The 132,806-nt window shown below is 45.6% G+C and overlaps 2 protein-coding genes and 2 long non-coding RNA genes across 11 annotated transcripts; 3 read left to right on the plus strand and 1 right to left on the minus strand.

Moving 5' to 3' along the window:
- The first annotated feature begins 7,790 nt into the window (after positions 1–7,790).
- On the plus strand, positions 7,791–41,254 carry DENND3 (DENN domain containing 3). Its single transcript, XM_068672737.1, has 23 exons — positions 7,791–7,977; positions 12,343–12,619; positions 13,390–13,505; positions 13,998–14,137; positions 19,718–19,829; positions 20,686–20,805; positions 21,788–22,006; positions 22,587–22,708; positions 23,195–23,350; positions 25,385–25,481; positions 28,252–28,355; positions 28,668–28,849; positions 29,218–29,739; positions 30,767–31,029; positions 31,385–31,555; positions 32,438–32,567; positions 33,019–33,126; positions 34,437–34,576; positions 35,810–35,970; positions 36,864–36,997; positions 37,769–37,884; positions 38,016–38,153; positions 39,624–41,254. Exons 1-23 carry the CDS (start codon positions 7,894–7,896, stop codon positions 39,822–39,824), a joined length of 3,813 nt encoding a protein of 1,270 aa, XP_068528838.1. The 5' UTR covers positions 7,791–7,893; the 3' UTR covers positions 39,825–41,254.
- Positions 41,255–41,628: 374 nt separating this feature from the next.
- On the plus strand, positions 41,629–42,471 carry LOC137851534 (uncharacterized). Its single transcript, XR_011093268.1, has 2 exons — positions 41,629–41,761; positions 42,025–42,471. It is a non-coding gene; the product is annotated as an uncharacterized lncRNA (long non-coding RNA).
- SLC45A4 (solute carrier family 45 member 4) lies at positions 42,215–112,033 on the minus strand. Of its 8 annotated transcripts, none has more exons than XM_068672746.1 (10): positions 92,375–92,559; positions 75,529–75,755; positions 69,494–69,827; positions 69,197–69,416; positions 53,854–54,042; positions 51,719–51,898; positions 49,647–50,722; positions 49,450–49,549; positions 48,497–48,708; positions 42,215–47,782 (listed from the first exon to the last, which is right to left on the minus strand). In XM_068672746.1, the coding sequence occupies exons 3-10, from the start codon at positions 69,494–69,496 to the stop codon at positions 47,420–47,422; spliced, it is 2,343 nt and encodes a 780-aa protein (XP_068528847.1). In that variant the 5' UTR covers positions 69,497–69,827; positions 75,529–75,755; positions 92,375–92,559; the 3' UTR covers positions 42,215–47,419. The 8 variants fall into 8 exon arrangements, with proteins under 8 accessions (XP_068528847.1, XP_068528846.1, XP_068528840.1 ...); XM_068672745.1 differs by having other exon boundaries at positions 42,215–46,273; positions 47,393–47,782; positions 69,197–69,827; XM_068672739.1 differs by having other exon boundaries at positions 69,197–69,827.
- Positions 112,034–117,376: 5,343 nt separating this feature from the next.
- On the plus strand, positions 117,377–120,341 carry LOC137851535 (uncharacterized). Its single transcript, XR_011093269.1, has 2 exons — positions 117,377–119,555; positions 119,677–120,341. It is a non-coding gene; the product is annotated as an uncharacterized lncRNA (long non-coding RNA).
- Positions 120,342–132,806: the final 12,465 nt, after the last annotated feature.

A 132,806-nucleotide genomic window follows, 5' to 3' on the forward strand; every position in this document is an offset into this window, starting at 1 on the left:
CCGTGGATGTTTTGTTATCAGAAAGTTGGCTGTCTGGAGCTGGCTTTGCTGTCTGAAATGAGACTGGTGGTGAAAGATAATAAGGGGAAAACATTGCCTGGCGATACGAGGGAGATGTGGTTAGAATTAATATGAAAACAAGGCTGCAAATTCTGCATATTTATGCAATCACTTGTCTGGAGGATGTGGATGTTATATTTAAGTTCTGGTATTTATTTTAATTTCGCAGAACTGCACACCATCTGTACTCAGAGAATAAAGACAAAACAAGCCCTCGTTGCCCGGCTGTTGGTTTTGTAAGCTCCTCAGACCAGACGCTGTGCCATAGGTCTGCAGGATGTTTGGCATCAAGGGTGTCTCGAGCCCTCTAGTGTACCTGGGTGTTAGCAAAAATAAAGCAAGAGTACCAAAATATCCCATGGGGGATCCAACAGCTGGCTCCGTGCTGAATTACAGATGCTGCTTGGTGCCAAAGCCTTTGTGCTGTTTATGTTTAGGGGCTGCTTTTTGGCTGAGCAGGAGAACAGAAGGCTTGGCTGCTGTTATTTCACGAGGTTTAGATAGGCCGGGATCACTTGGAAACTCCAGCTGGGGGCTGCTTTCTCTGAAGCAAAATTTACTGCTTTTAAAAGATGTTAATTTAAAAATAAACGCAACTTTTATAGCATATTGTAAATGTGCTTCGCAGCACGGTGCCCTGCAGCACTCTTCTAGTCATCGCTTTATTAATAGCCCCTGTGATTCCTCCCTGGTGCACTCAGACTGCTCCTGTTGCAGTAACTCTACAGACTTCCATGTTGAGATTCAAGTTTTGCTTCAGTTCGAGAGACTGGATGTTTCTGGACACTACGTAAATAAATTACCTTCTTTCCTTTTGAAGTCCTTATCATAATTACATGATTTTCAGGGGCAGTCGTGCATGTCGTTATGAAGAGGCGATTGTAAAACAACCTCCCTTTTGGTGCAGTACAGGCCACAGCAAAATGATGTATCCCACATGTATTTCGATGCCTCCCCACCTGAGGCTTTTACAGCCTGACATTGCAATGCTGTAATGACTTCTGTGGGCTTGATCCTAAGGAAGAAATTAAGGGCTGGAGGCTTAATTTTAAAAAAGATGCAGCAAGCGAGCTTACCAATATATAAAACATGTGGATGAGAACAAAACTTAGGCTACTGGAGGAAGACCGAAGCTGTTATAACCCATTTGCTCTTTCTGACACTTGATAATTGCATCTAAGGTTCATCTGTGTGGGGTATGACCCTTCTTTTACGATTTTCAGTCACTTCCTTTTACGCTGGGTTATATTCCTTCATCTCGTAGAACCATTTTATTTAGGTGGTTTTCTGCTCTTTGAAGATTTGAGGTAAATCAACTTTGAAAAATTCTCCAAGCACCAAGGAAAGATAAATTGAAATAAAGACAGACAGTGTTACCTTCAGCTGGGCCAGAAAAGAAAGCCTCACGCCTTTGATGAATAATTCACCTTTGTAGATACTCTCTCTGCTCTTTAACTAACAGGATAGCCTACAGAAAACTGAAATTCCCATCACAGAGGAACAAACAAGAACCACAGAAAACAAGACAGAGGGGACACACTGCCAGGTAAATTTACCATCCCCGATTTCGGCATTTCTTTATTTATAATATCAGGAAAAATGTAGCATAAAAAAACAAGCACAGACCATGGGCGATGCTTCTACTATCGTATTTTTTCTTTGCAAACCCACCTATGTGTGGAATCTTCCTTGGTCTTGGGGCAGTGCAGGCTGCTTGCTCTCATGTTCAAAGTTGCCCTATGATGTCCGCATGCAAATGAGGGATTTTGAAGCAGTTAACTGGAGTTAACTATTTACCAGAAGTCACGTTATGTCCAGTTTCAGTCACACACGACACAGCAGTTTGTGTCTAATTGTTATATTTGACCCGTCGGGTGATATTTAAATAGATTTCTTTTACAGCGCTATAGAAGTACACCTAAAAGTACCTGATATGTTTAGCTATGCAAATGCTTGAACTTTGTTCTCCCTCTGCTGCACTTCGAAATCTCTGAGGACCCTTGGATGCAAATAAAGCAATATAGGCTTAATTAATTATAGAAACAAAGCCAGGCATTGTTTAGAAGGAACCTTTGGAAGTCACCTGTCCAACCCTTTGCTCAGATGGAGGTAGCTTCAAAGTTAGACCAGGTTGCTCTGCTCTTTATCCAAACAAGTTTCCAAAGGGAACTTGGAGATTACACCGCCTTGTTGATTGACCTTGGTAAACCCACGCTCACCACTTCAAAGCACCTTCAGATTCCGTCAGATACCAGGGACAGAAACGAATTTCCTTCATTTACAACAAGCAAACAAAGAAAAACAGCTTATAGTTATGAATTATGGTATCTGTCTTCATGTATTTTAAGGCTTCTGAGATTGATTTATGCAAAAATTAGGACACGAAAATTATTCTACCTGAAATTTAACTTTTTGTATCTGGTTTTCCTTCTCTCTGCCCTAACGGAGCTTTCCTCTCTCTCGTCCCACCACGTCGATAATTCTGGATCTGCACTTCTTTAGCAGCACTGCAGTAAAATGACAAATGTTATGAAGCCTTAATGCTACTATAAAAAAAAGCTGTAAAACTATCAAAATCCCATTGGCTGCCCGAGATTGTGCCAGATGGCAACTAACTGGAACAATAAATGTCATGTTAAGCAAATCGGATTTGAGGGACATGCTATACGTCCCACGTAAATAAAACACTGCTAAAATTGACCCTATAGTAATTAGATTCAGGAAGGAGCTCTCCTGCAGCCTCAGGAAAATCTCACAGTATCTGAAATGAGAAATGTTTCTCATACTCACAGCACTCATATTAGTCTGGTTCTTCTGCCAGCACCTGACAGCTTAGCGGTGCTACATGTGATAAAGCTCAGCTCTTTATTTTTTCATCCATGGACTTTCAACAGACTTTTTTTTTTTTTTTTTTTTTTTTTTTGTCCAGATAACTAAAATTATGGCCAGTCTACTTAAAGGGAGTGTAGAGATGATGGGGAATAAATGTTGCATTGACACCCAAAGCTATTTTCTTGGGGCTCGGTTACCCTGACACAAAAAGTACTTTGTGTTGAATTGAAAGGTCACTGTTTGTCCAGTTGGCTGAAGATTTTCCCTACTTGGTTGCCTGCAATTCTAACATTTCGTTTCCTATATGGAAAGAATTTTTAGCCTTCTTGTTGTGTTTGTACAGAGAGTTGCTGAGGATGACGGACTCATCCAGGCTGGAAGGGACCTCAGGAGGTCTGCAGTCCAAACTCCTGCTCAAGGCAGGGTCAGCTGTCAGGTCAGATCCATGTGGTTACGGCTTTATTCAGTCTCTTCTTGAAAACCTCCACGGATGAACTTCTCCGGGCCACTGTTCCAGTGCTTTACTATTCTCAGAATGAAAAATATTTTCCTCAGATACATTCAGTACTTCCCATTTCAGTTTTGACCACTGTTGCTCCTGTTGTGCACCTCGGTTATGAGCTTGGCCGCGTCTTGTTGATGACCTGGAGGTACTGGGGCTGCTCATAGCTCCCTGATGCCATTTCTTCTCCAGCCCTGTTCCTTTGACTCCTCTCAGGTCCAGTGCTCCAACCCTGACCACCATGGCAGCTCTTCTACTGAATTTAGTGTTATCCTACATCCTTTGCAGCTTTTATCAGGTTGTGGGATTACAGCGGGGCTACGGAGATGTTAATTTCCTCATTAGCCCTCTCTCCCTCCCTGGTGGGGCACAAACACCCGCTCACACAACGCTGCTGCACATTGTGTGGTCGTGGCACCTTTTTTTCCCTCCCACATCCTACCCTCATTCACAGTGTGGCTGGATCTGCCTTTATATCTCAAAGGAGATGACAGCCATTAAGGTAAATTAACTGCAAACATCATAAAAGCTGACGAGCATTCTGTGTGCAGCACATCAAATTCATCGGATGTTTTTGCAGGTGCAAAGGCTGCTATTGACAGTTCTGGGATTGCTGTGGGGCAGTGCAGAGGTACTAGCTCGGTACCGTAGGAGTACCAGACAAGCCAAGTCAAAATGGAAGATGCAAATGGAACTGTTAATAGCTGCTGAGATGCCTGATCTGTCCTCCTTTCCCTCTGATGCCTTCCTGCTGAATCTGGTGACCTTTTAGAGAATAATATTGAAGTCAAAGCCGTTATCCTCAGCTGGACCATAAGTAAGATAAACATTTGTCACAGTCATTTTTATAGCATTAGTAAGAATAAATATCTGAGGCTCTGAGACATTCTAAGACGGTGCAGGGCCCGTGTTTGAAAATAATAATTCAATTTGCATAGCCCGTTACCAAGTGGTTGCTAATACCAGTTTAAATTTGCATTGTCCGGCAATGAAAGCGATGTCATGGCTGCCCATAAATACCTTTCTCTGCATGGCCATGGGATTCTCCTGTCTTGTATTCCTTCTGAGAGAAGGATTACAACACTGAAATGCTGAAGTTGGGAAGAACACTGCACGCTGATGTCCCTGACTTTTGTTTAAAACAAATCTTTCCACCCAGGAAAGACCATGTTAATAAGAACTGATTTCACAGCCAAAGGGTTTAAAATCTTGAGATGCCATCTTTCTCTACAGACTTCTAGACTGAAAAGAGTTAGTGTGATGCATTTTAGAGCAGCGTACTTCATACTGTAGCTCCCTTCTTCTCTTCGGCTGGGGCACGCAGCTCCTAGCAGACAGAATGAAGCCTTACCCATGCAATCGTGCACAGCATGGACACAGAAACGAGGATTCTTGTGAGCCAGTTGGTGGAAGGAAGCAGCGGTCTGAGTTTCAATTCTCACCTAAAGCAAGGCACGGCTGTGCGACGATCTGAATTGTAAGTGAAGGGGAGGATACTGAGCGGAGCAGTGTGTGAATAAACCTGCAGAAAACAAATTATGTCTATATTCAGTGGCAAAAGGAAATGCCTGTCGACTTATATAAATCATGGTGAAACTCTGCAAAAGTTAGAAACTGTACGCTCCTTGTGTGGCTGACACATAATTCACAGCTCTGAGAACGTGCACAAGCATGAACGGAAATCGGCACTAAAATAACACGCCCGATAACCATCTTGTAACTCCTTAGAGCACTTCTGTGCTTTACAGCTCACAGTCCTAGGGCTTCTGGAGGGCAAACTCCTTTCTCTTCTTTACCTCAGCGCTGCTGTTATCATGGGTTGTGCCACATCCATTGGGAGGGAGCATAAAGGTTGAGGATAGAGCACTGTATTTTGGTTAGGAAAGATGACAGAAGACTTGTGTGGGAAGATGCAACGATGAAGACACATTGACTGGCTTTACTATGACATGGGTAAGGTTCATTTAACTAACTAGAGGTGTTCTCTACAGATGTCTGCAACCCAACGAAGTCACACTGAGCTCTCTTCTGGGGTGATGGAGAGCACGTCAACCATGTCCATGCAGATCATAGTATGACTGTCAAACAAATCTGATTTGCAGTCACTTGATTTGAAAGAGGTAAATGTGGAAGTCTTCCACCTGGAAATGATTTCGGAAGCGTTTTCAGATGCAAGGCAGAACATGGAAGATGGAAGATATTCGCTGTGACTATGGGATTTTGACGATGTCCTTAATGCTAGAGACAGCTCGAGGCTTCTCATCTGATTGGGTTGGTTATATTTTATAAGCAAGATGGCATCAAAGGAACACTGAAAGCTGAATTAGATTTCTATGTTAAGGGAATCTTTACCAAGACATGGCCTTCAGGTCCGATAGAGCCTTGCCCACTCAAGGGCATCTTACATCTTCAGATGTATCTACAGCAGCTGTTTTTTTTCATGTACTCTAAGCAGCTGAGCACCACATCAGATAGTTAACAAAGAAACATCTACTGTATTTGTACCCTTGCAAAAATAGAACACGTAATAAAAGTGGATATTTCTTCCTCAGATGTCAATTTTTCTTAGGACGAGTTGATTTAACTATGTGAATCCCCTTGTAGCACAGAGGGATTCTTCTCTGTGTCAATTATTCTGTCTCTTACCAGTGAGCCCATATACCTGTTTTCTTGTTTCCAAAGTTTTTGAGATTTTATCAGAGATTCACATTATTACCTTTTATCTTGTAGTTCTGCTTTTACAACTTCTTGAGGGCTAGACTAATTATTAACAGGAATCATTCACTATTTATCATTGCAGAGAGCAGAGAAATCTGAAACTAATCATAATACAGAGTAATTAACTGTAGAGTGACCTAGATTGCTAAATAGCCTTTGTTCATTTGTATGTTTCTTTTAATGTGATCAAACAGCAGGTCACAGACATGGGATAAAGACTGTGAGATGTAGGGCTGTCACTGTGGAAGTAATAACCCTAAGAATATCCAGAAACTGTGAAGAGATTGAGAAAAGATGCACAGATGTGACTGGGAAGAATTTTAATGAGTATACATAAATTGTATGATTTCTTAAAAATAAAGTGAGATCAAGAATTGTCTTGAACTCTACATTTTCTCTGCAAGGAGAAATCTCTTTATAGCAAAGATGTTCAAACAGGAGACAAAGCTTAACATGAACCAGTGGCAAAAAGCCGAGCTGAACAGTGAAACCGAAAGTAAGATGACTTCTGGCAGGGATTGCAATCAAACCCTATTTCAGGACTCATGCATCAGTCAGAAGCATCCAGAAATCCCTCTGATTCCACGTCTTGGGCTATGCAAGCTAAACAAGATGATTTTAACACTGAATTTTAAGGCTGTAAGGGATTAATGCAAATCTGTGAGTCTTGGAAGAAATAATCCCTGAGCTTCTAGGTTTTCAAGAATTTCCTTCTTTTAGTCAGTGGTATATAATGAGTTTCTTTCGTGTGACTTCCCCCAAAAAGTTATCTGAGAACACGTGAGGCTGTAAAAAAAAAAAAAAAAAAAAAAAAAAAAAAGTTTATAAAATCTCCACAAAAAGGCACTTCTACTAGGACTTTTTGTGTGTGTAAAACATGTGAGTAAACCACGAAGAGGTTGGTGGCTGTGGTGAATTTACCTCTCACACTTTCGGTTTCTAAGAAACTGCTCGCCGCAGTCGCAGGTACCTCATGCAGCCACCGATAAAATTACGCACCAGTCCCAGAGGACGCAGATTTCGGTCAGGGAAAGCCAATTTGAGGCAGTAGGTACGAAGTGACTCAGTATCTGCGTAGATTAAAGAGCTGGAAAAGAAACCACGGCATCCCCTCGCCATCCCCTCGCTTGTGTGGGCAGCTCGAAGCCGGGGCCCTGCTGCTGTGAGGCGAAAACACCCCACAGCCCGCAACCCGCTCTGCGGTTACGGCTCGTCGAAACTATGAAACTGTGACACGTTATGTAAACGGGGCTCGTATTTAATGGTGTATTTAATGGCAGCCACGCACTGCTGCTGAGTCACTTGGAGCAAACATGAGGCGAGCGGCACCGCTGACTGCACCCGTCTCTGTGAGGCACCTCAGGGTTAAAGAAAGAAAAAGGGCTTGTTTTCTCTCGGGATAAAACAAGGAGCCTCCCCCTGAGGCGGGGAGCGGCTTCCCCAGGAGCTTTCCCGGAGGAGGAGCCGCAACGGGCGCCGAACGGCTGCCGCCATGCGGCGAGCCAGACTCCCCCTCAGCCCGGGCGGTGACAAGAGGCGAAGCCCCGCCCCGAAAAGCCCGCCTAACTCAATTCCGCGTCTCTGATTGGTCGCATCCTCAGAGCGACGTGAAGGGCGGCCAATCAGAAAGCGGAACTCCCTGAGGGGAGAGGAGGGCGCGGTGCCCCCCTGAGGGAGCGGCACCTCCCCGGGGCCGCCTGAGGGGAGGGGACGGGCGGCGCTGAGGGAAGGCGGCGGAGCGTCGCGTCCTGCCGGCCCGTGCCGCTCCGTGCTGCCGTGCCATGGAGGACGCGCTGCCCTCGGGCCTGCTGGAAGTCTGCCTGATTGTCGGCGTGCCCAAAGAGCAGCTGAGGGCGCTCCTGCAGGTGAGGGGGGTCGGGGGGCTGAGGGGGAGCGGCGGGCAGCCTCCTCCGTGAGGTAACCTCCATGGGACAACCTCTGCAGCTTCTTCTCCAGATTTTTTTTTTTCCTCCCTGCCTTCCTTGGGCTTCTCTCCCCAAGTGTTGAGGCGGGCGAAGCACCTGGGTTGCCTGCGTGCTGGCATCGGGTGCGGCAGAAACGCTCGAAAAGTTGACAGGAGACCGTCAGCAGCAGGGGGAATTCTGCAAAAAATGTGAAGTATTTACACTTTGTTGAAGGTCTGGGCTTTGGTGGAGGATGCCAATAGCTCTATATAAGTAAAATGCTTGAATAGTGTGTATCCTTTACAGGTTAGCATCCCATTTCCCACCTCTGGTGGAAAACAAGCTAAAAGTAGGGGAATAAAGCCAGGTAACCGGTACCCTGAGGGCAACCTAAAGGTCAAAATCCTGGTATTGAGGTTAAGGTTGGGCTCATTAAATGCTCCCAATTACAACCTGTTTGATTCAGGTACAGCAGGAGTTGATAGGTTGGACTCAGCCTCGAATATTTGTAATGTGCTCGGGACCCGCCGCTGCGCACGTGAGTTAACAATTAAAGTCCTCTGGTTAATTTTGCTTTGTTGGTACGTGCTGATGGCTCTGCTCGAGGCTGTCCGGCTGTGGGAATAGCCGTGATGCTGCAGGCATGCACTGAAAGCCGAGCTCCTGCTCCCACGGATCTCCTCTGTCTTTCTTCAGCTTGGATTTGGCCGTGCGCTCTCATAGCTTTAGATAAAAAAAAAAAAAGGCTTTGTTAAAATATTATTGTTGCTTACTCACTCAGGAGACGGTTTCTGCTGATGTCAGCTTCTTCAGCGATAGTGGCTAAGCAGAGGTTCAAATTCCAGGATCTCATTCATGTATACATTCAAATTGGGGAAGTAGTTATGCCATAAATGTTGCCACCAGGCTTTTGAAATCGGTGTGTACGTGTTGTTCTGGCAGCTGCTTCAGGAGCAGACCCAGAAGGGATGGATTTCCTTTTCACTTTCATCCACTGTTGTATGCTCAGCGTGAGTTCATTGCTTCCAAAAACATGTGGAACAATAAATAGGAAACTGGCTTAAAAAAATAAAAGAAGCCTTTCCATTGTTCTGATCGCATCACATGGTTTGAATCCTCTTTTTGCTCACAATGTCAGAAAGGAAAGTAGTCTCCATGGGTGTGGATGTTACTACAGTAACATCTCTTCAAGCTGTTACACCACAGGGTAATTGTTATCTTGGGGAAAGTTTGTAGGTTTATCCCGCTTCCTTTTCCTTCCACAGCACTATTGACATGAGAAAATGTTGGGATATGTTTTGTGTAATTCCAGTGAGTGCAGAAAGAAGAGAACTTCTGACAGGAATAATAAAGTGTGGATGGAAACTGGTGATATTTGCAGATGTAACAGTAGGAATACTTTATCAGTGATTCAAATCTTGGTCTGGAAATTGTGTTTATGCATTAACTTTATTGCAATGTGGAGTAATAAAGTCAGTGGGAGCTTGATGATTTAAACCACTCCCCAAACAGGAGAAATTTTAAGAGACTTACCTGTTGCCAGTGGGGATTCCGGGAACAAAGAGACAATTTTGCACAGAAGTTTCTGGGCTGTCGCCCAGTAATTGTCCTTATTGTCAAGATAATTTTTGCTCTAAGATTTCCAGATATAAAGCTGAGTTTTGAAGTGATGAGTGTGACATGCAGTCTGTGAGACGTCTGGGATCTTCCACTGGCTCCATCGTTGCTGGGTTTTTGATCTATCCACCACCATAAGTATTACAGATGCTGCTCTTTAATGGCTGCGTTGTGCTTTCTGGCCATCCCAAAGCAGACATCACCACCAAACCAGGTTTTTTTTGGACATTTTCTGTAACGACCTCTTGGAAGTGAGGTGTCACGTTGTGCAGAAGCAGCCTGGTGTGAGCACGTTGAATATTAGTCAGCAGTGTGAGCTTGTGGCAGTGAAAGCTGCCAGGTAATGACCTGTGTTATCAAGACCATAGCTGATAGGTGAAGGTAAGTGGTGATTATTGTTATTATTGTAGCTCAGTGCTCTCGAGGTCACACCTGAAATACTGGCCCACCTTTGGGTACCTGGACAGCTGCTGACCAGCAGGAGGGCTACCAGAAGAAGTGGTTTGAGTTATTTGAGGGCTGCAGCACAAGTTGGGAGAATCTGCTTCTCAATGGATTTCTGAAACAGCTGGATGAGACCCAGAGCGACTTGATTTAACTTCAAAGTTATCATTGCTGTCACCTCCAGAGGTCCCTTCCTCTAGGGGAAGGCTTCATACCTTTCCCTGCCCGGTTCTTCCTTAAAGAAGCCAATTCTTTGGTGACACTTGAGGTGGAATTAACTTCTTCAGCGATGGGAAGAGGAGAATGCCATCGAGGAGACACCAAATAGTCGAGATCACACGGCTGAGAGGATGCTCCGTTCTGTGGTTTCAATACTCTACTTCTTGTTTTTGTCAAAAGCAGTGTGGTCATTGTTTTGTTTTGTTTTTGTTTTTAAAGAAGTCTCTTTTATCTGTGTTGCATGTGGCACTGTTATCACAGGAGCATAATCGGTGTAAATAGCAATGGAATAAAGTCTCTGACTTAGGAATCTTGCAGAATTAATGGAGAGAAAAGGCACTAGAGGCTAGGTATGCTGCAAGGACACTCGGTAGTGAAAAGCAACAGTCAGAGAAAACAGAGAAGTGGCAGGAGAAGCAGAGAATAAGAAATGCTCAAAGAGTAGTAGACACAAGTGGATGTTGTTGGGTTGCTGCCTCTTCGTTCTCTGATCTGAGAGGTTAAGAAAACATGACTTGGGCTTTAGATCTTAATAAGAGCTGATCTGACTGCTGACAACTGGGTCACTGAGCCAGCAACAGCGCTGACGAGGCTGTTCTGTGGGAAAAAAATCAAATTGGTGTCTCATGCCTCTCTTGTAGTCCCAGCCATCAAGGCCCTGCCACGTTAGAAGCTGTTTAGCTGAGGGGCCGTGGAATCGCTGGCTGCCATCCAGCACTCTGTAGCACAGAGATGCCTTCAGAGGCAGTCAGGGATTGCCTTGTCACAGCAGCCTCCTATCAAAAGCTCTGCGGGGCAAAGCTGCCAAGTTGAGATTGCTGCTGTTGGAGTGGGTCCGTGTTTCCCTAGTGCAACAGCCTCAGGGCTAAGCCTTAATTCTCAACTTCCTTCTGCAGTGTTTAGCAGTGTTTTTTTTTTTTTCTGTTTGTGTTTTATTTTTATTATTTTTATTTTATTTATTTATTTTTTTTTGAGAGGGATCATGTTGGGTTTCTCACTTATTTTTATGTATTTTCTTTCAAGTATGCTATTACAGAATATGGTGGATCTTAACGATCCAGTAACTAATATATCATGAAGGTTAAGTATTCCTTCTCATTTTTCCTGTGATGCCTCACAAGTAAAGAAGACCGCTGGTGGGCTCATCTGCTGGAATGTGTACGCAGAGACTTTCTGTTGCAAAACTTTGACAGAGGAGGTTGGGCTTCAATGAACAAACAGAGCTTCGTATATTACAGCTACCTGGAAAAGTGGGGCAAATGATGAGGCCAGCACTGCTATTCAATGATTATTTAAAATATAAGTGCCAGTTGCATTGTGTCTTAGGGTAAAAGAAGCTGTATGCATGCTTTGTCTGTCTTTAAGGTTGGCAAAAAATGCACACGGAAAGGCTTGTCAGCCACACTGAGGCTTGCCTTTCCTGTTTCCAAATATCCGTTGGTTAAACAAAGTTCTCACTTGCTGCTTTTGCCTTGCCAAAAGAATTAAAATGACAGCGAAGTAGTTCAAATTGCAGCTACTCATGTCAGGTACGTGGTCAAGAATCCAAGAAGTTGTTTTGTGAAAGGGCCCCCCTCCTTCTCCTGTAGATGTTATTCTGAGTCAAAACCTAACTTTCCCTGAAACTGAACAAAGACTTACCCAGGGAGTTCAGCTCTGCTTCCTTTGGTTTGTTTGTTTTCATGTATTTGTTGCCTGGTTTGTTTTGCTACTTTATAGAGAGCCTATGTTTAATCCTAATGCTTGGAAGGAGGAAATAGCTTATTTGATATTTGTTAGTTTTCTTATGTGAAAGGGATTACTGATAAGGAATGTTTTTGAAAGATGAAGAATGATTCTTTACAGATTGAAAATGACCAGAGTATTCCCCTTGCATTGATTTATTTAAAGTGGGAAATCAGAAGGAAAAATGAATTATTTAGGAAGAGAAAAAAATGTATTCTAAACCCACAATTTTAGGAGCAGGGAGAAAACAGGGTTAATATGATTCAAAAACCTAGCAGGATGAGTATCAACTTAATGCATTATTGTTGTTGTTTTTTATAGGACACTCAAAGAAGAACCAAAAATCTTCCTTCCCTTGATCCAGAAGTTCTTTCTGTATTCGTACCTCCATTCATCAGCAGAGATGACATTCACACGGCTAATACAAGTGCTAATAACTTGAACAGAAGTAAACGGCGGTCTTTCCGAAAGAAGAAGGAGAAACCCAAGTTTGAAAACATCAAGAGTGTCAACGGGGAGCAGAAAGTGCCTGACACTGAGGACATTACAGTTCCAAAGGACATTGATCTTATTGGTTTGCCACAGCTGTGCTTCCCAGGTACTGTAGGGCTCTCACTTCTAAGTGAGAACTGTTTTAATAACGTTTTTCATGACCCATAATACAATCATCTTTACTCTCTTAGTGAATTCCACAGTACAAAAACCGTGTCTACTTGTCAGCAGGTCGGTGATGAGAGTAGGGCTGAACTGGGTGGGACAGACCCGTTAGCACAAGAAGCTGCAGCAGGTGCAGGGGAGGGAAGCAGAAAATCCCCGTCCACAACGGATTCACAATCTTGGCTTAAATGGTTGAGCACCCGTGCACTTTTTCTTTTTTCCCCCCTTTTTTTTGAACGACTCTTGGAATTTGCATTTGCTATTAAGATAGCCTAATTAGTGTATTCTTAACATATACAATAAAGTTAGTAATGACTCTTTCCTCCAGGCTTAAGTGCAGCAATTTTAACATGCATATTAGTACTGCACACCTTACAAATACCTTGAGGGGGGAGTGAACAAAACTCATCTATTGTACGTTCCATTTAAAATGCAAAATAATTGTGGAATATTTCTGGCTTCTTCAGTAATGTGTGGCTTGCAACCTTTGTAAGAAACCTTAGATTGATTGGATTGTATATGTGCATTTTAATCCCTTCAGATGACACATTTCTCCTGAAATTAAGTAGAAATGTGCAGTATTTGGTATGAATAATCACTTTTCAAGCAGTTGTCACTGTGTATATATATATATATATATCATTATATATTTTAACTACATATATATATATATAGTCTTTAAAAAAAAAAAAACTTCTGTCTTCATTGCAGGAGGACTTTATGTAACTTCTGAATCAAAAGAGGACCAGATTCATTTCCTGGTCTTCACAGATGTCTGTGGTAACAGAACATATGGTGTTGTTGCACAGTACTACCAGCCTATGCAAGTATGTTATTTAACTCATGCCATTATTGAAACATATTAAAAGATATAAAATAAAATGCTTGGAAAATAATGCTGGGTTTAATTTCTGCAATTAGTTAACATATTTTTTCCTAGCAGAAGCATAGAACAAATCGTACTTTATAATGCCATTGTAATTTAATGCATTGCTGTTCTAGTGTACTCTGATTAAAACCCATAACAGGTTTTTCAGGAGTTTGACTGAATATTTAAGAGCAAACTTGTCCCTTGGGCACGTTTTTTGTGAAGGCTGTGCCCTCTGTTCTTTCTAAATATCTGCTGTGCTAAAATTCTTTTTGATATGTGTGTTTAGTCATGTAGGCTGAAATTTTTCTGAAGAGCTCAAGGGAGATAGGCATCCAAATCCCCTGAAAATGCAGAGGGAATTGGGTATCATATCTCTTGGGCTCTCAAGAAAATACCAGCCGCAAATTCCTGATTAACATAAACACATTAATCTGTAGTTTCCTTGTAGGGTGGCTGTATTTCCTCAAACGGGCAGCCCCCCTGGGAATCTGCGCGGACCGAGAAGAAGTCGGAGTGTTTCGTACCGCTCGCTATTTGTGTTATATCCAGATACCCATATTTCAATGCCCTCAAGGATTGCCTCTCATGGTAAGGCTTGCTATCCTCTGTGTTTTTACTGGAAGTAACTGCGCAGGTTTTCATACATCAGTTCCTACAACATGCAGAATGCTAAAACAGTTTTAAGTTAAGATGCTATCAGATGGGAGGGAGTGGAAGAGAAGAAATGTGAAGTGAATGTTACCTGGGCAGCAGGAAAACGCAAATTCTAAATATCAAAGAATGTAATGTTTAGATGTGATGACGTCTTTCTATTCTTTGATATTCTTGCTATGCCTAGAAGAATAACAATTTGCAGGAAACAGATGCCTCAGACTTTGTGGCAATTTTTTTTGTTTGGTTGGGTTTTGTTTTTCTTTCCACTGGAAGAAGGATGAGTTCAGTTCTGGCACACTGGTGAAAATCACTTCAAAAGCCAAAGACCTCTTTATTATGCACCACACAAATGCCATAAGAACGTGAATATGTGTATGGATAAGCAGTTAATGACATTTTAACGAAATCCAAGTTAATTGAGGGAGTTTGGTGGCTACCTGGCTGTTGTAGAACTAGCAGAGAAAATTGTAGTGTTAGAGTACTTCATGGGTCAGAAACACTCAAACTCAGCAGTACCAATGAGTTAAAAGAGAAATGAACATAAGTCAGTCTTCTTTTGTAACTTATTTTGAGGTCATAACCTTTGTATGTTGCTTTGTTGTTAAACTGTTAAAATCTGTATCCTTTTCTAAAGTGGCTTAAAAGCTCCTTGCATGAGGGAGCCTGGCACTGCATGGTGGACATTCCTGGCTAATCTTACTTGCAGAGGTAGGAGATTCTTTTCAGGAAATTTCAGTCAAGCTTTGTAGAGACAAATTTGACGTCACGTGTCATCTTTTTGCAGGGATTTGCTTCAGCAGGTGATATTCTTATATGTAAGCTGAGAAATACTAGGGTTTTAGGTCACAGCTTGAGTCTGCCAATCTTTTTCTGCCCGCTGTTGGTGTTCTGAGCAGACAGCAGTGTGTTTTGTGGGTGCGGTGGGTGCATCACTGCCTCCCAACTGCACTCTGTACCTTGGTCGTTTCCCCTGTGGGCTTGGATGTAGTAAGGGCTGGCTTTCCCTGGTTTAGATAGGAGAGCCCTGGAAGAACGAAGCAGTTCCTTCCTTCCTCCCTGGTAATTCAGATGTTTCCTCCAAAAACCTTTGATACCAGAAGCGAGTAACTCTTGGCTGCCCTTAAGGAGAAAACACCCACTGCTGTTTTTCATGCTAGCTCTGTCCTGTCACTTTCAGAGCATTAATGGAGGGGTTAAGTGTGGACGAGGGACATCGATGTGGTAAAAACTAGGTATTCACAGGCTACTGCAAAATCCAGACGATCAGTAAATTAAAAAGGAAATGTTTTGTTTCACTTTCTCCTTTCCTGCCCAGATCACTTTTTCCAGTCCTTCCATTTTAGTCAGTTGCATCAGCCGTTGGTACTGCAGGAGGTGATTCATTTGCTTTTTATAGTCCCAAACCTCAAATAAATACTAATCTGTGTGACTGTTACAACTGTGTACCTGAGCTGTGATGCTTTGCAATCTATCAGGCTTTTATAATACGCTTCTGTGGTGGTTTTAGCCAGCTGGGCAGCTGAGCTCCACCACAGCTGCTCTCTCACTCCCCTTCCTCAAAGGGAAAGGGGGAGAAAATAGGATGGGAAGGGATCAAGGGTTGAGATAAGGACAGGGAGATCACTCACCGACTATTGTGACAGCCTGAACAGACTCAGCGTAGGGAGATGAATGACATTTATTGCCTATGACTAACAAGCTCGAGCAGTGAGAAACCACAAGCAAACTAAAAACACCTTCTCCTGATCCACCCTTTTCTCCCTCAACGCCCTGAGGGGCCCAGGGGAATGGGGAGTGGGGGCTTTGGTCAGTCTATAGCATTTTTCCTCTGCCTCTCCTTCCAGGTCCCTTTCTGCCCCTGCTCCCTGTGGGGTCCTTCCCAAACTGAGACTGTGGGGGCAGCCCACAGGCAGCAGCTCTTCAGGAACTGCTCCCACACAGCTCCGTCCCACGGGGTCCATCCCCCAGGAGCAAACAGCTCCAGCCCGGTTTCCCCATGGGCAGCAACTCCCCCCAGACAGAAGCCAGCCCTGCAGCTCCCTGCTACCAAAACCTTGCCACATAAACCCAGTCCAGCTTTGTGCTTCTTCTTTTATTCCCTGAACTCAGCTATCCACAGGCTGGGAAATAGTGTAGGTTCAGTTTTGCAGTTACAGTACTCAGCGGAGGTTTATATGGTATGTTCATGAGTCATTTCTTCTCTAAGGGAGATGCTTCCGAGCTGGATGAAGCAGTCAGTTTGTGAAAGCATTTTTAAATAGTCCACTAAGGGAGAAGTGGGAAAATGTTCAGGAAAGCCATGGAAAAATCCAGAGGCTACAGAAATGTTTCTAGATTCAGAGCAGACAGGAACCAGCTTGCAGGTGGAGCCTTACACGTGTGGAAAGGAACTAGCAGGTAGAGTCATCTCTTTAGAAATGCAACCTTCTGCCTCTGGCTGGGTATTTTAAACATTATAATTAAATATTTCCGCCTTGATCACCCATAACACGTTTTTTGCACTCACTTAAAGCATTAGCCTCCAAGGTAACTATAGATGGCTTCTTCCTTTAAACTGCACTGGTTTCTAAGGGCAGTTCAAATTTGTCTTTAACCTGCCATCTAAGCTTTAATTGACTTGTAGATATGTCAATAATTACATGGCAGTTCTCTAGGGTAGTAGAACTGCAAGTTGTCCTGGTCGTATAGTGGGGGAATTTAGTGGCACAGCTCTCCTCCTGTATCGCTGCTGCATCTGGCTGTAAGATCCTCATGTGTGTGTGTGCAGCTGGAAAGAGTGGGGAAACGCAAGTGGCAAAACTCTGTTCAGTGCTGGCTTTTCCTGCCGAACTGGAAACTCAACTGATGATGTTTCCATATGTTCTTCGGGATTTTTATATTTGTTTCAAAGCTCGTGATCACCACGTGCTTTCCTTGACTCCATTGGACAGATAAGATCAGAATGTCTACCCTTTGGGGTGTTTTGTTTTTTTTATAAAAAGGTAGCATGCTGTGCCAGGGTGGAGTTGAGAGGAAGGAGAGGAAGAAGTGGAGAGGTAACATTTTTTTGGTTTTGATTGTGTTACAGACTTATTTATTTTTCCTCATAGGGCATCAAACAGTTCGCTGCAGGGATGCATGGCTGTTCTGAAAGGAATACAAGCAATTAGAGCAAACAAGACCTCAGTGATCTGTTTGGAGCATAGTTCCCTGTGCAGCTCGGGTTGTTTCAGCTTTTTGTAATGTTACAAAATTGCGTCGCTGTTTGCCTGTAAAGCAGAAAGGCAGTTATGTTCATCTACAACTCTTCTGGGTGCTTTGGCTGATTTAGCATTCCGCCAGCCTGGGGATTTGAAAAATCTTGCTGGTGGACCTTAAAGCACCTATTTCTAGTGTGTAGCTCTTTCCTGTAATTACTCGTGGGAAAAATCCTCTTTGTTATTGCTAATAAAAGGCTGATGCTGAAGTAGGTTCTGTTTCCATTTAGGATCCCGTCCCAGCAAGAGATTTCTGGGGAAATATAAAAAATAGAAAGCTCTGCTCTGCAGAGCTCATTGTTTGCAGGCCCTGCAGTGCATAGGTGGGGTGGTTATTTGTTTTCATTTAGAAGATTCCTCAGAGGTATTTTATCATCATAAGCATTTCCAGATAAAACTCGGGCTCCTAATCTTTATCAAACACTAAAATACAGTAAAAATAACAACTGGAAACGAGGCTCAAACTAAAGATGAGAACGCAACGTCCAAAGTTAGATCTGTGTAGGTGCTTTGAACTGCAAGGTGAACTTCCAAACCTTCATCATAGTGATGATGATCTTTCGTTCACAAAGTGAAATATCCCTGGCACTGATCTCCCCCTGGACGAGCTCTCATCTTGTATGGATGAACAGGCTCCGTTCAAACAAGAAATCTTCCAACCTGTATAAGAGTTTCTTCAACTGCCTTGGGAAAAGTGCAAATAGCTCCCAGCACCGAGGCAGTACAAAGCACCTACTCTCCGTGGTCTCGCTTCCTGAAAAAATCTGTTTGAGGGCAGTTAGCAGAGGTAATGGAAGGTGTGTAAACTCCTTAGCTCCCTCTCTAATGTCTCAGAGATTACCTCATTTATTTCAGCAGGCGTTTGTGGAGCAGAGCTGTCAGCTGCTGTTACACTGATGGGTGCAGCGTGCTGATCAGGAGGCTCTCACAGACCCTTTTGTACATCTGCTCCTTTGCAGCATCAGGGTCAGGTGGTTTCTGTTGTAACACTTACTGGATGTGTTGCCACGTGCTTTATAGTCTCTAATAATAATAAAGCAACAAACAAAAACCTCTTGGGTCTGCCTCTGCTGTTAGTAGTACCTTAGATGTGGTCTGAGTGCGGCAGCATGTTTAAAGTAGATTGCTTTGAGAATTTCTAAATTCCTGTCCCCCTGCTACCTCCACACCTCTTGGTAGATGATGGACTCTGCAGGAAGCATGTTGCAGCCTAGTACTCAGCCCAAGGCAGCTTCCAAAGGTGAATTTAGTAAACCTAAATGTCTTCTTTATTGCTAACATGCTATAAAGCTTGGTGACACAGAACAGAATGTCTTTATTCAGGAATCTACATTCTGTACACAAATGTGGAAACCTGACTTCTGATATATCTCTCAAGCTACTCAGTTGCTTTGTAGACTGCTTCTTTTCCCAGCTACAAGTTTCCTGCAAGAGTCCAAAGAAGATACAAAGCAGAATAAAACTGCAAAGGAGAATATTAACCATACGAAGTTCCTAATTTCTGCACATACAGATTAGGCTTAAATTCCAGATTTGTAGCTTCTGAATTGTTACGTTTCAGGAATGCTGTCAGACTTCCTGGTTTGCTATGTTAATATTGTGTATGTTTAAATGCACGTGACTTGAGCTGACATATAATGCAAACCGCATGATCTGCGTGGCCTTGAAACAGCTGAGGTAATGCAGATCCAGAGTAGCAATATTGGACAAGTTTGCACTTTACATTTGTCCTTATGGGGGTAAGAACGATAACAAACAGCGGTGTTCATGCAGGGCTAGGCCTTACACTATGTATGGCTCTTGTTTCAGATTCCTCTGCTGTTTAGCCTTTTTTTTAATATACAGTTTCTCTTTTTTTGATAGTGTTTTCCATCTTACAGCTGATGCTTGGGATGGGATGGACATAATGGCACTGTGTTGTTCTTGAAGCAATCTGAGTATGCTCCTTCCTCAAGCTGCATCTCACCTCTAGATTTCTTTGGCCATCATTAGATGAAGTGTGCCAGCTGCATCCTCTCATATATATGGAGCATTATTTTATGCAAGGAAGTAAAATAAATCAACCAACCAAAACAAAACACTGGTCTGCTTCTGACACAGCAGCATCATTAAAATTAAATGGAGCCATAAAAGTATCCAATAAATTAGAAACAAATTATCTGGTATAATAGCTTCATTGCTCCTAGTAATACCTCTTAATTCTAGGTTGTCATCAGAAAAGCTTTTTTCATGTTTATATGTTATTATTTATAAATATTTCTCTATAATTTAATTTCAGCTTACTGGTGCAACTGCGACCTTTCAAGGATTTAGATGTCGATGATCACATAAAAGAATTTGCAGCAAAATTATTTTTAATACCCAGCCCGCCACCGGGACCACTGCATTTGGTAATTACCGTTGCTGAATTTCCTAATTATCTTCATATGAAACACTATAAAGCTCTAGGATGTTGCTTCGTATAAATTAGAGAAATATCTTCCCTGTCAGATCAGAGATTTTGCCTGCCGATACATAACTGATGTCAAAAGGGAAACAAAATTTCCCTCTCAACTGTGTCACTTGACCAAAGTGTGGGAGTTCCCTGTCTTGTATCTGATTTTGGGCACCTTGTTATCTTTCATCTACCTGAAATGACTTCCAGGGAAGCAGTGCTTCAGCCATGTGCTTCTCCTTAGCTGAATTCCTTGAACCTTGGATAAGGGGTTTGGAGAAGAGGGAAAAAAGAGCATAGGTGGAACATTGAGTGATTAGCTAAACCAACTACCGAGTGCCGAGATAATCCAGCATTTGTCCCCCTGATATTTGAAGTGGAATATTTGAAACACTGAAATAATCCATTTGGTTTGGCTTGTTTTGTCTTCTTCACATAACATTTATAACTTTTCTGTTTCCTAAATGAATTTTATCAAGACTTCGAGTTTTCCAGTTGTACCTACAGATATAAATTACATTATAATATATTTATAACAAAGAAGGTTTTAGAAGTCTTAAAAGTATTATCTTTTAAAGTTTTATTGGCCAAGTAGCCTATGATAATAAAAGGAAACAAAGTCCTTGTCAGTCTTTCAAACTAGAGCTTTTATCTTTTGCTATTTCCCTCTGTTTCTATTCCAATGCTCAAATACCTGTCTTTCTGCTGTTAGTTCATCTTGATGCTTTGTAGCTGGAACTAAAATTGTGGGATGAATGCATTGTGGGAACGCTTTTATTAAGAAATAAACAAAAAAACATCTGTTGTAACAGGTATTTAATATGAAACCACTTCAAATAATAATTCCTTCACGGGAGGACCCGGACAGTCCAGTTATTGACTTGGATCTTCACCTTCCGTTGCTGTGTTTCAAGCCAAAGCAGGTGCTTCAGGTAAAGCTCATCAACACTTTAAATTGTATTTGGGATTGATAGTACTGGTAATTTGTATTTAAAACAACCAAAGAAACAAAACAAAACAAGATGTTTTAGTTAACAAAAAGCATCATAAACCCAGGAATTCAGAATAGCCTTAGTTCTGCATGTTGAAAATATAACATAATAAGCCATACTTCTTAAGATATTTCCTTACTTAAAGACCAGCTTAAGGCATATTGGATTTATTTTTCCTGCAGTTTAGCAACAGGTTTTAAATTTCTTAAGCACACATTTTTAAATATAAATGCCCAAGCTGACAGATTTTATTTTGATTTCTCATAAAATGCATTTTCAGAAGGTTCATAAGAGCGCTTTTCATGTGTAAAAAAGGGACCTGTAGGATGGATTAGTGACAGTTGGCATTCCTGTAAAGAGAATCTAAATGGTATAGAAAGACAAGAAAATACAAGAAGCTATTTGCAAAGAGTTTTTTTCAGGGTTTCATAGAATTGTCCAGTAATTTTGATTTGGAGTGTCTTTGTAGGTTACTTGATCTGACTCTGCTTAAATGTAAGATCTGACTTCAAATTTCGATTAGGTTGTTCAAGATCTTTAGCAGTACTGTGGCACTTCCTCTAAAAAGCTCTGGTTGGAGACTTCTATCCATGTTTGTAAACCTCCTCAGTCCTGAGAAGGGAGGTGGTATTGGCTTTTTTTTTAATTATTTTATTTTTAATTTGTTGATGTGCCCATTTTTCCACCCACTTCTGCATTTTATGAATGGAGCTATCAAAAATCCTCCATAATGGTCCTCTGCAACTGGTGCATCTCTTAGTTTTCTAAGAGCCCATAAATGGATGTTATTTCAATTTTAATAGTATGTAAGTTATCTCTTAGAAAACAGAACTTGTGAGACTGTTTTGCAAGCAGATGGCATATTTGTGTATATGCTGTATGTTCTAGGTGTAACTCCTTGTAAACACGTTGTTTTTTTCAGATCTTGACCTGCATTTTGACTGAGCAGAGAATTGTTTTCTTCTCTTCTGACTGGGCCTTGCTGACGCTCGTGGCTGAGTGCTTTATGTTGTACCTTCATCCTCTTCAGTGGCAGCACACTTTTGTGCCTATTCTGTCTCGTCACATGCTGGATTTCGTAATGGCCCCAACATCTTTTCTGATGGGGTGTCATATCGATCACTTTGAAGAAGTTAGCACGGTATGTTCCCATTCTTGCTGTTCAGTTCCATGTGTGTGTTTTCTCTCTTTTTTCAGATTCACCTAGAAACCTGGTTTTGTTATTTAGGTGTGTGAGAAGTGAAGAAACTAAAAGTAATAGAGCCACGTTAGTGTGACCATTGGCTTATTGGGATAAGCTGCTTGTTATATCCTTTACCCTTATTTTCTTTTCTCATGGCTTTTTCTCATGGCTTCTGGGAGTTTCTTTTTCATCTGGGGAAAATTTCCATCTACATGTTGTTTGTGTATGAGTAGTTTCCCTTCAGGTCTTTGCTTAAAGAGTTGCGTGGGATGACTTAGATTCCTTTTCCAGGCAGCTGGGTTAAGAGGTCAGCATGCACTTGAAAATACTCTAATGGAGCTGCTGGTCTCTATCATGGAACTACTTAATTAGAAGAAAAACAGCAATATAAAGAATGTAATTTGTCAGTTATTCTGAAGGTTTATTTTTGTCCTTATTTTTGAAACACTCTTTTAGTAGGTGGTAGTACTCTTGTGTATTAAGGAGAAAGAGAAATACATGTACATTGTCAGTCTTTCTGTTTTCTTCTGTTAAAAAGGAAACTGAAGATTTAATTCTAATTAATATTGATAACGGGAATATTGCATGTTCAAAAATGGATGAAGAGGAACCTGAAATTCCAGATGTTCCAGCACAAGCCGCAGAAACTTTCATAAAGAGGTAAAAAGATACTGAAACTGTGTTTATTGTAGTGCATAAATCATGTTGGGCTCTCTTTTTAATGTTTTTATTGTGTGTTATTTATTATTAATTCATATTTTTCATATAAAATGCCATTTGATGAAGGAAAATTGAAGTTTTCAATTAATTAATATACAACTAACTTTTAAGCATTTGTAATCATAGCCATGTTATGCTGCAACACCTAGAACAACTGTTTATTTTTGATTTCAGATATTATTCTTTGAACTTTACTGTTCTTTATACAGAAAACTGAGTGCACTGTGATGTACGTGCGCTAATAGGACTTCCAGGAATCTTGTTCGCTTGTCAGTGTTTGTAGATCAGTTTTGCACTTTGTAAAAAAAAAAAAAAAAAAAAAAAAAAAAAAAAATTGTGAGAGCTAAATGACTTTTTCTTTAACAGGTAAGAAGAAAACATTGGTGTTAGGATGTAACTTGACATTTATTTTTCTTTTCCGTGTAGAGTGGAGGGTCTTCAGCTGCATTATGACCTAGAGCTGTGCCATCTCCGTGCCAGCACAGATCTTGGTGAACTCCAAATGCGCAGAAGGGCTTGGCAGCAGAAGCTGAATACAGAAGTTCAGCAAATGACTTTGCAGTTAATTGTTAATATCTTCAGGTGAGCGGGTATAGAATTCTTTATCATAAGAGTGTATGACACTGGTTAAGATGTCACTGAAAATATTCTTATTTTATCCTGTTTCATAGACATTCCATAAATCTTGTAGGTTTTGTGAGGGAATGAGAAAGAGGTCCTGCCAACCTGCTGGAATATCCATCATTAATGTATTTGGATACATCTAGTACCTGCTGTAGGTGGCCCTGCTTGAGCAGGGGTTGGACCAGATGCCCTCTAGAGGTCCTTTTCAACCCCAGTGATTTGGTGATATACGTTTTTAGGACATCTTAGGTAAAGCTGTTCTAATTGTGGACTTGCGTGTCTCTTTTGAGAGGATTCCAGGAAGAGAAGTGCAGCCCTCTTCTCTAGAAGAAGAGGGGAAAATCCCCAGCCATTTACCACCCCCCTCTTGTTGGGGGTGGAGCTCTCTGTGGGTCAGCTGCTCACCTACCTGCTCCTAACACTTCCTGTCAGGAGGTGCTGGGTTAATTTATATAGCCCAATTGCCAGGGCTGTGTTAACTGCTTGCTTTTGTTGGGTCACTGTAGAGAACAGTCACACAAGTGGCTGGGCCCTCTGCAAGGACAGTAGCTCCTGGATGTGGACAAATCAACAGACCCCAGAGAGCACAGCTGGATCTGGAAAACAAAATCCATTTAAAGCCTGATGTACTGCCGCTGTGGGATTTGGTGGATTTCAGTGTTTGGCAGCAATATATTCCAGATAAAGATGAACAAGAAATGCCTTTTCCTGCCTGAACAGCTTGAACTCTCTAACTCACTAAATGCCTGTATACAAAAAAAAAAATGAACAGATGCTTTGGTAATTAAGAGATGATAATAACCTTTTGATTGTTTGATTCTTTTCTTGCTTTCTTTCTCCTTGCCTTCAAACTTTCTCTGTTCTTTTTTTTTTTTTTTTCAGCATTGTTTCTTCTATCTTCTAATGCTCTATCTACCACCGTCCAGGAATGAAGGAAAGTAAATCTCTGATGCAATTGTGCTGCCACTTGCTGCTCTCTCCAGTGAAACACTGTAGTATTTCTGTGTGCATGAGGTTCCATGTTCAAAGCAAGCCATGATAAATAATATAGAACTATATACTTGTACTAACTACCGTTTTTCTGAACACATGCATGAAAGACGAGCAATGGAGTGGCCTTTTGTCAGGTCTCTGCATGGATATAAGATTCCCCAGTTGTGCTTACATTGGATTTTAGCTCACCAAGTTATTGTCTTCATTTATGAGTTGTTGCTTTTTTTTTGTTTGTTTGTTTGTTTTTTCTTAACATCCAGCATGAATAGATGAAATAAGATAGAATTTTATTATCCTAACCTTTTATTAGGAGCCCTGATTTTAGCCACTTGCATGTATCTAGCTTAAATAACTTAACCGTGGGCTTGAGTTCAGTGAACAGCATTTTTTTTCCTGAAAAACTCACACATGCTGCTCCTGAGACAGCTTGTTCTCTCTCGTTTTTAGGACACAGAAGTTAGAACTGATGTCTGGTTTTTCAGAGATAGCACAGAGCCTCTGTTGCCTGCTGGGACCATGCATATGCTAAAAATTGCATTGATATTGCATATCACTTTCTCTCTTATTGAAAGAACTCTTTCTCTTCAGACACAACACAAGTTGTCAGTTAGTGCTGGCTTTAGGAGCAGAGTTTGAGAGTGTAGCAAAACATTTTCAGTGTCTCATGTGCATGTTACAGATGTGAGGCAGTGGGACAAAATGAAGCCAGATCACAGATTTCACATTGCCCATGTGGAGAGGTGCACTTGCCTTCATAGTGCCTCCAGGGGGTTGTATGGGATCCTGTATATAGACACCATTTCAGGGATGGAGCCTAAGTCATGACTTAAATATACAGATTCTCCTCCAGGGGTTACTGAAATTAATCCCATGGACTGTAAGTGACCTTGCAGATACTGCGGCATGTTTCTGGTAGTATCAGTGGGTTGCTGCTGCAAAAAGGGCAACTTACTTACAAATCCCCAAGCATATTTATCTTTGTGTTTATTTTATCTCCAGGGAAGTAAAAGACCATCTAAATTATGAACACAGAGTGTTTAACAGTGAAGAATTTCTGAAAACAAGGGCAGTGGGAGACCAGCCGTTTTACAGAAAGGTAAATTCAGTGTTAAATATGTTGTGATTCTGCTATTAATCCCTACTTTAGGATTAATGCCAAAAATTAATGGAATGGTCACAGTTTGGGCTGTGTAGTGTTCCTGACTCACCAGCTTTCACAGAACGCTTTATGAGATTTGTTTTATTTACCGTAAACAGATTAAATAGCAGGCAGCATTTTGGAGAGCAAGACACTACGTAATTTCAGAGCAAATAAAACATAATTCCCCAGGGGTGCGATAAACCTATGGCAGATGGTCAGTAGAGCTACATCTAAACTGCATTTTAAGCGCAGGCACCTGTCCAGACTGTTTGGACCAAAGCCCATGCGTGGACACGGGTTTTGAGCAAGCCTGTGAGCACGGCAGAAGAGCCTGAATGGCACGAGTTGAAGCACCTGCCTTATCTGCAGCGTGGGCAGCGGGGCGTGGAGCTGCTGATGCCTGCTTGGCTCCAGGCCCTGAGCCTGTTTCCTACAGCATGGCACAGTGAGAGCGTGCTGCTCACACCAAGCACAGGAGTTGGCTTGTGTTGGGCTCAGCAGGTAGAACTACAGCTCTTCAGGCTAAAGGACACCTTAAAATCCCCACTTAATTTCTCCCAGCACTCCTGCAAACTCATCTTGTTGCTATATACCTGATTTTAAAGCCCTATAGGCATGTGGAGTTTGCCTGTACAAGCCCCGAGTTCCTTTTGTTGCTGTTCTGATCAGCTTGATCCTTCTGTTAGTGTAAGCATGATTTAGGTCCTCTGCTGAAGCTCCCAAATGACTCCGTTTTTACCCAGTGTGTTCAGTGAGGCAGCTTTCTGCGAGGTTGCAGGCATTTTCCTTGTGGAATACCAGTGCATAAGGATGCTTTTAATGTAACAACTGTGTATATCCTAAAAAAAATAGGATGGGTGTGATTTCCTCATTAAAAAGAAAGCATCTTGGTCACCAGGCTGTAGGATTTGTTCTCTTTGGTGTGAGGCTGTCACTGATCATCAAAGGCTGGAGACCCTTTGGGCGAGGAGAGGAAGTGAGGAGAAAGGAAGTGAAAATGGAAGAAAGAAAGGAGCAGGGGGAAAAGGAGAAACTAAGAATAGACAAATTACACTAGAGCTTCTTGAAGTGTTCAGGCGCTTTGCCCAGAAGCTCAAAGTTTGAGATTTTTATGCTTTGCCCAGAAGCTCAGTTTGAGATTTTTATGCTTTGCCCAGAAGCTCAAAGTTTGAGATTTTTATCCTTGCAGTTAATTTTTCATTAATCTGTTTGCACCTAATTAAATTAATATTTACCCTCAGGTAATTAAACTAAACTGTCATGTGTCTGAGAAATAGAATTCGCGTATTTAAGGGTTTGTGTCTAGCCATTTACCAAACTAAATAAGGAAAAAATAAAAAGAACCTGTTAATGTGTCAGCAGGCCAAAAACTTAGAAGTGTTCTGACTAGGATTTCAAATGAATAGAAATAATTGAAATGTTCTCAATGGCAGTTTCTAATGCTATAAATGAAGGAGTGGCAACTTCATGAGTTGAAATTTCAAAAAAAAACAAAACCATATTTAAGAAGACCTTTGAACAGATGACTCATTTAGATACTAAAATACCACATGTATGCTTTCAAGTAAATCTTACAAGTTAGAAAAATATGGACTAATTACTAGTGCTATCTAGTGTTATCGATAGTGTTAATGGTATCTAGTGATATCTGGAGTTATCTTGATTAATTATCTTTAAAAACCATTAGGAAGGACTCGGTTCCTGCAGTTTGTCAGCGCCTGTACATACAACTGGAAAGAAAATACGCCATCTACTGGAGAATACCTGAAAGCAGAAATCTTGGTGCTTCTGTAGATGCCATTTTACAGGATGTATTGCAAATAGGTAGATAAGAGGCATCCTGAGTACAAACAGGCTATCTGTTGGGAAAATGTTTCCATTAAGTTCAGAGTACCAGAATTACTTACGAATCTGATTCATAAATCAAAATTACTTACGTTTATCTGATCAATAAACTCCCACCCCGGTAACTACAAGACTAAAAAGCGTACTTTAGCCAAGCCTCTGTGATAAAGCATTAATTAAAACAATTTTTGTATTTACAGTCAAAGATGCAACTGTCTTTCTGTTAGTGTCATTCCGTTTCTAATGGCTAAAAGTTGCATAAGCATAAAGACAGGATTCCTGGTTATAACAGGAATGGTTATAATTCCTGGTTATGACACTCTCCTGACGAAGTTTGCATTGGATTTTTCTGAATGATCAGTTTTCTGAATCGTTTAACTTCAGACAACACTAATTGCTCTGTGTTAGTACTAACATTTATAGAGTTATATGTGTTATGCTGCCTCAACTCCTGGTTTCATCTTGTTTTAATTTGAAACGGTGGGACTGGTAGCTTTGTAGTTTTATGTAACATTAGAGTGCCAGAAACTTCTTGTTCCAAGTCATAGACAATATCTGCATCACTTTGTTACAGGCAAAAAATAATGCTGTTACACTTCAGTAGCTAAAATTCTCTGTTACGCTCAGTATTTCTCTTTTTTATTTTTCTTTCCCTCTTTTCAAGGTTGGTCTGAGATTGTGGTTTGCCACTAAGCAAGTATGGAAGGTGTATGAAAGCTGAGTTGGTTCTTCTGGTGTTGAAGTTTGTGTTGAAATATTTTTGGTTTTGTGACTGCTAATATCAGTGTTCTTAGCTTTGTATAAGCAAAGCTAATAAAAATGAGCAAAAGATGCTGCTAACTTGTAAATGATCAAGAGTTAATCAGTTTGTCTCTCGCAGGTTTTGGAGACCTACATGTTTCACTCTTTTCTTAAAGCCCGTTTGAACAGAAAGATGGATGCTTTTGCTCGACTTGAGCTGAGTACCCAGTCTGAAGAAGACAGGTAATGCTTTCTCATTTCTTACTGTGTTTTTGAATCTCATTTTGGTGTAAGCGATAAGTCCTTTTGACTCTATTGGTGTGAGATCAGGTTATCCATGAATAAAATTGTGACTAACTGATAGGCCATTTTATTTAGCTTGCTCTGAAAGAATGATATAAATGTGTCCAGTCACAGCTGTTGGAATTGTAAATTAACACAGCGATTGTAACTTAATACTTTAAAACAGCAACAAAATAATCAAGTAGTCATTTACTGTGTATGTATACAGCGTTGTAAAACTAATTGCATATCTTTTAAAATTATTTCTCTCAGATTAAACTTGATGTTTCGTATCCCAAGAAGAATGGCCACGGAGAAAATGGCTTCTAAACAAATGAATTCACAGTCCACGATAAATAGGCGTATGGTGATCAGTATGCCTAATCTGCAAGATATCAAACTACCAGAAGTCCCCCCTAGAAATTCCTCATTTCGAAGAGTAGAAACAGACATTGGTAAGGGAAGAAGGTGTCAAACAAATGCTTTTCTGTTGTCTTTATGGGTGACATCGTTCAGTGATTTCCACAGAAGCAGGGTCAGATGCTAGAAAGAAACGGCGAGCTGGGTCACTTTGAGCCTGTGCTTATATATGTGTGTATCATATTTTAATTTGCATATTCATATATCAAATATATTTTATATTACTGATGTTATCAAAATAGGGAACACTCTGATAATAAGGAGGATGTGCATACAGTGCATCTGTGTCCTTAGCACAACTGGAATTTCTTTGCATTATTTATAGTACTGCTGCTTGTGAAGATACTCACACTTTTACTCGCTGCTTATGCTAATCAGTGTACCTTCTTTTTTTTGTTTTTAGCTCTGAAGATGCCCTCCAAATCAGTCACCACGTTCAAAATCCCAGAAATTCACTTTCCTCTGATGTACCAGTGTGTTCACTCCTACTATACAGAATTCTTCAACCATCTCAGCAAAGCTATAAATACCTTACCACCTGACAAGTCAGCATTGCTGGCAAGGTACTTCTACCTCCGGGGACTTATTAGCTTGATGCAAGGGAAGCTACTAAATGCACTTTCTGACTTTCAGAACCTAGATAAAACAGACTTAAGAATTTTTCCTACTGATCTTGTAAGAAAGATCGTGGAAACCATGCCTCCTTCTGAGCGTTTTCAAGCAGACCGCAAGCCTGAGCTGAAGAAGCTGATAAGTCGAGTGATGGAAAAACAAAGGGAAGTTACAAAAATAGATGACCACGTAAAAAACTTTGCATTGCCAAAAACACACATGCAACTGGATGATTTTGTGAAGCGAATCCAGGAGTCTGGGATTGTCAGAGACAAAGACACTATACATCGGTTGTTTGATGCCTTAACAGTAGGTGGGTAGAAAATATATTTTTATGGATTATCTACATTGACATAATGACAGTTCTACAATAAAGACAAGGAATCTGCTTATGTGCACACAGCTTACAGTTTTCCAGATTGTGTAGATGAGGTAGTTTTACTTGTTTTGTGATCTGTGGTGTGCAGTTCTGCTTTGGCTTAGAGAGTAAAGTGTTGACCTAATTGCCAAGGGAAAATAAGTCTTAAAAATCACCAGGTAGCTTGGCAAGGTGGCAGACTGTTAAAAGCACCTAGCAAATTCCAGAATTCAAGTAGCTACAAATTAAATTCCTCTTGGATGGTCATCATAGCAAAAGGAGAGGTTACTTCCATGTTTGAGAGAACTGCCTTATCTCCTGAATGAGATCTGAGTCTTGTGACAGATTTCTAAAAACAGTTTGAGAGTGCTTTCATAAAACACTGGTTCTTTCTGGACCTAGTCACTGCAGTAACTGTTACATTTTGTGCCACGAAGGATTAAATGTTAGTCAAAATAGCAAGATGTTCTGAGGCGAAAGGTGGAATACACTTCTCAAGAATTTGTTTGACTCTGCTTTCAGACCCACTTGAATTCTTAGAATAATTATGTATTTGGAATAACTGTTGCTGAAGTCTTTAATTGCTGGAAGTCTAACTTTTATTCCAGGTTAAGTATGTAGCATAGTAACACAGTATAGGATAAGGAACTGGAATGTAATAATGAAAAATATTCAGTTCAGTAGGGGATTACAAATCCTTTCCCATTGTCTGGCTGGATTTTTCTGATAAGAATTTAAAAAAAAGAAATAATGGTGCAGTGTTTGCATTTTCCTTCTCTATAAATCCTTCTCAAGAAAGTTTTTGTCTCCAAACTCTTTTCCAGGCCAACTTTTTTTTTTTTTTTGATATTTTTTGTACTCTGTTTACCCATTATGCTGCTAGAAGCACAAACTGAAAGTTTAAAGCTATCCTTTAAAGCCATCTTTCTGTTTAAATCTGTATAATAGTTTCTCACAGTAACCAGCATTCTGCTTTTTTTAGGGCATCAGAAACAAATCGATCCTGAAACATTCAGAGACTTCTACAACTACTGGAAAGAAACCGAAGCAGAAGCTCAAGAAGTGAATCTGCCACCGGCAGTAATAGAGCATCTAGATAAAAACGAATGTGTCTACAAGTTGTCTTGCTCAGTTAAAACTAACTATGGTGTAGGAAAAATAGCACTGACCCAAAAACGCTTGTTCCTTTTGACCGAAGGAGGACGTCCTGGCTATATCCATATTGCTGCTTTCAGGGACATAGAGGTGAGCATCGAGGAATTTCTCTTGCATGATCCTGGATCACGAATCTTGTTCCATTCTACTAAGAGATTTGCCTCAACCTGACTGTTTCAGTGAGGATTGTAGGAAACACCTCTGATATCAGTGATCAGATAAAATTCTGGATCTTCAGGCCGAGAATTGCAGGGTTGAGGTGTGCTGGGTCCTAAGATGGCATGGTACAAAAATCTGAAGCCTGTAACCTCTAGATATACAGAAAGATGCAAAGTACAGTGGGATATAGAGCTGGAGGTGTGTAAAAACACGAGTGTTTTTACTCGTGGGTCTGCACCTCACCCGTGCCTGCACGGTACATCTTCCTTGCTTTCTTTCTTCCCAGGATGTGAAGGTCACAACTGTAGCTTTCCTTCTTTTGAAAATACCTACTCTGAGGATTGCAACAAGATCCAAAAAAGAAGTCTTTGAAGCTAACCTTAAAACAGAGTGTGATCTCTGGCACCTGATAGTGAAAGAAATGTGGGCTGGGAAGAAAATGGCAGATGATCACAAGGTATAAACTTGGGCACATCTAACTGGATAAGGGGTGTGCTTTCTCTGTTCTGAATTACTCATGTATCAATCTTGGAATTTCTATGTTTCAGCACATGATAGCTAAGTAATAAGCTGCTGCTTCTGATGTTTCTTCTAAATATGGTACATCCAGAATACTACCAAAAAAAGTGAAGTTACATTTAAAAATTACTTTTTTCTAATCCATTAGCCTGGACCTTTTTGTTTAGTCACCAGTTATGGGAAATAGTTCTATAGTTTAAACTTACAGCATGAGAGTATTGATCCCAAAAGAAAGCTTCCCACAAGTTGCTTCCCTTAAAGTGTATAATATACAGAAAGATTTTGTCACGTGGGAATCTTGGTGGTTCTAGATCCCTTTGAATGAACAGAGCAAGATGCTTTCTTCTGTCACAGAAACCTTGAGAAAAAGGATCACACAACCATGGTTTCCATCTAAAACACCAAATCCTCCAGCAGTGATGAGTTTAATAGTGAAAATGTGTCTTGATGTTTCTCCAGGAAGGTTTTGGATCATTTTAGCTGAGATCAAGAGTAATGCACTTCTGTGCAGAGAGGTCCAGGCTGAAAATTGGTCCCTACCCTGTCCATGCTGTGTGGTTTCCATCAGTGCAGCTCATGTGGTTTCGTTTGCACATCCCGAGTCTGAACTTCCAGATCTGGAATACTTCTTTCAGTGCAATGAGTTAAAAGTAGCTCTTCTTTCCCTGCTCTGTGCCCTTGCTTGGGGGTGAAATGGGACGCGGGAGTGGGGTTTGAAATGGGGTCTGACTGCACTTAGCATGGGCTGTGCTCCAGGGACACAACCTTGTGAAAGATAACTTGTGAAAATAACAAACTACAGTAAGACTTTTGTCTTTAGGATCCACAGTATATTCAGCAGGCGCTGACAAACGTTCTCCTGATGGATGCTGTGGTTGGTGCACTACAGTCCTCCAAAAGCATCTACGCAGCCTCTAAACTGTCGTATTTTGACAGGATGAAAAACGAAGGTCAGTCACACAGCAATACCACAAAGCCTGCTCTGGGTTCACCATCTGCCTCAGCTTCTTCTGTTTACATTAAGTTTTTCAAGCTAATTTCTGCAGAAATGCATAAATTGCATATATGCATAAAAAATGCATAGTTTGTTAAATAGTAGCTTTATTTATTTATTTTGCTCCTGTGCATCACGACATAGTTGGCATGTCTATGTCCATATATAGGCTGCTGGATTTTTGTTTCACTTCTTTATTGCTTGGGTGTTGTATGCGTGATTCTCTTACCAGAATTCATACAAATACTGTTTGGGCTTTCATGGTCAGCCAAAGTTAGAGGGAAAGAAAAATGAAAGATAATAATTTTAATTTTATTAAGTGGTGCAGAATTATTCTTTCAGAAGAATTACAGATCTATTTCAGGCTTTAAGCATGCGCTTTGTAACCTTTTACATCTCTATTTCAGTGCCCATGATGGTACCCAAAACAACCTCAGAGACGTTAAAGCACAAGATCAACCCCTCAGCTGGTGAGACGTTTCCACAAGCAATAGATGTCTTGCTTTATACTCCAGGTGAGGTGATGAATTTCTCTGTGTTAGCTTTAATTAGCCTATAAAGCAGGTTATCTCCCAGCACCTGGTATGGTTCTGTTCACATTCTGACAGCCTTTGGTTGCGTGTAGAATACTAAAACAGGAAAATCATTAAAAAAGAACAGCAATGTTGCATATTAAGATACTCCAAGGTATATTTTCAAAGCTGTAATTTGCTTCCCAATGTGTATGTGTTATAATGGTCTCCAATTATGTGTTAATGCGCTGATTTCCCATTAAGACTTCCACCTCACTTATTGAGCGGGGTGGAAGAAGGATGCTCCACTATTGATCAATAATCATTCACCGTTCCTTTTCATCTTCCAGTAGAGTCATATGGGGGTGTTTTGTGGAACCACAGTGCAGGGAATAGTGTACTACCTCTTGAAATCCCAGACAGATCCATATTCCTCTGGATCACACAGGATACAGTGACAACCAATGTCTAATTTGTTGCACTTGATTTAAGTCCACTACTGAAGAACGTATTACCGTGTTCCTTGCGAGCAAAAGTTTGATAGTTGGCAAATTTGTACCTCACTGATTCAAAATGTGCTGGAGGAAAAAAAAAAAAAAGTTAAGGATGAAAGTCTCATCATTTCAGATGCTTAATTTGGGTTGGCTCTGATTTTTCAGAGCAGTCGTACATGTATTCCACTTCTTAATGAGACTTGAATATAAATTCAGCTTTTCACCTCAGGTTTAACGTCTGGAAGTGAGGAGTGTGCTGCACATGAGAAGTTCTGGATTAAATGATTTACATGGGTGTTCTGGTTCAGAAGCACTAAGAACTCCCTAGAGATCCTAACTTCTGCCTCACTCACGACATGCATTTAGCCAGAAAGTGAAGGAGAAAGCCTAGAAATAACTCTCCTTTGCTGCAAGATCCTGCTCTAATTCAAAAGTAAATCTATACAGTGCAGGACATCTGGCAGTGATGTATGAGACACAAAGTATATGATCATACACTTAAAAACAAAACAAAAGGCATGTATCTGAGGCTGTTCACAGTGGGTGTGAATGTGGGAAGTGGAGCTACTAATTCTGGGTTAAATTCATAACCTTACTAGTCTTCTGATGCAAGTTCACATTTAATTCCTAATATTTGGGCAACAGATAGGTCAGGAGCACAAATTCATCATGAGCTGTGTCATCCAATTCATTAACTGGAGCACTAAGTGGCAGCACACGGGTGTATTTTGTTAGGAAGTTGCTCTGCCTAACCTAATAACGTTTTTTTTCCCTGTGTCTCCAAAAGTGGTTTAATTTTCTCCTCTGTTTCTTTTTTAGGACATCTTGACCCTACAGAAAGACCTGACAGCGCTCACCCGAAACTCTGGTGTGCTTTAAATGAGGGGAAAGTGGTGGTTTTTGACGCATCTACCTGGTCTATCCAACAGCACTGCTTCAGAATGGGCCGCTGCAGGCTGGTGAGACTTAACACATACCATAACTGCTTCTTCAGCTTGGTTTTTCTGTTGCTAGAACCCATGTGACCCTAAATCGTGGGGCTAGGCCATGCTGTTATTCATTAAAAGTTGTTGGAGGACATTCAGGTTGTTTGTGTCATGGTCATCTTGGAGAAATGAAAGCTTTTAAGGAAAAGGGAGAGGAGAGGAAATGGATTTATGCTGAAATAACTCAACTGGTAGGAAGTGATGGGTTGAGTGCTGGTCAGGTGTGCTGGGCTAGTGGCGTGGGCGCTTGGGGCAGGGAGGTTGCTTTGAAACAGCTTGAGTGGAGAGAGTCTACATAAAGAGAAGCTGAGGAGAGCCTAAAGAGTGCACGGAAAGTCATCTGTGATGAAGAACTGGAATCTGGTGCAAGGAAACCAGTGGATTATTTTGTAAGAGAGAGCAGTCAAAAAGAAGGTGACTCTAACAACAGATTAAAGAGAGATGCTTGGCTTGAAACAAGTAACTTGAAAGGGAGAGAATAACAACACGGAAAGCTAAATCAGATTTGGGACTGAGTGGAAAACATGCAGAAGAAAGAACAAGCAGCAAAGGAGTTGGATAGGGGACTTGCATGGAAGTTGAGAAACATCTTTTAGGATAAATGTGGGAGAAAGGGAAAAGTAAAGCTGATGGTGAGGGGCTGGGGGTGGAGGAAAAGTGGAAATTTAGGGGAGGGGTTGGATGTTGCATATTCTGGAGAAGAGGCGGGAAGTTTGGAACCTATGGGACTTGGGAGAGAGAGAAATTAAAAGTTTCTGAATACAGAAAGGATGTTCCAGAGGCAGTGAAGATGATATTTTCCGAGGCACCACTTCTAACTAAAGTGGGAAGTATGTTTATGTCAGGTGGCTAGTGCAGATTCTAATCCAGAGGACAGAAATACACCAACCTCAGTGGTTTCCCCTGGCACCATCTGTAACTTTTACTTTGTGTAAGCCAGGAAACACAGCTTGGAGTCAATAATCAAGATATGATTAATCCTAATTACTGAAGGTTAAACTCGGCAGAGATCTGTCCCTTTTCTCTCTCTTTCTTCCTCTCTCCCCTCTTCTTCAGCAGAGCAAAGCATAGAATACTGCAGTGCTGAGTCTTGATCTTGTTACAGTTTTATGGTAATTACTGGAACTCTTAATGCAGCATTTTTTTAAGTTACATTCAAAAGTGTTTTTCTTCTGAATTGTCTTTAATCCCGCTTTTTCTCCCCAGACTTGTATGGTGATGGTAGAACAGAGTCAAGTGTGGATCGGCTCTCAAGACTCCATAATTTATATAATCAACACCCACAGCATGTCCTGTAATAAGCAGCTAAATGATCATCGTTCTGATATCACTGACATCGTTGTGGAGAAGAAGAATGGGATACCCAGGTATATCTAATTACACTGTTTTTGTCTTAAAATACATTTACAATCAAAAGTGAAAGACTGGAAGAGTCGTGGATGTAAGGAGAATCTTCCTGTGGTTAAACAAAGAGACATTTTATGTAGCTAGAGAAGTATTCATCAGTCTGGGCACCTTCAGCCTGCAGTACAGGACCAGTTAAAGGTCTAAGTGATGCAGTATGGTGCCTTAATTATTTGACTGAAGCAAAAACAAAAAAACTAACTTTGCTCAAGGAGCATAGAGAAAACCAGTGGCTGATTTTCTGAGATGTTGGAAGGAAAAAACCTTACAGAGAGATCTGGACAAATTATAGGGCTGAGCAGTCACCAACTGTATGAAGTTAAACAAGAGCGAGGGTCAGATTCTGCACATTGGAAGGGGCTCCTGTGAATATATGTACAGACTGTGGGATGAGAGGCTGGAGAGAAAGGGATTTGGGGATGTGGTCAATGACAAGCTGAATATGTGTCAAGAATCTTAATCAAAAGTCCTAACAAGCAACAGCGTTCAGGAGGATTATAGGGGATGTTTTTGTTGTACTTAACTCCTCAAGCATGATGTAATTGGTGCTCTAGTTAAAGCGTAGGTCTTTCCTTAGGCGTCTTTTTGGGAATGGGATGATGGGATGGATGTGTTCTCATCCATTCAAGGCTCTGGTCACTGTTTCAAATAATTTAGCGAGGCTGAGTGTTCACTGCTAAAATGATTTGTGTCTGGCTTGGAGCCTCTTGGATTTCAGTCTATGAAGTGAAAAAAGGTAATTAGGCTTACCTGCAAAATAGCAAATTTTACGCTAAGCCTCTTCTGTGCATGAATTCTGTTGTGAACATGAATGTACACTGTGCTGTCATTATTAATTTTTTATCTGTACCAACAGTGAAGCGTACTCGAGCAGCTTAGATGGCACGGTGATCGCTTGGAACATCAACACTCTGAAAGTTAACCGTGTGTTTCAGCTGCCCTGCCAGAACCTCACTTCTATCAAACTTCATAATGACCAGCTGTGGTGCTGTAAGTTCATTACTCTAACAATTAACTTTATTTTTTTAAATCTTCACACGATATGCTGTTTTATTAGGCAGAACAGTCCATTAATCTCAAACACTGACTTTTCAGTATGTGATATTCTTTCCACTTGGTCTGTTTAAGCAGTCTTCAGCAGGTAAGGCTTCCAAAACACTTTCATAGTTGGCTAGCGTGGATCTCTCCTAAAGGTATTATCCTTACTGCAGGATGTGACTTCTTGCTACACCCTGTTTGTCTGCCCTTCCCTGCAAATTGGAATGAAAAGCTTTGAAAAAGCCCTTTAAAAGTCTAGAGTGACAATGATGTTTGCAAATTCCATTTGATATTTTGGCTAGCTTTGATGTTATTGGTCCGACCTGGTAATCCTCATGCCTGCCTTCTGGCCCTGAACCTGTCATCCCCTCTGCAGAAGTCTAGATAAATAAAGGCAGGATTTATGTTTGGGTAAAGGATTATCTCCTAATACTCCTTTAGATCTCCTAATGTAAAGGAGTTTGGTTTTTCTCCTCGCAGTGTTTTTGGATTCCTAACAGGTGTTCATGCTACAGAATTGTAACCAGAGTTTAGAGAAAGGACAGATGTAAAAAATAGATGCTATAAAAAAGAGGAAGAAGAACCTCCAAGATTTCACTGTTGACTTGAGAAACAAGACAGCTGTTAGATGCATCTGCTTTATTTTGCCTGTTTTCCCCCTGCTTTGTGGCTGTGGAAGAAGCAGGCACTTCCGCTAACAGCGCTTTCTCTTTCGTATTGAAGGTACTGGAAGTTGCATACTCGTTATGTCAACTTATGAATTTCGACTGCAGATGAAAATTGATTGCCACCTGAAGGATTTGCGTTCATATTTCCTCTGCTTCCAGCTCTTTCCTGAGGTATTAAATTTGAATTGGTAGTCATACCGTCTCCACACCACATTATGCGGTGTTACAAGTGAAAATACTGTTACTTAGCATGTTATGCTTCCTGTCAGCAGTGCTGCTAAACAAAACTTTCTGTCCTTTAGAGAAATGAAATGTGGGCATCGTATTCAGGGAGCAGTGACCTGTATATTTGGAACACCAAAGACTTCACAAGCACGCCCCAAAAAATTCATCTTCAGGATTGCTCTGAGATTACCTGCATGATACAAGTTAAAAACCAGGTGGGAGACATTTGGACTGTTCTTACTCGTGGAATTCTTGTAGAAGGGTCCCTTGATATTTAATCTAAAGGCTCCTGCAGCTGAGCTTTGGAAGAAAATGTTAATAGACTAACAATAAATGCCCATTAGCATGCCTAGTTTCGTAGACGACCTTTTTCTTGTTTAGTTACCTCATGCACAACTCGACAGAGGCCAATGGAGCTTCCCCCTGAGCTGTTTTGTGTCCCTGTCACTTCTGGCCTCAGGCTGCGTGCCTGCTGTTTTGAGTAGTGTCAGTAGCTGTGTGTGTGGCTGTAGTGGTACCATATGGACAGGTTTATGTTTAACTCACAAAGAAATGGTTAATAGATATCTGTTGGGGGAAAAAAGCTTCCTCCGCTCAGATTTTCCGTACTGCCATCCTCTAAAATGAAGCACTTCATGAAAAAATTCATGAAGCAGGGAAGATTTCTGTGCCCTTGGCTCAGTTTGTGATCTGAAATGAGAAAAGCTAACCTGTAAATTAGAAGCTTGTTTGGAAAGCCATATCATTAAGGGCTCTTTTGCTCTACTTTGAACTTTGCTCCTTTTCTCTTTAACTCATTCCTCACTCAACTCCACCTTAACTAACCTTGATATCAAAGAAACAACTGGAAAATATCCCTGCGTGCTCCATCTCCTGACCCTGAGTGTTCAAACACCATCTTCCAGCCTGCCTCTGTTGTCCAAGCTTGTCATTGTGCCTGGAGCACCCACACTCCTCTTCCTCACAGCTCTGCAGATAAACTCACTCACTCTCCTTGAATCTTGCTGAGGGGTACTAAACAAGAAATAAATGGGTGTATTTCTTCCTCAGTCTCATCTAGTTTTGGACCCAAATTCTGTAAACCTTGAATTTGCTGGTTCGGCAGCTTCCTGGAGCAGCAGGTTCCAGAAGTTCACTGCCAGCTGTATAAAGAGAAGTGCTTTCTTCTGCATGAAACTGAACTCTTTCTAGTTTCCACACGGGGCCCTTACTTCTCTAGTTGTGGGATTTGTTGAAAAATAGTTCTACATTCTTCTTCTACATTCTCATCTGCACTCTTGTGATCTCTTTTTTTTTTTTTTTTTTGTCAGAAGCCCAGCTGACTTGCTCCCAATAGATCAGATTAAAAAATATTCTGTATTAATGCTCACCACCAGTAAGAATTTCTTCATTTACTCAGTGATTTTATCCCCTGTGATGATCTCTGCTATCTTTCCAGGGATGGAAGTCAGACTTGTTAGCCTGATTATTTCATTTTTCCTAAGGATGCTCTTCAGGACCCCTTTCTTTGTAGGGAAAACCATGAATCCAATAAATACATATATGGGAGATTCTCAGTGTTCCCTTCTTCCAGCTTAGCAAGACTGAACCTCACTTTATTCTCATGGCATGCAAATCTCCTGTTTCGGCTGTGTCCTAGAACAAAATCTATCAAAAAACATTATTCTGTTATGTTTTTCTTCCAGATGTGGGTTGGCAGCAGCGGAACATCCCAGGGCAAAACCAAAGGGAAGATCTACGTGGTCAGCACTGAGAAGAAGAGCGTGGAGAAGGAGTTGGTTGGGCACGCCGACACAGTAAAGGCGCTTTGCTCGGCAGAGGACAGATACGTGCTCAGCGGTGCTGGAAAGGAGGAAGGGAAAATTGCAATTTGGAAGGTCGAGTAGTTCTGCTTTCCAAAATATGGAAATGCAAATTCAGCGTGCCTGCCTGTGCTGGAAGAAGACCTCGGGCTTTGTTTACTGTAGCGTTTTGCATCTATTTCAACCAGCCGTCAGTGTTATTTTTGTATTTATTGAGTTATTTTTCGGAGCTACGTTGTTGTAGAAAATCAGACTAGAAGCGAATCTCACCTTGCACCTTGAATTGCACCTGCACGTTGGGTAAAGCAATGGAAATGTGAATAGCGGGGCCACGGGCTTTCAACTTCCCCTATTTTGGTGTGAAGGATCGGAGCTGGAGGCCGGACCCCGTGGTGTGGGCTGCACTGAGAGAGCCAAAGCTAGCGGAGGATCAGCTTGGTAATTCCACAGGGATGTTTTTTCAGCGATGCATGGATTACCTTAAAAACTCACAAAAAATGGCCTTACAGCCTGAAATAGTTGGAAATGTTCACAGGAGGGAAAAACACAAACAACACAGAACCCAGTCTCTCCAAAAAAAAAAAAAGCAACAAAACCCCAAACAAAACACCCAAATGTGTTAATTTGATTTATTGAGTTGCTGTAAATGCCCAGTACCTTTCTGAACCAGCAGATTTAGGTGGGAGGGCCGTCTGCTACCGCTGTGTGTATATTTATGGTGCTGTTATTTACAAGGTAGGTCCAGGCGGCCTCTCCCTGATGGCACTGAAAGCTTCCTGCTGGTAAAGCAAGATACTTGGGTAGTCTCCATAAGGTTTTACTTCTTAAACCTGTTCTTCCTGTAAAAACAGTGCAGTTGATACTCGTAACACTTCATGCAACTGATTTTTTTTCATTTGAAGCACTTAATACATGCAGCAGTTTATTATTAATAGTTTATTGAAAGAACGTATATCAGGCTTTCTTTTGGAAGCAACACTTAAGTTGCCTTGCAGACAAATCTCTGCCAGCCCTCTCTTCGGTCACCCTTTCTGTAAGCAGAGGAGCTGCTGTTATTTAATGGAGAACCTGCTTAATTTAATGTAATTTTATTTAAGTTCTGCAAAGTCATCAAACTACTCCTTAATTACTGGAGTGGGCACCATCAGATTGCAGTCAAAGGGATTCTTTCAAGCAGCATTCCCTGATCTATTCCTGATTATTTTTTTTTTTCCCCATTGGTAACAAAATCATCTTCAAGTAAAACAAGAAATCTTTGCAGAATAATTTTATTTGTGTCAGTAGAGTGGAAGACAATATTTAAATTATTGTAAGTAGAAGGAAAAAATGGGCTGCTACTTTTTTAACAAGTGTAAACTGAAACAGTGAAGTGTAAACTACTGTAAATGTACTTCATGTCATACTTCTGACTCTTTCAATGTACTGACAATTTCATCATATGATGGCAAATGTAATTTTATCTTTTTAGTATTTTTTTTCAATTTAAGAATATTAAACACTATATTGATACTCTAGACTGTCTTTATGTCTTGTTCTTTCTCCTGTTTAACTTTTTTTTTATAAGTATTTAAATTATTGATAAACCCGAAAGTGGTGCTGCACCCTGCCAGCCTGTGTTACAGCCAGCTGCTATTTTTGATCTCACTTGCCCAGAGAGGCTTTGGCTCCTCTCTGCCTTCAGTTTAACACCAACTAATTGCCTTCTGGAGAGGACATGGAGACCTTCTGAGCTCTAGGACGCCCCTTTGAGGAGCGGAGCTGCAGCAGGGCCCTGTCTGAGCACACTCGGTGGCTCCTTAGCCCCGTGCTGGGGCTGCTCAGCTGTGCCGTGCAGCTTTCAGTTCACCTCTTCCGCCTCTTGGAAAGATTCCTTGTTTTTTTTTTGGAAGCCGGCTGCGGTTCAGGGCTAACTTGCGGTCTGTTCCTTCCTGCAGTTGATGATTCAAGCCGAGGGATGGCAGCATCTGCTTCTAGAAGTAACCCACAGGAGCTGCAGCGATGGGAGCTCCGGCTGCGAGCAGGTCAGAGGCCGCGCTGGGGCCGAGGATGAGGTGGGGAGCGCTGGGTGGAGGCTGCAGGGGTCCCTGCAGGTCCCTGCCTTTCCCCAGCCCCAGCTTTTGGCCCACTTTTTCCTGCTGCAGCCCCTTTAGGGCCAGGTCCAGCAGGGTCTCACACCCCATGAAAGCAGAGGAGAGGCAGCTGTGCAGGTGAAGGAGGGAGGAAGCAGTCCCCTGAGCTGCTTTGCCCTTGTAGCTCTCAACATTGGCCTTTGTTGGCTTCGCAGGTGGCTGCCACCCCTCGCCTCTGCCTGGGAATGCAAAGCCCTGAGAGCAAACAGCAAAAAAAAACAGGCGTGCACCTCGCCCAGGCTGCAGCACGTTGCTCCTCCATGGGTATTCCCTCCCTCAAACATCACAAAACGTCACAAAAATACCCCCACCCCTACAAACAACACAGGAACGCGAGCCCCAAACTCTTACTGAAATGTTTATTAAGATCGAACTTCAGAACAACAGATCAGAACACAACGGCTCGTGAAGTAGAATAGCTCTAAATTGATTTTTTTGTTGTTGTTGTTTTCTACGCGTAAATGAAAAAAAATAAATCGAGATTATACAAAAAGAACAGAAAGTGCAGAACACAATAAAACAGTTCTCATGCAACAAATCTTGTTTTTTTTTTTGACCTTAAAACAGAAAATAAGCTCAACAGTGTAGAAATAAAAAACATACATACATTATGCCGTCTATGCACTCAAACATTCATCTGTGACATTACTTTTCTTTATCCCTTTTTCCTCATAAAACTTAACATTATGTGTTTAACACATGCTTATAAACATTGCTAAACTCAGCAAGAGCTATTATAGTGCCCCAACTTAATAAGTTGATAAAAAAGTAGTTGTCATATGGCCAGTTCACAAAGGAACTAAATATTCTCTTTTTATTTTTATTTTTTTTTCCGCTATGAGATGCCTATATGCAGCTTTCTATTAATATGAGGCATTTTAAAGAAGCTGGTCATTTGGCTACCAAAAGGGCTTAGTGTTCATGTTACATCCGAAAGAAAATCATCATCGGGAAGTGCCAATGTGATAAGAGAGAAGTCTTCCTGGTTTTGGGGCTGTTTACTACAATTTGGCTATCGCTGAGGATTGAATAGGTGTGGGCAATGCCTGGCTGAGCAAGGCAATGCTCCTAGAGCTCCACCCACAACTCTGAAATTTTGGAAATGTCAGACAATTTCAGAACGTGGTAGAATATGTCAAAATGAACCCATGTCCGGGCTTTTCTGTAAAGCTTTAGCAGGTCGTAACTGTGCCAAAAGCCTTTGAATTTGAGAAGAAAAATGAATTTGAGAAGAAATTTGAAAACATTCTCTTTTTTTTGAGGTGTAAATGCTTGCCACTAAACTACTGTAATTTCGGTCAATGTCGGAGTGCCCGTGTTTCCCTGTGCGAGGCTGAAAGCCTGAGCCCCTTGGTTATTATCTAACACCCTTTCTAACTGGCCAGGCTGCTGAAACCAAAGAGGCTGCTGCAGCTCGCCTCTTGTTCTGGATGCAACATGAGAAACAGAAAACTTTGGGTAGCTCCCCTGGTTTTAAAATGACCACTTTTTCAACGCGCTTTACAAACGTTCAGCTTTGTCGCTTAAGAATAACAGCTAGAGAACTCTCTGTAACCATAAAAGTTTCTGCAAAGAAAAATAAAATTTGGTATTTCTTCTACACAGTCATTAACAACATTTCTGTGCAACATTTGGTGTTCATTAACATTTATTTGGCCTATGAAAAGGAAACGAGGACAAAACAGCTGCAAAGAAAACCGACTTCTCTTTCACAATAGATACTTCAGATGCCGAAGCTGCTACATGTGCTTGGAGTATCATGCAGGAGTTTACTTAGTGATTTAAATAAGGTCTATACGTGTAGCCGAGCTCATCGCGCAGCGGGCTAGGACGAGGGAAAAGCTGGAAGAACTCAGATGAAAACCTTGCTGAGAACAGTCGCCTTGGGCTCCCGAGGCGAGGGGAAAAGGACAGCGCGTGTTTCAGGGAGCGCTAACCTCTGCGGGATTTACTGGCTTCCTCCCTCCCGATGATGAACAACCCACAGCTTTTGGTGCCTGCTTACTGCCAGCGCTCGCAAACGACCGGAGTTGTGTTCCGAAAAGGCTATGTAGGTAATAAATCTCTATGCCCGTCATCTAACCAGCAGGAAGGGAAACATTCCTAAGAAATTATTGCTTCTGGAATCTCAAATTGCCAGCCGCAAGCGGTTCAGACCTGACTGGGCTCTTGCGATAACCCAGCAGTGCAAAATCCTTACTACGCCTTGCTGAGCGCATCGCTTGGAGCTTCTCTGCCTCCCTGTGGCTATTCCTACCCACACACAGCTCACAAACCACAAAGTCCTCACGAAAACACTCAAGAAACTGAGCACTGACGGTGCCTGATGCAGAGGTGCTGGAGGTCAGAAAGGCCGCAGCAAAACATTAAAATTGTTTACAGTATAGAGCGACTCGGAATGAAACCACTGCGCCTCAAGACGACTGCATGAAGGTCCCAGGACACGGAGCACGCAGGATGAGCTCATACAGGAATACCAGCAAACAAAAATGACACTTACTATCACCAGGAATAAAAAACAAAGCCCCCTCAACTCTCTCTTCTGTAATAAAGACATAAAATCATACTAGTTTAGCTTTGAATTGTGACAAAACCCATCTTTTCTGTATCAAAATAAAGGTAAGGGACACATCTAGACACAAACGAGTGCCCACTCTACCCTGAGCAGTGCCGGGGCTAAGAAAACTCTCAGAAATTCCAGAAAAAAAGCATTTATCTCTCTGACAGACGTCAGAAACCATCACTGGTGAGCGCACTGGAAGTCAGCGCAGTGGTTTCACAGGCTGGCCGAGGTACAGGAGGAGATACTTTGGCAGGGGCTGCCCCCAGTTAATTCTTCTGGCAACACTACAAATACTTCAGCCTGTTTACAATGGGTAATTATTTCCTTTGGCTTTAGAGGGCAGTGAAATAGAGCTTCCTGCTCCAAGGCGGTGTGCGTATTTCTGCGTCGTGAAGGGTAATTAAAGAACCCCATAGCCAATCCCAAATCTGGCTTTTAACGTCCAATTCTTTGAAACGAGGCTCAGCAAAACGCTGCCTGGGACAAACCGGCCCTGCTCTGCCTGCGACTGAACCCCCCTGGGCTGGAAATGTCGTTCTCCCTCCTCGCCGCTCGCCCCGGCCGAGAAAGCTAAATAAAAGAGCGTGACCTCAACCCCAAAACTGTTTTGCGTTCCCTGTGCAAGAAATCTTGGCTTACAAAGGCGCTGCCTGGAGCAACGCCGGGCTGAAGCTACCATTCACAATCACCGAAACCACGACCGGGGGGAAAACGGGGGAAGGCTGGCGCTGACCAGAAGATTTTCAGCAGGTTTTCAAAGTGTAGAAGAACCTTTTGAGAAGTAGAGACTGAAATAAGGAGCGTTCGACAGTGTTCGTTGAACCGAAAGCAGAACCTTCAAGGAGTTTTCAAAATAAAATATTAAAGCCGCTTTAGAACGTCTAACTCAGTTTGTATTTTACATGAATGCCAGTTATAGGGTGAAATACAATGCGCAGCTCTGTTAGATAGGAATATCACCAGAATATATTAAATGTAACTGAGATGATCAAATTCACGGCAGAAGGTCAGTTAAAGCGTTTCTCGCAACTGATTGCTTCAGTAAGGTCTCGTGTTTTTCAGTAGTACTACTCCCCTGTCCGAACACAGTTCACAGTATGTGTCCTAAATAAAAAAAAAAAAATCACCTTAAAGAAAAAAAAAAGACTTTTTTGAGACATTTGAGAAAAAAAATAATAAAAGTCTTGTGCGATTACACGACATCGTCACCCTTGCCAGCATAAAGACGTCGGCACCGACCGAAAGCCTTCAGCTGGAAACCACACCAGGAATTCGTCGGTGATGCCAGCCGAGACCGCACGTCGACTTTGAAGATACCAAAAGAAACATTTCTTAAATACATCGACAATTCAAGTAATTTGTTAAAAACTGCTTCTCATTTGGAAATATATATATATAGATTTTTTTTTTTTCTTTTGACTGACTATATTGCAGCATGATTTCCACATGCAGGTTTAAAGGACTGTAGTAGAAGAAGTTTGAGGCAGCAGGAATCTTACGAGGAGCTGTGTGAGTCGGCTGCTTAGCCCACGGATGGGCTGCAGCCTGTAGGTCCACGCGAAAATGGGTCAATAGCATCACAAACGCTTCTCAGAAGACGACGGGTGGAAGTTGGGGTCCTGAAGTTGCTTTAAACGGCTGCCGGATCTCTGAGCTTCGTCTGCCCATGGACTGGGGAACTGCCAGCGATCCCGATCAGGTTTTAAATCGGATTAGCACAGCTCTTTGAAGCTCTTCACAGCAAATGTCTTTGCACCGTGGCTACGTCCTGAATCAAGGAAGGGGGCGCAGAGGTTACGCTGATGGGATTGGACCAGCCTACAAGTCCTCCAACACACGGCCTGGAACAGCAACACACGCTAGTGGGTTGGATTTTAAGGCCTAAAAACTGTTTCCGACACGGATTTTTACACAACCAGATGATGCCACAAAGTCACAGAGGTAGGCCTGACACTGTGCTCTTCCCCCGGCCGCTGCCTTCCCAGCCGGGAGGTTAAAGGATCAGAAAAAGTGCAATTAAGCAACAGCTTTCCTTTCCCCACGGGTGACAACTCGCACACCCCATCCCACCAAGCTGACCCCACAGACAACCCTTCCCCACGGCAGCTTCATCCAGAGACGATTGGGTTTAAACGCCGAGAACACCCCAAAGCTCACGGGCACACGAAACTCCCAGCAAGAAATTGTCACAGCGTTATTTCCAAAGACATTCACAAAGCTCAGCACTCGTGACAAAAAACCTGTGAGTGCCGACCGCCTCTCCCAGCCGCTGCTCCTTCCACCTCTGGTTCACATCACGCACCCAACGCCACCCGCCTGGGCCAAGCAGCAGACGTGGGAGCAGCTGGTGGACAGTATGACCAAAAGGACTCGCAGCAGTTTCTTAGAAACTGCAGCAATTGCTTCTTTTCTTTGTGAAAATAAAACTATTCTGTAGTAATTGCACGAACGAAAATATGAAATCTAAAATTCATGTTAAAGAACTGTAGCTGTCAGACCAATAATACGCTCCTGAAAAAAAAAACTGGTCAAGGTGTCAAAGCGTTGGATTCAGCTACTGCACTAGTGAAATCTGAAATGTTCAGACAAAAAAAAATGGCAAGAGACTAGAAGTCGAGATAGCTTCCATTTTGAGTTAGTTTAAAAACAGCCGAAAACTTATTTTTTCTAACTGCTAATTGTATACACTGTGAGTCTCATGCAGATTAATAAAACTTATTTGAAATCTAAATGTATTCGCAATAAAAAAGTGTTCAGAAATGACATTTCTAAGTTGTAGAGAAAGCAATTAGCATCATAGCTACCTGTTCAAACCTAGAGTAAGGACTACAGAATTTCATTTACATTTTTGCATGTAACTGCCTGTTCTTCTGCAATTTTAGCTACAAGTAGTGAAGATCCTAATTCGTTTTCCTGGAAAAAAAAAAAAAAAAAAGAAAAGAAAGTTCTTGATCCTGCACCTGCACTCCCTGGAATGTGGTGAAGCCTCACACGGCTGACTCGCCCTCCAGCTCCGACGCGGCGGTGCCCTTGCGCGTGAGCTTCAGCACTGTCGGCTTCTCCGCGCTCGTGCTGCTGCCCTCGGTGGTCTCTGGAGGACCCAGTCCTTTCTGCTCTTCCTTCGGCTCTTCGTTGACCTCGGGGTATATCACCAAGAAGGTGGCTGTCAAAAAGCCCAGGAAGGATCCCACTGAAGCCACCATGGGAATGACTCTGACCGTGCCAACCACGTCCACCACGCCGCCGAGGGCGGAGGCCACGAGGATCTGGGAGATGTAAACCTGACACGACAGAATCGCACAATCGATGCCGAATCCTCGCTTGGAGTTCCCGGGGCTGTGGTGAATGTACTGGGAAGAGACAAGAAACGTGTTAGGAGGCAAAGCAAAGCAGGAAAGCAAACATTTAGACGGGTATCTTCCTCAATATCTCAGCCACGTGGTCAATTTTATGCCATGTCCAAAGCGACAAACTCCTTATCTCCTTATCAAAGCCTCCTCACCTTACCCCGAGGTAGATATTTACCTAGCGTGACTTTGGCTCCAGGATTAGGTTTCATAAAAAAAAAATCTACACGGAACCATTGGTGAAAATTATTTCTGTGATTTTAAACCAGGAATCTCCCTTCCAGCACAGAAACGTGTTATGATAAATAATCCTCGTGTAATCTGTAAGCCAAACGTCACAGGGCTAAAAACTGGGCAGGAAAGCTGTCCTCATTGCCAGCAGCATCAGGTTGCCTTACCTCTCCTCAAACCCTGAGCTGCAGGTCCAGGCTCACCTCAAGATCTAAGGCTGCCAAGAACCTAACTAATGCTACCATAACAGTGGCAACCACCATGTAGATAATAAATACTGTAATCATTATTTCCTCTCTCTTTATCTACCACATGCATGCAAATCATTTCATATCTCTGCACAGAGATATGCAATCCTTTCATATAACTGCACAGAATTGTAGGGGTTGGAAGGGACCTCAAGAGATCATTGGGTCCAACCCCCATGCCAAAGCAGGTTCCCTAGAGCAGATAAATGCTCTGCCTTGATCAAAGTACTCCACGTACCTCTTTAATATCGTGGTATTGTCCCAGAAGCGCGTAGGGGCAGTAGGAGATGCTCATGGAGACTATTCCCATCGTGCTGATCATGATCATGGTGACGTACACGTTGGGGAACATCGCCATCACTGCAGTGCCCAGAGAAAAACCCAGTGTGCCCAGGATGTAGATCACCTTTATGCTAAGGTCGTAGTTGTCCAAGTATTTCTGCAACAAGGCTGCAAGAGATCAAGAATAAAACAAAAACCAGCTTATTTGGTGAGCTTTTATGGTATTGACATGGCTGTGGCAGCTCGATATGCTTTTTAGGATTTGGATGCTCACTGCGTATTTGGCAAGGCTTAGCAGCATTGCTCAGCCCTCGCTGGGAAAAAGATGTATTGCTGCTTCAGAGAGGAACTAACGAGCTCAGGGACTTGCCTACAGCCCTGCTACGAGCCTGCAGCACAATTCAATAACGTGAAACTCAATCAGTCCACTCAGTGGAAGTCCATTCATTGTTATCTATTTATTAAACATCATCGATGCGGCTGTACTCTGAGCACAGAGCTCTTTCTAATGCAAACGCATTTGCTAGATGAAATGATCAGATGATTGAAGTTTTCAGCCATATTTCAGTTTGTGTAAAACCTTCATTTTAAAACAGTCTTTGGAAAACCCTTTTTATACGTTCTTGAATCTTCTAACAAGCAAAATTTTAGTTTCCTGATGAGTAGCTAAATGCCATTTAAAAATGGAATCATTTTGTGCTTGATGCCATTTAACTCATCTATTCATATTTCTACCTCTATATTTTTAGGATTTTTTTTTAAATCTCTCTCTTTATGACCACCCAAAGTGCTTTTCAGAAGTATTTTTCACTCCAAAAGAGGGGGTAGATGCTAATTGAAGCGAAACCATTTTTATCTTGCAGTGCATCGATGAGGTGCGTTCCAGTGTCTGGCTGTGCAGTCTCTTACCTGAACAAACGGCAGCAGTAGCAGCATAAATCACCAGCCCCCAGCATCCCATCTGAACCCCCGCGTTGTAGGCATGTAACTCCGTTGAATTGGAAGGGGCCTGTGCCAAACGCAAAGAGAAAGACATTTGGTGAGCACACCTCAGAAACAAAACAAGCAGCTCCAAGTGGGTCTGCACATGGGAACTCCTCTCTTACCTTTGGATCGCCCTGAAAAATGACCTGGCCCATGAAATCCGTGTAGAACACAGCTTCAGCAATGATCGAGAACCACGTTAAGAGGTGACAAACGCACAGTCTCAGCAGCTCCTTTGGCATCTTCAGCATCGACAACCACAAGAGCCTGACGGTGGTTTCGGTTTCCCCTTCCTCGCTCTCAGTGTCTCCGCTCGAGTTCGTCGCGCCGCTCTGATTCCTGTGCCGGTAGCGCTGCCGCTGCCGCTTCTGCATGTCGTAGATGTCGTTCATGCTGCGCGAGGACTTGATCAAGACGATGGCGTTGGCTCGGCGGAAGCGGTAGCGGTGCGAGCCGATTTTGCCGTAGTAGGAGAAGGTGTAGGAGGGCTGCCGGTAGAACATGTGCCTCCGCCTCCGCATGGAGTTGGAAGTGCTGGACTGCTTCATGCCTATTCGAGCGTGGCCGTTGAGGAAGTCTTTCCGCAGGGAGCCGTTCGCGTTCGGGACTTTGTCTTCGTTCAAGCGGTTATCGAGCAACATCTCCTCCTCCTTCTCGTTGTCCCTGAGGAAAGGAGCGAGGTGGTTCAGTTTGGACTTCATCATCTCCTGGCTGGTGTTGTCGGGGGTGTTTGGATACGAAGCGTCCTGAAAAATTGAGGGCTCGATGTCATGCAGGAAAAGCAGCTCCGATTCGATTTCCAAGGTGGCGTCGGGCATGTGCAGAACGGAATCGCTCTTACTCCTCACGATGTTCACCTCCAGGAACTCCATGTTGAGATCGTGCTCGGACTGCACCTCGTCGTGGAACATCGAGGCTCCGTACGGCTCCTCCTCGCTGATCACATTCAGCCGATTCAGAGGGGGGAGGCTGCCGCTGAATTTGACACTCGAGAGGGTGTCTCCTTCGTCGTCCATCCTGTCCTGCTGAGGGTTATATTGCTCTTCTTCGATGCTAAAAAGGTGGAGAGCAACGGAGACTGAGAAAATAATGGCTGCGAAGAAGAAAAGGACTTGCTCTTGAGATTTAAAAATAACACCCAAGAAGGTCTGCGTCCAGTCCAGCCCTCCTAACATATAACCGATTGCTCCTCCGAGACCTGTGGAAGAGAAAACGGAGGTATGTCAATAAGCACTGCCAAAAAAGCACATTAAACCTGACATACGAGTTGCTTACATCAGAAAATTTCAACAAAATTTAAATGAAATGAGTTTTAAATGAGTTTGAATGAGTTTTTGGCTCACAATGTGAGGAAATATCAGATAGGGCCATTTATTTGGTAAAAGCCTTCTTTGGGACACATGGATATGTTCTAGCTCTGGACAACCCGAGGGCTACAGGACTAATTGCTGCTGCCCTTACAAATTCTATGCATCCATAAAGACAAGGAGGAGTAAATAAACAAGATGTGTTTGTGCAAAGCTCTTTTTTGGGGCTGCACAGCTGCTACTGTATGGGATAAAGGCTGTTGCTCCCTTAGCCTCAGAAGGGATGGAGTGCCCGAAAGGTGCATGTTTGGGGAAAAGTGGTAAATAAAAGAAGGACTACAAGTGTTTGGAGGACACATCTTTGGATTCATGTCTTAAAATGAGTGTATACTGCAGCTGAAAGGTGCAGCAATAACTCTGCTCCTCAGTCTGTAGGTCACTGCCCTTTTTTCACACAGGTTTACACATACAAGGTTCATTACCAAGTATGGCACTTGGGGAAAAAGAACATAAACCTACGTTCAAGTAACAGACTCGCTGCAGTTTGCTACTGTTCAGCTTTGTCTATTCAGCAGATAGCACCAAATGCTGAAAGCCCTCATTTTAACCAAGCGGTTTAAAAATTTTATAATGCTAACCAGCAACTTGTTGCTTTATGCCACTGGGTAAGTGCACTTTGCATTTGTATTTCATACTCTGTAAGTAGTTTTCTGTTCTGTGCCGGGGTATTTCATCCAAGACAGCTGCACCGTGAGCTTCAGTACTAGTAAGGAAATGGCAGGGGGAAAGGATGAAAAAAACAGCAGTCAACCCAGGAAAAATCAATTCAGCCAAAACTCGGTCATCAGAAGAGTTGACAGCTGCCAAGACATGATCTAGCCACGTACCAGCTGAAAAGGCGTGGATGTTAAGGGCCATATCTTGCTCTTCGCTGTCCACCACATCCAACAGGTACGCCCGAATTGGCCCTTCCGTTGCGTCGGCGCAGAAGTCCAGCACCACAACGCCAAGCACCGTGAGAACTATACCGATGGGCTGCTTGTCCGGGACGTCGCCAATAGCCAGACCTGAGGGAGAACAGGAGAGGAATCTGAGCACGTCAGCCCAAAAGCAAGCACTACGAAGAGCAAGGTTAATTTTAAGAGAAAGGTGGCCAGCACACTTACTGGAAACATTCCTTTGCAGAACAAATTGGCCATTTTAACTCTCTGGCACAGCCTGATGGAAGGTCTGGGGCAGAAGATTATGTTTTTACACTTGGAAGGCTGACATTTATTTTTCAAAATGCTATTTTTAAAGTGTCTCTTGACGCACTGCTAGCACTGGAGATTATTTTGCATTCTTCATGTATTTTCCTCCAAATGCTGAAGGCTGCTCTTATAAAAGAGACAGCCACGGTGAGAGAGGAGAGCATCCAAAAGCAGAATGACAAACCTCATCTATTGCCAGGGAATTTTTCATAAAACTAATCATTGACAAAGGCGTGAATTACTTGAATCAGAGAGATTTAGTTGTTAGACACGCAAGAATGATAAAAATATTAGTGTAACTGATGATGATGACTGTGTAAGAGATGAGCTGGCTACGGAAGAGGTCTGGAGAAGACCTTGGGACGTGGCTCACTTCTGCTGAGTTTGCTCCAGGCTCCCTTGGGAGAGGCACAGCAGTGTTCCCAGTGCTTTTCAGAAGGGGTTATTCTTTCAAAACCTGCCACAACAGCATCCCAGGAAGGGATGCCTAATGAACACGGATCACTTTTGCAATGCTCTGCAACAACCTCTGTGTTTAAAGAAGTTTCATGGAGCAAAAGCAGCTCTGAGTATCTGAAACACGTGGGGTTTCTAGAGAGCTATGCCATAAACTGCACTGCTGTGTAAGGAAGAAGAGGAGAAAAATCAATTGTGCTGATTTATTAGAAGGTGAGATACTTCAAAATGAACCTGTAAAAGCTTTGCTTGCCAGTATCAATGGCTTCTGCCCTAAGACAAGATGAGGAAATAAGAGCTCCTTGTCAATTAAAATCTTGCAGTAGGGTTGCAGTCCAGTATTTTGCCTACACCTGAAGCTGGAGGAGTAAGTCTTGGTGACACAACAACGAAGCACAAGTGGTACCATACGAGAGCAATTCAAATAATTGATATTTCTTGCTTGGGTAATTCAAAAAAACATAAGCTAGAGCTTGTTCACCTGCACTTTGCAGAGAAACGAAAAGCTTCCTATAGCAATCCAATCTGGCTTTGAAAAGCTAACGTGCTGAGCCAAGGCAGTGTTCCGCTCACTTCCCTCAATTAGTACAACTTTTTCACAATAGAGCTGTACCTAACTCCCCCAAAAGAGAGCCAAGAGGATATTATTAGGTGTTAAGTTCCTTTCATTTGCATCACAATGTAAACATTTCCCAAATGTACTCGTGTCACCTCTCTTACACTAAATTTACAAAAGAGCCTTAGATTGGAGATTAAGTTCTGTAGTAAACTATGTTCAAGGAGAACTATTTTTACCAGCTTTGATGGGGGCTCAGGAAAAATTGTTTTCCCACATCGTTTTTGATAAACAAATATTAACTGTGCTCTGGCCTTTTTCAATACCGGCTCTAAGAAAAGCACAAGAAAAAGTGAAAAGATAATTTCTGAAATAATGCTGGAAACAGGATGTGTTGCCAGATATGCATTAAAGGGAAAACGGATCACAACAGGAAACATTTCCCTGTGAACAGGTTGCTACAGTTTTCCCATGTCAAGGATCGCCGAAATTTACCTCGGCGACGGCAAACATTCTGCTGGCAGCCGCTGCGTGAGTAACTCTGCAGCGACCCTGACAGCTCCCGTTGCAAAACACTCAGCACAGCACTCGGATTTTGGGGTAGGAATGAAAATATTTAGGGCGGACAGCTCAAGTGTGGTGTTGCAGAGGTTTCTGACGACTTTAGCACCAAATTATTCGACTGCTTGTCGTTATGGTTAACTTCTTACATAAAAATCTGAAGGTAGGGATGTGTGCAGGTGGTTTCCCCGTTACTTACCTATAACAGAGCCGTTGAGGAAAAGTGCAACTCCAAAGAGGACACCAATGGAGAGAGCGAGGATAAAAGGCCGCCGGCGGCCCCAGCTCAGCGTGCAGCGGTCACTGGCTGAGCCTATAAGCGGAGTGAAGATCAAGCCCAAGATGGGGCTCAGGAACCAAGTGAGGCTGTAGTATTGCTCAGGAAGACCTGGAACAAAGACAAAAAAGGATGGCAAGGTTACATGGGATGCAGCAAACAGTTGACCTCGTGCAGGGCATTTCATTCAGCTTTGGAAAATCGTAAATTGATCTTTGGTTTACTTACGTTTGCTCCTCGATGCACGACTCCGGCCAGATTTCTTAACAATGGTTAAAAAACACAACATGAAGTATATTTAAGCAATTGAAATAAAAGTTTAAAATAAAAAGGGTGGGGGGACTAATCAGGCTCGATTACACCCGGTTTGAACCCCTGCCCCCAAATCCCACTTTTGCTGAATTTTGCTGAACCTGCTGATTTTTTTTGTCAGGGATTTTAGCAGGGAGTGCCTCTGTAAAGGAGCAGCAGCCAAGATTTGCCGTGTAGAAGCCCGATCACTTTGCTCCATCCTCGGTCCATCCACAGATGTTAAAAGCAAAGATTTTGGGGATGCTTGGAAGCGAGCTGCTGGTACATCTTGTACATGTTTCCATCTCACCAGGGCTTGTAATGCCTAGCAGCAGCCAAACATCACAGCAGCACTGCACATCTAAGACCAATGCCTTAGAGAATTATTAAAGACTGAATGGGCTGAGGATGATGGGCAGAATTTGGCTGTCATGAGAAATTTCCCATTTTTAAGGAAATTTTTAAATGTTTGTTTATAATGGGATTGATCAATGGACAATGGAAGGAGAAATAATTATTCCTTAAAATGCAGGGAGCAGCTGAAGAAGCTTGGTTGTCTCTAATATCCTTGCTTTTTATTTTGTTTTCCAGAACTGAGGGGATTACTCAGAGCATCAGATGGAAACAGACTGGACTTACCATGTAATATTTACCTAGGGAAAAAAAATAACATTGTAAATAAGTTTTGGAGGGGGAGAGCTGTGTGGGAGGAGAAGGAAACCCAAAAGCTCTGCTTTACACCTCTCCAATGGCCTGCAGATGGCAGGCTGACCCAGGAGAGCTGTGCTTGGGATTTTTTTTTTGCCATCTGTCCCCATCTGAGCTTCTCAGCGCGGGTCAGGTAACCCCTCCGACATGCACTGCAAGCAAAACAATCAATCGCTGGCAGCCCAAGACCAACAAGCTCGGTGTCTCGATCCTCCGAAGGAAAATCATTCATAATTGAGAGCCAGACGCTGTGTGAGCAGTGTCTGACCTTCGCTGGAGGCTTCGACCTGCCCCTCGTGCTCCGTTCTGCATCCTCAGGCACCTGCTGCCAGCGGGATTACACCAATCCCCCTCTGGAATAGCCCAGGCTGCAAAGTTGGAAGTCTAATCTCCTGTTATTTAAAGTGCCATCAAATCCCGACTAACGATGCTGGTGACTTTCCCCGCTAGGTACAGCAGGTTTTCCCACCATTCTGGTGATACGGTACTTATATTACAGGAAAAAGCCATTTCTTTTGCCCACAAGGTACCATAAAAACACGATTTCGCCATCAGGATCCAGAACTGAGGTCTGAAAGCAGGGGCTGTGCGCTAAGCAGAGAAATTCTTCCCTTCCCTGGGATTTTAGTTGGGCAGCGTGTGTTTAACCAGCACCTCGCCTGCTCCAGGATGCTCAGGGCACACAAAGCTAAATGCTGAGCAGGCTGTGATTATTTTAGGGTGAAAAAAAAAACAACAAAACAACACACAACTCACCAGCTGGCATAAGAATGGCCCAAGATTATCAAAACCCAGGGATTTTTACTGCTAGCGTTACCCTGACTTCAGTACTTCCGAGGTCAACTGTACATGTAATAACTCCAAAGCAGCTTAAAGCCTGCGTTTTGATTTCACAAAGCAGTAAATAAAAGGAAAAAAGGGCTTTTACCCAACCTCTGTTACAGGCCGAAATGTGGAGACCCATCGTAGCCTCGATGAGTCAGGGCAGAGAGACTCAAGTGCTTTCTTGAGAAGGCTTCATCTTCGCTGATGGAAAAGGGTGATCTTCCTAGCATCTGTTATAAATACGAGCCTAAATCCAAATATTTGCACTGAAAATGGCTCGCAGAAGATGCAGATCTCAAGGATTTCAAAATTGAGCAAGGGACGGACGGTAGCTTTTATGGAGGGAAATAAAAAAGGACGCTTACCCGAGCACGTAATGTTTGGAGATCCTGCTTTAGACAAACCGCTTTGGGTTTGTTTATTGAACTACTCTTTAGCAGCCAAGACGTCTATTTTTGGACAAAGGGGCCGTGATAAAAATCTCTAGAAGAACCATTAGCCCCGAAGCAAGCAGAATTCCAAAAATTCTGTCTTGCAGGAGCTTTCCCCGTTCCTCCAAATAAACAGGAAAGGGCTAACTTTTCACGGAGAACAGTTCCCACTGGTTGTGCACTGAATTCTCAGGACCATTTTTCCATTTTCTCTTGCCTGATTTTCTCAAGACTCTTCTCTCTGTATGGATTTAGGTGTTGCCTCTGATGTCTGCACTCTGGTGATGGGAAATCAACCTTTTAGAGCTCACAGAGTCCTACCTACCATAGGTCCTCCAGGAAAGAGCTTTCTGAAGCAGTCTCACCATGATGTGAGACTTCAAAACATACCTTAGAGATCAAATCCTACTGGCGGTGTCTCCAGCACCATCATCGCTTTAGCAGTAGGGTTATGTTGGTGCTAGAAGTTTTGATATAAACGACAAATTTCCAGACAGACAAGGAGAAATCCAAAGCCAAAACACTTCCCTTAAAAGAGGTTTTAGTACCTTCAATGCCTACGTGCATCGCTAGGATATTTAGGTTGGTGTCCGTGATTTGGCAGCAGAAATGAAATAAATACGGGGACTGGACATGGAAATATTTAAATATAAATATATATACGAATGTTTTCTGAAAGTTTGCAGCCTCACAAGAAGGAGCTCTACCAAACTTTAGAGAAATTGTGTCCATGAAGGGCGCTGGGCAGCTGAGGAAGGGAATTACACATCCTAATGGTTCCTTTCTCCGTGTATGTGTGTGCGATACCTTCCTACACAACTTGACCGTTTCATACAATATTTTTAAGTTGGAAACCAGTTAAGAAGGCATCCAAGACGATGAGCTGAAATGAAGACATAAAGGGAACATTTTAACACCAAGAAGTTCCTCCTGATGCCCCACCTGGCGGCAGGGATTCCAACGCAGCATGGATTTAAATAACCCTTGGCCGCGGTGCCGTGCCAGGAGGCAGCAGCCAGCCTCTGATGCTCACCACAGCTGTGCAGACGCCGGTTTGGATGAGATTTCAAGGCCCAGCAGGCTTGACATCGACATCACAGCCTTGCCACAGCCAAATGTAAAACATCCCAGCCGCTGGCAGCTGCTGTACCCACCTGGAACAGGCTCTCACCGGGCTGGGGCTGATTTCGGATGGCCAAGGGAAGAATCCCGCAGCCAACGCTTTTAGCAGAGGCTCGCAGGAGGACTCGAAGGCCAGAGCAGCTGCATCCCATTCCCAGTGCCATGCTGCTCCTTTATTTTGCCTGGAATTTTCCACCGATGCGTTCTCCCTGCCAGGTAGCAGCTCGCCCGTGCGCCAGCTTGGAAAAGGAGCGACATGGGGAGGTGGGGGGGAAAGAGGGAGGAATAATAACCGCAGGATTATTATTTAGCTTTTTACTGACAGCTATAATCTGAGGAAACACCGAGGAGGGAAAAAGCAGATTGGATAAACAAGGGTAGCGTTTGTGCCGTGAACTGGATCCGGAGCAGGTCACAAGTCAGCCTCCGAAGTCTGAGAGAAATCAGTGAGAAAAAGGGCAAACCACAACAACAGCTTCTGTTAGCAGCGCCGGCAGCCACTGAGACCCTCGTAACGTGGCATTTCCCAGCCAGCTACAAACAAACAGGACACTGGCTTCTAGTAAATAAGGGTTTGTTTTTTCCCAGACACAAAAAAAAGTGCCCAACAATAGTGGGACCAGCACCGCTCGCGGTTCACAGGAAATGCTCACTGTGTCACCAGCGGGCTGAGGGCTGCGTGAGGTCACGGGCTCCGTGGAAGAAAGATTAAGTCCCATGCAGCGCCTTCTATTCAAAACCTCGTTTTGATAAGGTCTATTGGGGGAAAAATAGGTCTTTATAAGCTTAACAATACGATCTGATATGGGAATCGGATGCGGAGCGCCTGGTTTCGTTCCTCAGAAATCATCACCTAGAGACTTGTTTACGCACCGAAAGCGAGCGCCGTCCAAGTTTCTGGGCTACCACGAGAAGCTGTCGGGCCCTGCACGTAAATACTTTGTGTGCTGCAGCTTCATCCCCCCGGAAAACACGGCGTGCTGCTAAAAATACCGTGCATCGATCTGTTTGAAATGCATTCCCTCCACAAGCCGCTCTGTTTCGGCTGCGTTTTTAAAGCATGCAGCCAGCCAGGATCAATGCTTGTCAAAAAAGCTGTGAAAGAGTCGGAGCCTCGGTATCTGCTCTTCGTCTTGTCGCAGCAGATTTGGAGAAAACAGAGCAAACTCAGGCACTTTGGAGAATCTAGATGAGGGGTTTCGGAATAGGGCTGCGAGCATTTCAGAAAGGCAAGCTGACGTCTGCTCCCTCGCCTCTAAAATACAAACACTGAGCTTGGATCCCCCTGAGAAACTGAAACAAGCTGTTAAGAAGGAACTGCTTTGAAAAGCTCCTTGCGATCACAGCCTGATGTTGTATGAGATAGGAAAGCCCCCGGTTTGCACCCCTGATGTCTCGGTGTCTTGTGCCCTGAGCGAGCTGCCAGCAGAGCAAAATTACAGTGGGCAGTGTGTGCAGCTACAGGGCTCGCTTCAACTTCCACGTGCAGGTGGAAGAGCTCAGAAAAAAGCTGCCACCATGAGCTTTTTAATTGCTGTTTGCTTTCTCCACCAAGATCCCAGCCTATATCGAGCTGTCAGGCAGCTTGTGTTTGCTCAGGGTCTCTGAAATGACCTGCGGCGATAAGCGGAACGTAAAACAGGAAGGGTATCGAAACCGTGGCGTAGATCTTCCCCCTGGTAAGGTTTCCATCCCGAAATTCTTCTTGGGGCTGCCCAACGCGAGCCTTTCTGCCTAGTCTGCAGCTTTCTCGAGCTGTCAGCACGTTACGTGCATCTTATGGGCAGCAGGACGTGCACTCTGCATTCTGAACATACTTTTCCGGAGCACGAAGCATCGCCCAGCTGCAAGAAGTCCGCCCTCTCCTTGGCTCCGAAGGGTTTGGGGTTGCTTCTGGGGACACCAAGCGAGGCCAGGTGAGAAGGGAGAATCAGCTGCGGGCTGTGAGAGTGATGTTAAAGCACGATGCTGCTGTTTGGGTGGGTTATTAACAGTCAGGGAGTAATAACCGAGAGAAAAAATCATTAGAAGGGATATTACGAGGATATAAAAGGCACAGTATTTTGAGGAAGTGCTACCCTAGGGTAAAATATAGAGAACGATCTCCAAAGCCACCAGAAAATGTGGCTGGGGCCTGAACGCAGGGCAGGAACCCCCCACGCTCCTCACCACAATGTCCGAACACTTTTAGAGCAGATTCCTGCCCCTGAAATGCACTCACGTTCCTGCTTTAGTTGCTCTGTGTCGTAAGGACAAGGCTACAGAGAAAAGCTGGGTCTAGCCCGAGATAAACGAGCAAAGAATTAGCAGGGATGTTAAAAGGATCACGCCAGCAGCAGCCCCGTTGGGTTAAATGACACTTCTGAAGAATAGGATTAAGGGAGTAAGTGCCAGGCCTCTTCAAGGATTTCAGCATCCTGTTTTCCAATTTTGTTTTGGTTTTCCCATTTTCTGTCTTCTCAGCCTCCTGCTGCTGCCCTCCCCATCTCTTCTTTGGCAGCTGGGGGAGCCTAACAGACCCAAGTGCCACCATAAGCCACCGCTACTGCTGCTGAAGAGGAGAAATGAGAGATAAAACACATGAGACGCCCAAATTCTTTGGTCAAAAGACCCAAGAATCAATTGCTGTTGTCGATTTTCTTATTATAGTAAAAATCCATGGCTGGAACCGATTCACTGCAGTTTCCTAGATTACCTGTGCCATCTTTTCTGGGCTCTTGGGCAACTTGTTGTCAACTCATCGTCCTCTGTCACTCATTAACCAGTAGTTAGGACTGAACCAGCAGCAATAAAAACACCGCCTTCCAGCTTCCAGCCAAGGGGAGGTCTGGGGATGGAACCGAGAGGTTTAAATCGAGGGGAAAAAAGCTGAGGATTTCCTCCGGAGTGCCTGTGAGATGCAGGTTGCACCCAATTATCCCTTATGTATCCGTGGGAGCACCCGAGGCCAGCTCCACCACGTCACCGTGTTCATTCTGCCTGCAGGCACGCAGCAGCCCAGTTTGTCCCGGGCTCGATAATTTCCCGTCACTGCCTCGGAAATAATCGGGAAGTTTATAAACGAGGGCGCTCACTTCAGCTCCAACGCACTGCACAATCCCCCAAACCCAACAGATTTACGTGCACGACGTAAAATCCTTCAGCACCTGCTCTGCTACCCACAGTGGAGCTTTTGTTGCCGTGATTAACGCATTAATACCCTGGGATGTGACCATCTACGTAGCCTCTGTACCAAATCTAACCCCAAAGCGGTGTTCAAAACCCCTATTTTTTCCCCTCCACGCAGCGCCAAACCTCAAGTGTTAACTCTGAAAGCTCTGTGCCACCCGGGGACGGCCCCCTAAAAATCTGGTTGATGATTAAGGGCAATTTTTCAACCAGATTTGGGTTGCTTAACGGGGACCTGCCGGCCACAGGGCTGCTGGTAACGGGGTGGGGGCAGCCCAGCAGCTGCCCCATGGGGTTTTTGTCTAGGGGAAACCTTGGCTGTCCTTCTGCTCTGCTCTTACTCAACCTGACGGGAGGCAGAAGCACGATTAAGAAAAAAAATCGAGCCACGGTGAGGTGAAGAGTGTGGCCAGGACATCCCAAATCCTATAGGGTAAGGGAGCAAAAACCAGCTTGCCTTTGCACATGGAGGAAAACCAGCCTGCTTTTTAGGCTACACGCTTGGAAAAGTGACTCAGGAAGGTGGTTTTTGGCCTGACACCCCCCTGAGCACCTGGCCAGGCGGTTCTCTCCGAATTTCAGGTGGGATCACATCCGTGTGGTCCTCGTAAGGGCCTCAAGCAACACGGGCAGCTCCTTCAGTCGCTGCCCTAGAGCCAAGGAAACACGAGAGGTACCAAACACTGCAGGTATCTGGTGTAACCTTTGTGTTCTGGCCGCTGTTCTTCCAGCCTCCTGCCCCTTCTGAAGTCCTCGGGACTCCCTTGAGGTTATTTCATGTTTTCAGAAGTGAAACAGGGATCAATTATTAAAATATTCTTAATTAAATTACAAAGGAAGAGCCACCCTCAGCTTTTTTAACTGATTATATCTTGTTTTGTTCTGCCCCGAGTATCTTTAAAGCCCCCCCATGCACATCTTCAGCAGCGATAATATGAGGAATATATCCCCTAAGTGATCCCCTAAACCTTTTAAATAAATGTTTTTTTCCTAAAAAGGCAGATATAGTACAACTACAACAACTACAGAGGTGATAAACTGACCCCAAAAGCCTGTTTTTGTCAAGTTTCACGGAAAAACAACTCAAGGGGGGAAAGCAGGAGCAGAGCCCAGCGTGTCTGCTCGTCATTTGTGTGCCTACCTTGGAACAAAACACAAGATGAGATGTTTTCGAGGCTGCAGGGGCAGCCCATCGTTATGGGGTTTGTCTGATCTTTAGCGGAGCAGGATAAACAACCACTTTACGGTCACCTGATGCAGCCCATGTCAGGCAGCAGGTATGCCTGTAATGACTCTTCCCTGCCAGAAAATGCCTGGCTGGGTGAGCCGCGCCGCCTGGCTTCCCAAATCAGGCAAGGAAAACACAGCAGATCCCGCAACGACCCGTCTGTGCCCCTAAAAAACCATTTGTCTGAGTACCGGGGGCATTTAGGTTCCTCCTGGAGCATCCCCTATGATGTAAGCCCCAGAGTTTACAACTATGTAAGCTCTGAAGAGTGTGGACTTGATCTCCACTCTGCAAAGAAATAAAAAAAGTTCTGAAGTGGCCAGATACAACATTTATAGGAGGTGCTGAACACTTTGTGTAACATTTACAGGAGGTATTGAACACCTCCAGACCCAGAGCTCGGTTAGAGCCAGCAGGATATTTTTGGAATTTGCCGATTATCCTGGCTGGGGGGGTGCTGGGCTCCATTCTGATAGAGTGAATTTTTGAAAGCCCATTGTTTACGGGGCAGGACAAGTGATAAAAGGAGGAAATTCATGTTTCCAAACAAGCCTGTACACAAGAACATACAGAAAAGGGTCCAGCTCCGTTTGTCACTCAAGCCAGAAAGGCCAGAAATCGGGATCCAGAGCCAGGACAGGTGACACAGATGCTACAGTGACAGCACAGCCAGTTACAAGACATCACCTTCAGACTTCAGAAGGGAATATGATTACGGAGGGACAGGAGCTATCGGGGGTTTCTCCAAGCCCACGGAAATAAAAGCTGTGATTTGCTTTTTCCGCGTTTAATTAAACGGACTCGTTTCCAGTTTCGTCACCAAACAAACAGCAGCTCCGAATTCCCCAACAATTTCTTGCAGAACAGCCTGCAGGAAGCGTATCTGAACCCTTCTCCGCTGTTGTTTGGTTAAAAAAGGCCGATTTAAAGGCAGTCCCAGAGGGCGCATCGCAGCAGAAACGCTGTTGCAACAAGCACACAGGAGACCCGGCGCAGAATAGAGGCTTAAGGGGCTGCAGCTCTGACAATCCTCTTGCAGCGAGCTTTATGAAAGCGTTCCGTGATTTGGCAGCGGCCTGCTGACATTCTTTTCATTTCTAAAGTGGCCTTCGTTTTCTTTCCTTGAAAATTAAGGCTCCTGTTCATTAAGGAGTACGCAGCCTTTCCCCTTTCCATGCCCTGTTTCACAACCCACGTTGAACAGGAGCCCCTCGATTTGAGATTTAAGAGCTAGGTGTGTGCCAAGCTCGGTTCTGCACCACCACAACCCCATCCCAGGAGCTGAAAGGTTTCTTTCCAAGTAAAAAACCAGGCAATTGCCTGCCTTAAATAAAGAGCCCCAAAGCACTATCGTGTGACCACTGCAAAGTTACCTCCAGTTCACTTGCGAGGGTCAAATTCAGGCTCTGGGCAGAGTGGTGAGGCTCAGGTTGTGCCGTGAAAGCCATTCCTGTGTGCACTGCACATCTGTTTGAGGCTTTCCCCCCATGTCCTGGAGTGTGTTTGGACAGAAGTACAAAAAGCTGAGGATTTTGGCAAATTTGGCTGACAGCAAACGTGGGCAGAAGGCAGGCTAAGAGGAAGGGCTGAGGCAGTGAGGGTAAAACCACCTGATTTTAGCGCACATCTCACCTGCACCAACACCATGGGTGGCAGGGAAGAACTCCAAAACAACCCAACGTGAGATGCACAGCGACAAAAGACCGAAAGAAAACTGAATTTCACCCAATATTTTCTAATTAAACCCCCCAAAATCTGCTTGCACTTCAGTGTAGTCCCATAACCTGCTGAGTTTTCGTGGTGGCGTTAGCTGGTCCTTATCTCTGCTGCTTTCCTGCACCTGCTGGAAGCTGGAGAGGTTTAGGAAAGGAAATACCCATTTCCTCTGTCGGGGGTGATCGTTTTTGGAGGCCTTGAGCCCTTCCCACAACACACAGCCTGAAGTGTCAGGCAAAACTGGGTTTGAAGAACAGAAATGGCAACAAAATTGAGAACTGCTTTTAAATCTCCATCCTCTCAGGAGAGCTGACAGCGTGCGTTGTCCTGCAATTTGCTTCGTCTTGCACGTTGTGATTTCTCTATCTGCCCGCAGTTCTCAGATCTGCTTCTTGCATGTGCTATATGGCTCCTCACACACTAAATGAATCCCTAACCAAACCTTTTCCTGAAGACTACACGTGCAAACCTGTGCTGGGCTGATTCCAAGCCAAGAGGTGTTTTATGTAAGAGAAAAGTGATATGAAAGCCTCATTGACTTGATTTTTGGTTTAAAGTACAGTCAAATTAGAATTACACAACCCCTTAGTGGACACAAAATTAGTCAATAACTAACAAATGATGGGTGGGAGGTTTTATAGGGCAGTCAGCCTCAAAGGCACAGCATTTGCTGTTTTCCTTTCCACTGTTTGAATCTGAATTCAAGCTTTACGTGATCTTAAAGTCAGTATCCTCAAAGCTACCAGGGCTGGGAAGTGTATTCAATTAAGGCTTTACTGGTCTGAGTTTTCTGGAGCCACTGTAAATTCAATTCCTGCCCTGAGGTCAGCTGTGGTACAGTCCCCCAGGTCAGCTCTCAAGCTGTTAACTCTTCCAAGGCGGAATTCAGATCCTCAGCATCACATGCAGCTACGCCCAGGAGCTCAGATGCAGCTGGAATTTAGAAAAAAATTAACTTGGAGAGTCACAGGGCAACTCAGACAGTTTCTTCCTGGTAAGGGAAATGGGAAGGCACAGATTCGTGGACAGTTGTATGAATGTATATCCTTTATGTCCTTAAAATAATTCTCCGCCAGAGGAGAGCTGAGCTGAAATAAATAGCCAGTGCTGCTTTTATGTTGAAGAGGCTCCTCCAGCTGAGTTTTTCCAGCCAGTCAGCCTTTTTTCCCTTGAATTATAGGCAGCCTCTAAAAGCTCATCCAATCCCTTTGTTTCCCTCTGCCCCCCCTCAGGTCTTTAAGGTTTTTAGCTTGCCTTTGATCTCAGGCTGAGCCGTGGAAGACTATCCCCTTCCACACTGAATTGAGTCAGCAACTGATACTTTAATTCCTTTGAAGAGCCATACCTACGGGCTGACTTATCTTTAACACTTCATGCTTGGCTTCTAAATACATCCCCATAATCTCCTCTTTACCTACCTGCATTCTTCTCAGGCAGGTATCAACGCTGAATTTCAAGGGGGAGACCAGCTACTTCATGCTAAAAGTTCACCCCAGACTATTAAATCTGCTTAGGCCAGACACTTCTCGGCCACCACGTTGAGATTTCTCAGGATCAGCAATTTCTATTCTTGCTTAACGCACTTTTCCCATCCTGGCAAGCCCACGTGAGCTCCATTTCAAGACCCTCCGAGCACGCTCTGCTGAGCTTCGGGCTGATAAAGCACTTAGTCATAAGAGCTGAGAAGGAAATTTCGCTGCGAACCCACAGCCCAAAGCCCCAGACAGCTATCCCACACGTGTGAGACAGCAGCAAGAACAGTCTTCTGCTGGTGTGAGAGCACATAATGGGAGAAATTATTGAAATTATAAAGCAAACCAAGCCTAATTTGCAGAGAAACACCCCTAGATTTAAGTGGTGCTGTAAAGGTAAGCGAGGCATGTTTGTGTTTTTCTGGATGTAAATGCACATTGTTTCTTCCTCAAGCACTGGTGTAATCCCCTTAATAATTCATGCAGGGGAATGAGGAACAGCTCTGGTGCTGACAGTCACTTCTCTGCCTATTAACTATTCATAAAACACTCAACAGCACGGGAAAGAGCCTTTGAAGCAACAGGAAAGGGTTGGCGAAGCTTTCAGCGTATTAAATATGAAATTTACACTCTGTGTTTGCATCACCTCTATTCACTTGTCGCGCGGCAAATCCTCCCGAAGGTAGGAGCCACCCCAAGCCCCAGAACACAGATTTCTCCAAGTTTTGACACCAGACCCGTCCTTACCTTCTCCTCACCTTGATTCACATCAAATCCCTTGCAAAACCATTTCCCAATCCTATCCAAATTTTCCCCGAACCATTATGAATTTGGAGGTGTAATGCTTAGAAGCCAGGTTTCCAAGTGACATTCTATTTTTTTCCCTCACTAATTGCAGGGATTTTAATTCCCTCTCACAGATAACAGCGTCGCAGACCAGATGTTTCAGAAGACAAAGCCTTCTCGTGCTCTTATGGAATGTATAATATGGAAATGAGGCAGAGGAAGCCAACAGTAGCTGGTGTCAGTCAGGCTTAATGCAGAGAATATCCTAAATTGTAACAAAAAATCCTCCAGCTCCTCCAAAACCACACCTTGGGCTGACCTGAATGACCAAACCCAGTGTGCTGAAGGAGCCACCACTTGCTTTTTTGTGACGTTTTAACACTGGTCAGGAGAACTGCTGCCTCAATAGGCCTCCAAAAAAAGGTTAACGAAGGTTTTTAGAGGTTAAAACTTACAGAAGTGCCACCTAGTATCATTTCATCTGGAGTCAGCCTGCCACTTCTCCTATCAGGTGTAGTTCTGTGTCCTCCAAATTATCCTCAACAAGTTATCTGCTTAATTTTGAACTCCTGAGCTGCAGATAGCTGGGAATCAAAGAACACGTTAGAATAAAAACACCCAAGGAGATGCATTTGTCTCGTTCCTGTTGCTAAGCTACTAAAACCCGTTTATGACAAGACTGCCACCAATTTGTAGCTGCGTTGCTGAAGAGGCAACGTAACATCCATCTATCTAAGCACAGCAATAAAGGCAAAGATTAAAGTCACAAATCTACACGTATTTTGGCAGGCATACAGCATTCACGGACTTCCAGAGCTTTCGAATTCGCGGTATCCTTTGAGTCGAGCAGCTCCCACCTCTAGTTCTTTTGTAGGGAACCGAGAACTTGTTGGAATTTAAACGTGCTGACAACCCAAGCAGGGCTGAACTGGAAAGGGACTGCACCAAGGGAGTACCTGAAGTCTCAGGGTGGTTAGGATCAGCCTGATGGTAGCTACACTCTGATTTAGGGTACACAAACAGCTCGGGAAGTCAAATATCTGCAAGCACAAAGTGTCTAGCACTGTGCTAACACATCTAAGGTTTTAACCGGGGCATCAGATAAGAATCTCAGAGCGTTTCGGGGAGCAAAGGTTTTCTTTGAGGTGAGGAACGTGAGTACAAACCAGAAAGCTTCAGATTTAACGTACGGCTGTGAGGAGGAGTCTGCCCTGCACATCCAAAAGGCTTCTGTTTTTTCGGTTTATTTTGAGCGATTTTGTTTTCTTTTCATTGCTTGCATCGCCACGCTTCTCCAGCTGCCCCCTCTTGGAAAGTTTCTGAGGCCAGAGGGATCTCAGGGAGCAAAGAACCGAACGCTGCTTTCGCCAGAACAAGAAGCAGAGGGAATATTACGGCACTAAAACAGCTCCGTGCAGCCCCCTCCACCCAGGCAGAAATATTGAGGCAGACAGATGTTGAGGTTGATAAAGGTAAACAGAAGCATGTAAGAGGTAATTACAAACCAGGAGAGAAGTCACCCATGAATAACTTAACCCTTCAGTGCATCCAGCCATGTTTAGTGCTCTGCCAAGAGAACACGAGCAAGAGAACCGAGAATTTCAACTCTCCAAATGCTCATATTTAACCAGCTACCTCCACTTCTCACCTATACTACACTCAACATTACCACTGCATCCCCATTTGCCAGCTTTTCTAGAAATTAGAGCTCTTTTCTTCCGTTCCCTTCCCCCGAATCCCAATGTTCTGGTGATCACTAGTGCTAGGGAAGGAAGGGAAGAGAGATTTTTCAATTATCTGGAGGAAACAGATCTGCCAGAAGAGCTCACAAAAGACCTGTAAACCAGGAGAGTGATCAGTAATTAAGAGGATGGTTTGTTTATGCTGTCTGACCTTAATCGTTTGGGAAGGTAAAGTCAGCTCAGCCAGCTATGCATTTAAACACCCAAGGGCCAGCACAAACAACAAAAAGAAGTACAGGTCACTTACAAAAGTGGAGGTCTTCTCCATGCAGAGCAGGACGCGAGTATTTTGTAGTCATGGTAGACAGTACCTAAATCTAATCTCCTAATACAATTTAAATATTTTGAATCTCTGAATCTTGACGTTCTCCAAAACACCCTAAATCCTTAAAGAAGTTACAGCCATTGTAAATATTCCTAGATGAACCTTGCGTGTGTTTTATTCAGCCAGTCGGGTTGAGCAGACAGCTCCTATTAGAGGAGTTGAACATATTTATAGCACGTATAACGTGTATCAATAATACATTATAATATTTTTATAATCTATTTTAACTACATCAATAATATATCCAAAGAGGGCACCTGATGAGCCCTGAGAATGAACATTTTCAGGAAAGCTCGGAGGAGGAATGACCCCTCAGGGTCTCTCGTGGCTCTTGTACTGGTTATAGACCCATCTGTTAATATAAAGCAAACCCAGCAGTAATTTCATCTGAAAACACGATTTTATAACTGCAAGGAGGAAGGAATTTGTCCATTGCATGCTCGCACATTCAATCTCTGATGCTCTTTGGTCATATTAAAGGAAATACGAATGCTTCATTTCAAAGGCTAGCCTTGAATTTTTTCAGCAGTGTTGTAAAATGTTCATCACACGGCATTTAGGGACTTGGCTGGGTGCTGCTGTTTGGCCACAAGCGAGCGTGCTGTAAGGCACGACTGCTTGTATAAGCCAAAGCAAACATTAGCAAAGAGGTAACACGCCTGTGTTGCATACACGCTTACACAGTGTACACAAAATATTGATTTATTCACGTGGAGCCTTGCTCACTGCAGTGTCTCCATTCACTTTCGTGGAATATTTTTAGGTATCTGATAGAGGAGCATGACTTTCTGAATTTGATAAGGTAAAACCAGATATCGTTAATACTGCAAGCAGTTTATTGGAAACCTAATTATAGTACTCACCACAAAATTTACCATAACCTGCTCCTATTCCAATTCCCCTTTCTCCCTCATTTTTTTCTAGAGCTATTTGTATCAGGGTTTATCCAGAGCATTTGTGTATTTAATCATAAACCAAGCACATTAACCACATAACGCAACACTCACTAGTGGTTTGAAATGAATGTCACATTGCATTAAGAGCTGGAAAAGCTAAATTAAACATCTAGTTGTTCTGAAGTACTGTAACCTGAAGCATTTCTTCATAAATGAAAAAGCTTCACTGCAGTCTTTTAGAGCCTGAAGTTTCTGGTGTGAAGGATACCTACCTTTTAACACAGAATTTTAGAAGCTTTGGAGATTGGTGGTTTTAAATGTGAACTCAAAACTTACACCGGGTTAAATGGAGCAAAGCAATAGTAGACAAGGTGAATGCAGACAGAAATCCTCCCCACTTAAACATGGTCACACAATTAAGAATTAAAAAAAACACGTAACCCTTTTTTTTTTTTATCATCTGCATTTTGAAGTTAGCAGCTCCCACTCCCCTTTTCCTCTGACATCAATGAAAATTTAGGCGTAAAGTTTTGATGAAGAGAAGCCAAGACTCACCGATCTGTAACAACACCGGCGTTACCAAAGCCGTCTCCATGGCGTAACAAAACTCCCTGCCAAACATGACTGCGCCGTGCATCACCCACAGGCGGATGGGGATCCGGTCTATGGACCCTTCGCTAATGGTCTCCTCTCTGCTTTCGTTCTCCTTGGTTTCTGCTTTCTGAAGCTGGGCCACAGGTAGGTCTTGAACTTGCATAGATTCCGAGTCAGCATTCTGGGGAGCCATTTTCATTACCATAAAAATATATATATATATCTCTCTCTTTGTTATATCTATATAAATAATACTACCATAACTCCACAAACAAGTCAGGGTGTCTTCTCGTTCAGCTTCTGTTCCTCAGGCAAGTAAACGCTTATATTCCTCTTGTACAAACAGGAATCTTGCAACTTCTTGTACAGGTACGAGACATCAAGGACGAAAAGCTATTTGGTAGGAATTTCAACATATGGCTTGCTGGTTTACTGAGAGTTAGAGTTAAAAATCCATAATTGCCATTCAGTTAATACCAGTTTCATAATTATTATTGAAGAAGTGCTGAAGTTGTTCTTCTTGCTACAGAGAGGTGGAAAGGCGACACAAAGAGGTGCTCCACTGTTAATCCCCATCGAGCGGCTGATTAATCTGCAACAAGAAGCAGGCATTTAAAAATTTCAATAGCATTTTTTTTTCAGGATATTGTGTGTCCCCCCCCCTTTAACCATATACCCTATTTCCTGCTTAATGCTTTCCATTGTCCCTGCCTCCTGTAGGGTCTTTTATTCCACGATCCCTCCTACCCCTGGACTTGCCAGTGAAAGGCAGCTCCTCCCGTTAACCGATGCTTATCTGAGCTCCTGAATTCATCCTAGACGAAGCCACCGAAGAATGCACAGCAGTGCCTGAGACCCTGAGCACAGCCAGCACCAGGCTAACAGATTCTGGGAAATGTGAGGCAGGTTCCATCCCTGAAACAGCGTGGGATATTCCAGCACTATGCCAGGAAGGTGATTCATCGCCTGCCATTTACTCACCGACAGCCCAGGTCGGACTTTTGGAAGTTGCCAGCTACTTCTGCAGGAACATCTGAGAGCCCACAGCTCCTCTGAGCTTCCCTAGCACTAGCATATCGAGTGCACGGCTTGGCAGAGGGGTTCATCACCGTGCAAACACAAGCAGAAAGAAGCTATCAGGCACGTAATTCTGAAGACTGGCATTAAAATATTTGAAATTTTAACGAGATCTATATGGCATGGGCATCCATCTCCACTTTTTGCACACACCTGAGTGTTTTAGTCTCATATCCTACGAGGCTTGTGAATTTAATAAGGAATACACATTTCTGGTGCACTGTACATTATTTGTGAAATCTACCCCAGCCAGGTAAGACGGGCTTCTCCTGTCCTTCCCCTTCCTCTGTGCTGCAGACGAAGTCAAAGCAGCCATAAATACAGTCCCACGTCAACCAAATATTCACTTGGGAGGATGAAAAAGCATTTTAGGAGTCTTATCCCAGGACAAACCCTCGAGGGGTATGGTGCCCCGCTGGCAGACCCCAACAAGTCCCCAGCCCTTTCAGCTGCGCCTACAAACCTCTTTGTGGGCTCCAGGGTAAATCAGACCATTAGGCACCAAACCTACAAGTCAGCCCTAAGAAAGAGATGACACGTCTGGGGTTTAAAGCAGCACGTCAGCAACTCTGCTTCCATGTGACCCCAACACTCTGCTCTACATGAGCAGCAAGGGAACATCCTGAGTGCTTCTCTTCTTCCAGCCGAAAGCATCCTTTTTTTTTGGTCTGGGTTTTTTCTCCTCCCAGACTTCCCCAAATGACTTGAAGTTTCAGTTTCGGCCACCTCGGTAACAACTTACTCCGATAATTTCCTTCTGAGCTAGTCAAATCATGCAAGGGAAGTTAAAATAACTAAGGGTTGTAAGCTATTTTACTTAAGTTTTAAGTTCCAAAGTTTTAATCTACAAGAAATAAATCCTTCACAACAAAAAGGTCTCAAGAAAGCATTTCTTCACCCATTTGGTACGAAGAGGAGGAGCTGAGCTGCAGTGCCCAGGGTCACTGAATCACGGCAGACACAGGAACTTGTTCAAGTTCTTCGTAAGCTGTTTCCATAAAGCATTTTCTTCCCATCAGTGTTTGGATTTGCCACGTTCTGCGTGTGGCAGAGCTCATTTGCCCACTAATTAGCAGTGTGTTGAACTTGCAGCAGGAAGGAAAGGGATGGGAGTCTCTTACCTTGCTCTAGTGTCTGAGGTTTCAGATTCGCTCCTCGAACAGCGATAAGTTTATCAGAAATATGAAATTAAGCACCGTGTAATAAAAACAACACCGATAACACCCCAAACAGCTCCGCCACCAAAACACGAGCACAGAACACGTACGCTTATCGTAACAGAAGGCCCGGGTGAATAAAACCTAGAGAGCACAGGTTGCAGGGTAGAAGCGATTATTTTAATTACAGTCATAAAACGCTTAATTGCTGGCAGGCAGGCAAAACTGCATTCAGCAGAATTTAATAAGTTTACGTATCAGCTCTTACTACTTGGAAATCTCTCTGAATGAGCACGTCGTATTACAGGCTGAGGTGACTGATAAGGCTCCTGTACTAGATGGCTTTAAAGCCCAGAGCTTTCTCTTAGGCTCAATGTCTCCTCGTGTCACTGTCTGGGAGGGAATTGACTCAGTTTCCCCCAAACACCTCTTTTAAAAGGTAGTTTCAAGGCAGGAAGAACATTTTATAATGCACTGGGGCTGCCTGAATACGCAAGCAGGCTGGCAGCAAGCTGGGAGCATTTGTCACACGGCTGGAAAAAGAGGGAGGACAAAAGAGGAGATGTGAGATTTTGGTTCTTCAGGGAGGGCTGGAGAAGTTCTGCTCGAAGCAGGAGACGACTACAGGGAGCAGTTGGATAATTTAAGAGACAGGAACAATGGATGACGGATGGAGGCAGACTTTGAAGCTGTAATTGACCCGGATAAAAAGAGCAGGAGATTTTAAACACGCCAGAAAAAGCGGTTGCAGTCTTCAAGTGCGACAGGGGGAGGCACAATGTGCGGGTTTTATCTCAAGCAGCAGCGAATTGCTGGCCCATTGTGCCAATTTTTTGGGGAGGGGCACTTTCATCTGGCTCCAAGCGCACGTCTAGCACACGAGCTGGAGGGCAAGAGCCTCTCGGGAAGGTCTTCCAGTCCTTTGGTAAACCCCGGAGGCTGTGTTCAGGCTCATCTTACAGGCAGATTCTTTTCCCAAGCTTGTTTTGCATTTGGCAGGTTTGAACGGCGGCGTTCTTATCAAAAAGGCAGGCAAATTCATTTACCTGCTGGAAGGAAATATTACAGAAGCTTTTATGTAGCAAAGGGCTCCGCATCCAAATTAAATGGCATCTAAAGAGGAGCTGGATTAAAACAGCAAAGAGGGCACACTGCCATGGATGCATCTAGCACAAATATTTTTTTGTTTTCACCTTTGTCAGCCAGTAAAGCCAAGATTTAACTGACAACATAGTTTAGATTGTAGTTTTGATTATCAATGGTAATTTGTAATACAGCAAACTCCTTTTCCTCCGGAGGTTCAAAGGCTTCATTTTATAGCGAAAGAAACAGGCCTGTGCTGTTTTCCTTTCTAAAAATAAATTAAAAAAAAGGTTAAAAATAAAGCCAAGTGATGAATTAGGCTTACCTTTTACCTATCACTCAAGCAGGGCAGGAACATCAGGCCACGCAGCACCCAAACTCACTTCAAAATGTGCCTTAGGAGGGAGGACAAGACCGCGTACCCCAGCTGCCACGCACTCTCGGTGTACTTTCCCCAACGCTTTAAGAGGCGTTTTGATGACTCACAAAGAATGAAAAAGTAGAACGAAGTGTCTCAGCCTGACAAAGGGGTTAACGTCGGGCACTGTATGGAGGCAGGGTACGAGCAGGAGATTCAGTGCAGAAATATGCACACTTGTAAAACGTATATTGGAGGAGATTTGATGACACCAGCTCTTCTCCAACCTGCCTGCAGGCTTTTGCTTTGACCCCTGGCCCCGCTGCACATGGTACAAACAAGAAAGGGGAGGCTGACACCTCAAAGGCAACTCAGAGGACTAGCCTGCGAGCAAAAGTTTACAAAAGCTGCTCAGGTCTCTTCTAATCTGATAAATCTGTGCTCTCTCCCATCCAGGCATGAGTCAAACGACTTCTCTCACATTTCCCAGCCTTGGTGAGGGCTCCAAGGTTGACCAGCAGTGTTTTCACATCCCTGACACCATGGTCTGGAGATCAGGTGATGGGCACTACACCCACCGGTCCCAAAATAGAGCATAAAGGGGGGTTAGCAGCGCTGCCGCCCGAATCTTTTAAGACTGAACTATTTTTAATACATGTTCCCAGATAGCTCTGGCTCACAAGGAGTAGGAATGTACTGTTCGACGAGCAACGGGATATTCTGAGCCAGGGCCAGAGCCTGCGACCTTAATGAAGCTACGATGCACGCAGCACACTTCAGGTGATTGCACACACACTCTTTGCCACCCGGGCCTTGTTTTCGAGTTATGTAGCACTTGTCCTGTCTCAAAGACTCTGCAGTTTGTGAAGTTTCATCTTCTCGATGCTGGAACAAAGGATGGAGATGCCTTGAGCCATCCTTGCATACCAACGCCCCTGCCTTTCCCTCGTTCTTCACTAATTTCACAGGGAAAACAGTTAAAAATCATGAACAACAAAAAAGCAAGCAAGCATATTTCACAAAATATCCAATTGTTTGACTCAAAAAAGAGTCCAGGAGCTGCCAGTCTAACACGAGAAGCCTGCCTTCCTTCCAGGATCTTGCACGTTACCCTCCTTCAGTTCTTCAAGGAGTACACCCCGCGGCCACACGCGCTGCTAGCCACACTATTCAGCTTGGGAATTGTGTTAGGCTCGCAAGCCTCTAATTGCCCAGTCACCCCATGTACTTGTCAACTTGGTTTATGTTCGAGTTTCTAGTAACCTGGCCATCCCTTGAAAAGTTATCTCGAGTGGTTGAAGTGCAGCTTTGATGTTAGCATGGGAAAGAAAGGCATTCGGAGTGCATCTGGCTTTTTCTCAGACTAAATAAACGTTTGGCTGAACACTTCCACCTCTGCGCTGGAGACAAACATCATTTGTTATTCCTTCTGGGATTAAATGCAAAAAGGAGGCTGGGTTCTGCTGCGGCGTTTGACGGCCCTGCAGGATGATGCATTGTTTGGGCCCGTGCCTTTTGAAAGAGGAGAATGGCGTTTGTCCAAGGAAATTGCTGGCATTTGGAGCTCCAGTCCCCTCAAACACCAGCAGAGCAATAGTGTGGTGCTGCAAAAAGGCAGCTACCAAAGGCTGTCCCTCATCCTTCATCCTTCTGCAGCCACAACTATGCCACCTCACATGGATTTGTCGCTTCTCGAAACACCAAAAACGGTTCCAGGAGAGGGATCCAGATGATTTTGTACCGAAACAGGTGGCTCCCTCACCGTCCCTGTCTTCTACGGATCTGCCACAGGCCTGGTAGCCACCCTGGGGTAGCAGCAGCTGGAAGCGACCTCCCCACAGCACAAACAGCTTCAGATTTATCAGCAATCCGTTCTCTAGGCCAGCCAACTTCACTAGCAAGGGAATTTTGGCCTTACAGCCTGCTGCTTGCAAAGGTGTAACATAAAATACACAGCCAGCCTCTCACACTGCTTATGCTATAGGTTTCTCAATCACTTTGGGTTAGCATAAACAAGTACTTCCTCTAAAAGCAGCACTCTGTTCTTCCTTTTCTTCCTTACTCCCACCCCTTCCTGCACAATGCCACGAGCATTTATGAAGCTGATTTAGGTTAAAGACCAACCTGAGCAAAGCCCAGCCAGAGAGATCAGCGTATCCTTAAAGCCAGGTTGGTTTTACCTGGCTGTGTGGCTCCACACCAACATTTCAGGGGATGGGAGCAGCTAGAAGTAACATTTTGGGTAAAAAATACCCAAACCCAGTGGAAAATTGCAGCTCCCTGGGGGCAAAGAAGCTGTCAGCAGCTCCCTGGGGCAGCAAGGTCAAAAAGCAGACTCACCTGCTCAGCTCCACGCTCCTCCTCCTCAGAAGGAGGATCCTTCAGCCGCCAGTGGCAGCATTTATTCTGCCTCGCAGCACTTGAGAGATGCGAGGCAGAAAGGCACTTGCTTAGCCAACAGGCAGCTATTTTCTGCCCGGGTGTTTTGTGGCTCTGTTGCTCATTATTAGCAGCTGTTTATAGTAACAGAACTGGCCACAGGGGAAGTTTCTTTGGCCCATGCCAAGGCTCGAGTGCTCGGCCGCGGTAGGAGGGTGAAAAGCAGCTTGAAAACATACCTGGATTTCTGACCCTGCTGGACAAACGCACTCAAGAGCTCTGCTGGAGTTGTGCAAGGGGGCTGGATCCTCCCATCGTCCTGTGCTGCTCCTTCGCAAACGGTTACAAGCAAAAATCCTGCACCTTTCTAGAAGCACCAGCGTGTACCCGAGTCACGAGGCCTTCGGTTCAAAAAGGCAGCAATTACAGCCCCGTAGCTGATTGAATTCCCATTAGGACTCCTCACCTAGTCAAATGCAAACACAGAAGGGTTTTCAGGCGCTGCTTTCTAAAAACAGAACTGCGCTAACCCTAACAGAAGGGGGAGGCTGGGCTCGTTCCCCGATTTGTTTTTTTTAATGCAGTTGCACCACATGTTACTTCACAGCCCCGTATGTGAGCACCGCTCCTCCTGCCACCCAAAGGCAACCTCGGATTTGACATTGAACAGGACCAACCTGTTCCGAAGAGCAAAGAGGCTGCCAAAGGAAAAAGGTTAAGGCTAACTGGGTGCAATAAAGAGCCGCGTGTGACACGTCCTAATGTTTAATCCAGCAGGCAGCTAAGCAGAGGCATTGAGTCCACACGGCGTAAAGCGGCTTGTTTTACCAGGGGATTGTGCCTGAGCAACCCTACTAAGGAAAGGAAAAAGGGGGAAAAGGAGAAAAAGGGGAAAGGAAAGGGTTAAGAAAAGGGGAGAGGAAAGAAAAGAGGAAAAGGGAGAGGAAAGGGGAAAACAAAAAAGGAAAGGAAAAAAAGGAAAGGAAAAAAAGGAAAGGAAAAAAGGAAAGGAAAAAAGGAAAGGAAAAAAGCAGAAAAGGAGAAAGAAAAGGAAAAAAGCAGAAAAGGAGAAAGAAAAGGAAAAAGGCCATAACTTTTGGAAAATACACTTATCTAGGGGAAGCAGAGGGTTCTGGCAGCTCTCCCAGTGCTGAGGCCGTACTCTGACATCCCCGACTCCCCCAAGAAACGCAGATGAAATACGAGCAGAAGTGCACGCGGCTTCCCCTCGAAAGGGTTTGGGATTAATTATTGCACCTTTGCCTTGGGATGTGTACAAAACGCCAGGAATTATTAAAACCTGAGCTAAGGGAGTGCCCACCTCCAGCCCTGCCGGTACTAAACCTACAAAACGAAGGGAAGCCCAGCTTTTTGTGATGTTGCTGAATCAATTCGGGGAGCTGTCTTTTCAAAAAGGATCCCGAATTGAAGGCGAGGCAGACTTTATTGGGTGGATTGGCTATTATACTGCTCCCCGAAGGCACAGCCCGTTGCTAATATTAGATCAGATTACATTGTTAAATCACTGCTGCTGCTGTTTTTACTAGGAAATACTTCATTTTCTTCAACAGGGGAGGGACCATTATCTGATTAAACCTCCTCTTGGCTTTACCACTAAGAGCAAACAAACAAACAAACCCCCGAAAAAACACTTTGTGTGTGCTCCTGTTAGCCTGAAGTGTATTAACAGCAATGTATTAAACAAGTACACTGCTAAGGAGGCACGGGCACAAATAACAACTGAGAAACCTTCCTAAGTGGTGGAAAACAGCTGGGATTTGTGATGCCAGTAAGGCAGACTTGAAGTAGTTTCACAGAAAAAATGTGCCCTAATCTTGGATCTCCAAGTCGCAGGATCTACCCTCAAAATTAGATGAGGGTTAAGGGCAAGACAGCAAGCACTGAGTGCATTCAAAGGCGAAAAATAACAATCTGCTCATCAGAAACTCGTTGGGATGGAGATAACTCCATCAAATATGGAGTAATGCTGCAGTGAAAATGAAAACGTTAATGAAGGAAAAGCATTAATTTGGTCAGCTAAGCCCAGGCAAACCTTGGTAAGTATGGTCCAGCTCAAGCGGAACGATCCTCAAGTCTTAAACCACGTCGAACATGAGAGTTATCTCCCATCCAGAGCTGATTCATCCCCCTCTGTCTCAACGAGGTAGGGCCGTGGAGGAAAACACCCGTAAGGCTATCGTCAGGGAACATCTCGCTATGTCTCTAAGTGGATTAACTGGGGCAATCTCACCTTCCCGCAGAAGGAAGGTGTCCAACCCCGCACGGCTGGTGCTGCGAGTGCAATCCTACCTATCAGGGCATCATTGCCAGCAGCATTTTCTCCCAAGGTCTTTGACCAGGGCGGTGTGGGAAATGAATTCTATCAGCGCAACCATTGGCAAATTACTCCCCCAGAACGAGCAATGCTTTCTGCAAGAGGCTGAGATTGGTGTTTTGCATGAATATTCATCCATCAGACACAGTCAAGCTGGACTGGCAATGCCAGATATTCCCTGCAGATGTTACTGCACCTACGGTGAAGGGCACAAGACTTCCTTTATTTTCGTGCGCTGGCATTTGAGCTAATTACACTCGGTGCTCTGAAAACTCACAGGCTGTACCGACTGGTTTCTTCAGGCTGTAAACGCTTAAGAAGCCCAAACAGTGCCAGAAGATGTATCAGACAATTACAGAAGCTATTCAGCAGATCGAGACAAAAAAGAACAGAGCATAGATCTTCTTAAGTTGACTTCCCCTAGCATATCGTTAACATCTGCAAAGTCTAATTCATTGGAATTATCTCCAATTAGCAGTCCCTAAATGTATTATCCTCAGTCAGGCTCAGAAAGCTCTGTTAAAGTTGAGCTTCTGAAAGCATCCACAGAATTTTCTCCAACCAAGATGGAGAAGTTACGCTCTGGCTACGTTTTTCTAAAGTTGAGGAAATAATTACTCCCTGGGAGGAAAAGCAAAACAACTCGGAAGAGTTTCTCACATTTCAGATCCTCCAAAGAGGTTGTAAACACCTAAATATAACTGCTCATGTCACCTCGCACTGCATATTATCATTTTGCCTTTTTCCAGTGAACTCACAGCCCAAACTGGTACATTTTCACTGCGACAGCCTGGTAATTCAGCAGGAACTGCTTAAATCATACCTGGAACCTGCAGTTTGAGCCAGCACCGATTCAGCACGACTGCCAGAAACAGCCTGCCTCTCATCAGTGTAAATAAATAACGCCTTCCCTTCTGCCTCGTCCTCACCCCAAAATATTTGTGTTGGTTCCTTTCATCAAGGGCTCCTAGATCGTTTTACCTGCCCCACGTGAAACAAAGCTGACTGCTCTTGCACTGAAAGACAAGAATAAAGGGATTTTAACAAATTTTTATCTCTCACACCTTCAGCATCTCGCCTCTGAAACACCAGTGAGCAGAACCAAGTTTTGAGGTTGCACACTCCATCAAAAGTGCAGCTACATCACTTGAGCAGATTCCTGCTCTGCTCCTTCAGACCATCCCGAACACCAGCCGTGTTCATGTTCACTGCCACAAAGGGCAGCTATTCATTTATTTTCTGAACAATTTAAATAAACATTTTAACTATCCTAGCTGGTATATTTTAAGTAGGACATAAGATAAAGGACCAAAATTCAGAGTCCCTTCTTAGCAACAATAATTAATAAAATTAATAAGTCTCAGGAATTCCAGAGGAATGTTGTCCTGCCCAAAAAATGGATTAATCAGTGCTTAGAAGGGTTGTATGACCACACTGATTTCAGACCACATCTCCAGGAATGCTGTAAGAACCTCCACCAGCAGTATTTTAATATTCAATTTTAAGCAAAATTGTTTGTGAAAAACAACACTTAAGAATTACACTTTCTAGGAGCTCATGCACAGACAACATTTTGACCAATACGAGGCATTTACAAACCATCTGTTTTAGATGAATTTCCTGCAAGTCACAGGATTTAGACAGCTGGTTCACAAGCAGCCCTGCAGAAAGCTGGGGGCCGCGTGTGAGAGCAGCTTGCTACCAACATATTTTGATTTTTAACTATGAATAAATGCTATTTCAGTCGTGGCTTTTGCCAAGCTCTAACCCTGTTAGCACTGGCGAGATAAGACATTTACAGACACACGCTGCAATAATAAGAGGCTTGGCAGTTGGATGCAATGCTTAAAGACCTGCTAGAGGGGAAATATTTGGGGTATGCAGACCTCTTCCATTTGACTTTGTAGAGCTATGAAGCACTTGGCAAAGGCTGGTCAGATTTTAGCGTTTTTACCTAATTTGGGAAGAACTGTCGGCCACTCTCCTCTTATAGGATGCACGAGTTTTAGTCTCCACACCACTACGCAGCAGACATCCGGACCTCCATGGGATGAGGCTTGTGGTTCAGGTGCTTTTATGGGTCTGCTGTCACACCTGTGCCATCATAGGGCAGATCTTACAGCTGATGGCCACGTTTGGCTGGAAAAATCAGAGTACATCTACCTCATGGGCTGGGTTCAGTCCTGTCACCTTCAATTTGATCATGCTCTGTCAGCAAATACTGATTGAAAAGCATCTAGTCTCTTAAAAGTATTTCTCCTGTAGTTTACTATCAGATAGTTGCCTAAAATTACCTAACACATCCTCAGGGAATCAGCTTTATACATACTAAAGCACCTTTTCTTGAATGTCCATGAGTAAAAAATACAGTTGCGTAGTTTCTATTGGATTATTCAGGCTTCTTCTAGGAGTTTCTCTGCATAAAAGGGGTATTTGAAGGCAACAGCTCATGGCCAGCGTTAATTCACTTGTGAGATTCGCAGGGATTGCACTTGAGTCATTTGCTAGACGCAGGGTTGCTGGCACGAAGAACGTGGAAATGAGAAGTTCGGCCTCTACAAGCACGATTGATTGTTTAGAAAACAAAGCTAATCTAGTGGTTGCTTCATTATGCACAGCTAATTGCATACCAGCTTGAGTGCCCTTCCAGATCGTTCTCAGAGGCAGAACGAATTTGTGGTCAGATAATATCACGAGCGCTTCTGGAGGTGGGCAGAGCTGCTTTCAAACTCGCAGGCACTGCAAGCAGCACACAGGGAAAGCAAGCAGGATCATCGGGGAAACGCTAGAATTTCAGCACACAAAGCCAGTGGGAAATTCACTTGTGAGACAGGGAGAGAAGCAGTAGCCTAACCACAGACAAAACAGGCTTGGTTTTGTGCTTTTATTGTTTAGAAAGACCTCAAAATGCACACGGCAGCTGGTGTAAGCCATCTGCAGAGGCAGAATAAAAGGGACTCCACAGTCTGAGTATACTTTCAGTGTTAGGTGAGGGCTATAACATAAACTGAGGATCCCCAAAGTGGACAAGCATCTACAGATGAAAGATCTCAGTATTTCCTTTCCACGTTTAAAACACGTACTAACCACAGCTTGGAGTGGCGAGTGAAGTCTGTCGAGTGTTGATTTGAAGCATGAACACAAAGAGCAGTGCCCTACTCTCAGAAGTCTTTAAGATTAGTCTAACAGGCACCTAAATTATAGTGTGGGCTTCCTAAAGGCAGTTAAATAGCTCTCCATTCAGCTTCTCTCATCCCCACACGTTTCTTACACTTTTCCTCACCTCGCACCACTCCCATGCAGTCTGGCTTCAGCTCTGCTCACGTGGTGGAAGAATTGCTGGTACAAGTTTTTTTTTAGCCTCTTCCCTTTGCTCTGATTTCATCTTTTTTTGTGAGCAGAAGCTGCTCAGACCAGGGCTACCAGGAGCTTGGATATTCAAACTCTTTGCTCGAAGCTTCCATTGCTTGATGTTCTCTGATCCTACAAGCGTGATGGATGTCCATTCTCCTTCAGAAAGCTGAGCCTGATCTTAGGGTATTCTACATCTCTCCGATCTCCCTTATCACTCCTCTGATCCTTTCACCTCTTGGTGATTTCCACTTGCTATAATATCCTAATTTTCCATTCAAAATCAACTCGGTGGTAATCTTCCAGGAGATGACAACCACCCACAGGTAAAGACCAGCAGCAACCTGAGCAAGGAGCAGCACAAATCGCATGCAGAGGACACACAAAGGATGATGTGAGTGCAGGTGCACCTGTTTCAAGCTGCTAGGCATTTCTGAATAGGTAGGTTTCAGAAAGGGATGCTTTAATTCTGTTTTTACAGATGAAATCATGGGCTTACATCTGCAGGGGGAAAACAGCAGGGCAGTCGTTATTCGTAAAACAAAGGGATGAGCTGAAGCTGCAAAACCAAAGTCAATTACTTGGATGAAGACTGAATATTACCTACTCTCAGCTTTTTAAGAGAGTTTTAGGTCTTCAGTCTATTTCTTTAAAGGACTGTTCTACTTTTAAGCAAATATTTTCTCTTATCAGTTTATTCTGGTACAAGATAGTGGCTTGGCTTCCAACCCAGTTCCAAAGAAAATAGTTAACACTTGCAGGACTCCTTTCTCCAGCATCAGAACCAGCTAAGCGCCTTTATATAACACAAAGCTAAGACGGGACAGAACATTTTTCCTTGACTTATTTCCCTGTGTTGGGCCTGTTTACAAATTGTTTACAGGATGCTTATACGAAGAAGTTTGATGGCATTAAGATTAAGTAACAGTTTTGCTAAGTGCACATAAATACACTTGCTACGTTGTTGCTTTGGTGCTCACAGAGCAGACAGAGATGTTACCTCGATACAGAGATGTGTGCGTGCTAAGTATAGAACGTGTTACAACTGCTAAAAGCATGTGGCTATTAAGAGTGGGCATCAAACCAAAGAAGTGAGCGAGCCTTGAGTGACTAGCAGAGATCATACAACAGGTTTGGGTTGGAAGGGACCTTGAAAATTATCTAATTCCAGCCCTCTGCCATGGGCAGGGACACCTCCCACCAGCCCAGGTTGCCCAAAGTCCCATCCAGCCTGGCCTTGAACACCTCCAGGGATGGGGCATCCACAGCTTCTCTTGGCAGCCTGTGCCAGGGCCTCACCACTCTTTGAGTGAAGAATTCCTTCCTTACATCTAACTTAAATCTACCCTCTTTTAGTTTACCCCTTGTCCTACCCAGGTCAGACGTGATGTTAATTTTGCCTACAGTTTCTGAAAACAAACGAAAAAAACCTCTTACAAGTACTTTGGCATTTTTGATAGCCTGCCATAGGCCTTCTTGGGTTTGTGAGACTTTTAGAATTGATCCTAAACAACTGGAATTGCCTGAATTTGGTCACTTGAGGTTTTCCACAAAGAATCCTATTCAGAAACACAGGAAGACTTCATTTAACTAGCACTGATGAAGGATTTCACTGGCCTTGCTAGAGCAGTACACCATCTTCCCCATCTTTTGCTAGGAAGCATGGCTGACCCCAAAAGAGTACTTCTAACAAGGATGTCAGGAGTTTCCCTGTGCTGGTTCAGAAGCATCAGTTAAAGCCCTGAATTATTGAACAGATCTGCACGAACTGCAGGGGCCAGTCTGAAATTAAAATTGATAAAAAAGCATTTATTCAAGCATTCTTTATGTTAGCATAGTTAACTGAGGAAGAGACCACAGATTTTTCAAGGTCTGTGGGTTTTAGCAGAGAAGTAGAAGCCAAGCCAGTCTCCTGTTGAAAACAGATACTCCTGCTTTTGTCCTAGCGTGCTCCTGGAGGTGAGGATCACCTCATGTGACTGATGACTCCTCATCCAGTAAAACAACATTCATCTTGAACACTTCAGTGCACAAAGCACGCCGTACCTAAACAGATGCCAGCCAACCCGAAAAAGCTGGGGGGAGAGCCAGGAGACGTGACTAAGGCAAGGCGGAAGGGCATGGAATTATTCTCCTCACTTAAACAAAGACTTGACGATGAGATTCAAATGCAAAACATGTTGAAAAAGCAGTACACTAAAGAGATCTCTTCTTCAGAGAAGAGGAAATTGGCCTAAGCTGCGACCAGGAAGATTACAGCACATTCCCCGCGTGTTATCGGTACCAGGAGTGTTATTATCTCTCCTGAGAAAGGCAGAGCAGGTTTACTCCTTCCTTACCACACTCGTTGATAGCTTTCTTGGGGCTCTGCAAGCTGAGATTGCTCCTCACAATCCTCACCCATCCAGTTGTGAAGACACACAACTGCCTTCCTACCAGGTGCAACAGTGCAGACTTCACCCTTGGGCTGCACGCTGTAGCCAGGTGCCTCGATATTAAACATGAGGAAGTTCAGGGAGAAAATTCTTCAGTTCTTGTAGCTTGTGGACAAGAAAGTACAGTTAGTATTCGACTAACAAAGACCGTAGAGTTGAGGAAAGTTACACGGAGGTATTTGACATTTTAGGTCACTTGTCAAAATGAGGAAAGCCCTCGGGGCGAAGAATTTCATGGCCGTGCAAGCTAATTTTAACAAAAAGAGTGGCTTGTCCTTCTGGACTACTTTATTTTGGCAGCTTCACTGAGAACTCTGCTTAGTCATTTTACTTTTCCAATTACAGTACCAGCTTATGCAATAAACTAATGTGTTTACTGCTTGAACAATGACCTGCCAGATTTCAGGGAGGACTAAGATTTGATTGAAGCAATGCGCAGTTACGCATAATGTATACTCAAACGTTTTGGGCTTTAAGAGCCTAAATAGACTTGAAATTCCCTAATGCTGCTTTGTAGAGCAGCCAAAATTTAATAGACAAAACAGGGGCAGCACTTCCCTGTTATCTCCATGAAGTGAAAGCCATTTATTACCCTGTAATAAGTTTTTTCTCTTCTAGAAGGAAAATTTTTAAGCTGGACACTCTTCTGCTATCTGGAAAAAAAGGGGACAGACAACAAAAGCTCTCTGAAGTGGTACAAGTCATCATACAGAACAACAGAAAGTTCAAAAGGTTACCTTATTTTGGTTTAAATGGAGAAGTCTTAGCTCACCTTCTTTTGAGGCCCTAGACAGCTTGCCCTCATCTTAAAACTCATACACAAACACTGGAGAAACAGCGTGAAAATGAAGCGTGCCATTGTGTCTTTATTTTCCTGATGAAAGAAGGTTTGTCCTATAACGATAAGCTTCACTCAGGCTCAAAACTTCACTCAGAGGGAGTACAGAGCTTCACAAGTGTTATCAGCTTTCAAAACATGGAACTAAAATTAGCAGAGACGCAAGCTTTATGGGTTCAGTATGCCACGATGACTTCCAGAGAAGATGAGAGTGCCCTCAGCACAACCAAAACAGACTCTGGATTATTCAGGGATAAACACTAGGAACAACCAGGCATCTGGGGAGGGATTTCAGTGACTTGAGCCACTTTCAGTGACTGTATTCTTTGCTATATGGAAGACAAACTGAGCACATGTATATGCCTTCTGGCAGGCTTTATTATCAAATGTGATCAGTTCAAGGAGTGGGACAATCCCAAGGAACTCAAGCACACTGAAAAGGCTCCTTCATCCTCCCTGCTATAAGCTAAAGATACAATCTACACATCAGTAAGAAGATAAAGTTAATGCTTGCAAAGTGAAGAGACAGCTCTTGGAAACAGCATTTGTGTCTTTAGAGGACTACCAAACCAAGAGTCAGTGTCATTTATCTGCCAGTCAGTACATCCTAGCTTGAAGCTGGATTGGAAAAGCCCACCCTGTTCAAATTATGATAAAGCATCTCCATTTACAGAAGTGATTCCAACTGTGAAGTGACTAAGGAAGACATTAAGGTAATTAGGGCTTCTTTTATTAGGAATTCAAGGCGCACAACACTGTTCCAAACAAATCTCTGAAAGCCTTCAGACTCATCTTTCCTGACAGTGTCTGCGGCTCTCTTTCTGCATAACCTTGGAAGCAATCCTGCGTGTAGGAGGGGAGTAAGAAGAGAAATACACCCTTGGTTCTTTGCTTCATCTCTTCAATGCGCTATTGTGCTGGCCCTAAAAAGCTTGTGCCACCCTGGGCATTTTTGGGAACAGCTTCTGAGCTGTCGCTGACTGGGATAATAAAGAGCTCATCATTACAGGGTTAAAACCAATTCAAATCAACCAACTCAAAGTTTTTCCTGGTGCAAAACCCCAGACTGCAGCAGATCCCTGCCATTAGCAGCAGCTGTGCCTACCATTTGCTGTGATTCAGCTGATTTCTGAAGTGTTGGCAGCTCCGCAGCCGTGCCTCGAATCCCATTAGATCAGGAATGGTGACACTTGTCTGTCACTCCAAGCGCATCCTCCCCACACACACCACGAGCAAAACTCTTGGTGTAACAGATCAGAAGTGTGCCAGGCTTCCCCTGCACAGTCAGCAGCTCCCTTCTGTGTCAAACCTTATCGGAAAGGTTAGGAATGAAGATTTAACAAACTACATGCTCGTATATATGTATAATTAGAGATTTATTCACTGCTCTGGGAGCCTTCTCTTTTCAACTCCCCTTTCAATTCTTTCCTAGGGGGTTGGAATAGTGGCAACATCAGGCTGAAACATTTGTAGAGGCAAAAAACAGATTTAAACAGCTTTAGTCTTAGTTGCTAACATCTTACAAAGCTACAATTTGGCCTGTGATGCTAAAAAATTGATGAAGAGTTTTGGGCTCTTGCTTGCTTTATCAGATAAGATGGGGTCAAGAAGTTTCCACAGCCTTGGCTTCCTGGTTTGTTCTCAGCCATGTTTTTAAAACTTAATTCACTCAAAGTCAAGAACTGGCCAGCATTCTTATTTCAAAAGATAGTACAATTACCCAGAAAATTTTAATAAATGAATGAGAGCAAGAAAACAAAGCATTTTAATGGCACTTGCATAACCACCAGGTAAGAATTAGAAAGGATGCTGGGCAGCCACTGGAGCAAAAAAGAACTGGTTTTCCTTCAATATTTGCCACTGGCAGGCTTCCTCTCATTTTCCAAGCTCAGGGTGGATGCAGTATTAATGAGCTACAGGCTGCCACAGGAGATAAACAGGGTAAGGAAGCCACACTGTTGTTTTGCAGGAATGTGGTGTTATTTGGTGTCTCCACATAATGCTAAAGCCTCATTCCCTGCTCACTTGGAGAATTTGCCTTCTGTAAGCTAGGCTGGGTATTAAGTCTCAGCCCACGAGGGACTTAAAGCTTTCTCTGGTGCAGGTGTTTGACCAAGGGCTACTTTCCAGCCTGAAGCTGTCAGAGGGAAAGCTCTAAAACTTGAAAGATCCTCACAGGCCATCAGGAACACATCAGCTGCTAAAATCCTAGCAGGCAGAACAAGGTTACGACCCACAATTGAGGCAGTTTATTGTCAGTTCAGTGAAGGATCCCATCAGATATTAAGAAATACCTACACAGGCTCCTTCCAGAGCCACCCAGACAAGGAGCCCGTTGACCACAAGCTTCTGAAAGAGCCTGAATTTCAGGGAACAGTGTGGCTATTATTGTCCCAGTGATAAATCTCAGCATTAATTACAATCAGTTATTCAGTAACCAGCCCTAACACAGAACTGGAGCTGATTTCTTTAGAGGGTGTTAATTTAGGAGCCTAGTTAATGAGGAAAAGAAAGTAATGAGGGAAAGAAAGCTGCTAAGCGCAGCTCCAGGAAATGCTGTGGGTCCTGGGCACCCTGCTGGAGGGGGCCCCGCTTGAGCAGGGGCTGGAGCAGCTGGCCCCAAAGGTCCCTTCCCACCCCAAACAGCCTGGGAATGGCATTTCTCCAGCAGCTACCTGCAATATCTGTGGGAGCACAAAGCATGCAGATCACTGTCAGGCTGTTCTTTTTCTCAGCTCCCAGGATGAAGTGTTTTGACTTCAGCTCTAGTGACTGACATGAGCAGCAGCCCGAGCCACGCAAGTGCCATGACGCCGGAAACAACCAGAGTTGTTTCCACTCCTGCACCAAGAAGCAAACCCCTTCACCCTCTCTACTTGTTAGTTAGGAGAATGAGCGCCAAGAAAACACGAGAACAAACCTACGTCAAGTGCCAGTTCCCCCTGACAGCGAGCAGGCCACATGTGTGAGATGTGTTAGCGTGAAAGCTAGCCATCCATTTATTTTGGGTTAGTTTTTGAGCTCCTGGGAATTCGCTGGCCGGCCACACTGCTCTGAGGAGCAGCAGCTCACACTGCCAAATCACTCCCTGGGGAGCGCCCGGGGCCAGGCTGCACAGGCCAGCGTCCTTGCTCAGATATTCCCCTCAAAGTGGCCTTCTCCCACCCCACTAAAAACAAAAAAAAAAACCCTGTGGCACATTAAAATTAAGCAGCAGAGAAACCTGACAGCACCACACTCACCGCTCCTCGGGGTACGGTTGCATCCTCAAGGCCAGGAGGCAGGAGCTAAGCGTGACGTGCTGCTGGCCAGAGGGAGCTGCAGGTTCAGCCCCCGCTCTGATCGTTTATTTCTCTGGCACCGAGGGGCGATAACAGCTTGTTTGCGAGCCTCCAAAAGACACGAAGCACGCTGCACGCAGAAGTGGCGCGGGCCAGCCAGCGGAGGGCTGAAAATATGCAGGGTCAGCAGAACACTGGTTTCAATTTCAGTTAGGAAAACATTGGAGCTCTCATTTAAAGTGAGCCGAGGAACTGGGCTCTCTGCTCCGAGATCACCAACTACGTGAGCCCAGAACACCACTGCAGAAACAATTTATCAAAACATCCTTTCCTCTTGCTGTTTACACACCGCTAAGACTTTTAAAATCACCTTTAGGGCTGTTTACCTCCTGTCTTCCCATGCCTTACTACCCGAGCAGCAATAAATGACTAAATTTTGGTCTTGGAAGGTTTCTCCATTGCTGGACAGCCCCAAGTTTGTCAGTCCTACTACAAGAGGGACAAAGTCCCACCTCACAGCATCAAGCCAGCTGAAGGGGATGGTTTAATATTAATAGTGCACACGATGGAAGTGCTGGGAAGCGACTCTGAATGCCTGAACTGCATTTTTTAAGTTTTATTACTGTGTTGAGACGAGCTTCTTCCCAACACCCCCACCTCAAGCTTCATGCTTGAGCACAGCACATGCCAGGAGAGCGAGCCCAAGGTCAGCAGCAGCTCCTACGCCAACCCGAATTATTACCAGCCCAGCGTGCCGGCCAAGAATGAGTTTGATGAGAAAACCTGGCTGCTTCTCCCAAGCTGTTATAATAAAGAATGCCAGCTATGGTCTAAATGACTTCCCAGCCCTTGGGAACACCAACACAAGGGGGCTTTGGCTAAGCCAGGGCACAAAACCTCCCAAGGGAGGGCTGTGACACCCAAAATCCCACATTTAACTTGATTTAAGCTCTGTTTGAATCAAAATTGGATAGGATAAACTCGGCTCTTTTTAATGTGAAGTATTTTATTCCCCCCTCAGGGGAGAGAACCCTTGATCGAGGATATCACTAACTGTTGAGCTTAGGGGTTCGAGAGCCACTCAGCACCAGCTGGAGGGCAGAATATCCCGCCCCAGCTGAACTTTTGGGTGGTTACCAAGCACACCATGAGTAGGGCTGTGACCCAGATGCACGATGTGTGGGCAGCTGATAAGCTGCAGCCCGTAAAGCAGTCAGCTGACCAGCAGCAGCTCACTGTGAGCATGTAAAGTCCTTAACTCTCAGCACTGACCTCCTCAGCTTCAGGGTCTGCTTCCAGCTCCCTTCCCGGGCTGTTTGGGGCAGCCCAGCTGAAAGGAGAGTCCCAAAATGAAGCCCCAGACCCCACTCATGCTAGCTGCAGACTTTTCCCTTCAGCTTTCTGGCAGCTGGATTTGCCAGAACCGCTCACATTTTGTTTCTGGACAATGTATGAGCTCTCTGCTAGGAAGCTCATTGAGCGACGGGAGCGACCCTTTGAGATCCCAAAGCAGCCCAACCATTTTTCATGCTACCAGTTCCTCTGCTAACACTTTCCCCCCATCACCTTGCTGCATCCACAGCAGCTCCCCTTGCAGATCAGCCAGCAAGTCCCGCTTCAATTCAAGCAGCTCTGCCTCTTTTCCACAGGCTTTCACACCGACCATCTGCTTAAAGTCAGCCTGAACCGCAAGCGAAGCTTTTGTTTTTAAAACCTGAAGCTCTACATGCCCTGCTTCATCATTCAGCACAAGGATCTCAGGGTGGCCTGCTGTTAGCAGCAACAGCAGAGGTACAGACCCCCAAAATACTTATTTTCCTCAAAAAGCAATCCTATCCACTGCTCTGCTCAGCTAGGTCAGCTGCCAGCAACTCCCACCTAGGCACAAACACATTTTCTAAGCTGTGTTGCCAGCTGAACATTTTGACATCAAGGCTTTTCAGTCCTCAGCTGCAGTTTTGCTAATGAAACACTTCCCAGCATTCCTATTCTCCCAGCTTTTAGGAACAACCCGTTGAAAAACAAGTTCATACAGGGAGAGCAGCGGAGTCCACGCATTCCAGCCCCAGCAGAGGAGCAGAGCCCTATTAAGTTACCAAGGCCTTACTTTTGAGCCGTCACCGAAGCCAAGACTGGAGCGAGTTGAAAGGTAATTAACCTCTGAGGTCACAGACTCGCGAGACAGGTCCAAATTCAGCCTCTAAGCTCCTTGGAGGCTGTCCTAGAAGGAAGGCGGTTGGTTCAACTCGTGAGTTTTGTCACAAGGTGACGCAGAAGCAGGAAGTTCGACAGCTAAAGTCTAAGCACCGCTAATAAAGGACATCTACAGGATGCATTGCACTGCTTTAAGCTGCCAAGGGAGGATGTACAGAAGCTGAACTGCTCATAACATTGCAGCTTTGAGTTCTGCTTTCGATCATGAGGAGCCCCCACAGCACCCAAATGAGATGACAGCAGCAGACACTGCTCACTCCCCTCAAAAAAAAGGGAAAAAAACCACCTCCTGCAGGAACCTGCTGCTTTTTGGGAGTTAGCATGTTACACAAGAGCGTTATCTGTAGGAACAGATGCTTTCAGTTTTACTGAAGACGCCTCGGTTGTATAGAATAAGACCTGCTATCATTCCCTTGCTCCGTGAGACATGAGCCGGCCTCCAATATCACAAGGAGCTAGCCCAAAATCTCACTGATTCCATCCTCTACATCATGGGAATTGAGTTATTTGTTGAAATAACTCCCTTAAATGCCTGATTTTGTACATATAGGAATGAAGCTCTCACTTCAAGCTGCTGCCTTTGACAGAGAGGTGTCCAAGAGCACCCGAGACAGACCTGGATGCAGTTTGAGCAGCTTACGAGCGCGTTACCTTCTCAAGCCTAAGGTGAAAAGGTACTTCTGGAAGCATTTATAGCCAAAGCATCAACTAAATACCTTAATCTGTTACCCGAAACTGCTTTTCCTTATTTAGGAAGGGAGCACTTAGGCCTGTTGAACATTTCATCAAGCCAGTATAATCATTAAACAAACGAGGAAAACCTTATTTTGCAATCCTACAGGAAAAAAAGCAGGCACAAGCTATGCAGGTCCAGCATTTAAGCAGCAGAAGTGTCAGAGTCAGCACATCAGCAGCCACTCCTGCTAGATATTTACAGAGAAGCTCGAGTTCTACAGAGAACCAGCAAGTATCCACCGGCTCTTTCAGCTCAAGTGCCAGCTCAAGCCATATTTCCTTAAATATTTCAGTAGCACTGCCTGATCTGAGGCAGCAGAACATGACGCAGATCGTACTGGAGCAGCTCTTACAGAGCAGTGAAGAAGCACACTGTAACAGAGAGATTTCTTCCCGTGAATTCCCAGAACACCACGGTTATCCCTCTGTGCATCTAGCAACACACCTTTCAGAGCAAAATCACCTCCTCTGTCCAACCTCCACCACCCTGCGGGGTCTTTTCTAGCCCTTCCCACTCACAATCAGCTGCAGGAGTCGAGCTCCAGCCACACGGACTCACCCACTGCATCCAGTTGGAGCCCTGGCTGTGTCTCTTCCTCCCCTACACACAAGCTAAAGGATGCCAGCCTTTACAGGACCCACCACAATGGAAAACTGCCCCCAAGGGAGGGTATTTTCCAAGGTCAAAAGCAGTTTTCACACAGCTAGCAGGTGCAGCTCTGAGCTGCAAGTCACTGATAATGATCTCGAGGAAAACTGCAGCTTTCGGGGGAGATTTATGAGTTAAGTGCAAAGTAATTTCTTTTTCCTCCCCCCAGGACTCCCAATCACCACCCCAGCAGCCCAGGTTAGCCCTCACTGTTTGGTGGTGCCTGCCGAGATCGGCTTGCAGATTAAACGTGGAATTATTCCAGTGGCAGGCTAGTCAAGTTTAATAGCCTGAAAGACTAAGCTGATTTCCATCTTTGGTCCCTTCGTCCCCCAGCAGAACCCCACAGCCACCTCCTTTCGTCCCATCCTCACCTCGTTTGGACTCATTGCTCTACCCTAGACGCCCCAATTGAGCCTCTCCATCCCCACCTTACTCATCCTAGTCATCATCTCCAAGATCTCCACCCCATCTGGCTCAGGCAGCCCCCCAGCCTATTACCATGGGGTTCAGCCCTTCTCCATCTCCACAGCTCCCTCACCTCTCACCCCATTTTCTCACCCTTCTATCTCCCTCACTAAAGAGCTCCCCATCCCCTCCACCCCCTAGCTCCTCACACCCACAGCACCTTCTTCACCCCAAAGCCTCTCCACCTTCCCCTATATCCAGTTGCACGCCTTTCTCCCACAATTTCTTTACCTTGATAGCCCCGTTCCCCCAAAACATCCCCATCTGTTCTTCACCTTCATGGTCTCCTACCTCCCTCACCCCAAATCCTCACCCCACAGCTCCCCACCCCTTCACCCCACAGTCCCCTCACCCCAAATCTCCCAACCCTTCCTCACCTTTGCGGTCCCGTATTTACCTCATCCCACCTTCTTCCCCTTCACATCCCCACACATCCCTTACCCCAAATCCCCCCCCAATCCTCCCTCACCTCCGCATCTCCCCTCACAGCCCTACACCTCCATCACCCCAACCCCTCCTGAGGCCATACCCACCTCATCCTAACCTCTCACCTCCATCTTCCCCTCTACAGCCCTAGATGTTCCTCACCCCAAATCCCTCAACCCTCCTGCACCTTAACAGCCCCGTATCTCCCTTATCCCACCTTCCTCCCCTTCACAACCCCACACATCCCTCACCCCAACTCCTCCTCACCCCCTCATCCCTCAAGCCCCACTTCCCCCAAAAACCCCCTCACCCCCCAAAAAAACCCAACGCCCCCCCCCCCAAATCCCCCTTACCTGCCCCCTGCTCTCCCCCCTGCACCCGGGACCAGCTCCGTGAGGCGGGGAGGGTGGGGGGGGAAAGGAGGAGAAGGAGGAGGAAGAGGAGGAGGAGGAGGACGTGGAAGGGCTCAGCTCCCTCACGGCGAACGCGAGCGGGCACCGGCGGCCGCTTTATACCGGGCTCCTCGGAACCCCGCTTCCGCTTCCGCCCCCTCCACGCCCCCCTCCTCGCCACCGGCCTCATGAATATGTAGAAGGAGGCGTAACCTCGTCTTTTTTCCCCCAAAAAATGGTGGTGGGGGGGGATGTTGCTAAGGAGACGCGATGGCGGCTCTACGGGGCCGCCCCGCGCCCCCCGCAGGGGCGCTGCCACCTGAGGGAGATGGCGGAGGAGGGGGGGGGGAGCAGGTGTAGCGGCCATTTTCGCCGTTCTGCCTCCTCAGGCCGGCGAGGAGCCAAAAGGGGGTGGGAGGAGGAGGCCGCCAGGCTCGGCTGTGGCTCCGGGTGTTTTCCTCAGACGAGCCACTTTGCCATGGGGTGGCCCCCGGAGGGAGAGTTGTGCCCTGCCACCTGCCATGGCATGGGACCCTCGGTCACCCAAACAGAAGCGCTGGGGTCCCTTCCCTGCCTGTGCTGCAAGCACAGGTTTCCAGTGTTTTCTATAATCCACATATCCAAAGTTTTCCACACACCAATGTTTTCCACACGCCAAATTCCCAAAGTATTCCACACACCAAGTTCCAAAGTTTTACGCACCAAATTTCCAGAGTTTTCCATGCTCCAGATTTCCAGTTTTCCACACACCACATCTCCAATGTTTTCCACACACCAAATTCCAAAGTTTTACACACCAAATTTCCAGTTTTACGTACACCAGACCTCCAGTGTTTACCACACACATCTCCAAAGTTTTTCACACCCCGAATTTCCATTTTTCCACACACCAAATCTCCAATGTTTTCCACCAAATTTCTAAATTTTTTCACCCTCCAGATCTCCAAAGTTTTACACCCACCAAATTTCCAAAGTTTTACACATTCCAGATTTCCAAAACTTTCCACACGCATCTCCAAAGTTTTCCAAAAACCAAATCTCCAATGTTTTCCACACGCCACATGTCCAAAGTTTTCCTTTATCATGAGGAGAAAACCCCATTACATTGAAGTTCCTGCCACATCATATGCACCCCGTGCAAACTTGTCCTACAATTTCTTTTATAAACCTATACAGGCATCTATTTTAAAATCTGAATTACTGTCATATAGCCTTAACCGTGCCAATTGCACTGGGCAGGGTAATATTTAATTTTCTTTACTTACATAAACTAGAGATGCGTAAAGCTGCATGTTAGTGGCCTGTAAAAATGCACGTTATATCGCGTAAGTGTAACCGTTTTCTGTTTCTTGCCATTCCATTAAGTATATATTCCAAAACATTTTTTTTTTTTTCTTGTGAACTTCTTTCTCTGCAGTTCATGAATAAACCACAACGCATACCAGACTTCAGAAAAGAAAAAGGAAAACCACAGAAGGCAAAATGAAAGAACGGCATACAGCTCTGCACTATTAAAAAGCAATATTAATTTCGAGTCGAGCAAAATTACTACGATTACATACCCTAAAGAAACAAAAACCAGAGCTGATCTTTTATTCTAGAACACCACTTTCAATATATCTTTGTTTTTAGGCTAATTCAGGCCAAGGACTAAAAAGCAGGCGTAACCACAATCCTGTACAACTTGCTGAATTAACCATCCCCTGGTGAGGACTCCCAAAGCCTATTCAAAGAGGGGTTGTTGGTTTAATGTACTATTGATGTATATAAAAACTGTAATGACATTGTTACCTTTCTGGAAAAAAAAAAAATAATCGGCGAAATAGTTGTCTTAATTACGCACGCGGTAAAGATAAAGCTGCCACACCGATAGCAGCTTAGTGTAACACCTCCTCCTGGCAGGAAAACAACATTCATTATATCTCAGCTGAAAGTGTATTAATAAAACATGAGAGCTGGTTCCACAGAAGACACAAGATTTGCCTATATGGATAGCAGTGGAGGAGTTTAATGGCTTGTGGTGAGGGAAAAGACCTGGGTGATTTCAGTGCAAATTACCTGAGGTGCAAACGCAACTGGAAGCACCCAGCAGGAATCAGGACCTGGGCGTGCAGTTAAAACATCCCAAATGTGCTTCTGGTTCCCCATGAATTGTGGCAACGCAGGTTACCTGATGTTTTGACACCTCACTTTAAAATACCTGAGGAAAATACCCTTTTGTTTTTGTCCTTTTCTTGCCTGCCGCTGTGGCAAAGCTTGGTCCTTACCTCCCCCTGACATTTTAGACATGTTCGGGCAGTGTCCAGACGTGTCCAGGCGTGTCCAGATATTTCTCCATCTTATTTCCTCGTGTGATTTTCGCTTGAGAGTTGCTAATTGTCAGCCACTAGCTGAGCCCAGAGCCAGAAAGGGTAATTTTCCATAAAGCGAATATTTTACTTCAAAAAAATAGGAATTGTTACAAAGAGAGTGAGGGGGTGGGGAAAAAAAAAAAAAAAAAGCTGAGGAAGCAGATCCACCTAGTCCCTCTGAGGTTCTTATTCAACTCCAAATATTTAATCCATAATAAATAAACACATCCTCGAGTCTTGGCAGGGGAAAAATTAAGTTTCTCCTCTTGCTGATGCTGAGGGATCTGTGGATGCGCGCTGGGCACAACCATGTCTGTCGGGACACGGAGCTGAGGTCTGATATTTGTGGGGCTGAGAGAAAAGACCCTAAATAATAATTAAGAATGAGTTTTGGGACACATTCCTCTCCCTATCATTTGTTACAGTTTACCTTTAGCGAGTCCCTGCTCAACAGGGTGGCTTTTGTGAATCTTTTTCCTTGAGCTTATTTCTCCCATGGCAATGCGTAGCGGGGCTGAAGCACTTCAGCCGGAGCCTACCATAGAGAAAACATCCAGAAATGACCTTAAAATCTCCCTCGTGACCCTCACAGTGCTTTGCTTTCCATGTTGTGGGTCGCATAGCTGGCGAACCCCCTCGGGCTCTCCTCTCTCCCAGGATTCTTGCTTCCACTGCTTTGTTTCGCACGCAGGACCCGAGGAATTTCCAGAAAATCCCTGGGCCCTCTGGAGAGCAACATCCTGCCCTCAAAGCCATGCGGCTCCCCACACGATGCCCTCCATCTTGGCAAGGGGTCCCCTCTGTTTAATGAGCTGCATTAATTAACCAGCATCGTCAACAAGCTGCCGTGAGTACTCCCCGCTCCGTTTCTCAGGTACTTTTGGCTTCCAAAAGTGTTATGAAAATTGGCCACGCAGCCAAGGCAAACAAACACCACCCCCGATATTATTTTACATGCGTGTCAAAAGAAATAACTTGCCGCAGGCAGAGCGGGCTGGAGGAATTTTACAAGGCTGCGTCTGATCCTCCCTCTCCTCCCCTCCCTCAGACAGTTGAAGAGATGTTTGTGCGATGAAAGGGGTAAGGGAGCAGAGGACAGCTGCTGAGGAATTAATGCAATGTTCGAGCCTTATCGTGCGATAATGGGTTTAGCTGACTGCTTGCCAGCCTTCGGAGCTGGTGTGAGTTGCTTTATGCCAAAGGCAGGGATTCCTCGATTGTCCCAACCTCGGGAGGCTGCTCCTAAATCCTTTAAAAACCCCAACTTTTTTTTTTTTTTTAAAAAAAAAAGGTAATTCATCATCCCCGTCAGACAAAAGCCCACGGGGTTGTTTTAGCTGGCGTTCAGCCTTCACGGCGTGTGACACAGGAGGCTCTTCGAGGTGTCTCCTGACTGGCAGCACCCGTGGGTTTAGGAGACCCGAGGCGAGGCTTGAAGCAAAGCCGAGCCCTCCGAAGCCCAGCTGATGTCTCCCGGCCAGGACCACTGGTAAACAGGACGTGAAAAATGAGCCTCAACTTTCACACGTTTGGCTGGTAGCTTATCCCTCGGGTATCTCTCGCAAAGGGTGTTTGATTCATTTCTGATGGGAAAACAGCGCCCTGAGCTTGAAACTGTTGTTTTTCCTTCTTCCCACCCTTCCCCAGCATACGCTCTCATGAAGCTGGAACTTGCAATGGCTGTGTTAATATGGCCCATGTCCCTTGATGCTTTTGTTTTATTTTTCTGCCTAAAAGCATTGAGATATATTTCTAATTTCTGCTTATCAGATAAAAGCCGTCGACTTGTGCCAAGCCAACCAAAGATTTTTTTTTTGGTCTGGACTCAGACAAGTCACAAGAAGGTCTCACGGACAGCAGGATGTATGAGTTTGTGAGGGGGACCCAGACGGGCACTTTTTGAGCTTGAATTTTCAGCTCCAAATAGCTTTGGGCGGCTCCTGCGGCTACACAGCACAACCCGGCCCTTTGCCCTGCCTCGTCCCCAAAAATTCACCTGTTTGGGGCCAGTTGGCTCGTGTCACCCCAGAGCAGTGTCAGTGGTCCTAAGCAAACACGGCAGGGCACTTGTGGGTCTCTGTGCCTAAACCTGGAGCAGGAGCAGGAGCTACACCTCCCCAAACCACCCCCATATGGAAAATAAATGGCTGATGGGTCAGGTCCCAAGGTACTTTGGCAAAAGACGAGGTCCTAAGATGTGTTATTGCTGCTGCTGCTGCTTGTGAGGTCTCCTGGAGGTTGCCTTGAAGAATGAGACTTATTTTCCGGGTTTGCACAGCTAAAATTGGTACTAACAGCTGCAGAATTATCCTGCCTTTTGAATTTATGTGCTCTATAATTATCTGCACAATAAAACTGTGAGGCATTAAACTCCAGTGCAATTTGCACTTGATGGGGAATTTACTTGTCTGGCCTTCAAGAACAGCGGCTGCTGGACGACGTTTGAGAGCTGCAGGACTTGGTCAGTTCAGCTACTTCTTCCCTTGCAAGGGAGAGACCAGAAGCCGTCCTTTTTGGAGTTATTTTCTCTTTCTGTTTCTCTCCTCTTGGGCAATGAGCTGCGATTAGTCAGTATTCCTTCCGAGCTCTCACATTAAACCATGACGAAGATGTTTATGAGGTTTCCATCTCTGCGCTGGGCTGTTTGTGCTTTGGTCTCTCTCTATTTTTGCCAAACTGAAAGGCGGATACGTTTTCATCGCGTTAGGTTTGCGAAGAAGAACCAAAAACCTGGAACCAAAGCCTGCAATGAGGCAAAGCCTGAAAAACCAAAGCCTGAGGTTGGTTAAGGCTGAGATGATTTCCAAGTGACCTCATTCGCTTTAGCTTTACCCTGGCCAGTATCACTGCCCTTTTACACCAGTGAATCCACAAAAAAGACTGGATCAGGGAGCTGTGCTCATTTTCTCCCCGTACAGGCTCCTGCAGTGTGCTGGAGATAGCTCCCAACCGAAGCCTCACCTGAGGGATATTTCTATTCCCTAGTGCTTTCTCATAACAAAATGACCTTTCGGGGGTTTAACTTATTTATAGGTGATGCCAGTTCGGCGCAGAATAAATGTCATGTTTTATCTGGTCACAACACAGATGCTGAGCCTATATCTCTAGACACTAAACCAGGGCTTTTAGTTAACAGACCGTTTATCCTGACTCACACCTCCTTCTTGTCTTGCAGCCTTTTAGCTCCAGCTGAATTGAAAGCACGCAGGTGTTACTGGGCACGTCTGTTTTGATCGCCGAGGTGGGACCTGAAACCTCTGCAGCCTTCCAGGAGGTCTTGCTTTTGCTCTTTGTTCTGCTAAGGCCTGTTACAACTGCACGGCGTGACTTATCTCATCTCTCCCCTTGCCTAATCGGGGCCGTACCTCACCAGCGTTTGCAATATTCCGGGTCCCAGCATAGGCAGGAGTTGAAATTGTTCAGCCCTGTGTCATGAGGACGGCACGTGGGAAAGCAGCAGTGTTTTCTGTGTTTTTTTGGAGAATCCTGGGGAGCAACTCAAGGAATCCACCTCAGCTAATGACTTCTCTAGCCATGACTCAGTGCTAGCGGAGGTCTGTGAGCAGTCACAAAAATAGACCGGGTTGTCCCCACTACATTCATCATTTTTTTTTACATTCCCCTGAAAACATGAGTAACGCTCACCTGGGTGATGGAAAAGCGAGCTGGATTGGCACCGGTTGGCAATGGGATGGAAAATTAGTATGTAAAGAACCTGGTGATTAAGATAATAAAAACAATGTTAAGAGTCTTAGGTGAAGCCAACTTTTATAGCCCTCGAGCTTTTAATTGTGAAATTCTTGGCTCCCAGTTTGTTTCTGAAATAGAAATCTATTTAAATGACTTAAGCAATCCAGGTTTCAAGAATAACCTGGAGCACGCTGTTGTTGTAGTTGTGACTGAGAAACTGCAACGAATCGGGCGCCTATTTTTTATTCTAATTGCTTGAATTTCCAAACTCAGCCAAACAACTGCAGACCCTGAAGTGTTTCACGTTAAAGCCATTTTAAACACAGAGGAAAAAAAAATGAAATGCATTTCCAAAGTCCAGAGTTGTTTGGAATGGAAACTAAAATCCTCAGCAAAATACTGAGGGTTTATTTTTTATTTTTTATTTTTTTTAAGGTTCCTTTAATCAAGACTCCACTAAAAGGTGGGTGGAAAATGCCAAACTCACAAATTCTGTTATTTGCTCAGAAAAATTGGGTTATTATTTTTCCCTTTCCCTAGAACTGACTGTCACCTCAGTCGTGAATTTTCATTTAACATTTTATTTGGGGGAATCCCTCTACCTAAAATACAGCGTGGAGACCACATGCTGCTGTTCTTGAGCTCTAGCTTCACTTTGCAGTGATGATGATTTAAAATCTATTTGTTCTCCAAAGGGATTCTTCTCTTCCTCTCCTTTCATCTGCTCGTTGTATATGCCCAGGGTTACTCAGTCTGTCTAGCCAATTTGGTGGGAAACCCCACAAAAAAAAAAAAGGGCAGTGTTCTGCTGGATAAACTGGGCACATTGACTCACGCCACAGTTACTAAACTTCATTTCAGCCTGCGGAGGCTGGCAGATAATGGTCAGAGCCTTTCACATAGTGTTTTCTTGCCCGGGGTAAGTCACACTCCCGTCCTCGCTTTTGACCCCTACAAAGCCAGCTGCATTTCCCAGTTCCCAAATCCCAAATAGGATTTGGGCAATCCTATCAGTTCAGCAGCTTGTCCCTTGGTTTGTAAAAGGAGTCTGGCAGCTAAATTCCTAAAGTAAGTACCTCAAAGACCCAGGACTGCACTGGTAGGACCAAAAGTTTTGTCCCCTTGATTTTTTTCTTCTATAATAAAATTGAGAGGAGAGAAATTCCTAGCGATGAGAGCAATGGGGGTATTTTAACGAGCTCCCTGGGGAAGCACTGTTGCTGTGCAAAATGTTGAGAACAGACCAGCAGAAACGGTTTTGAGGAGCTTCGATTTTATCCCATCAAGTAATCAGCTTTATTTCTGCAAAAATGGCCACCCCCAATCTCAATCAGACAACAACTGGCCTGAATGGCTTGCTCTGAATTTGATCGAGCCATTTTCTTCCAGCTGGCAGAAGTTTCATATATTTTCCTCTCTCTCTCCCTTTCTCCTGTTAGTGGTTTTGGTCAGGCCAGAAGCGAGTGATACAGAATCTGCCAGAAAAAAATGTTTCCACAATTGATATTTTCACAAATGCCTCTCAAAACCTGCCGGTCAGCACCCTTGGAGACACAAATCCGCTCTTAAACTCTACAACAGGTACGGAGCAGACACCAGCTCTCATCATCTATCTATCCGCCAAAAACCAAAGACCTGCTGGACTCTTCCTCTTCGGAGAGGGGCACACATGTTTTGTAGGGGATATCAGCTTTCTGTCATCCCCTCTGGCTTCTTTTTAAGTCTTATTTCCCAGAAATGAGCAATGCTGCTGTACTGCTTCCCTTTCGCTCCCTTCCTCCCAGCCTGCCCTGCTTGCTGCTAGCCAAGAGCTCCCCTAAACCACTTCTTCTTCCAGGCCTGTGTCTTGTTGTTGACTGCAAAACTCAAGCAGAAGCTTTCCTGGGGTTTGAGCAGCTAGAAGGTCTCGCCACCACGTGGATGTGCTCATAGCAAATTCCACAAAATCTTGGAGATGGGCGACGCGTTCACACACCTGAAGCTGTGTTTGGCCCAGCCCTCTGAGCTCTGGGTGAATTCTGCACTTGAAGCCAGCCCCGGGAAACCTTTCATCTGTTCCCACCTCTGCTTTCAATGCCTACATAACAAAAAAAAATCAGAGCTGATGCTAGCAGACCTCTGCCGACGGTGCTGTTAACACCAGGAAGAAAGCAGAGCTACGCAGGTGATCCGTGACCACTTCCAGCTCATTTGCTTGAACCTCACAAAAACTTCCAAAAGGACTTCAGGCGTTGCTGGGATGGATATCCTGGCCCCCATCCCACTGGTGGTTTGCGTCATTCACCCTTTTACAAATGAAAAATGCTGCTCAGCTGCAGAGATTCCCATTCTTTTCAGAACACCCTCCGACAGTTTCTGCGCGTTGCAGTCATCGCCTTTACTTTCTCCCTAATGACCTGCGAGTATCTCTTGTCTCATGGAATTGAGTGTTGTTTGCTTGTTCACAGTTTCCTTTCCTTCCGTTTTCCACCAAAGAAAGTTTGCTTAAGTGCTTTTTTTTTTTTTTTTTTTTTTTTTTTTTTTTTTTTGTGAGCTCTTTCAAGATCCCCAGAAGGATGATACAGGAAACAGTGAGTTTCCTTTCTATACAAACTTCTAGGGTGTTCCCATAATAGCCTGAGATTTATCTGCCCTCCACAGCCTGCGATTGGACCAAAAAATTAATGAACTGTCAAGGGATCAGGCAAAACACTATTAACATATCAGAGAGAGGAGAGCGTGCAATAAAAAAGAATCCTCCACTTACACAGCACCTTTCATCCCAAGGCATGATACTCATGTTGCCAAACACTTCCCTTTCTCTCCTTGTGTTTCCAATTACTTTACAAGTTGGCCACGCTTTAACCATTGAGCCTGAAATTTTCCATAATTGCTCTCTGCCTCAAGTTGATTTAATTTATTTATTTATTTATTTTTAATTTTGGAGAGGAGTGAAGGGGGAAAATTTACGCACACAAACCAAACCAAACCAAACCAAAAAAAAAAAAAAGAAAAACAACCCTCCCTGAAAGGCGGGGTTATTTTTCACTGGGATTAAAAGCTAAAGCAGCAGTTTTATGAATGTTTAAGCTTTCTTCCTCTTTATTTTGAAGGGCACTTTTGCGCCGCAGGAGGCTGGAACAGAAAGGAGACGCTTGGCACAGAAGCCGCGCCGGGGATCAGAGCCTGTCGCCGTCTCCGTGAAAATGCATCTGGACTCATCCAAATCCCAAACCACAGACCAACCTCTATTTACATCTATCGGAGGCGTTGCCTACACCTATTTTATTTTTTTTTTCTGCCTGCTTGCTGCAGCGCACGTAGCCCCCCAACAGCAGCCCCCCGGGAGCAGAACATCTGGGCAGGAGCGAGCTTCTCGTCTTTCACCATTTCACCCGGGGTGACCTGGCGCCGTGGGTGAGAGCTGGGAGGATTGTGGCACTGCGAGGGAGGGCAGGGCCCGCGTTGAAAGCCGACAAGGTAGAAGAGTGAGTCACGAAGAGGCAAAGACCAAACGCTAAAGAAACAATTACTTACATATTTAAACAAGGAAAAAAAAAAAAGAAAAAATCGCTTCTGGAAGGCACATTCGCCTGATGGCTGACACTCCCTAGGAAAGCGCTGTGTTATTCCACAAGTCTCCCATGAGGTGAAGAAACCTTGCCAGCGAGAATTGCAACGGGGTTGGATAATTGCTTAACTCCATGCAGGCTGAGAGCAGAGCAAGAACCTTTGCTGTCCCTGCCCCACTTCCTCATTTTTGGGGGGCTGCGCAGCGCTTGGGACACTGTGGCTTGCATTGGCCAGAGCGATCAGGGCAGCAGGCAGGAAAAAAAAAATAAAAAAAAAGCTTCTTAGCAACAGCTTCCCAGCATCTGCTATTTCCAAGCCCATTCATAAAAGCAGTTAGCTGAGGCTGGCCGCTCGGCGGGCTCGTTTCTGCAAGGAGAGGGAAGCTCTTGACTCGCTCGGTGCCCGCAGATTGCCTCCACTCGTCGAGCAATAAAGCAAATGGCTTGCAGCCACTTCAGGCTCCAGCGCTCCCGTTGGTATTCTCCGGTTACGGAGATCAAGGGATGCGGAGAGGATGCTGATAACAGCTTCGCCTCCCCTCTCAGAGGGTTTTTCTCTGGCTGCAGAGACTGAGTTTGGGGAGCAGGTGCCGTGGTGGCATGGCTTGGGTGCTTCGGCAGCACACCGATGCTCCTGCATCGCAGGTGTTGCATCAGGCAGGGTTTTGGTGCCTTTATTTTATCCATAACTCACAGCTACCCCAAAATCAGGTGCTCAGTCTGCTACAGCCAGGAACGGCAGGTCCATATGCACAACTGCGTGGCCACAGGCAGGAGCTCTTACCCAAAATTGTTTGGGTAACGTCACTTAGCGCTGCAACAGCTTCTATTAATTTTCCAAAACAGTTTGGGTGTGATTCACCTTTTTTAAAATCAAGAAACAACATTTTTCTTTCCAAAATCATGTCTTTCACCGAGAAAAGTCTGTCTTTACTGACAGCACGCTGCATTTTATTCAAGCAAAAAAAAATATCCCATGCAACCTTTCCTTAAAATAGTCTGGGAGGAAAAGTGAAGAGGTTCTGCTGCAAAACCTCCCACTGCAGAGCAGGAACCCGAGGAGGATGGCTGATGTACGTGGGAAGCGGGTTTGGAAACAGGAGCGGGCTGGAGCTCTGACACGTTTGGCTCGCAGGAGGGAAGGTTGAAAGGGATTTGATCCATCCCCAGGACAACCTGCGGCAGCAGCAGGTGCCAGAATTTAGCAGGCTGCCTAAATTATCGGACCGAGAGCTGCATGAGTCATTTTCTGGAGGCAGAAACACGAGATGTTCCTGCTGGAAATGAAGATCAGGGGTTAATTAGCTATAGGGAGGGAGCCACCCCAGGAATTCCTACATGACAGCTTGGGGGAGTTGACAATGGGGATTTTAGGTGTCTAAGGAAGCTGCTCACTGTGCTGTTGTGGAGATACATCCAATTTTGCTGCTTGCAGAGGGATGCTGAAGCTCCTGCCCCAAATATCACAGAATCCCAGGCGCAGAGGAGGCGCAGAGGCTTTGAGGGGCTGAGCGAAGGAGTTTTGATGAAGTTTTTAACTTCCTAAAGGAGCAGAGAGGCGCATGATGCTGCCTCTCCGCTGACGGTACCGGCTCCTGTAGCAGCTCTCTGCATCTGCTTGGTGATGAGCCCAGCTGAACGAAGACAATTTGGAGGCAAAAAAAATTGAAAATATCTCGGTCCAAAGCTGGAGCCGATTCCTTTTGAACATGGAGAGCCTGAGCTTGGTGTATATCGAGCCCTGTCCCTGGGCAGTTTAATCTCAGCAGCCAGAAACCCCTATGGATTTGTGCTTCCATATGGAACTGTTTGATAACCACGTTGCCATGGCTACGTTTGAGCCTTGCAAGAAATGTGTAATTTCACACATTTACATCAAAAGGGACTCCAGGACATGCAGCTCCATGCAGCGGAGCGAGCTGGTCTCTCTCCATAAACACTTCCCTTTTTTAACACCGCATTATTGTACTCGTTGGGGTTTTTTGGGGGGTGTGAGGACTATGGGGCAGGTGTGACAACCTGGAGGTGATATTCCTGAGTGCCCTGAGGTCTTGTCTACACTAAGGCTTCCCCAGCGCTGGAGAAGACCCTGCCAAGACCCTGAGACCCTGCTGGGGTCTCAGCTGCCCTCAGGTGCCTTCTCCAAGGTTCAGTCCTCAGTTTCCTCTGCCTGATGGCTCCTTGTCCCACAGACAGCCCCCCCTATCCCACAGGCAGCCCCCCCTATCCCACAGGCAGCTCCTGTCGTGGTTTTCACCTTCCTTCTCTGCCTCCATCCAGAGCAATGAACACACAAGGGTTATTTAGTGAGGGGCAGGCAGCAGGGTAGCAGAGAAAAGGCTGCACCCATGGGAGGTAGATGGCAGAGATGCACCCACCGAGCATCAGATCTCAAGAGGATTTTGCTTCCAGACTCCAACACAGTTTTTCCTGACCTGATTTAAACAGATTTTTCAGGAACTCAAAACTTTGACAGTTCTGCCTTCCTTTTTTTTTTTTTTTTTTTTTTTTTTTTTTTTTATTTCCCCTGTAGCAATGATGGCAGCTGAAGGGTTGTCAGCACCAAGGCACCGCTGCAGCTGGGCTCCTCCTCGCTCAGAAGCAGCAAGGTGCTGGAAAGCCTCTAGGACGAACAGAATTGGGCAAAACAAGCATTTCAGCTCGCTCTTTGGGATTGCCGTTGGGTTGAGAGGAAATCAGACCCGAGACAAGTGCCTGAAATTGCAAATTTCTGTGCGACGAACTGGACGAGTAAAATATCTTGTATATTAAAATGCATATGCATAAAAGCATAAGGTTTATTTATTTGTTTCCAGTTGTTTATACAACTGGAAAAGTTAAGCAAGCCTAATTATTGAGGTTATTGGTTTTAATGAGTCATCACCTTGCTGTTATTATTCCTGGTTTCTGTTGCCATAGGACAAGAAGCTGCAGCTGGGCTAAGCGGTGCTGCGCAATGACTCCTGGTGTTTGCCGTTCCAGGATTGAGACATAGGGGAACGGATGGGCTCAGGCAAAGGGGATCACGGGGCAATAACGTAATCTGTGTCAGTGTGGTGGGTGCGGATGTTAGGGAGCAAAGGCAGGCTTCTGCCAGGAGATGGAAGGGCTATTTGGGGTTATTTGTGGAAGACAAAAAGGAGAAGTTAGGAGAAACGTCTATTTTAGGGTAGAAAAGTTCAGTTGGAAGGGACTTACAAAGATCAAGTCCAACTCTCTGGCCACTTTAGGGCTAACCAGGAGTTAAAGGACATTATTGGGGGCATTGTCCAAATGCTTCTTAACACTGAAGCCATGGGGCATCAATCACCTCATAGGAAGGATCCTGGATGGGTAAGAGCGAAGCACTATCAGGTCCCATGGAAGGTATTTGGGTAACAGAGGAAGGAGGAGATACACAAGAGATTTACTTGCAGGGCTGGAGAAGCTGGGCTGGAGAAAATTCACAAGGTTTAAAACCAGCCGAAATGCATGGACCATGGAATGAGAGGTGGGAAGTGGAGCTGGCATCCAGGAGCTGCGTTGGCGTGGCAGATAACACATCGTATTGTTCGCTGTGTTATGAGAAAGTTTAGGGAGAAGGCTTAGGAGGAAGGGGATATCCAAGGCTGTTTTAGCCAGGCTGACCTTTAAATATTAATTAGGCACCCATGAGAAGATGAAGGAGAGGCTAAGATGGTATGGAGGGCAGAAGGAATCAGAAGGTTTGGTTAGGAATAGAAAGATGCTCTTAGCAGCAGGGAGAGGTGGCTGAGTTTGCTCGTGTGGATGAGTGATCCCTGGGAAGAGAATCAAATACACGGGCCTGTGCGACCCCATCAGAAGCTAGAGGAGGGAATAAAGGAAACATGAAAGAGAAATAAAGAGGGAGGAGGAGAACAGGGCTGAGTGAGTCACAGAAGCTGTGGGAAGACAAAATTTCAGCAGCTAAGCAGGCCTGAATCCACGGTGCTTGCGCTGAACGGGCCTTTCCTTATGGAGAACCAAGCAGCAGGAGGACCTGGGGTCTCCCCAGCTGACGGTGTGTTTGTGTGTGTCACCGTGTGTGCTAGCTCTGGCCACCCCCCAGCCTGCAGGACAATGCTAACCCACAGCATTTCATTGCCTGGTTTTCACTGATCGGTTGTGTAGAAGCAACGCAAGCCAAGTTCCCGCTCTCTCGGCTGGTGCAGAGGGCGCTGGGTTTGCTGCAGCAAGTTGATCTTTTGCAGCTGACCCTGTATTTTCATCTCTCTCTCCAGGACTGTAAAGAAAAATCTTTTTTTTGAGACAGACAGCTGGCCTCAAAAATGAAAGGCAGGGTCTGCTAGAAAAATGGGATCTTGCACTCATTTTCTTTCCCTCTCAAAGGTGCATCTACTGAAAATGCCATGAAAACGAGCACACCAAAGGCAGGCACGGCCACGAGCTGCCCCGTGAATGTGAAAGCTGTCATCGAGCCGTTGTTTCCTCCAGCACAGTCCCTCCCGTCAGCCCAGCAAGAAGCGTGGCCAAATCTCCCTCGTTGCGCTCTGCCAACCCCTGTGCCTCAGTGTCTAAAGCCTGGGAGCCGAGGGAAACCTCGGAGCAAAGGATAAAGCTTGCCTCTCCTTTTCACAGCTGCCAAAATGCTGCCTTTCCTGCTCATTTATCCAGTTCCAAACACTTCCCAAAGCTTGAATGCTGGACTCCACCAAGGCATGGCGAGAGACAACTATGGACTTGGCCGCGGATGACCTTCGCTTCATTCCCTTTTGCATCTATGCCTCCTAGGAATTAACTATCCCAGCCAAAAGCAGTACAAGGACCGAGGAGAAGGAAGGAGACGGTGAGCCGCAGCTCAATCCTGTCCTTGGATGTCTCCTCAGCCGGCCAGAAATGAGCTTTGTGCCCAAATGAACCCGAGAGGCGCCGTGGCCGGGTGCCCCGTGCGTGAGGCACCTCACATCCAAGCAGGACGTGGTGGCCTCTTCCCAAAGAGCCACAACACGCTCCGGCCATGCTCCAGGGACCCCGGGGACAGCGGCAGGGCTGCTGCCAAGGCGCCGAGCTCCCCTTGGGATGACTGGAGGATGACAAAAACCACAGGCTGTGAATGCCGTCTGGAGCGGATGACCTGGATGTGTCTGCCCGGCCTTCTCACAAAGAGCCAACGTGGCCCTGGGCTTCCTCAGCCTTTGTGCTGCCGAGTCCTGGCACAACGTGTGGAGAGCCACAACTCCTGCTCGCCCGAAAAAGAGCCCAATGTTCTCCTCAGGCCCACGAACCCGCCCGCACCATGGACGTGGCAAAATGGCTGCCAAGGCCCTCAGCGCCGCCATGGCTGCCAAAGCTTCCCGAGGGCAGGCGGCTCTGCAGCTCAAAGCCACTTTCTGAAGGGGAAAAGTCAGAGATTTGGGATGTTTACGTGAGAAATGAGGAGAATATTACTGGTTCATGATGGTTCTTCGCTCCTCAAGCCACTTAGATTTCGGACTAAGTGCCCCCCCTGTGCAGCACTGCTCATTTATTTATTTATTTATTTATTTATTTATTTAGATTGCCAAATCAAATTTAACCTGTATTCTTCTTAGTGTGTTTATAGTTCTTTTCTCTGTGCATGCGGTAATTGTGATCTTAAACTCCCCCTCCTCCCCACTGAAGCACACTGAATCCTCTGGCAGGATCCTCTGCATCCTCTACATGGCCCCCGGCCCACAAACTAGCTCAGCCTCTTCTCCGAACTGGTATTTATTAGCTCTATGTTCATTAACCTCTTCTCCAAACAGGTATTTATTAGCTCCATGTTCATTAACCTCTTCTCCTAACAGGTATTCATTAACTCCATGTTCATTAACACAGGACTCAAATGCAGGAGTCCCCGGCCAACAATGCGGTTGTGATCCCAGCCAGAAGCTTCTCCTGTGCCTAATGATTACCTAATCATGTCAAATACCCCAAAATAGACCTAAAAGAACAGATAAAGGATGTGTAACAAGCTGCTCAGTCTGCTCCAGCATCACATGGGGACAGGGATCAGTTCGCCTTTGCATCACTACAGGGTTTACTTCTCTCCCTCATAAAACTGCACCATGAAGCAGAGGTTTCCCTAGGCATTTCTGTGGTGTGTTACGTTAGAAATAAAAAGAAAATATACAATTTCTGTTCATTTTTTTTGTTTGTTTGGGGCTCCAAATTTATTTATTTGTTTATTTGGGAAATGTTAAAGGCCAAAAATTCATCACGGCCGAGCAAACTGAAGATCAAATTTGGATAAGAGAACTGGGGAAAGCAAATTTTGTATATCCCATGCCTTTTGATTTGGGGGAGGGTTGGGGTTTTACAATTAATGGACTTTTCAAAATGATCTAATTTGGTCAATAAAGAACTAGAATACTGGTTTTGTTTGTTTGTTTTTACTGAGTGAGACAACATGGGAAATTTTCACTAGATTCTCTTGAACAAATACAATTTTTTCTCCTGGTTTTCAAATCAGGTCAATGTGCAGGGTACCAGGAGGTAGACAGGCAGGGCAGACAGTGCTTCTTTGGCCTCTCTCTGCCTCCTGCTTGCAGAAATGAGGGACCTGATGGGATTTCAAGCTTGGATCAATGAGAAGTGTCTGCCAAGGAGCAGAGCTGCTCCCCTAGAAATAACCCTGCAGCTCTCCCATGTGGGATGGGAGAGTCTGACCATTTCATTCCCTTAGTTAGGAATAAATATTCCATGTCCATCATTCATAGCTAATCATGAAGTGCAGTGATCCATCATACATGATTTGATAGATAATTGGGATCCTATGTTTGGGGTCAACCCAGCTGGGGCAAACTATCCTCTTCTACCCATTAAGGCATGTCCTGGCTCGTCTTTGCATCCTGTGGGCAAGTGGAAGCTGTGTGGCCCAGTTCACGTGGCCAAAGTTGATAAATGAGGTCAAATAAGGCCTTAAAAACTCCCCTTTTTCAAAGTAGCTCAAACTCAGAGTAAGCACAGGCTACCCTGGGACAATTGAGGAGTATGTGGGACTTTGGTTATACCCGCAACCCTAAATACATTGTTCTTGTTCACTCCGTAGCTCTTTGACAACCAAGAATTTAGCTAATTAAGCAAAATATCCCAGACACTAATAGCCAATGCCAGTGTTGAAGGAGTCTGAGTATCAATAAGGTTTCTGCAGTGCATGTGAACCTGGAAGAGTCAACGTGCCCGTCCCATGAGGGCTGTTCCCGTGACGAGAAGAGGAAGGATGATACCTTAATAGACCCGCATGTACGTGCCAAAATGAAAGCCCGAGGCTTTTGTGGAAAGCTGTGATCTTGTCTCGGCTTGCCTTGATGGGCAACCTCATCTAGGTGGCCCTGCTTGAGCAGGGAGGGGTTGGAGCAGGTGGGCCCAGAGGTCCCTTCCCACCTCAACCGCTCTGGGATCTTGTGACTTCAGCAGGACTCCGCACATCAAGTAGGGGCAGGGAAACCTGGCTGGATTTCGGTCCCCGAGTGCCCTGAGGACACATCGCTCAGGGTGTCTCAGCCAGGACGGAGACACCAGGTGATGCATGAGAGCCCTCCCAGCCCTTACACAATGAGAAAAGAAAACAACCTGGCACGAGGTGGTAACTGCTGCCGTGTGGCGTTCAAGGAAAACCTCTTTGTGTGGGATGTACTGGAAAAATTGCTCAAGAACGGGGCATTCTCATAAAGAAAAACACGATCTGGCTGCTGTTCAGGTCAGTGTTTTCGTGCATGCGTGCAGCTGCTAGCAAGGTGTTTGTTGTGTGTGTGTGTTCAAATTCCTATTGCTTTGGGATGCTGGAAATGTTTGTCCCTTGGGGGGCTGGACCCATCTCAGAGCAGCTTGTGGATGACTTTAGGGCAGGCAGAGGCACTCTGTGGGTATCAATCCAGGAAAGCTGCTCATCCAGAAGGAGTTTGTTTTTGGTGCTTGGTCACTTTCGGCACCCGCTGTGGGAAGGTGGGTGGACGGCAGGGCTAAAATGTGACGCCCAGTTCCACGGCAGGATATGCGTGGGTTGCCAAGCCCTGCCAAGCGAAGCCGTGGCTGTGCTTCAGAGGTGGATGAAGATTTTCCTGGTCATCCAGATCATGAATCACAGAGTCCCAGAGTGGTTGGGGTGGGAAGGGACCTTGATGGCCATCTGTGCCAGCCCCTGCTCCAGCAGGGCCACCTGCAGCAGGGTGCCCAGGACAACATCCTGGTGGCTTTTGAAGGTCTCCAAGGAGAAGACCCCACAACCTCTCTGGCTGAAGACACCAGGAAGGTGTCCTGCAAGTCAGAGAGCTGCAGCCCTTCCCTCGTGTGCCAATGTTGCTGTCCTTCCTCCCTCCCTGCAGCCTTTCTGACAACGACAGCGTTGTTCTGAGCTCAGCTCCTGTAATCTTCAGGAGGAGAAACGTCGGGGCCATCACTACCAGCGCACGCGGCACTCAACCCCTATGGTTTCACAGGGCGAGGTTTAATGGGGACATTTTAAGACGCCTGCGCAGCACAGAGGACCCTTTGTCCTCGGCTGTGTTAAATAAAAAAATACAGACCGTAAATTTAGTGCGAAAACAAACGATGTAGTGAAAGGCAATGAAGTAGCAATCCAGGACGTTTCCCTAACTTTCATCCCCAAAACAGGGAACAGAGATGTGAACCAGGGAAGGCAGGAGGAGGTGGGACCTGTGCCCAGAGCATGTAATGACCACACAGCATCGATCCCTCCATCAGGGGAATCAATCCTAATCCATCAGGAGCAGCAACGGGCCCCCGACACCAGCTTTTCAGAAACAAGCTCTGGTTTGAGCTACGAAATTCCTGCTTACAAGGCTGTAAGCACCAGAAATAACCATCATGATAAAGCCCGGCAGCTTTCTCCTGCTAAAAGCACGGCCCTGCATCGCACCCAGCATCACAGCCACAGCAAAACCATCGTGTTCGAGCGGCTGCAGAGTCAGCTGGGGGGGACGGGGAGCATTTCTCACCTCCTCCCCCAAAAGCGCAGACAGGCACCCACGCACAAGAAGCTCCCCAGCCCCTGAGCTTTTTCCTCCAGCAGCAGTTTTGCTTGCACAAGCAGCGTTTCTGCAAAGGCCTGGCATCCAGCCGCCGGTCCAAAGAGCTGCTCTCGGTTGTGCCCATCCCCGTGGTGTCTGGGCTTTGCAAAACGGGCCTTATCTTAAAAAAACCCATATTTATTTATTTATTTATTTATTCCCCTAGGATGAAATCAAATCAATCGGTGCTCCCCTGTCACGAGATGATTGTGCCCGCTCTGGTAATTCTGCATCTTTAACCGGCCTCCCAGGCTGCAGCATTTAACCACCAGCAAACATCCTCACCCCCAATTAACCCCCCTGCACCAAGAGCTGCAGCGGCAGCCACGGCATTGCTCTTCTCCTTCCCAGTCCTTTACCGAGGGGACGTTTCCTGCGGCAGTTGGCTCTGCAACAGCCTTTATTTTTAGGCTGGGAGTCGCTGCGCTATCTTTGCTCTCCGATGCCACCTTTAAGCTCCCGCGCTGCCTTCAGCAGCACCCGGCGGATGCAGCGAGCCCACGGCATGCCCTTTTTCCCCCTCGGTCACCCGGCCGAGAGCTGCATCCCCCCCTTGGAGCCACGCATGCAAACTTCCACCGGGGCACTCACATGGGCTGCAGCGCGGATCCCTTTGGACGGCTTAGCTGCGGATCATTTTGAACCCCGGAGCTGCCCGCATGCATCCAGAAGCCGACATGTCAACGCCACGGTGGTGTCGGGAGGAGACGCACCGAACGAAGCAGACCCAAAAAAGCAGCCCACGCGTCCCTGTAAATGCTTCCCTGCTGCACGGGCAGGCAGCCGGTGCCTTCTGCTGCTGCTTCTGGCTTTCTGCAGCCCTGCTGGATTCAGTGCCGCTAGCTAGTGGTTCTGTGTCGACGTTTAAAATAGCATCAGGAGCGGTCCCCGTTGATTTCTCTGCCTGCACGCAGCACGTTTAAAGCATTTTCTTGCTCCCTGGGAGGTGGTGGGGGGGAAGCCTGCAGACGTTTTCTCGCCCAGCTAGCGGCAAATCCCGACCCCAGCTAATCTGAAAGCAGAGGATGCTGGCGGTGCGTGGAGCTGCTGTGCTGCCTTACCCTTCATCTCTCTGCAGAAGGCCAGGTGAAGAAGCCGAGCTCTCGCTCCAGCAGGAAACCACGAGGAGCCTGGCAGCAGCCACTGCAGAGCCTGCTCGCAAGTTCGCTCCCTCTCTCACAGCCCGTGCAGCTTGCCAGGTAGAGCCCGGCTGAGCACACGCCGTGCTCTTCCCCGGCTGAATGAGATCAGCGCATATTCAGGAAAGAGAAAAAAATCAAAAAAAGAAATAAAAAAATAAAAAATCCTCCTAATGTATGCAATGTTTTATGACCCAGAGGTAAAGCATTAGTCTACAAGTTCCTCTGCTTTAGGACCCTGGATTTTCTGGGGTGGATTTCACAATGAGGGTAGAAGTTTCCCTATTAATAAAACATGGGAAGGGTGTCCCTCGTCCCTTACAAGCAGCGGAGATGCTTTTACAACCTGCACGCTGATGGTTTTGGCTCAAGCCCCTTCCTTGGTGTTATGGGCACCACAGGGCTGGAGCAGGGGCTGAACCTCTTGGTGTCAGGAAGTCAAATGGGGCCGCCGACAGCTGGGGTGGCTGTCCTTGCGCTGGGGGATCCTGTAATCATCAGGAGGACCAAGGCAGACCTTAGCTGATGGTTGGGAACCTGCAGGAGATTTTCTTTTATCCTCACCTGGGTGAAAAGCAGGTGCATTGGGGGAGAAAGGTAAATGATTCACTCAGGATCAGGCCCTGAGTCTTGTGGGGTTGGGAACCAGGCAGAGCCAGCGGGACCCTGCAGGCACCTGGCTGCTTGTGGGGTGCCCACACCTCGGTGAACCTGAATCCTGTCCCCCCTGAGAGGACAGAAAATGTGGGAGAAAAGCCCAGTGAAGGTCAGGCTTTGAAAGAAACCTGGGCTAGGGACAAGGTCTTATGGGCCCTGTGACCCTTTGAGGTCCCAGTGGGGACCCATGGGGACAAAAAGGTGGCTCTGCCTTCAATCCAGGAGGCACGCTCGCCTGCAAGACTGAACCTAACCTACCTCAGCTAGGCGCTCGTCTTAATTAGTCGACCCACGTTAAGTGCTGTGAAGATTTCAGGCCCTGCTTAATCGTTAGGGAATTCAATCAGCGTGGGCTGCTTGAGGCGGAGCGGGTGACTCAGCTGGGCTCTGGCAAGTGTGGGGTGTGGAAGGAGGGAAAGAGGGAGGGAGAGCTCTTTCCAAGGCTGGGTGACAGCACCAACAGCACCCAGTATCAGGAGTAATGGAACCAGCAGGAACAGGGAGGTGATCGTCCCCCTGTGCTCTGTTCTGCTGAGGCCGCACCTCGAGTTCTGGGTTCAGCTTTGGGCCCCTCACTACAAAAAGGACATTGAGGCCCTGGAGCGTGTCCAGAGAAGGGCGATGAAGCTGGGGAAGGCCCTGGAGCACAAGTCCTGTGAGGAACTGGGGGTGTTCAGTCTAAAAAGGAGGCTCAGGGCAGACCTCATTGCTCTCTGCCTGAAAGGAAGGTGTGGGGAGCTGGGGGTCGGCCTCTTCTCACAGGTAACCACTGACAGGACCAGGAATGGCCTCAAGTTGTGCCAGGGGAGGTTCAGGTTGGAAATGAGGAGACATTTCTGCTCAGCAAGAGCAGTCAGGCACTGGGACGGGTTGCCCAGGGAGGTGGTGGAGTCACCGTCCATGGGGGTGTCCGAGGAAAGGTTGGGCCTGGTGCTTAGGGACATGGTTTAGTGGTGACATTGGTGGCAGGGGGACAGTTGGATCAGATGATCTTGGAGCTCTTTTCCAACCTTAATGATCCTATTCTATGATTCTATAAAATCCTGATAGGAAGAGCTTAAAAGGCCACCAGGAACTCCACTGGGCTCTTCAGGCTTGTTATGGCCAAACCACTGAGGGAGATCTGGGTTTGGGGCAGAGCCAAAATGCTTTAGGGGATGTGTGGCTGGGTCAGGTCAAACCAGGAGGACTGACATACCATGGACTGGCCTGTCCAACCCATGGGACCTGGTCCCGTGTCACAGCTTGGACGAGCCACCACCCTACTGACAAGGGACCCACTTGTGTCCTCCAGATGAGTTCTTTGCAGTGATACAAACTGAGAGGCCCAGGGACATCGCTGTGGTGGAGTCCACCCACCATCCCAAGACATCTCTCCTCCTGCCACCACACGCCATGTCCCATCACTCTCAGACACAGGGTCTGATTTTTGGGTGGTCCTGTGCGGACCCAGGAGTCGCACTCAATGATCCTTGTGGGTCCCTGCTGATATTCTGATAAACTTCTAACTAAGTTTTTCTCCATCTTTTTGGGAATAGGTTAGTCTCCTGAAAGTGAAACTTGCTGACATGAAGACTTCACACCCAGGTTAACCCCACTGTGGAGGTGACTTCCAGCCATCTCCCACCACGGTTAGGGAATGCCCCAAGAGCGAGGGGAGATGGGGGCTCCTTGGCCCTGTGCCCCATCCACGGACACCTTCCCAGGGCTTTCCATCAGCCTGGATCTGGGAAGGACTGGTGTGTGCCTGGCTGGAAAAAAAACCCTCTGAGCTCTGCCTGGGGGAACGATCCCACTTTAGGAACTGAGGAGCGGGCTGGAGGACACACAGCCAAATCTGAGCCTCAGGAAGAGCCAGCAGAGATGTGTCCCCATCCTACTCACCCTTACCAGTGGTGTGAGCATCCCCCGTGGGCTCCTGCACCACTAATCCTACTCTTTCCTCCTGGAGCAGATCTGTAAGAAAAAAAAACAGCCCGGATGAGGTGCCTGACTCTCAGCTGAGACCTTCCCAGGTTTTGGAGAAGTCGGAGTCGCCAGCAGGCAGCCCAGTGGCCCAGCACCAGCTGCGGGGCTTGGCGCCTGCTCGCAAGGCACCCCCTGACCTCAGCCGTCGCCCACGTCCTTGCAGCCGGCTTTAATCCCTTTTTAATTAAACGCGGAGGGGTGTGATGGTATCAGGAGGGTGGGAGGGGGGTGGCCCGGGGTGTTTTGGGCTCGGTGTGTGTGCCAGCCAGCTGGCTTTGATACGAGCCTGTCAGATCTCACACGCTAGCTTTCCCCCTATCGTTCCTCTCCAGGTAGCCCTGGTGTTGCGTGGCTCAGCCCCGCGGCTTGCCCATCGCTTTGGGATCCTTCCATGTCCCACCTGGCACCGAACCCCAGGGAGAAGGTTTAGCTTAAAGCAGAACACGGCATGAGATAACCAGGGCAGCGAGGGCACGGCCACAGGGAAGGAAATTGGGGTTAGGGCTGCATCTGGGGTCTCACCAAAGGCTGGCAGTGCCAGGGTCATCTGAGAAACCTCGTGGCTCCGTTACCTGGAGATCTGGGGGCTCTGCTTACAAAATCCCAGAGCTACAGAGTGGTTGGGGTGGGAAGGGACCTGTGGATCCACCTGGTCCAGCCCCTGCTCAAGCAGGGCCACCTCCATTCGGTCTTAGGGAAGCCAATGTTTAATCCTAATCGCCCCAGAGATTTTCCTCCTACCATGGCAACCCTGGCCGGGCACCTTGGTGTGTTGCAAAAAGGTTTTTCTTCTTCCAAGCAGATAGACTGCCCCACGTGGCTACACTGCTGAGCCTGGGGAATGGCCTTGAATGGCACGAAGCATTTTGCTCCTCTGCAGGTGCCTGAGCCCTGGCACAGGCTGCCCAGAGGGGTTGTGAAGTCTCCTCCTTGGACACCTTCAAAAGCCACCAGGACGTGGTTCTGGCCACTCTGCTGGAGGTGGCCGATGCAGATTTTTGCATTTATTTTTATTTTATTTTTGCAGATTTTTGGCGTTGGGCTCTGTGTGGTTGCAGAGCTAATTCAGAGCTAACCTGCCTCCCTTTCCTGGGGACAAATCCATTGCAAAGTGATGGCAGCAAAGAGAGAGAGAAGCAGGGCCAGTGCAGGGGCACATAAAATGGGATTTCTGCCTTTATTCCTCAAATAACAATTCAGCAGACTCCTGCTCTCACAGAGGTGCAGGAGGGACCAGCTTGGTCCCACTTGCTCTGTCCAGCGCTTCCTACCAGCCCCATGTAGCGTGTGGCCACAAAGCAGGAGGGACAGGGGGACACAGACCCAGTAGGAAAGCAAGGGGTGAGAAAGAAGAAGGTTTTTTTGAGAGCCCTGATGTTTTCCATGAGAAGGTTCCTGCCGTGCTGGGCGGAGAAGCTCTGCTCTGGGACCTTGGTCTGCAAGGGCCACCAGAGGGGAGGAGGCAAAGGCAAGCAGAGGGATCCTGGCAGGGCTTGAAAACATCATCAGAGAGAATGACATTTGCTCAGCAAGAAGGAAGAGCTGGCAGGGGACCTTTCCCCTCTCCTCGCATCTGTCCAGCGCTGAGCAAACATCAACTAATCTTCCTGACACCTCGGTAAGACAGGGAAGCGTTACGGGGCCGGCACGATAAGTGCGGTGGAAACCACAGCTGCAGTGACGCACGCTGCACAAAACCACCTCGCAGGCAAACCCTCGGCCTCCAAATCTGCCAGTACAGCCCCTCAGGAGCCGGGCTGAGATGCGTTTCCCACAGCAGGTCGGGGGCAGACCTCAGGGCAGCCCAGGCGTCCTGTCCCACAGCCTCCTGCTCTCGCTTCTGGGCTGCGAGGGGCTCTATCAGCCAGGGTAATAACATCTCAGTGGAGCCTGGCGGCGTGAGAAGGTGATTAAAAGCTGAACTAAGCTCCTGCTTTGGAATATTATTTTTTTTTAAATCGTGTTTTCTTAGTGATTTGAAAGCACCCTTTCATCTCCAGGCTGGCTGGAGCTATCTGTTGTTCATCCTTCCTAGGTTTGCTCCCAAAGAGTTTTGATCATGGGGCAAAAAATGAGGCCCTGGCACAGGCTGCCCAGAGAAGCTGTGGATGCCCCATCCCTGGAGGTGCTCAAGGCCAGGCTGGATGGGGCTTTGGGCAAGCTGGGCTGGTGGGAGGTGTCCCTGCCCATGGCAGAGGGCTGAAATTAGGTGGTCTTCAAGGTCCCTTCCAACCCAAGCCATTCTGTGATTCTCTGATTCTACACGGGAGGCAATTTATCAGGCAGAGAAGAGTGGACGTACGAATCAAAACGGAGAGGGGGATGTTAGTTCACATCAGCAAATACTTAAAGCTTTGCTGTCAAAGATGCAACAGCTTTTTTTTTTTTTTTTTTTTTTTTTTTTTTTTTTTTTTTTTTGCTGCTCTTGCAGGGAGATTCTTGGCAAGTAACAAGAAGTATCTGTAGGCTCGTTCTCAGATGAGATTTCCAAAGACGTGGTACAGGGAGGGGGAGCAGAACTGTCAGGGTCTTCTGAGACGGCTTTGATTCAACCATTGCTGAATTTACGGGCAGTTTTTGTTCTCTTACAGGTCCCTTGCAAAGCCAGCAGGTTGAGGGAAGTGATGATCCTCCTCTACGTGGAGCACCGTGGTCAGTTTTGGGTCCCCCAATAAAGGAGGGAGCAAGAAACTAGTCGAAGTCCACTGGAGAGCACAAGACATATGGGAAGAGGCTGAGGTAGATGAGGCAGATGGGTTTGATGATTTTTTTTGTCCCCTGGAGGAGCTGCCAGTGACGAGTCTCTCCACCCTTTCCTATGTCAGTGAGTCACCAGGATTTACTCACTGCTTTGTCTCCCAGCCCAGCACGCCGATCTGGAATCTTTCTGCCTTGCTCCCCTAGGTGCCATCAGCACGTGCCATTTGTGTAGCCCTTCCCTTGCCATTACTCTAAATCTGGTGAATTACTCCAATTTGGTGAATTACTCCAAATCCACCAAATATGGTCTTGATCTAACCCTGGTGACCCTTCTAGGAGCAGGAGCTGGAGCTGGGGATGGCCAGACCTAACTTATTCAGTAGGGAAGAGAAGGAAAGAAGGAGATCTTTGTTACGACAAGGAGGGCAGAGGGAAGAGAAGGGGAAACAGTGACTCCAGTGTCCTTCATTAACCTTGCTGATAGACTTCGACTCATCATCAGCTGATTTATGTGGCACTGCTTAGTGCTGGCTGCAGGATGAACCAAGCACTTTCAATTTTCAGGAATCAAAAGGTGATGGCTAGCACACATACCCTGCCTCCTTCCTCCTCCTCCTTTCTCCTTTGGAGAATTTCAGGGCCCAACATGGAGACAGATTCGTATCCTATTTTTTTTTTTTTTTGCCAGCACTGGAGGCACAGGAGGACGTGCAGCTTGCCCAGCTCTTCGGTGACTCACTGGCAGAAGCCAGACTCCTGTCTGCCAGCCGTCTTCATCTCCATCTCCTCTGATAGTCCTCTGCCAGACCACGGATGTGTGGCTCCCTCCAGGTCCCTTCACTGGGCACAACCTCCAGGGTCTCTGAGAAGGCTGAGCCCTGGCTGCTGGTGGGCTGAGATAGTCCCCAGATGGGAACATCCTCCATCCATTTCCAAAACCCGATGTGTGTTTGAGGGTGAGCGTCCCCCAGCTTTTTTACACACTGCTCCTCTGTATTATGGAAGGGACAGAGGGACTGCGACCCCGTGACACTTTGCTTGAGCCCTTAGACCCCAAACACCTCGCTGTATTTGCCCACCCGTTTTCACAGCATGCGCAGGACAACCTCTCCTTGTGCTTCTGCGAGCCGCAGGGTTGTTGCTGATGGGGTGAAAACTGTTGGGCAGGAGGGGAGGAACAGACAGGCATGGTGACTGCATAAGGGGATTTCCTAGCCACATAGGAAACCTGGCTGAAAAAGAACCCAACCAAAAAAAAAAAAAACAAAAACCCAAAAACCTCTTTTTTTTCAATCAGCTTCCTCAAAGAGCTTGGGGATCTGGTAGCTGGTCAGGAAGGAGCCTGCCCCAGCTGAGCCTCACGGCTTTCCTCAGCCACCCTCCCAGCTGAGTCTTGGGTTGGCAGCGATGATTTATCCCCCACCTGCCTCAGAAAGTTTTCTTAATCACCCAGCTGCTGAATAACCCTCTTGTCTGAATTCCCCTGAAGGCCCCCCAAAGAGCCTCTGCTTATCTAACGCTCATTTGACCGGATAATTTGATGGCAGTTTTCAAGTGCTCTGGAAGTGACCTGCTCCAAGGCACTTCAGCTTTTCAGTCCCCTTGGCATTGACAGCAACATCAGCAGTTTTCCTTGATTTTTTTTTTTCCTTCTGCCTGCTGCAGGCTCTGACGTTTCTACCCTCCCAGCACGATGCTCACCCTGCTGAGCCTCAGAAGGATGCAGAGGTGCCCGTTTCCCACCGAAACTCAATCGCAGGGGATCGTTTGCAAAGACTAATTGGTCTTCAGAGCCTCATTACCTTTTTAACTCCCATCCTAGAGTATTTGGAAGTGGCTTCCTAGAGCAGGTTTGTCCTCTGAGTATGCTATGAGTGGCTGCTCCTCATCCTTTCTCTTCTTTGAGCTCTGCTCTTTAACCCCGCTGCTGTTTTCTGCTTGCTCTTTCCAACTCACTGTCCTCCTCACAGGGTGTTTTTCCTGAAAATACAAACTTCAAACGCTGAAATGACTGAGTCTCCTTCCCAGAAATTTTCACGCTCCGATCCAGAAAGACCTAAAGCATGTCACAGGTAATAGCTAAGGGTGTTGGTTTCAGTTTGCTGGAGATACAAAGCTAATGACCTTTTGCTTTCTCTTACATGATTTTTCCGCTTTGCTCATTCAAGCCCTTGAATCCTTCACTTTTTTCAGCCAGCTCAGATGAAGGGCTGAAGATCTTAGAAATCAAAACTCCTGCCACTTTTGCAAATACCACTTGCTGGATGGAGAAAAGGTCTCTTTCCATGCCTCCACTAATGGAAATACAGTGCTATGATTGCAGTATGTATTACCCCAGAGGAGAAGTCTCCAAAAACCTCCAAAACCATCCTTTAAAAACCTTCAGTCTCTAAAAAAATAGGCTTCATAGTTCTACTTCTCCAAGGACAGCTTGTCCACTGCAGGGAATGATTTGAAATGTTCACCAGATCCTCTGCCAAAGCTTCCTGGCCTTGTAGTTCCCTGCTCTGGAAACTCTGGATAGGATTAACACCTACAGCACCACGACTGTGCCAGTGTAGGAGGATGGTTTCATATCTGGAAGAGGGTGGACCACAGCAGTACCCTCCTTGGTTTGTGTCTCCTTGATGCTTGTATCAACTCAGAGGAGCGCTGCCAAAAAACGTCCCTTCTGTGCTGTTGGCTTGCCAGGGCTGAGCAGGAAAAATATTGTTTCCTGCAATTTCGCTCGCAGCAGTCAGGAAGGGCTCTCCTGCCGAGAGAAGGCACTTCAGTGAATTACGTCCCTCGCTCGGCTGCGTGTGGTAAATCCAGTCCTGGAGTGCAGGCTGGGAGAAGAACTGGTGGAGAACAGCCCTGTGGAGAAGGACTTGGGGGTTTTGGTGGACAAAAGGCCAGGCTGGATGGGGCCTTGGCCAACCTGATCTAGTGGAAGGTGTCCCTGCTCATGGTAGGGGGTTGGAGTAAAATGATCTTTGAGGTCCCTTCCAACCCAAGCCATTGTATGATTCTCTGAGTCCTTTTGTCCTTTATTTTCCCCATCCAGGTGCACCACGATGAGGCAGTAAGAGCTGAGATATGAAGCCCATCCCAAACCAAGATGGACATCCTTGGGGTTCCTGCAAAATTTGGCCTTATCTTCCCCATGGACAGTCCTACCACCAGCTCAAGGGGACAACCCGGTGAGGACACAGCTTTCCTGTAAGGCATAAACCTGTGTTAGATCCAGGCTTTCCCTGGAGCTCTTGGTACCAGCACAGCAGAGCACTTTTAGCAGGCTAATGAGCGTATCTGATGGTTTTAATACCTGGATATGGGCCTTCAGGAGATGGCTCTAAATGACATTTGTCCTGAGACAGCTGCCATCTGTATCTGGAGACTGTGCTAATGGTGTCTGCTGCTGTGTCTGGTTGCAGAACAAACGCAGGGAAGTGACAGGGCTGTGGCAGGTCGTGGCAGATTCACCCGTCAAAGTCGAGAGAAATGGGAACAACTGGGACATTTCATCCTAGCTGCTGTCTCCCCATGGGTGGTGTGGGGACTAGCTGACAAGCTGAAGTGCAGATGCCCGTTACTGTCTGCACTGACCTTAAGATTTAAGCACTAATTGCCCTAATTTATGCACCTGGAGACTTAGGAGAAACTAGAAACTAAGGGACTGTGACAGAGAGAGGGGCAGGACATGTCCCTAAGGGAGCTCGGCTGAGCAGGACAGTGTAGTCAATCTGTAGGAAATCTTGAATTCTTCAAAGGTTCAACAAGGAGCAGGTGAGGTTTCCTTGGCTGTTCTGCACCCACGGGTCTTCTTTCAGTTGCTGAGCCTTGCTGTGCCCCTTGGCAGGTACAAGCCTTGTATTTACAGAGGAGGATGGGGCACGTACAAGTCTGTAAGCACCAAGCCTCGCAAGATTGGGATTGGAGGGGTCGTGGTGCTGCTAGACTCCTGCTCCTAAAGCTGGAGCTGGCTAATGAACAAAAAAAACTAAGCAGGGCTGAGTCGTTCAAAGGTTAAAATCCCCTCTGCAAGCCAGCCAGGCGATGCAGTCCGGCTCCCTTCCCTTCCTTCCCATTCAGCCTGCACTTGTGCATTTAGCCGAGCATCTTGTTTAATGAAAAGGATTGCTTCTGATAGATGCAGGTTTCTGATTATGTAATTGCCCTTGCAAGGAAGCGCAGAGGAGAATTTCAGCGAAATCGCTGGCTCTTATGCAAGACTGCTGCCAGTGTTTACTCTGCAGAGATGCGATTCTTCTCTGCTGTTTGAGCAGAAAATGATGCGTTAATCTTTTAAGGCATTTATGAAACGTCGGATTACGCCAGGATCAGGGTGCTATCATCTGTAAGGAACCTGCTGGCCGGTTGGATGGCACACAACTTTCTGAGGCAGGTTTTATATTTAAACTTCACCTTTCCGCGCCGGAAGAACAGCAAATATCAAGTTTTTAAGAGCCCTGGATAAATCATGAGGTCCGAGTCTTCAGCAATTACTATCAGTGGAAAGTTGGGCTTGTGCATCTGTCGAGAATAGAAGCTGTATTGCTGAGCGCTGGTCTCCTGGATACATTTTCATCATATTTCTCAGCTAACAGGATTTGAACACAGCTAAATTGCACAGTAATACCAAGAGGCCATCCTGAGTCTTAACTGTTCCCCAGAGGGCTCCGAGATGATTTAATGACACAGGTTTAGCGTTCTAAGTAGTGACTGGAGCAGTGACTTCAGAGCTAAATTGGGAACACAATAACATATGGGGCATTGAACCAACCTCAGCTAAGTAAGTTTGATCTCTGTAAGTAAGTTTGGCTCTGCAGGAGCCAGAACTATTGTTCAGATTTGAGAAGAAGCCCCTAGCTTTGTCTGTTTTCAGGAATAAGTCCTTGTGTTTAATATGGGGCAGTGGAGAATCGCACCAGGACCCTACAGATCCTGGGCACACAGAGCTGGTAAACAGCTGTGAGGTTCTCTGGGATGTCTGCTGCACACAGAGCCTGTCTGGTGCAATTCAATATTCAAGCTCAATCTGATGACATGATTTTGCACAGGACTGAGACATCGATTCAGGCAAAGTGTTGAATCGGTCTTCACCTGGACCCACATTACGCAGCTTTGGACGCCCACGATGTCCTGCAGAGAGTAGGGTTCAAAGATTGAGGGTGTTGCAATTAAAGCCATAAAAATGCTTCCCTTTTTAAAACACATGTTTGGCTGTATTTGCCATCCAGTGCTCACACAGGCATCGGATATATGCAGCGTTGGACAAAAATAGTAATATTCTTGCTGCTCTCCTTGCTAAAATAGGATGCTGGCCCAATCGACCAAATGTTGACTTTTTTTTATAGGAAGTCTAGCACTGTGATTCACACCATTTTCCAAGCCCAACAGAATAACAGCAGCAACAATAATCATAATAATAATAATAAAAAAAGCTTCTTTCAAACTGCAGTTCAAAGGAGGTACATGGTGTCCCTTGGAAATCTGGCCACGGTCCCTGCGCTGGGAACTGCTCTGCAAGGCAAATGCTCCCTTTGCGCTTGGAGGAGCACGAGAAGGGCCAAACAAGCACGGGTGTGCACACGTGGACCATCATGAGATTGGCAGCACTTTGTAGCTGTGTCACACCCACCTCAGCAGGTGTCGACACAATTTTCCATGCGCATTTCTTGCTTTTCACCAAACGGCCGCAAATCATCGAGCATCAGCCGGAGGCTCCCCTCCCTGCTGCCTCTCCGATCACCCAGCAATGGATCCGCTTGCAAATTCCTCCTTTTACAGGTGGAGGAACCAAGGCAGAGCTTTGGCAGAGCTGGGGACAGCAAATGTGGTGGCCTGGGATGTTTCAGGGGCAGCTGAGAGCACTCGGGGCAGGTTCAGGCACACTTGCTCTTGCCTTGGGGCAGAGGGAAGGAGGAGGTCACCTCGTGGTGTCCTTCTCAGAGGCTTGAGGATCCACCCAGTTGCTTCAGAAACAAGGCCCTCCCAGCGATGACACATGGATTTCTCTCACTCTTCCTGTTTATTTCTCACTGATGCCCTCATTCCCACACCCTTTAGGGTGCTTGGGACTTTGGGGCCGTGAGCGCAGCATTCGGTGAGCGGCGTCACCACAGGGCGTGCTGCAGAGTGCTCCTCGGTGCCAAACATCGGTGGATTAATGCTGTGGCAGCTCTCCACCACATCAGAGATTTACCAGTGTTATTATATCATGCCAGCCACTATCCATCCTGCAAAGCTCTCCTAAGAGCACAAGACCATTCGGGGATGCAAGTGCCCCCAGCACAAGGCACTGGGGCTGAGGAGTGCAGAGATGCTCCTGACCCCACAAAGAGTCAAAAAGCTGCCCACTGGCACCTTTCTGGGGCTCAGAGAGGACACGGCATCGTGGTGTGGGGAATATGTTTGTTAGCAGGTCACCAGGTAACGACCGGACTCCCAGGGTGTGACGGGGAGCCTCGCCGTGGGTTAATTTCTCCTTGGGTGGGGAGGGCGAGGAGCTGGGTGTTGGTCACGTAGGCGCAGAGGGTGTCACCTCAGAGATAGGTGGCTGGATGCAGACCCCTCCGAATAACCCAGCCCCCTCCTGGAAGGCTCTGCTGTGGTTTGGGGTGAGCCCCTTGCTCAGCTTGGTGTGGGGCAGAAGAGGCAGCGATGGGCAGGCTCCTGAGGGTGTCACCTCACCGAGCACCGAGGTCTTGGCAACACGGTGCCCGTCCCACCGTGCTGTAAATGATTAAACAGGGAGCTGAATAACAGCTGGGAATTGCTGTAGGCTTCTGCAGTCCCAGGATAATTCAGGTTGGAGGAGACCTTTGGAGGAGGAGGAGACCACTGTCCAGGCAGGCAGCAACAGGGTATCATTTAACAAGATGCTGTTTTTTTCATGGTGAAACTGGCTTAAGAATTTCCCCTCCTTGTTCCTTTGCTTTTGAGCCTCCGTCGCATTTTGCTTTTCTCCTCGCTCATGACAGTACAGCTGCTCGTCGTCTCTGCTGGATCACTGAACCAATAGGAATATCTTCTCCTCTGTGACTTTTTAAATTCTGGAGAGAGAGGCCCGGGCACAGCAAGTTATTTTCACTTTGAGATCTTATATCCAGAGATGTAAGATCACCCATTCTGAGATCTTACACCCAGAGATGAATGAAAACTAGACTCACGTGGGAGCCCAGCACTGTAACTTAAACCAGGAGCTGAGCATCATGGCTTTACCACCAAACTGAGCTCCTGGTTTTATCGATATAATTGATGTCTATCGTGCTGATGTTTAAGCAGGTGGGTTAGCTGTACACTCAGCCAGTTAAATGGCTTATTAGCCTCCACTGGCAGCTCCGATCTGGTCCCTGGTGGCTGCAAAGTGAGCTCAGGCACCTACACCCATGGAGACACCTACAATTAAGCGCCATAACCTGCAGCTGCCTCCTTTCCCCAATGGCTTTCCAAACGCCTCCTTTGATGTCACACGGGGAAGGTTGTGGTGGAGAAGGGGAACGCCTCTGGATCGCCTGACTCCTCAGCTGGCACGTTAGCACCTGTTTGCTCATGCCCGCGTGCTGATGACACCGCCTCGTGTCCCCACCTCCTTCATCTCCATCTCAGCATCTCCCCACGCTGCCTCTCGGCTTGGCCTTTGGGGCTGGCACCGTCACAGCCAGCTCTGCTCATGTCAAGGGCTCTGAGGTGCTTCAGGGCTACAGGCACAAAATAGCAGTAATAACAAAATTGCTCTTCTAATTGCCTCAAGAATCACAATTACTCTCGAGCCATTATTGATATTAATAACAATGACGGTAATAGTAGGTGTTAATACACACCAGTAATTACTGTTGATCCTCCAACGTGCTAATTACCATTTCTGCTATTAGTCCTCCTGGAATTGGAGGGCAGGGACTCGGTGTTGTGAGTCACGTTACTTTCACAAGGCCACGAGGAGAAGGCTCAGCCTGACTCAGACCGCAGGAGGTACGAGTGCTCTGCTGCACATCTGCCTGAAAAGGTGCTCAAGGCGTTTCCTGAAAGGAGAAAAAAGTCACGGAATGGGCAAACTCTAGAAGTGGAAGTGATGCGCAGATGTGTAGTTTCCAGGTTTGGGGATTATGGCAAGAATTTAAGGAATATTTGCAGAGATATGCAGATTTTCCCCTTGGGGGGGTCAATATGTCTCCACTGAAAAAGGTAGAGGGTTCCTGGAGCTTGGAGGGTTTCAGCCAATTTCTGATGACAGAGAAAAGCTGAGTTTTAGAATTTCTCAAAGATTTTTTTTTTTTTCAGTCTGTGTTTTGAGAAGGCTGTTTGCAATTTATGAAATACTTAATGCAAAGTTAGGCCATTAAAACTGAGCCTCAAATAGAAAAAAAAAATAAAAAAAAATCCTGCTTCCATATTCCTCTCCATCACCATTTTCCTACATGGAAAAAGACCCAAAACATTAGGAGTATTGCTTGAATGTGGGACTAAGCCAGGCTATGAAAGCTAAAATGTCTCTCTGTTACTGTGCTGATGCTTCTTGGGTCCAGAAGCAGAAACAGAGGTGGAGAACTAGCAGGGATGGGGTAACAGGGCAGCTTTACCTATAGGGGAGGACAAGGGCTCTCTAGGTCTACATTAGAAGGGCAACAGGTCCTGCAGGTGGCAGAGCAGTCACTGCTGTGCCTGTATTGGGGTTCTGCTGATGTTCTGATGGAAATATTGAGCTTGGCAAGACTGGAGGATGGATGAAGATTCCTGCTGAAGAACCAGAAGGGACCCACAGTGAAAGGGCTGCGCAAATGGCAGGTGTAAATGGCTCTTAGATGAGCAAATTGACTAAATCTCAGCATATCTTTGTGTTTTGCCAAAAGACACTCGGACTCGGAGATGAATAGCAGTGAGTAAATCCTGGTGTCTCACAGAAGTGGGACAGCATGGAGAGATCCATCACTGGCAGCTCCTCTAGGGGACAAAAGGGTACATCCAAACCCAGCCCATTGTCACTAAGCAGGGAGAAACCCAAGAAGTTTGATGAGGACTTGACAGTCATTGTCCCTTGTGCCTGGAAAGGAGAAAAACCGAAGGGCGATGGGGTGCCCCTAGCTTGAGATGTGACATTCAATAAGATCCCAAGAGGCTGTAGGGGCAGGAAGAAGCCTCATTCATTCACATTTCTGTAGCCAGTGAAAAGCTTTCATTGGATGTAAAATTGGATGTGAAATTGCCTTTGCCTCTGAGTCATTGCTGAAATCTCTCCCTTTGCTATTTGTCAGATGCAATCACTCCAGAAATAGCAAGTAGTGGCAGAAGAAGCAGCTGTGGCCCAGGGAATACGCTGTAGCCTTCAAGAAAATGGTGTCTGTAATGTGCCCAAGTGATGCAGAATTAATCAGGTTTGAAAAAAGAACACGGCTTTCGCACCCTGGGGGACCGTTGCTAAAAAATCCTGCCTATGCGGATCCTCCCGTCGTGCTCCTTGACATAACTTCTAAGAGAAATAAATGAGTTTATCTCCCACATTGCCCGGAGACCTTTCACATGGAAATAGTGGGATTAAGGAGATTAAGATTTAGCTTCAACTTGGATAAAGAACAACAAAGAAGAATGATTAACACATGAAATGCTTCTAAGTCATTAGATCTGAAGTCCAGTCTCCGTACATTGCCTCTAGTGACAGCTTTTCTGTCGTGCTCATTGCTGTCACATCTGATCCCATAAGAGAACAGGAGTAAACCAAATGGTTCCCTGCAGTGGGGTGCCTTGGCTCCAAAACAGCCACGGGCTGGGCTATGGAGGAGGTGGAAGGCATGAAAAGGAAAAAAGGAGGCTGGTTTATTAGATTTATTGGATGGGTGGAGGGAAGGCCCTGCTTGAGGAGGACAGGGCCGAGGAGGTGGAGGGCAGAAGCTAAGGGTTGGGGTCTTGGTTTGAGGAGAGCAGAAGGAGGGAGTAGAAGGTGGGTTTGGTGGGGACCTGGCTTGAGGTGGAGGTTTTCTCTTCCACATAGCTGTGGGAGGAGGTTGGTGTGAAGTCAGCTGCCTCACGATATCGGTGCCCCCCCATAGTGGTTGAAAAATGGCCACAGATCCATATACCCTGTTATGGGTTTGGTCCAGACAGCAGATGGGACTTGGAGTTAAGGATGTGAGGCTGTTGGGATGGAGGTGAGGGGATGTGTGCTGTCTGGGAGGGAAGGAGGGAGATTTCTCCATGACAATGGAGCCCTGACTTCATGGGCTCGGTGGTGGTCAGGTGTTGGGACATCCCAGGCAGTTCCCTGGAAAGATGTTCCTGGTCTCCTCAGTGTCCACCAAACCCCCAGGGAGATCCCTGGCTGTGTTGGGCCTGCATGAAGCCTACTGACATGTGAGTGAGTGACACGAACCACTTCATGGCACCTGTGTGTGAAAGCAGAAGTGTCGAGCCCCACACAGATGCTGCAACCAGAAGCTGGTTTCCCCTTCTGTTTGGGCTGTTTTTTACCCAGCAGCAGTGGCTGAGTCAGACCTTCCTAGGTCCCTCTGAAAGCTGTGGCCACCAAGATCCTTCTGTTGGTGGTGTGGAGGCACCTTTTGAAGCAGGAGCTTCTGCCTCATCCTTCCTTCAGAGTCTGATCAGGAGGCCAAGCCACCAAATGAACATGTCCTGAGGGACGGGAGCTCTGGTTTGGCCTACAGTGTTGTGACAGTGTTGTACCTCAAAGAAAAGGGAGATTTCTAATAAAAGGAAATAGCCAAGCAGGTGAATTAGAGCTCTTGGAAAAGCAGGGGGCAGGCTGGCAAAGAGCAGAGGAGGCAAATACATCACCAGACTCTTTTAGCCTCGTGTTTGATGTCTCTAGACCCAATGTTCAGGGTCTTGCCAGTCTTTCTGCGTTCTGGGTGCAGGTGTTACGGGCTGAAATCCAGCCCCCACGTTCAACAGACTAGGGCTACCTGTGGCTGATGGGGTAAGGAGCCAGGGGTTTGCTCTGGGACCCCCAGATCAACTTTGGGCCTGGACAGACAAGACAGGCCATCAAAAGTACATCAAACAATACACAAAAATCCAGTTTTTGGAAGGTAGATCTGACCTTGTCAGGCTGATATTTCCCCATGAGGACAAGATAAGCAAGGGGACCAGATGTGCAGTCTCCATCCTTTGAGGTTTTTGAAACCAGGTTGGGTAAAGCCCTAACTAACCTGGTCTGCCTCCCATAGCAGTCCTTGATTGGAGCAGGAGGTGCCACTTTGGTGACAATATATTAGGATGCTCAGTTTTCCTTAACAGATTCCGGCCAGTGACTCTGGTGACACTGGGGACCTGAGGCCAGCTGCCCAGTTTGCTCAGGGCAACACCGGGGCCTTGAGCAGGAGGTACCCAAAGGCTAAATAACCACGTCAGCACAATATCCAGGCTCCCAGCGCTCAGAGAATTGCCACCCCATGTCTGACTTCATGGGTCTGGCCTGAGCTCACAGGGACAGAGGCAGAATTAGGCAAAGCTTCTTGGGCTTCTCGAAGTCCAAGTGTTTGTTGGGGAATTTACCTTTTAAAGGAGATCCTACTCCCACCCTACAAAATCCAGCCCTTCCTAACACATCTGGGCTTGCTTCCCCAAGCAGCTGGCTGCTCGCAAGTTCTGGTGTTCAACAGCCCTGACTTGGCTGCAGTGTATGAGGTCAGAAAAGGGTACGCAGTACTGGTTCCAGGTCCCTCACATCCCTGGACATATTAATGGTGCTCTGGAGACTGCAGAGCAGTGCAAACCAGCTTGAAGCCTGCCTCCTCTTGGCCTGATCAGCAGGTCATTGTTGGTTTCCTTATGGAATCGCTCGGTCCCTTTTTGTGCTGCACCAGATGTTAGATGAGACGCAGATGTTTGCTCTGACAATGAGTCATTACCATGCTGTCAGAAAAGCTGGTGTTTCTTTGCAGCTGGATCAGGGACTGTCAAAGCCTTCAGCAACCGTGAAAACACAGGAGTTCATGTGCTGTTCTGGGAGTCTGGGGACAGCCAGACCAATCAGCCCCAGCAAAGGAATCCCTCTCTGTGGCCAGAGGAGTAATAAATTCACCCGTTCCTGCTCTGCACTGCCTGTTTAACCTACTTGGGGTCAGGACTTACGATGTGTATCCATGTAAGACAGCACTATGGGGCCTTTCTGGCTTCGGAGGTGTCCAGATGTGACTGCAAGAGCGGTTCTAGCTTCACCCCTTGTGTGTGTGAGTTGTATTTTCATACACACAGTGGAAAAGGGACAGGGATTCCTGCTGGAAAAACAATTAGTGCTAATGGCTTTTATGATATGGTGGCTTATCTACAGGACTTGACCTTCGCGAAGGCCCCTGGATACTCTTTTTTGCTCACTCTCAACCCGGCCAGACTCTCACATCCTGTTCCTATCCCTTCTCGCTGCACTTCTGGCGTTTACAAGCGTGTGTTAAAAACAAATTGCAGACTGCTGAGGATAATTTGGGAACTTTTAAGCAGAATGGAGCATGCCAGCACACAGGGACGATCTCTGCATTCATCACTCAGAGAATACAAAGCTCAGAGAATATAAAGTCAATCAGAGATAGCATCGGAAGAAATGGGAAAAGTGGAAGGGAGAAGCAAAAAAGCTGGAGGGCTTGAGTAGAAGTAATTATTATTATTATTATTATTATTATTATTTTTTTTTTTTTTTCCTGATACTTTTCGTGCATCGGATGAAAGATAAGAACAGGGGATGTTATTAAGAGGAAAGAGGGAGAAAGTCCCTGCCTGGGTTCACTCCAATTTATGTCATTAACAGCAGCAGATAGAGAGCTCCTGGAGTAGAAAGAAACAAAACCACAAAGTCTAAGCAGTGAGGATACAACTTATCCCACAAGAAACCACTCCCTGCCTCAAATATGGGGCAAACCCCTGATTTTCGTGGTCCATTGCCCTGGTGGTGTTTAGCAATTGCAGATGTGGTTGCTCTTGGGGAAGATTTGGAGCTCCTGGGACATTTTTTTTTTCTTTTTCTTGCTTAAAAAAAATAGAAAAGTGCCTCTGGGAGTTTCAGGGGTTGCGTATATTTGATTTAGAGTAACAACAGAGGGCACAAGCAGTGTTGCTGCTCCCTGCTATGAGCACGCACTGAGAGCTCACATAAAAGCGTTAGGAGATTTGTAGTAAGAACATAAAGCTGAGGATGTTGGAAAAAAAGAAAGAAAAGGAGAAATTTTGAGTAAATGCTTTGTAAGCATAAAAGACAGAGAAGGGATAGTGATTTTCTGCCCTTGTAAGGAGGGCGTGAAGGTCTCTGGGGTGAGAGCAATTCTGCAGAGTACAGGGAAAAACGGCACATGCCCCCAAGGGATATTTGTGCTCAGCTATCCTGGAGGAGCAGCTACCATAAACCTAAAGAAGGGAAGTTATCCATAACCCAGAAAATACAGGGAAATATTTTCCGCGCCGCTCTGGGAGACCAGGAAGTTATTTTTGGTCTCTGTAGCGCAGCGAGTGTCGGCGGGAGCATGTGCAACAACAGAGCTCTCAGCAGCTCCCCATTGTACTTGCTGCTATCGACCTTATCGCTGATAGGTGCAGGATGTGAATTATAACGGCAAAGATGTAATCGGAGAGGCCTGGAGACAGCTCGTCTGCTAGGGACGAGCAGTTACCATGACAGAGGCCCTCACGTTGCTCCTTTCCAAGTGGCACGTCAGGTGGAACAAGGGCTCTGCGGCTTCTGTTGCCTTCGGTGTCACTTAGGGGATAAATGACTTCGCCGTTTCCTGATCCTTTCTCATTTACTGCAGCTTAAACAACTCAGGTGGTGCTATATCCACCTAGATCAGCTCAGTCTGGCCCTGAATTTCCATAAAGTATAGCACCAGATCCTTAAACCCTGCAGGTATTCTTTCAGCCGTTGCTTTTGCAAGGGAAAAGCATCTTCCCTGCGCTGACTGCCCGGCCAGGTGAGGACTGAGTGGCTCTGATATCTTTTATTACTAGCAGGACAAGGGAAAAGAGCTGGCACTCAGCAACATGTGCTTTAGATCTGGTAGAGAACCAGTACATCACTGCAGCCCCTCCTGGCCCAGGGTGCAATGAGAGCTTGGCCAGGCAGAGATATTGCAGAAGAGTTTTGAAGAGTTTGGAGTCACATTTTTTTTTTTTTTTCTAGATGCCTCTGCCTGGCTCTTTTGCTGGTCATAATAATATAAGGAAAATGGTCTGAAAATTAGGAGCAGTGATGGACGTAAAAATTGTTTCACGTCTTAATGGTTTGAAAGGAAAAAAAAGAGAGGAAAAAAAACCACCTTGCAATGATCTTATGTGGGTAGCTGTGCGTGGGAGGATTTATCAGAAGATGGGAGAGCAGCGTTACCTCTGCAAGTGTCTGCGTCCAGGGCAGTGGGGGAGAAATCAGATTAAAGGGGGATGGGGCCAGCGTACGATAATGTTGTTATTGCCAAATGTATCAATACCAATGACTTTTGTTTTAAAAGCAATTTCTCTTTTTGACCTGAGAAATGCAGTCCAGCTACAGATGTGTGGACTAAGCAAGGCCCAGAAATCCCACTGAATCTTTTGCCGAGCCCCTCGCGGCGTTTCCCTACCAGCACAAGATGTTGAGGGGGAGCTGATCCTCATTTTGCAAGGGGAGACAAAGGAGGATTTTGGCTGGCTGGTGGCTGAGCAGGCATCTGAGCCTGTGCTCTCCTCCACACCAGATTTCAGCCATCTCCTCCAGACACCCTTCGTTTTCATGGACTACCCAAATGTGCTCAGTGGGTGTTATCCCCACAAGAAGAGCTGGAAGCTCTCGGCACAACTTGTTCCCCACCTACACAGACGTCCACCTTTGGCCTGTGTCTGAGTTCCTCCAGCCAGCTCCCAAAGAGGCCTCGGGGCCTTGCAACCTTTTTGAGGTTTTGGAACATGTTTCTGGTGATGGTAAGGCTGTCCTTCTGCAGGGCTTCGTGGAGTGAAGCACTGTAATGCATGGAACAAGAAGGCAAAGGCTTGGAGATAAAGGGAAGCAGCTGGCACACGTCTGTCTGGCTGCTCTGTGGTTTTCCATGCATGCTTTCTTACAGGTACACATCTCAGCACCCTATTGCTGCCAGTTTTAGGGCACTACAGAAGAGATTTGGCCACCATACATCTGCAGCTACATTTTGCAGGAATAAAGAGTTGCTGATGCTGCTATTTACAAAAAAAGCCGCCCTGAATGTTAACCATTAATTCATTTCTTTCTACGATCTTCCCTCCCCAGTCCATCCCCTGCCAGAAACACCTGCAGTGTTTGCGCTGCTGGATCAAACTGCTTTATGGCTGGTGATTATGGGATGGTTTGTGGCCTGTGGAACATAACAGACCTCATAATAGTCAGGTAATGAGAG

This window comes from Anas acuta, chromosome 2 (genome assembly GCF_963932015.1).
Source record: "Anas acuta chromosome 2, bAnaAcu1.1, whole genome shotgun sequence".
Classification (NCBI taxonomy): domain Eukaryota; kingdom Metazoa; phylum Chordata; class Aves; order Anseriformes; family Anatidae; genus Anas; species Anas acuta.

What these genes read in the sequence shown, in the direction of transcription:
- DENND3 (XM_068672737.1), top strand. Translation starts at nt 7,894, where the DNA reads ATGGAGGACGCGCTGCCCTCGGGCCTGCTGGAAGTCTGCCTGATTGTC. An exon ending in ACTTTGAAGAAGTTAGCACG is followed by an intron (nt 22,007 to 22,586) that starts GTATGTTCCCAT and finishes TCTGTTAAAAAG; the next exon opens with GAAACTGAAGATTTAATTCT. An exon ending in GCTTCCAGCTCTTTCCTGAG is followed by an intron (nt 37,885 to 38,015) that starts GTATTAAATTTG and finishes TCTGTCCTTTAG; the next exon opens with AGAAATGAAATGTGGGCATC.
- SLC45A4 (XM_068672741.1), bottom strand. Translation starts at nt 69,440, where the DNA reads ATGGTAATGAAAATGGCTCCCCAGAATGCTGACTCGGAATCTATGCAA. An exon ending in CATCCACGCCTTTTCAGCTG is followed by an intron (nt 50,723 to 51,718) that starts GTACGTGGCTAG and finishes TCTCTTCCACAG; the next exon opens with GTCTCGGAGGAGCAATCGGT. An exon ending in TACTGCTGCCGTTTGTTCAG is followed by an intron (nt 48,709 to 49,449) that starts GTAAGAGACTGC and finishes GATCTCTTGCAG; the next exon opens with CCTTGTTGCAGAAATACTTG.